Source organism: Mustelus asterias, chromosome 4 (assembly GCF_964213995.1).
Source record: "Mustelus asterias chromosome 4, sMusAst1.hap1.1, whole genome shotgun sequence".
Lineage (NCBI taxonomy): Eukaryota > Metazoa > Chordata > Chondrichthyes > Carcharhiniformes > Triakidae > Mustelus > Mustelus asterias.
The window spans coordinates 9,706,167-9,837,962 of record NC_135804.1 but is presented as its reverse complement, the minus strand read 5'-3'; the positions used below and the strand labels follow the sequence as shown (position 1 = coordinate 9,837,962).

The following is a 131,796-nucleotide window of genomic DNA, read 5'->3' as shown; positions in this document are numbered from 1 at the left end:
GCTAAATCTGCATAGAAAATGGATGCGGCGAGAGGGCGCGAGAGAAGATAGACAAGAGCGATACTGGAAACATGTAACTCTACATATCAGGAAAGAATTGATAAGCTGGTCTCTACTCTTTGGAAGGAAGAAGGCTGAGTGGTGACCTATTAGAATCATAGAATTCCTAAAGTGCAGAAAGAGGCTATTCGGCCCATCAAGCCTGCACCAACAGCAATTCCACCCAGGCCCTATCCCCGTAACATAGAATCATAGAAACCCTACAATTCAGAAGGAGGCCATTCAGCCCATCAAGTCTGCACCGAATACAATCACACCCAGGTCCTATTCCCGTAACCCCACACATTTACCCTGCTAACCCCCCGACACTAAGGGGCAATTTGGCATGGCCAACTAACCTACACATCTTTGGACTGTGGGAGGAAACCAGAGCACCCGGAGGAAACCCACGCAGGCACGGGGAGAATGTGCAAATTCCACACAGGCAGTCACCCAAGGCCGGAATTGAACCCAGGTCCCTGGTACAGTGCTATCCACTGTGCCACCTTGCCGCCCCAGAGATATTGGAGATTTTTGAAATGATTAAAGGTTTTGATAGAGTGGATACAGAAAGAATACCACAAACTGTTTTAAAATCCCTTTGTCCCATCCACCAGCACCCCTTGTGAAGAAGAGAATGACTAGATGTGATGTGATTTGATTTGATTTATTATTCTCACATGTATTAGTATTGTGGAAAGCCAACTGTTTTATTTTTTATAATTTTTATAAAATTTTCCACAATATATTTGTACTAATATTTTCTCACGGGATAAATCCTGCTGAGGTTTCAGGTTTTATTTGTGCTGGGGCATACAAAAAACAAAGAACAAAGAACAAAGAAAATTACAGCACAGGAACAGGCTCTTCAGTCCTCCAAGCCTGCACCGACCACACTGCCTGATTTAACTAAAACCCCCCTACCCTTCCGGGGATCATATCCCTCTATTCCCATCTCATTCATGTATTTGTCAAGACACCCCTTAAAAGTCACTACCGTATCTGCTTCCACGACCTCCCCCAGCAACGAGTTCCAGGCAACCACTACTCTCTGTGTAAAAAATCTGCCTCGTACATCTCCTTTAAACCTTGTCCCTCGCACCTTAAACCTATGCCCCCTAGTAATTGACTCTTCCACCCTAGGAAAAAGTTTCTGACTATCCACTCTGTCCATGCCTCTCATAATCTTATAGATTTCTTTCAGGTTGCCCCTCAACCGCCATCGTTCCAGTGAGAACAAACCAAGGTTCTCCAACCTCTCCTCATAGCTAATGCCCTCCATACCAGGCAACATCCTGGTAAATCTTTTCTGTACCCTCTCCAAAGCCTCTACATCCTTCTGGTAGCGTGGCGACCAGAATTGAACACTATATTCCAAGTGTGGCCTAACTAAGGTTCTATAAAGCTGCAACATGACTTGCCAATTTTTAAACTCAATGCCCCGGCCGATGAAGGCAAGCATGCCTTCTCCACCTCCACCTCCACATGCCTTGGCTACCTTCTCCACCTGCATTGCCACTTTCAGTGACCTGTGTGCCTGTACACGCAGATCTCTTTGCCTATCAATACTCTTAAGGGTTCTGCCATTTACTGTATATTTCCTATCCATATTCGACCTTCCAAAATGAATTACCTCACATGTTACAATGTTACAACATATGGGCTGTGCTTTTTACACTCACAGCGCTGTGATCAGCTATCCTTGGCAGAGACCACTAACTTGTGGACAGTGCATGAATAGAGGTCAGAACCAATTAGTGTCGCCACCTCTGCAAATGTGTTTGATTCACCAATGAATGTAAATGGGCGTTCCTGGAGTAATGTTTAATAATGAATTCGCAAGAGAGAACAGAAGGAGACTGGTAACATCATGTAAGACCGAGAAGGAACTCCTAATAAACTCGTACACTTGTACCAGGCCACGAGGTGTCGGCGAATTCTTGAACCGAACAGTAAATAGTGAATAGTATTGTTTCTTGCACACTACACAGACAAAACATACTGTACTTAGAGAAGGAAAGGAGAGGGTGCAGAATGTAGTGTTATAGTCATAGCCAGGGTGTAGAGAAAGATCAACTCAATACGAAGTAGGTCCATTCAGCAGTCTGATGGCAGCAGGGAAGAAGCTGTTCTTGAGTCATCAAGAGGGATCAATATGATAATCACCAAGAAATCCAACTGGGAATTCAGAAGAGGAGGTCTTGTGATGCAATGGGCAGTGGTGTCCCTGCCTCTGATCCAGAAGCTTCAGGTCCAAGTCCCACGCCAGGACTTTGTGATCAAAGAAGGTGCGTTTGTATTATGGCCAAACAGGTTGAATATCAACTTGTAAATCTGTGAGCAGGGTGTAGATATGTGTATATATGTGTGGGAAGTTACTTTGTGTTCAAAGTAACTTCCCACACATATATATTATATATGTATGTATATCCTATATCTCATGAAAACCACTGTGGCCATCAATTATACTCAAGATTAAGGAATTTCAAAAATTTATCAATTTACACTTTAATCCAATCCAATTCCCATTTGATTTTAAACTCTGTATCAAACCCACAGTTAGGGGGAAAGCATGAAAGCAAACAAAATAACAAAAACATCCACGCAAGTACTTTATTAAACACAGACTCAAATGGAAGCTTCCAACATTCATTCCACAGCATTTTTCTCTTTCCAAATTTCAACATTCTAAAGAAAATAAAGAAAATTGATTAAGACAGTAGCCTTCATTCTTCTCTCTTCCAAACTGTAATCAAATCCAAAACTGATATTGAATTCAAGAAATTTTAAACTTAACTTTTAACAGGTTTAACACTTTCCCAGCCCCTTTGAAGTTAAACCAAATTGCATTTATTACCTGCAATAAGTATTCTACACAAACAAACAATGGCTTTAACAATGCCTATTCTCAATCGAATGCACGAACAAATACTAACATTCAACAAGCAACCAGACCGCACAAACACACTGAAATACAAAAACTACGCAAATTATCAGCTCAACTTCAGGTTTTCTCAAATTTTTTTTGCATCTTAAAATTTAAAGTTTATTAAAGTTTATTTATCAATGTCACAGATAAGGCTTACATTAACATGCAATGAAGTTAATGTGAAAATCGTCTAGTCGCCACACTCCGTGCCTGTTCGGGTGCAGTGTGAGAGAATTTAGCACTGCAAATGCACCTAACCAGCACGTCTTTCAGATTGTTTTCAGACTGTGGGAGGAAACCGGAGCACCCGGAGGAAACCCACACAGACACGGGGAGAACGTGCAGACTCTGCACAGATAGAGACCCAAGCTAGGAATCGAACCCAGGTCCCTGAAGCTGTGAGGCCGCAGTGCTAACCACTGTGCCACCATGCCAATTAATTTACAATATTTCCCTGGTAAGGTGAGAGAACATAGTTTCATTCTCTCTCAATTCTGTAGCACCACAGTGCACACTATCCCCCTGATATTAAAAAGCAAGGGACCCCTTGGAGTTCTTTGTGATGTGAGTGAGGATGTGAGTTCCTGCTCCTTACTCCACTTGGTCTGTTTTGAGTCTGCCCTAGCTACCAAGCTTTTCTCTTGGCTTCGGGAGATTCCAAATCATATCCTCTTTCTATCATTTTCTTTATTAATTTCTTATGCTCAATTACCATTCTTTATATCAAACTGCCTTCGGGCCCCCCCCCCCGGAGATCCCCTACTTTTGGACCGGCCGTCATCAGTCCGTTGCGCCGCTCTAGTCCCCTAGCATCTTTTCTTTTCCATGGCATATTCCCACTCTCCCTATGTATGTGTGGATTTCCTCCGGGAGCTCCGGTTTCCTCCCACAGTGTGGGGTTAGATTGATTGGCCATGTTAAATTGACCCGGAAGTCAGGGGGATTAGCAGGATAAATGAGGGTTACGGGAATAGGGCCTGGGTGGGATTGTGGTCGGTCCAGACTCGATGGGCCGAAAGGCCTCCTTCTGTACTGTAGGGATTCTATGATTCTATGATTATATACCTTGGCCAATAACATTTGCTCCTGGACAGTATGGGACTGTGTGATCAGTTTGTGGGCCTTAAGGGTCTTCACTCATAGTCTCCTGATGCTTACCGGACCCTCCTTTATCTCTGTCCTTGGTTCAGTGAGTCTCCCATTCATTAGCACTTTGTAACTTCTTTGTATCCTGTCCACTCTGATCTTATCGACCCGGATCTGCTGGTCTTTAGTCCCCAGCCATTCTGTATCTCCCCCTTACAGGTGGCATCATTGGACAGAGAAATTGAGTTAACGTTTCAGGTCACGTCTTCAATCTGAAGTGTTAACCCTGCTTCAAGCTCCATGGAATGCTGTCTGACCTGAGTGCTTCCAACATTTTCTCTCTTTGTGTCGCTGAAAAGATTTCCCAGTAAATAATATTCATCTGGAGGGCAATAACCATTTCTGTGAAAAACATGACGCAGAGCATTTCACACGCTTGGAGAGCAAGCAGATCTCTGAGCAACCAGCATTTTAGCAATTGCGTTGTTCCTGTCACAGTGCTTCCAAGTGACTCTAAATGACTGATAGCATTTCAGGACCATAAAGAAAACAGCGGGAGCTATAATTATAAGACTGCGTGCAGCCAATTTTGCTTTCTCGTCTATCAGTGGATTTCTGCACAGTAAGAAGTCTCACAACACCAGGGTAAAGTCCAACAGGTTTATTTGGTAGCACGAGCTTTCGGAGCCCTGCTCCTTCATCAGGCGAGTGGAAAGTTGGGTTCACAAACAGGGCATATATAGACACAGACTCAATTTACAAGTAATTGAGTCTATGACTCTATGAAGGGGCAGCGCTCCAAAAGCTTGTGCTAACAAATAAACCTGTTGGACTTCAACCTGGTGTTGTGAGACTTCGTACTGTGCCCACCCCAGTCCAATGCCAGCATCTCCACATCAGTGGATTTCTGTACAGATCATAGAGTCATAGAGGTTTACAGCATGGAAACAGGCCCTTCGGCCCAACTTGTCCATGCCACCCCTTTTTTTAACTCCTAAGCTCGTCCCAATTGCCCGCATTTGGCCCATATCCCTCTGTATCTATCTTACCCATGTAACTGTCTAAATGCTTTTTAAAAGACAAAATTGTACCCGCCTCTACTACTATCTCTGGCAGCTTGTTCCAGACACTCACCACCCTCTGTGTGAAAGAATTGCCCCTCTGGACCCTTTTGTATCTCTCCCCTCTCATCTTCAACCTATGCCCTCTAGTTTTAGACTCCGCTACCTTTGGGAAAAGATATTGACAGTACTAAAACATGTGTATGAGGAACAGTGTGTGTGTGAGAGAAAGTGTAGGTGTGCATGAGAGTCATTTGTGGGATATGGGTGTCACTGGCTGGCCAGCATTTATTGCCCATCCCTAGTTATCCTTGTTCAGAGGGCAGTTGAGGGTCAACTACATTGCTGTGGCTCTGGAGTCACATGTAGACCAGATAAGGATGGCAGATTTCATTCCTTAAAGGACATTAGTGAACCAGATGGGTTTTTCCGACGATCGACAATGGTTTCATGGTCATCAGTAGATTCTTAATTCCAGATATTTTTTATTGAATTCAAATTCCACCACCTGCCATGGTGGAATTTGAACCCGGATCTCCAGAACATTAGCTGAGTTTCTGATTAATTGTTTCGCGATAATACCACTTGGCCATTGCCTGTATGTGTGAGACAGGAAGAGTGTGTGTGTGTGAGAGAGAGAGAAAGAGAGGGAGACTGTGTGTGTGTGAGATTTGAATGAGTGTGTGTGTGAGACAGAAAGAGTGTGTGTGAGAGAGAGTGCATGTGTGTGAGGCAGAAAGAGTGTGCGTGAGAGTGTGAGTATGTGTGAGACAGAAAGAGGCAACAGACAGACAACCCTGTCAGCAAAAGAAGCAGTGTCGCTCCTCCCATTAGGCTGGCAGAAAGGTAAAACTTTGAGGGTGTTGGCTATGAGGAGAGGTTAAATAAACTAGGATGGTTTCACTGGAAAGACAGCTGCTGAGGGGAGACCTGATAGAGGTCTACAAAACTATGAGAGGCGGAGACAGGGTGGATAGACAGAGGCTTTTTCCCAGGATGGAAGTGTCAATTACAAGGGGGCACAGGTTCAAGGTGAGAGGGGGAAAGTTTAAGGGAGATATGCAGGGGGAGTTTTTCATGCAGAGTGGTGGGTGCCTGGAACGCACTGCCAAAGGAGGTGGTGGAAGCAGGCACATTAACAACATTTAAGAGGCATCTGGATGAGTACATGATTAGGGAGGAAATAGAGGGACACGGACCGAGAAAGGGCAGAAGGTTTTTTTTTAGTTTGGGCGTCATGATCAGCACAGACTTGATGGACCAAATGGCCTGTTCCCGTGCTGTACTTCTCTTTATTCTTTGTTTTTAAGTACTTGGTTGAATAAGAGAATGTTTTAATTATAATCAATGTATACATATAAGAAATATAAAGTGCTTCAATAAATTTGTTTCTGTATGTTTATATCTATTGCATAAAAACAATCTTTTTTGTGGATTAGTGTTCCTCTGGGGTTCAGTCAGTCTTCTTGGGAGGTCAAAGGGCTTCCTGTGACTGGAAAGGTTTGGGAAAGTTTGCCCCAGGAAGTTGATGGTGGCAGATTCAGCGATAGTAATGCTGTTGAATGTCAAGGAGTGATGGTTAGGTTCTCTCTTGTTGGAGCTGGTCACTGCTTAGCCCATGTAGTTAACCAAAAGGAATTCCTGTTGACTTAAAAATATAAGAAGTGTTCAACAATGTGTTTCAGATCTCCAAAATGCATCTTGTTTTATATACAGCCAAGATCCTAGAGAACGGAATAGCTTTTATTATACGTAGGAGCACGTGGATTAAAATCCAGGGAATAAGGAATGTTACAAATCTGTGGAGTTATATTTCTGGTCCGTATATGTTTATCAATTTTAGAACAGTTCAGAATCTGTGCAAATTAATCATTGGATCATAGAATCCCGACAGTGTAGAAGGCGGCCATTCTGCCCATCGAGTCTGCACCAATCACAATCCCACCCAGGCCCTAGCCCCATAACCCCACTTATTTACCCTGCAAACCCCCGACACTAAGGGTCAATTTAGCATGACCAATCAACCTAATCTGGACATCTTTGGTGTGTATGAGGAAACCGGAGCACCCGGAGGAAACCTACGAAGACACGGGGAGAATGTGCAAACTCCCACAGTGACCTGAGGCCAGAATTGAATCCGGGTCCTTGGCGTTGTGAGGCAGCAGTGCTAACCACTGTGCCTCCGTGCCGCCCCTATTCCTTGGTATTGCGTTGAAACCTTTTAAAAACAGCACCACAACATTGCATCAAAATGTCTCTGGAAAGGTGTGTAGTTGTATTTTTGCTGTTACAGTAGATGAAATTTTCATTTATTAGTCATAAGTAGGCTTACACTAACACTGCAATGAAGTTACTGGGAAAATCCCCTGGTCGCCACACTCTGGCGCCTGTTCGGGTACACTGAGGGAGAAATTAGCATGGCCAATGCACCTAACCAGCACATCTTTTGGACTGTGGGAGGAAACAGGAATACCCGGAGGAAACCCACACAGACATGGGGAGAACGTGCAGACTGCGCACAGACAGTTACCCAAGCCGGGAATCGAACCAGGTCCTTGGTGCCACTGTGCCACCCCAGTCCATTGCAACTTCAGGAGTGGGGAGAAGAGAGAAACTGAGGAAAGTCTGTCTTAAAATTGATGCTGACGCAGACAAGACGGACAAATGGCCTCCTTCTTGTTGCAACAGTTCTGCACGATTCAAAGATGCATCAAAAAAATCAAGTGATTATTGAGGTCATCTCAATTCAATCTCTCCCAAGTTGGATTCGTGTTATACTTAAACCTCCCACCAACTTCCCACTCAGTGAAAGTCTTCAGTGCTGGAATGTGTAGTTTGGACTCTCTCTGGCGAGAGAGTGATTAGTTCATCCTCTTCCTGTGCTTAAAAATATATTACTTAAAACTAAACTCAAAAGCTCTGCAGCCAATTCCATTAGACCCAGTTGTTAGTAAAATCTGCAATTTTTTTTTAAACAATCTCTCAGACTTAAAAACCTGACAAAGATAATAGTAACTGGTTTTGTAATTTGAAAATCGTCAGCATTCCAAAGCCCAGAGTTCCCCTCGAGTTTTTTTTCCAGTGAGCAGCTGATTCATACAGATCTGGAGGAAAATATATTTTTTCATCCTTGGTCTGTGTTGCACTACACGCTCAGATGATGTATATCAGCACTTCTTGGCTGGGTATGGTGGGTGAAAGAAGAAGGGGGGAATAGATCAGGCTCCAACTCCTGATCACTACGCTCCCATCCCAGGTGAAAGCATATGCTCTCTCATCAGTCGGATGAGGGCAGGTTCATGTTCTGGGGAACATGGTTGTATCACAGCTTGGTATGACTCCTGCTCTGCCCAAGACCACAATAAACTGCAGGAAGGCTTCTCTTAAATGGCCCTGTCACCTTGTAGTTCTATCTCATCATGTAGCAGATGAGTCTTCACTGCCCCCCCAACCACCACCACCAATCCATCACGCAAACCAGCCTCCCATCCATTGACTCTGTCTACACTTCCCGCTGCCTCGGCAAAGCAGCCAACATAATTAAGGACCCCACATACCCCGGACATTCTTTCTTCCACTTTCTCCTGTCGGGAAAAAGATACAAAAGTCTGAGGTCACGTACCAACCAACTCAAAAACAGCTGCTTCCCTGCTGCAGTCAGACTTTTGAATGGACCTACCTCGCATTAAGTTGATCTTTCTCTACACCCTAGCCATGACTGTAACACTATATTCTGAACTCTCTCCTTTCCTTCTCCGTGTATGGGATGCTTTGTCTGTATAGCGCGCAAGAAACAATACTGTTCGCTGTACACTAATACATGCGACAATAATAAATCAAATCAAAATGTGACAGGTCGAGTTTGTGTGTGGACATCCGACAATGCCAACTGTCTTGTGAAACTGCACCAGAGCAAGATGTCAATGCCTTTAAGTGGAGGAGAGACAAAAACTGGCAATTTGAGCGCTGAATGGTCCATTCAAGTACACTTGTATGGATTGGGGGAAATCAGTAAATACAACACGTAACATTTGACTACAGGAGATGTGCGTTTCATGTGGCATCCCAGGTGGTCTGATTTAGTCCTCAGAAAGCTTGGAAACCAACTGGTTTGAGATATTGGGCCAATGTTTTATTCAATGTAGTCAGCCTAAAGACAGAAAATGAATTTAAGCAGTGCACACTGCGGCTAACAGATTTCTTGAACTGATTATCCTTGGAAACGGCTGCTTGTAGTGGAAGCATTTTCTGACAGTGTGCCGCACTGTTGAAAGCTGCTCCAGACTCGAGTCAGCATAAACTGCATGCAAATGCAGAATAAAGCAAGATAATGAAAGCAAGCTGATAATGAAACAAGTGAATTTTTTTTGGGTGGGGGGGTGGTGAAGACTCATCTGCTACATGGTGAGATAGAACTACAAGGTGACAGGGCCATTTAAGAGAAGCCTTCCCACAATTTCTTGTTTTTATATTTATTATCATCACATGTATTCGGATGCAGTGAAAAGTATTGTTTCTTGTACATAGGGGAGAAGGAGAGAGTGCAGAATATAGTGTTACAGCATTGGCTAGGGTATAGAAAACTATCAGCTTAATATCCGATAGGTCCATTCAAAAGTCTGATGGCAGCAGGGAAGAAGCTGTTCTTGAGTCAGTTGGCACACGATCTCAGACTTTTGTATCTTTTTCCCGATGGAAGAAAGTGGAAGAGAGAATGTCTGGGTGCGTGAGGTCCTTGATTGTGCTGGCTGCTTTACCGAGGCAGAGAGAAGTGTAGACAGAGTCAATGGATGGAGGCTCATTTGCGTGATGGACTGGACTACGTTCACAACCTTTTGTATTTTTTGTGGTCTTGGTCAGAGTAGGAGCCGTACTGTGATACATCTGGAAAGGATGCTTTCTATGGTGCATCTGTAAAAACAGGTGAGAGTCTCTGCTTGGTAGATTGTGTGCGCTACTTCAATAAAGCTATCAACCCACTTAAAATCATCAGTGCATTACTGGAGGAAGGTGAACCTATCAGGAGAAGAACTCAGCAGACAAGCTACCTTGACCATTCTGAATGCAATTCTCAGTGGATGACTGGGCCACAGAACTGATAAGAAGTGCACGCACAAGTATTAGGATAGTCTATTCAAGCATATATTTGTAAATAAAATAATTTATTATTTTTTCTGTATAAGCATCAATTCATTACATAACCTGTATTTATTTTAAGTGATATATACGCTGCTGAGGTTTTGCATCAATCCACAGCATGAGATCATTACAAAAGTCATCATAAAACACTGCAGTAACGTCATAAAACACTTAACCGAGTTAACCGCTGGCTGATGGCAAGGCAATTGCTTGGAAAATGACAAATTAATAACAGAGAAATTGAGAAGACTTTACATAAATGTTTGAGCAATTAAAATGGCTCGTAATTGGCCAACATAAAATAGGGTAAAGTCAGAACAAGCAATCAGTAAGCTCATAGCTTACTGGTGGCATATTTTGCCATAAGACACTTATCCATACTTGCCAAGGGATCATCTAAGTCAAAATCGACCTTAAACAAAGGCTTCTGGCCTAGAGCTATAAAGGCCACAATAACACACAGCTGGGCAGTGAGGCCCCAGATAGTGAATGACTTGTTCAGCTGCCGGTCCTTAAATGTGAAGAAGTGCAGCAGCATCCCCGCATCGTAAGGGGTTGACGTGTGCTCTTCTGACTTTAAGAAGTGGTACACTGGGAGGATAAACACATCACTCACTTCGTCAGCATTGGGCTGTGGATGGAATGTATCTGATATAAATGCCACCACCGGTGTCACCAGAATGTCATCCTGTGGGTGGAGGTAAATGTAAAGCAATTATTAAAGTAAAGTTTATTTATTAGTCTAAGTTACTGTGAAATTCCCCGAGTTGCCACACTCCAGCGCCTGTTCAGGGTCAATGCATCTAACCAGAACGTCTTTCAGACTGTGGGAGGAAACCGGAGCACCCAGAGGAAACCCACGCAGACACGGGGAGAATGTGCAAACTCCACACAGACAGTGACTCAAGCCGGGAATTGAACCCGGGTCCCTGGCGCTGTGAGGCAGCAGTGCTAACCACTGTGCCACCGTGCCGCCCCATTTATTATGATATAATATTGCAGGTGTATGAAACAAGATTGACTTTCTTCTGAGTTTTTACAGTGGGAGATGTCCAGCGAGACTAACACGTGTAAAACATTTGATACATATTCCAATACATATGGAAAGAAAACCACACTTAATATGGATGCTGGATTGTCCGTCTCACTCAGTGAGGCTACTATATGAGAAATGGAAAAAACATCACCCTGATCAGTATGGAATGCTCTTAGGAGGTCAAACATGCAGGTCACTGGCGGGGCAGGGAACAGGGAACTCTGCTTTACCTGAGACTATACAGCTGATCCACAAGTGCTGGACACTGGACTCAGAATTGAATGGTGTTTCATTCTCCAGAGTAAATATCCTCAACCTCACAAAAGGAAGTCTCCAAATGTTACCCCTCTTGTACAAAAGGCTAGTGCACCATGCACACCCGGACAGGTGGAACCTCCCTTGCTGTCTGACTCCGTGCCATTTCCATAAGACCTAAGATCATAAGACATAGGAGCAGAATTCGGCCACTCGGCCCATCGAGGATGCTCTGCCATTCAATCATGGCTGTTTTCTTTCTCATCCCCATTCTCCTGCCTTCTCCCCATAACCCCTGATCCCCTTATTAATCAAGAAGCTATCTATCTCTGTCTTAAAGACACTCAATGACCTGGCCTCCACAGCCTTCTGCGGCAAAAAGAGTTCCACAGATTCACCACTCTCTGGCTGAAGAAATTCCTCCTCATCTCTGTTTTAAAGGATCTTCCCTTTAGCCTAAGGTTGTGCCTTCTGGTTCTAGTTTTTCCTACTAGTGGAAACATCCTCTCCACATCCACTATATCCAGGCCTCGCAGTATCCAGTAAGTTTCAATAAGATCCCCCTTCATCTTTCTAAACTCCAGCCAGTGCAGACCCAGAGTCTTCAACCGTTCCTTATTTCAAAAACTCATTGCAAAGAATTCAGACACATCAACACTTGCTATGTATTTAATACACTGAATTTGTCTCACTGAAGACTTTTGATTACAATTTTGTAGGGAAGCTTAAGTACGAAGCCAGTGGCAGGAAATTTAAGAGTTTGTTGCAATTTGATTTAAAGACAAATCTATTTATCTTTCACAGAAACGCTGATGGATTTTGACCGACTGGAATAAAAATTAATCTCCTTTGTTTAAGAAATCAATCTTTAATAATTACCATCACTGACTTCAAATGGCCGCGCTCTGCACAAAAATAGTTCTGCACTGATGTTTATTCTGGCAGATTTTTGCAACTGTCAAATAAGTACGAAAGGCAGCAATAACTTTGTGAATCACAATACATCAGTTTGCAGTGTCAGCTTTGTACTGACTGCTTTCTATTCCCCTTATCCTTTTGAGGATCCATCACCACTCTACTTGAAATCGCCGAGCTCAGGCTTCTACAACAGCATGTCTGACCTGGTAACAGGGAGGTGGACCGACTGTGGGAGTGACTTGACCTCCGAGCATTACTCTCCTTCCTTGCAAATGTATCTGGCCTCCAAGATGGGAACTTGAACCATGACAGGCACAAAACCCATGCCCTTACTGACTCTACATGTAAAGATGGTGGTAGATACACATCAACACGTTTCATCCCAAAACGCTGTTTCAAGTGCTGAATTAAGTGCCAAATTAATTCCAAAGTACTGCGGATGCAGATCTGAAATAATCTTCGAAGAGTCATATTCGACTCGAAACGGGGCAGCACGGTGGCACAGTGGTTAGCACTGCTGCCTCACAGCGCCAGGGACCCAGATTCAATTGCAGCCTCGGGTCACTGTCTGTGCGGAGTTTGCATTTCTCACCGTGTCTGCGTGGGTTTCCTCCGGGTGCTCCGGTTTCCTCCCACAGTGCAAATATGTGCGGGTTAGGTTGATTGGGCATGTAAAATTGACCCTAGAGTCAAGGGGATTAGCAGGGAAAATGAAGGTTACGGGAATAGGGCCTGGGTGGGATTGTGGTCGGTACAGATTCGATGGGCTGAATGGCCTCCTTCTGTACTGTAGGGATTCTATGAAACAATAACTCTGTTTTTCCACAGATGCTGCCAGATCTGCTGAGTTTCCTCAGCACTTTGTTTTTATTTGGTACTGATTTGGTCTGGATACTCGAATGCCCAGTGCTAAGAGTTGACTGGAGTAATGGCCGCAGTCATTTACCTTATTGATTATGGGGACCAGTTTACAGATAACTTCCACCTGATCTGGGGGAAGGCCGATTTCTTCATGTGCTTCACGAAGAGCTGTATCTATTTCAGTTCTGTCCCTCGGGTCTCGTTTCCCGCCAGGAAAGCAAACCTCTCCACGACTGCTGTGCAGCTTTAAAACCAAAGTCAGCTGATGAGAAATGTTACTGAGCAAAGCTGAATGATCACAATTTCTCTCTACAGAGGATAGAAATCTTATCACTGAATTTCACCTGCTTTTTAAGAGTTTTGCATGACAGCACCACATCAACTTTGGTCTGAATCAATCCTCTTGTTAGATACATATGCCAGAATTTTACCACCTCACCCGAGGCTCGTAAGATCCAGCCTGAGGCCAATGGAGAATGCCGAACTGTGAGCCTCGCCTGCCCCAATTCTGGGGCGGGCGAGGCGGTAAAATTTTGGCCATAGGGTGAATTTTACCGTCTCCCCCATCACGGGAATTGGAGCGGGTCAGGGGCGGACCATGGAAAGGTCCGTTCAGCTCGGGCAGGATTTTCTAGTTTCGGGGACAGCGAGGCTGGAAAATCCCACCTCTGTCAGTCATGCAGTTTCTTTCTACCCCTCCTCTCCTGAGGTCACTAAGACATGCTGCGGAATGGAAGCAAGAGTTCCCTCCAGTACTGTCACTGACTCTTTATTCTTTTATGTCAAAACTGTTAGGGATAACACAGATGAGCCCACGTCTGTCCTCTCCCAATGCCCACAATGGTACGGCACGGTGGCACAGTGGTTAGCACTGCTGCCTCACAGAGCCAGGGACTCAGGTTCAATTCTGACCTTGGGTGACTGTCTGTGTGGAGTTTGCACGTTCTGCGTGGGTTTCCTCCAACAGTCCAAAGATTTGCGGGTTAGGTGGATTGGCCATGCTAAATTGCCCCTTAGCGTCCCAGGTTAAGGGTTTAGCTGGGTAAATAAGTGGGGTTACAAGGTTAGGGTCAGGGTGGGATGCTCTGTTGGAGAGTCAGTGCAGACTCGATGGGCTGAATGGCCTGCTTCTGCACTGTAGGGATTCAATGATGCAAGCAAGGGTCACTATAAAACACCCCTACATGGAGGAAGCCTGATTTGCTGACCCCCTTTCACAGCCCCAAGGCCGCTGAGACAAAGTGCAGCAGCCCAACTGGCATCCCATTCCAGATTAGCAGCTCAGGGAAAACCAGGGATCAAGCTGGCAGCAAATATCCTGTCTCCAGCACGAGATAATTGGCATAGTTGCAGAAATAGGAACAACAGCCCCATTGAGTCCCTGGAGCCTGCATCCGTCATTCAAGTAGATCATAGCTGATCAGAACCTCAGTTCCATTTATCCACTTTTGTTCCCCCCCTCCACCCCACCGCCCCCTCCCCCATCACTTTATACTCTTACCCAATGGAAATCTACTTGAAAGTTTCAACTTATCCAGCGTTCCCAACCCTTTTGATGAGGGGTCCAGATTCCCACTACCCTTTGTGTGAAAAAATGATTTTGAGCCTGAATAGTTTAGCTGTAATTTTATGATGTCACCTTGTTTGTGATTCTCCCACCAGAGGAACATTTTTCTGTATCTATCTTACCGATCCTTTTTACATTTTAAACAAACTGGTGCCAGGTGGCTGTTAATGATCTGGAGGGGGGGAGTAAGGGCTGCTACTGGCACCTGGATTGTAAATCTTCATTGAAAGGTTTCTTTGGATTGCTATTTATAAATTGTGAATGTGCATAAAATCTCACAGAGGAAATAGAGTCATGGGACGAATCTTTCTATTCCGTCCGCCTTGGAAATCATAGTGGGCGCGAGGCGGACCATGGAAAGGTCCGTTGACCTTGGGGGGATTTTCCGGTTTCGGGGCGAACGTGGCTGGAAAATGCTGCCCATAGAGTTTTGAGGCATGGAAAGAACCCATGTCTGCACTGGCCATCTAGCACCTATCTATTCTAATCCCATTTTCCAGCACCTGGTCTATAGCCCTGTGTGCTATGGTGTTTCAAGTTCTCATCTAAATGCTTCTTAAATGGTGTGAGGGTTTCCGCCTCCACCATCCTTTCAGGCAGTGAGTTCCAGATTCCCAGCACCCTCTGGGTGAAAAGGTTTTTCCTCAAATCCCCTCTAAATCTTCTGCTCCTTATCTTAAATCAATGCCCCCGAATTATTGACCCCTCCACTTGGGTGAAATGTTTCTTCCTATCTACCCTATCTATGTTCCTTATAATTTTGTGCACTTTGATCAGATCGCCCCTCTGTCTTCTCTGTTTTAACGAAAACAACCTCAGTCTCACCAGCCTCTCTTCACAGCCGAAACGCTCCAGCTCAGGCAACATCCTAGTGAATCTCCTTTGCACCTTCCCCAATGCAATCTTAGAATCCCTACAGTGCAGAAGGAGGCCATTCGGCCCATCGAGTCTGCACCAACCACAATCCCACCCAAGCCCTAGTCCCGTAACCCCTCAAATTTACCCTGCTAATCCCCCTGACACGGAGGTTAATTTAGTATAGCCAATCAACCTAACCTGCATATCTTTGGACTGTGGGAGGAAACCGGAGCATCCAGAGGAAACCCACGCAAATACCGGGAGAATATATAAACTCCACATAAACAGTGACCTGAGGCCGGAATTGAACCTGGGTCCCTGGGTGATGTAAGGTAGCAGTGCTAACCACTGTGCCGCCCCAGCTGTTTCTCTGCTCTTTCTTACAGTGGTCTCTTATAGCTAATCAAAATCTGTCAATTCGAGCTGCATACTCCTGACACCATGTTCCATGTGGTGGGTAAAAATCACATCGTTCCTATAGGGTGGCAACCAGAACCATACACAATACTCCAGTTCTTCCCTCTGCACTTGCTTCATCATTCTGGCACATAAATAGCAAGCACTTGTGGCTTGAGTCCAATGCAATTCAATTCATTGCATTTTACAAAGGGGCCATACACTTACTCAGCCACTTCAGATTTAACCACTTGTACACAGCAGATAAAGTAAATATGGATAAGGCACAACACAGATGCAGTGCAGTTGGCAAAATTCAAAAGTGAACTGGATAGACAGGCAGAGGGAGTGAGGATATGATTTAACACACAGCATCTCACGGGCTGCTGCTGTCCAATGGAACTGTGACTGTGCCTTTCAGTCCGGTGCATTATATATTCCCACCTGTCGAAAAGACAACAATTCTCAAGCAAAAAGATCATATTGTCCTGGAACGTTTGTAATTATTTTCTAGCATTCCATTACTACTTGTTAGCAAATCCGCAACAAAGAAAATCCCACTGGTCTCATCTATTAATTTCAGAATCTTTCAGAACAGGAGCAATTTATTTATGGGGCAGCACGCTAGTTGGCACTGCTGCCCCACAGCACCAGGGACCCGGGTTCGATTCCCGGCTTGGGTCACTGTCTGTGAGGAGTTTGCACATTCTCCCTATGTCTGTGTGGGTTTCCTCCGGGTGCTCCGGTTTCCTCCCACCGTCCAACGATGTGCTGGTTAGGGGAATTGGCCATGCTAAATTCTCCCTCAGTGTACCTGAACAGGTGCCGGAGTGTGGCGACCAGGGGATTTTCACAGTAACTTAATTGCAGTGTTAATGTAAGCCTACTTTGTTACTAATAAATAAACTTTACTTTTAAGCAGTGGTGTTTCTTTGAGTAGCTTGTTTTGGTACGGTGAGAGGCATCAGAACTTCTCACTGTCAACATAGCAATGTGGAGAACAAGGAGAACAATGCCATAGAAGCTATGTATGCAATTGTTCTGAGACCATGTCTGTGATATTACCATTCTGCATGCAGAACTTCAGTGATGATAGACTGCTGGGGACTCTGACTGTGATGATGGGTTGGGAGACCCACAAGGTGTGCTGCTAAGAAGCCAAGTGTATGCTTTCTTCATATTTGCAGCTTGTGCATTTTCCTTTCTGAAGGGCTATTTGAAACCCCAAATGGGTTTTGTCTTCCGAGTGCTCTAAATCTAGAATAAAGCATTTTCCTGTAGGAGCCAGCAATAAAACCCAGGATCACTGCAGCAAATGAGTCAGGCAGCACACTGGTACTTCAGTTCACATTTAAACATATCAGCCTGTTATTCTTCTCTGCCGGAAACACCACCATCTGCACAAAGAAGCAATCCCAAACATAACCCTTTTGTTACACACTATAAAACATGTGTAAAATATATTATAACAAATGTGTTTCCAGGATATAGATATCATAGTTCAGACATCTGAATCTCGCAAAATGTTACTGCCTATTAAACACTCCAAGGTGTGGGTCACATCTGAACATACAAACAAACAAATTCAGGCCCTAAAGTCGAACCCGGGTCCCCCGCAGCAGTGCTAACCTGGCGCTGTGAGGCAGCAGTGCTAACCTGGCGCTGTGAGGCAGCAGTGCTAACCTGGCGCTGTGAGGCAGCAGTGCTAACCTGGCGCTGTGAGGCAGCAGTGCTAACCTGGCGCTGTGAGGCAGCAGTGCTAACCTGGCGCTGTGAGGCAGCAGTGCTAACCTGGCGCTGTGAGGCAGCAGTGCTAACCTGGCGCTGTGAGGCAGCAGTGCTAACCTGGCGCTGTGAGGCAGCAGTGCTAACCTGGCGCTGTGAGGCAGCAGTGCTAACCACTGTGCCACCGCACTGCCCAATATTCCAATACTTGTGGTCCTTTAATATTTTGCAGCTGAGTCACGTTGGAGTTAAAAATCATGCTGTAGTTCTGCCAATAAAATCCATAACAGAACAACAATTTATTTGAAAAGCCTGAAGGAAGCTATCTTTAACACACTATAGCCTGCACGTTATTCACTATATATAAATAGCAACTAATTAGCTACAGCTTGCAAATTAAGATAATGCCTATTTGAATTCTGCCATTCCATTTGTTCTGACGTTAATTAGTTTTCAGAAATCAGTGAATACCGTCTCATCTCCCACCCTGATTTAATCTGCATGACAATAAGTCTGAATCAGAGTAGGATCGGTTGTGATTGTTAGATAACTATCTTGAGAACTGGACAGTGAAATCAGTATTACTGTAGCTTCACCAGACAGTTTATATTATTATTTATGCGGAAGGGTTAATATTGCAGGGAGGGGGGAATCCATACAGTGCAGAAGGCCTTTGAACTGGTACTGCAGGTTCAGTAATAACAATAATAAAAACAGAAAATGCTGGTTAAACTCAGCAGGTCCGGCAGAATTCGTGGGGAGAGAAATAGTTACATTTCAAGCCTGTGTGACGCTTCTACAGAACTGAAGAGAGATAGAAAGTAAAGAATCATATGGAATTATATAGCTGGCAGGAGGGGAGGGGGGAGGCACAATGGAAGGTCAGGGATAGGTTAGAGTCAAGGAGAGATTGACAAAGATGCCATAGACATAAGACAAAGGGAGTGTTAATGGTGCCATTAAGAACTGAAGAAATGGGGCGGCACGGTGGCACAGTGGTTAGCACTACTGCCTCACAGCCCCAAGGACCTGGGTTCGATTCCCTGGGTCACTGTCTGCGTGGAGTTTGCACGTTCTCCCCGTGTCTGCAAGGGTTTCCTCCGGGTGCTCCGGTTTCCTCCCACAGTCCAAAGATGCGCGGGTTAGGTTGATTGGCCATGAAAAATTGCCCCTTAGTGCCCTGGGATGTGTAGGTTAGAGGGATTAGTGGGGTAAATGTGTGGGGTAGTGGGATAAGGCCTAGGTGGGATGGTTGTCAGTGCAGGCTTGATGGGCCGAATGACCTCCTTCTGCACTGTAGGATTCTATGATTTCTAAGAGCAGAAGAGGCCCTTCGGTCCATCAAGTGTGCACCAACCCTTGAGAAAGACCTGACTAACAGAATGTGTTAATCGGAGAACAAAGGTTAGTGCTAACCGGGAGCAAAACTGAAAATCAAGGGACAGGTGGCTGCTTGGGGGATCATACTGGGGCAAGCCAAGGGAACCAAAAAACAAAAGAGGTGGGAGGGGTCAAGATGGAGGGGAAAGTTCACAGTCTAAAATAAGTGAACTCAATGTTGAGTCCTTATCGGAAGATGAGGTGTTGTTCTTCCAGCTTGCGTTGGGCATCATTGGAACATACACAGTACTTTGCTTATTTCAGTAATTACAATCTTGCCTCTGAGTCAGCAGGTTGTAGGTTCAAGCCCCCACACCCAGGACTAGGACAGATCATCTAGCCTGACACTTCACTGCTGTACTGAATGAGTGTTGTGCCATTATCTGCTCTCTCATTTCCATGCCACAGAGGAACAGAGGAGTTCTTCTGATGTCCTCACCAACATTTATCTTCCCGTTTATCCCTTAACCAACATCTCGAAAACAGATCCCTGGCTATTTCTCACATTCTGCTTTATGGAACCTTGCTGTGTGCAAGTGGGTTGCCATCTTTCCTTTGCTTACAAAAGTACTTTACTGGCTGTAAAATGTTTCAAGATATCCTGAAAGATGGTACATAAATACAAATTTGTTCTTCATTTAATTTAATTACAAAGACTAAGAGACTTGGATAAGTTCATGAAAGTTAGTAAGATTTTCTTTGATAAAGTAACTAGCCCATGTTGCTTAGTTGTATTGAAAAGGTCTTCTATTAAAGGAGACATTGGATGAAATTTTGCCAGCCCGCCCGCCACAGGAATCAGATCGGGTGAGGGGTGGACGATGGGAAGGCCCGTTGACTTCGGGCAGGATTTTACGGTTTTGGGATAAGCTAGGCCGTAAAATCCACCAACTAACTCCAAAGTTAAGCACTGTGAATAGAAAGTATTTAGAGAACATAGAATATAGAAAAGCTACAGCACAAACAGGCCCTTCGGCCCACAAGTTGCGCCAAACATGTCCCTACCTACTAGGCTTACCCATAACCCTCTATCTTACTAATTTTCATGAACTTATCCAAGTCTCTTAAAAGACCCTATCGAATCCGCCTCCACCAACACTACCGGCAGTCGATTCCACGCACGTACCACCCTCTGATTGAAAAACTTACCCCTAACATCTCCTCTGTACCTACCCCCCAGCACCCTAAGCCTGTGACCTCTTGTGGCAACCATTTCTGCCCTGGATAAAAGCCTCTGAGAATCCACTCTATCGATACCCCTCAACATCTTATACACCTCTATCAGGTCACCTCTCATCCTTTGCCTCTCCAAGGAGAAAAGACCTAGCTCTCTCAACCTATCCTCATAAGGCAACCAGGCAACAATCCAGGCAACATCCTTGTGAATCTCCTCTGCACCCTTTCTATGGCTTCCACCTCCTTTCTGTAATGAGGCGACCAGAACTGGGCACAGTACTCCAGGTGGGGTCTGACCAGGGTCCTATACAGCTGCAGCATTATCTCCCGATTTCTAAACTCAATTCCTCTATTGATGAAGGCCAGTATTCCATACGCCTTCTTAACCACAGCCTCCACCTGCGACGCTGCTTTGAGCGTCCTATGAACCCGGACCCCAACTTCCTTCTGATCTTCCACACTGCCAAGCGTCTTACCCTTAATATTATATTCTTTCATTCTATTCAACCTGCCAAAATGAACCACCACACACTTATCTGGGTTGAAGTCCATCTGCCACTTCTCCGCCCAGTCTTGCATCTTATCTATGTCTCGTTGCAACTGCTGACATCCCTCTACACTATCCACAACCCCACCAACCTTTGTGTCATCAGCAAACTTGCCAACCCATCCTTCCACTTCCTCATCCAGGTCATTTATAAAAATCGCAAAGAGCAAGGGTCCCAGAACAGATTTACTGCAAGTACTTCCCCCAGATTAATACCTAGGTTTATCTCCACTAAGATGGAAAACATAATCAGAAAATGCTGGAAAATATCAGCAGGTTTTCCAGCATCTGTGGAGGGAGAATATAGCCAACGTTTCAAGTATGGATGACCTTTCGCCAAAGACTTGGCACGATTTTCCAGCATTTTCTGTTTTTGTTTCAGATTTCAGCATCCACAGTAATTTACTTTCATCTTAAGACTGACAAAATTCCTGTGGGATTCAACTATGGTTTGCCCAGTTAGAAGGGTTCATTTTAAGATATTTCTGTCTCATGTAACTAATTGGCCAGAGTGCTTTAAGCTAACGCAGGCTAATTTGACCACATTTTGAAACTCAGCTTGGAATTCTGGGTTCAGCCTAGAAACTTGGCTACATTCTTTGAAAGTACAATATAAGGTAAACAGAAGCTTTCATGGCCACAGATGCCAATTGTTTATGCAGCTAGAGACAGCTTTTACCCAATTCTTTGAAAACACAGATAACCAAAAAGCTATATTGTTAATAACAGCTATAAATTTAGTTCAGTTGCTGTTTGAATGGTGCACAAGCTTTTGAGGCAAGATCTCTCTTCTCTCTCTCTCCCCCACCAGTAAAATTAAGCTCTTTCGCTTTCTGTAAATGCTAAATTTGCCAATTTAGTTTATAAAGAAGCTTAATAAATAGATGCTTAATAAAGAAGTTTCCACTTCGAACCAGTTGTGCCTATGTCTATTCTAAAGGAATGAACGGATCCTACAATTCCCATTTACAAATATCTTCACTCAATATTTTTCCATTTACCCAGTGAAACAGCGGGCGGATATATTCTAGTGACGTCAGCCCCGAGAACCCCTGGGCTCACGTCTGCTTCCAATCACTGTGGCATCATTCTAAGGTTTCAGTCCAATTAAGAATGACCTCCTGATTTTCTTAAGTTGTTTTCCTAAATAAAGCTTATTGACAGGTCCAAATAAGCAGTGAGGTGGCCATACTCAAAATGTATCTATCATTACCAGAGGTAGTCACTTTACTGTTTGGGTGAGTAAATGAACTAACATCGATGCTTCCACAAATGTATATACATGCCAGCTTGTTAGCTCACAAAATCTGACCAACAGCTTCAAAGAAGCTGACACAGTCTCAGAACCAGCTTTGAATGCAGGACTGTGTTGTCAGTGCAGCCACGCTCAAAGTGCAGTGGGAAATGGTTGGTCATTATTTAAATTGCCAGGATATCCATCAGTTGCAGCAAGAATTGCTCAGTGTTGCGAATATAGTTGTTGCTCAGTTTGATTAATTTACCCTGAACCAGTTTCCATGGTTGCCACCGTATGCTTTTATTTAAATATTCATTCTAGAAATGTTGCTGTCGCAGGTAAGGCCAGCATTTATTAACTATCTCTAGATGTGTTAAGAAGGTCTTACTGAACCACTGATATTCTCATGGGCACTCTCTTCCCCTCTCAGTGCTACTTCCAATTCTAGGCGTGTATAACTGCTCCACAAACCATCCAGTCTTGCTGCATTACTATGAGAAGATAGGAACAGCACAATGTTGATAGTATGACATTGAAGAATGCTGCCGTGAAACAGTATTGATTTTTGTCTATGAACTTGGACAAGTAGACCCCAGCCTGAGCATTCTGGCTGTCCACGTGAGACACGAGTGGTTGGCATGTATGTCGAAGTATGGTATAAATGGGAAAACATCCAAAATTAAATGAAGTTAAATAAATTGCTAACGGGAACACCCATTAGAATAAGTGCTTACTATTCACAGTACTTGGCAATGAAGTTCCCTCTAAGCACCAATTCCCCATGACCTTAAAGAATAGTCTGTCCTAGTATATGAAATTGATTATACATTTGAAAAAATAATGGATAAACAATCAAAACCTGATTACAAATAACATGTCATTTTATAATTGGGGAGCTTCTTAGGAACGCGAAGGTTGGCTGCCCAACACAGTGGCACAGTGGTTAGCACTGTTGCCTCGCAGCACCAGGGACCCGGGTTCGATTCCCGGTTTGGGTGACCGAGTCTGCATGTTCTCCCCGTGTCTGCGCGGGTTTCCTCCGGGAACTCCGGTTTCCTCCTACAGTCCGAAAGACGTGCTGGTTACGTGCTTTGGCCATGCTAAATTCTCCCTCGGTGTATCCGAACAAGTGGCGGAGTGTGGCGAATAGGGGATTTTCACAGTAACATCATTGCAGTGTTAATGTAAGCCTACTTGTGACACTAATAAATAAACTTCAAAACTTTTTAAACTTCACATCTGTTAAAACCGATGAAAAGACTGAGGGCAGAGTGCCTGCACATCCTGGATCAGAGTGACTGATTGGCAAAGCTTTTCAGGGTCATACAAACTAAGATCATCATTCCTATGCACTCCATTTATCCGTACAGTACCTTCATGGATCGGACTGTGAGTAGTACTTGCAGCTCCTCATTTTTTATCAACAGAGGCACGAGCACTGATGCTCTGGGAAGGGTCAGGTCTGAGTATTTATTTCCTACATCATGCACCTTCAGCACATGCTTGACCCTCTCCTTAATTGACAGTCTGAGAAACAAAGGAAGAAACATCACACGCTGAATCACAGGCTTATGTTTTAAGTCTCGCAAGGACTTTCCATTGCAACTGGCCACATTAAGTTGATCTTTCTCTACACCCTAGTTATGACTTTAACACTACATTTTGCACTCTCTCCTTTCCTCCTCTATGTACAGTATGCTTTGTCTGTATAGCGCGCAAGAAACAATACTTTGCACTGTATATTAATACAGGTGACAATAATAAATCAAATCAAATGAAATCAGGCAACACAATTCATCCACAGGGTTTAGTCATCTGCATATTCCACACGGACAGTGACCCAAGCCAGGAATCGAACCCGGGTCCCTGGGGTTGTGAGGCAGCTGTGCTAACCACTGTGCCACCGTGAAAATGAAGATCAAAGGAAGAAATGAAGTTGTTTCCTTCCTGGTTCCAATGCTTCAATTCAAGGTCATAATCACAACATAATCACAAAATCGGCACAGTGGTTAGCACTGCTGCCTCACAGCGCCAGGGACCCGGGTTCGATTCCTGGCTTGGGTCACTGTCTGTGTGGAATATGCACATTCTCCCCGTGTCTGCATGGGTTTTCTCCGGGTGCTCTGGTTTCTTCCCACAGTTTGAAAGATGTGTTTATTAGGCGCATTGACCCGAACAGGCGCCGGATTGTGGCGACTCGGGAAATTTCACAGTAACTTCAATACCCTACTTGTGACTAATAAAATTAACTTTAACTTTAGGGAGGAAATAGGAAAGTGTGGGGTAAAATGTCCTGCTGATTACTGAGAAACTTCTGGGGATTTCAGGTATGGCGCTCAGGCAAAAACTGGCACAAAAATAAACTGGACGGGGAAAAATCTTAGAAAGAGCCAAGTCTGTTCAGCTGGTCAGAACACTGCTGGAAGTGTGTTTTCACAGCTACAATATTAACCTGGGGAGGGGGTGTTCAGTTAATTGGTTAAAAATGCACACACTTTGCTTTAATAATTAATTTGTCAGCAAATAAACACCTCAGTTAATTATACCCTTGCAGTCAGCCGGCAGCTTTCTGGTATCCTAAATGTGTCCAGGGACAGCATCGCTGTAAGTTTCAGCATTCTTTGCAATGTGCTGCCATCTTATTATGCAAAAATGTTGATATGATTTTCTAAGGTTTAAACAGTAATTAAATATTGGTTGTGCACTTCAGAAAAAGAGAATCGCCTAGAATTTGATTTGCACCTTACACCTGGAGCAATGACCCAACCATCATTAGTCTTCCTGACAAAACATATGTGGAGGGCAAGGTGTAGCCATCAGTTACTATGACAACTAGTGACTGAACAAATAAAGAATAGTGCAGACTCCATAAGCAAGGTGGTGCTAGTGTCTTTAACCTCACCTCAAGAGCCAGATGTCGTCTCGCAAGATTTGGGAGCACAGATCCAAACACCATTTTCTATTGATGAGATTTTTTAAATTCATTCGTGGGACTTGAGCTTCGCTGGCTGGCCAGCATTTACAACCCATCCCTAGCTGCCCTTGTTCAGAGGGCATTTGAGAGTCAACCACATTGCTGTGGCTCTGGAGTCACATGTAGGCCAGACCAGGTAAGGATGGCAGATTTCCTTCCCCTAAAGGACATTAGTGAACCAGATGGCTTTTTCCAACAATGGTCCCATGGTCACCAATAGATTCTTAATTGTATATAATTTTTATTAAATTCAAATTCCGCCATCTGCTGTGGCGGGATTCGAATCTGGGTCCCCAGAACATTAGCTGCGTTTCTGGATTAATAATCTCGAGATAATACCACGAGGCCATCGCCTCTCCTTTGCATTAGCGCTCAGTATAAACCTCCTGTGACATTGGGGAAATCACCTACTGGAAGCTGTCATCTGTGGGTAGCACTCTCACCTCTGCGTCTGAAAGTTGTGGGATTGACTTCCACTCCAGGGACACGGACATGGAATCTAGGCTGGCATTTTCATGAAGTAGTGGAGGGGGGAGCACCGTAATACTGGGGTTGCATAAGACTTTAAACCAGGGATCCTTGGAGGTTGCAGGGGTGGGCGGTCATGCAGCAATTGGAAAGGTGACCCACAAGCAACATTCCCTTTAGGCTTGACCGTGCATCAATCTTAAAGGAACCACATAGTGCAACAAGCTGGCTGCACACAGCAAGCAGAAGTTAAAGGGAGTACTGCTCTCAACTGCGGGTAAAGGGAGTAATGGAACTATTTGAACAACAAGGGGACTCGACCTGGTGTCCTGTTCAACACTTCCTTTACATCACAAAATCAGATCATCTGGTTATTGTCTCTCTGCGGCCTGTGGGAGCTTGCTGTGTGCAAATTGGCAGCTACATGACAACTGTCAACAAAGTTGTGAAAAGCACCATATCAAGGCAATGTTTTCAATTAGAATCTTAATTGCAGTATGACGGGTGCAATTATTTCCCTGTCATTGTGAAATCTGCCTTGCAATGAAATTGGCTGCATGGCAACATAATGACAGCCTCAAATGGCAGAAGCACTTCCCAGCAGGTTTAAGTCCCTACTATAATCTGCCTCAGCATGCTACATTATTACCCGGATCCCTGTGACTGGACTGGGGTCTTGTAATTATTATTCTACACGCTTGGGGGTGAGTGAGACTTGGAGCAGGTTCGGGTGTGACTGAGGTCAGTTCTACAGGATGGGTGGCTGATTAAGAGCACATTGGAAATGATGAACCTGGAGGCGAGAGAAGTCTGGATGAGAGTTTCAGTTGCACTGAGGTGGAGGGGGTGGGGAGACAACCGATGCTATGGAATAAGTGGTCTTTGCTTAGGGTGAAACAGGACGTTCATCTGGATCAGCTTGTGTTAGTAGTTAGGGAGATGGTGTGATGATAGGAGTGCAACTGTATGTACTTTTTTTATATGTTTAAGGGAAATGTTTAAAATTCAGCTTTATTCCACAGGCAGTCAGTATTTCTGGAGGGAATGCAGCTCAGATGCTGGTATAGCCGGACCATAGAATCATAGAATGCCTGCAGTGCAGAAAGAGGCCATTTGGCCTATTGTGTCTGCAACACATATTTAATCCCCATAACCTACACATCTTGGGACATTAAGGGGCAATTTAGCACAGCCAATCCACCTAATCTGCACAACTCCGGAGTGTGGGAGGAAACTGGAGCACCCTGAGGAAACCCACACAAACACGGGGAGAATGTGCAAACTCCGCACAGACACTTACCCAGGGCTAGAATTGATAATTACTCATTTTAGCTTTGTAGTGTTTACATGGGATAGTGCTACTGGGCTTCGGTTTATGAAAATAAGGTTCCCTGGGGGGGTTTTGATTAAAGGAATGGAATGTGGGTTTAGGCAGGGTCATGTGATAGGTGGTTAATGGGAGGAGCTAGCTCTGTGTTAGGGTTTTTTTAGTTGCAGATGAAGCGTGGTTGAAATTTGATGGATTTTGCAGGCTTTTGGAACTTTATCTCTCTCTGAAAGCAAGTATGCCTGAGTTTACTAATTGTATTTATTTAAAAATGGTTTTGATCTATGCATGATGGGGCTTATTTGGAAATGGGACCGTCATAAGCTAGAAAGTAAAATTGCTTACTTTCATTTTTAAATGTTCAACTGTTAATGGTAAGGATGACTCATTTGTTAGAGCTATATTTAAACTGTGTTAATAAATAAAGTTTGTTCTACTATAAAAGATCCATACTTTTGTCAGTGGAATCACTGGAGAGAAATATTTTATCCTCACATTTATGCCCCATCCGTTGACTCCATCTACATTTCCTGGTGCCTTGGAAAAGCAGTCAACATAATCAAAGATGTACTCTCTTACACCTTCTTCCGTCAGGAAAAAGATACAAAAGTCTGAGAACAAATACCAACCAAGAATAGCTTTTTCCCTGCTGCCACCAGACTTCTGAATGAACGTACCATACATAAACTGATCTTTCTCTACACCCTAGCTTTGACTGCAACACTACATTCTGCACCCTCTCCTTTCCTTCTCCCCTATGTACTCTATGAACGGTGTGCTTTGTCTGTATAGCACAAGAAACAATACTTTTCGCTGTACCCAATATATGTGACAATAATAAATCAAATCAAAGTGTTAGGAGTCTAGTCTCGCTTTCTAATGTAACTAGGGTTTCTGGTCCAGCACCCTAACAATAGGAAGAGTTTGTGGAGCGTCTAAAGACAATTAGCATGACGGCTCTCCATGGAAGCCCATGTATCCAGTTTGCAGCTTTCCCACATCTCCTTTACTCCACAACGTTCTTTTTGTATTGTGTGTGTACTGATGCTGTCTCTCCTCGCTTTCCTAACATTTAAGACTCCTCAGTACAAATGAGACTGGCTGGAACCCAGTGGCGAGGCCACGGCCATAATTCAGCAATAATTGGGCAATAATTTTCAGAAATGTCTAAGGACCCAATGGTGTGGGAAATAAAAATGAAAAGTAGCTGAAAGGGGAGCATCCCTGGGATTTCTGTAATGGTAGCAGTGAAATTTCTATATTAAATCAACTTGAGTGGTGAAAAGCCCAACATTACTGTTGCAGAGGTTTTGCTTAGAATTATAGAATTCTACAATGCAGAAGGAGGCTAATCAGCCCACAGAGTCTGCATCAACTCAGCCTACCCAGGCCCTATCCCCATAGCCCCACGTATTTACCCTGCTAATCCCCCCGACACTTCAGGGAAATTTTGCATGACCACTCTGCCTAACCTGCACATCTTTGGACTGTGAAAGGAAACCAGAGCATCCAGACGAAACCCACACAGACACGGGGAGAACGTGCAAACTCCACACAGTCGCACAAGGCCGAAATTGACCCTGGATCCCTAGAGCTGTGAGCAGCAGAGCTAACAACTGCACTGGCATGGTAACACAGTGGTTAGCACTGCTGCTTCACAGCACCAGGATCCTGGGTTCGATCCCCAGCTTGGGTCACTGTCTGTGTGGAGTTTGCACGTTCTCCCCGTGTCTGCGTGGGTTTCTTCCAGGTGCTCTGGTTTCCTCCTACATTCTGAAAGACCCAAACAAGCGCCAGGCTGTGGCGACTAGGGGAACTTCACAGTAACTTCATTGTAGTGTTAATGTCAGCCTTACTTGTGACCAATAAATAAACTTTACTTCAAATTTGAGCTGCGTAACACCAAAATGAAATACTGGTGATTACAGCTCTGTCATTGTCACTGTGGAACAATTTAGAGTAATTAGTGAACAATTTTGAGCTCGTGTCTCGTGTCAACGCACTGAACACTTGTTAGTTTAGATTCACTATTTCTTTAGAGTTTGGATACCTAACTATCCATGAACAAGAAATTAAGACACTCAGCACACTGATCTGCCACAGAGGGTTGAAAGGATTAAATAAAGGCTGCTCACACACGGCTTTTACTCTCTCCAGTTCAGCAGATTGAGGGTGAACTGAGGTCTCTGAAATAATAAATGATGTGGAGATGCCGGCGTTGGACTGGGGTAGACACAGTAAGAAGTCTCACAACACCAGGTTAAAGTCCAACAGGTTTATTTGGTAGCGCAAGCCACTAGCTTTCGGAGCGCTGCTCCTTCATCAGGTGAGATGAAGGAGCAGTGCTCTGAAAGCTAGTGCCTTGTGCTACCAAATAAACCTGTTGGACTTTAACCTGGTATAATAAATGATGCAAGTCTCACAACATCAGGTACCTGATACGCTGCAGGAAAGGATGTCCCGAGGCATAGTACATTGGGGAGACTATGCAGACGTTATGACAACAGATGAATGAACACCACTCGACAATCACCAGGCAAGAGTGTTCTCTTCCTGTTGGGGAATACTTCAGCGGTCATGGGCATTCGGCCTCTGATCTTCGGGTAAGCGTTCTCCAAGGCGGCCTTCACGACACAAGACAGCGCAGAGTCGCTGAGCAGAGACTGATAGCCAAGTTCCGCACACATGACGACGGCCTCACCGGGATCTTGGGTTCATGTCACACTATCTGTAACCCCCACGACAAGCCTGGGCTTGCAAAATCTCATTAACTATCCTGGCTGGAGACAATACACATCTCTTTAACCTGTGTTTAACCCTCTCTCCACTCACATTGTACCTTTAAGACTTGATTACCTGTAAAGACTCACATTCCAACCATTATTTTGTAAATTGAGTTTGTGTCTTTATATGCCCTGTTTGTTGACAGAATTCCCACTTACCTGATGAAGGAGCAGCGCTCCGAAGGCTAGTGGCTTTTGCGACCAAATAAACCTGTTGGACTTTAACCTGGTGTTGTGAAACTTCTTACTGTGTTTACCCCAGTCCAACGCCGGCATCTCCACATCATAAATAATGCCATAGAGCAGCGAGGGGGAGCTCTGTAACACCCCGCCCCATTCCATTGGCCCCACCCCACTCCACACACTGCCCCATTAGCCCCACCCCCACTCCACCCCCCACCCTATTACTGCCACCCCATCCACTTGGCTCCGCCCCATTTCTCACACCCCACCCTATCTAGCACCATTCCCTATTCCCTAGCCACGCCCCTTTATCCAACCCCAGCCCATTCCCTAACCATGCCTTTTCTCAAACTACGCCCAATGTATGACCACGCCCCCATCCGTTAGTCACGCCCCCTTTCACGAGCCACGCCCCCTTTCACGAGCTACGTCCCCCACTGTAGCCACGCCCTTTTCCCTGGCCACCTCCACCCCCTCCATTACTGACAGTTGGTTGTCAGGGTTACCGGAGCCAGGCCCAGGCTTTCATCGCGGCCCCGCGCCCTGTCTCTCCTCCTACCCCTGAGTGGAGCGCCCTCACCGCCCCGCACACATTCCACACCGAGCCCCCGCCCCGGCTCCAATCCCCCTGCCGCGGGTTTACACCGGCTGCTATCAGAGACCTTTCCAGCCCCGCCATCTCCCGCAGCCGAGCCTCTTTCCCCGGGATCAGCAACCGCCGACAGACAGACCGGGACTTCAGCGGAGCCTGGAGCTGGAGCTGGAGCGGCTCCTCCAGCACCTCCTCAGGGTAAAGAGCCTATCCGCCTCAGAGAACGCCCCCTATCCTCCCCACAGAGCGCCCCTATCCGCCTCAGAGAGTGCCTGCTATCCTCCCCAGAGAGCGCCCCCTATCCACCTCAGATAGCGCCCCCTATCCGCCTCAGAGAACGCCCCCTATTCACCTCAGAGAACGCCCCCTATCCACCTCAGAGAGCACCCCCTATCCACCCCAGAGAACGCCCCCTATCCGCCTCAGAGAGCACCCCCTATCCACCTCAGAGAGCACCCCCTATCCACCTCAGAGAGCACCCCCTATCCACCTCAGATAGCGCCTCCTATCCACTCCAGAGAGCGCCTCCTATCTGCCTCAGAGAGCGCCCCATATCCACCTCAGAGAACGCGTCCTATTCACCCAAGAGAGCGCCTCCTATCCGCCTCAGAGAGTGTCCCCTATCCGCCTCAGAGAACGCTCCCTATCCGCCCCACAGAGTCCAGGACCTCTAAAGCCACGGAAATGCAACAGATCAATCTTCACACCCTAAACCAAGTCCATCTGGGTCCCAAGAACATTAGCTGAGTTTCTGGATTAATAGAATATATTAATAGCAATAATGCCACTAGGCTATCGCTTCCCGCTAACCTAATGAAACCTAATGTTAGCCTCACTCACCCAACTTCCCAATATACGCCCCGATCAGTTAGCCTCCCAACTCCAATGGATTGAATCTTGACCAGTCTACTTCAAGGATAATCTGGGGAGTCTTTGAGCAGTTTGCCCACCAGGGCTGGACTGGGAGGCTGCTGGATTCCAGGAGGTGGCAGATCCAGGTCAGCTACTGTGTGCTACTCTGGCCCCACAAGGAAAGGCACAGCTATCCTTGTCCTGGGCAGCAGACATCCTTCCTATGAGGTTATGGGGAAAAGGCAAGAGAATGGGGATGAGAAAAATATCAGCCATGATTGATTGATCATGATTTTGCGATTGAGAGATTGTGAACCTGCTGTTCTCAGTACTCCTGTGTTAGAGTACTAGAACAGAAGTCCCAAAGTATGTTATGAAGCCCGACTAGACCCCAACAGTTTTTCTATTTTGGAATTAGTGTGAGGATAAGGGATTTAACTCCGGTTGTGATTCTATTGACACACTAGGAAGCTTTTATCAAAACACATTTTATTTAACAATACAATTTAACTATAATGAATGAATTAACTTTACCAATTGAAATACTTAAACATGACAAGGTACAATTCTTAACTGCTAACCTATCTTTATTAGTTCCAATTTAAGCAATATTAATCCTGTACACTTAAACTCCTCTTCAAAATCAGTTAGCAAACAACACAGGCTTTCATTTCTTCAATTGTTTACAGTCCTAGAACCTTTAAACACTTCTGGAGAGAGACAGACCCAGAGAAACATGTCTTCTGACACTCAAACAGCAGCCTCCAGAGAGAGGGAGACAGACACCTCTTGCTTCTTTCAGGACTGGGCAGAAACTGTTGCTTTTCCCTGTAGGCTTAGCTCCACCCATTAGCTCATGACTCTTGTCTCTGGTCAATCAAACCCGACTCAAACCCTATTCTGAAACCCCCGGGGAAAAACCAACAATAAACAAAAATGCATTAATTCAGATTAAATCAAACAACCCATTAGCTAAGATCAATTATTATAAAATCATAGATTCATAGAATCCCTACAGTGCAGAAGAATGCCATTCAGCCCATCAAGTCTGCACCGACTAAATTCCCACCTTGGCCCTATCCGCATAACCCTACTTATTTACCCTACTAACCCCCTCCCCCCCCCCCCCGACACTAAGGGCAATTTTGCATAGCCAATCAACCACACCTGCACATCTTTGGAGTGTGGGAGGAAACCGGAGCACCCGGAGGAAACCCACGCAGATGCGGGGAGAACGTGCAAACTCCACACAGAGAGTGACCCAAGCCGGGAATCGAACCTGGGTCCCTGGCGCAGTGAGGCAGCAATGCTAATTAACTATTAGCCTGCATTCTCAGCATGTGCGCTACCCGGTGCAGACAAATCAGCATTGTGTGAACAGAGCTGAGTTCTAAACATACCCCCTAAAAGAAACATGATAAAAATACATTTTTAAAGGCACAGTATCGTCACACCTATCAGACAAACAAAGGACCTTCTACCATCCTGGTACTCAATGCTTCCTTTAAACTGAGTGAGTGGGTGAGCAGTTATGCATCAACCTTGAATGTACCGCACAACACAATAAATGGGCTGTGTACAGCAAAGAAAAGTTTAAGTGAACTCTGCTGGTACTGCAAAACCATCGGTTCACCCGAGCCTGATACACTCAGACCAGATGAAAAACAAATATCTGAATGGTTTAGGATGTGAAGATTGAGTGAGCTGTTGAATTCCCGTGGCTTTAGGTGTCCTGGAAAGAATGAGGCTCGTGCTACATAAAGCATTTCAACTGTACACTCCTTTAATAAACACATCACACTCCATCTTTCTCGCAAAGTCTTTAATTGCAGTTTCTCAGCCACTGTGCTCCAGCAGTGAACAGTATCGATATAGTGTGTAGGTGGTTCATAGCTAACGAGCTTATGGATGGATACCTCGAGATGCTTTGCTGTATCCGGTTTGGATTTCTAGTCTCGTATCGTCTCCACTCTTCCAGCTTGTGCGCATCTTTCTTTCTGCCAAAGCCCCAGCTCCTTTGCAATGTTGGTATTAATGACACTGTGCCTGCAGGTCCCGAATTTATCCTGAGCCTCTGGTTTGTGAAATTACTGTTTGTGTCCCAGTGTCAGTCGGAAGTATTCCCTGCTTGGTGTGGTCTCTGTCAGTTCAGAGTGGTGATAATTTCCTTTTGTATAAACACTAGTTTCTAAAGGTTGAGATGACAGTGTCAGCGTGCTAGATCACAAACCCCGAGGTACATTAAGAATCCAGGCTAGACCCGCAGCAATTTTCTATTTTGGCATAAATTTGGGGAAAGGGTGCTTCACCTTAGGAGTGATTCCACTGACAAATTACAGATTTTTTCATCAAAACAAGTTTTATTCATGACACAGTTTAATTATACCTTTGACAAATTGAAACAGTTCAACTCTTACAAAGAGAACAAAGAAAAGTACAGCACAGGAACAGGCCCTTCGGCCCTCCAAGCCCGTGCCGATCATGATGCCTGAACTAAATTTAAAAAAACCTTCTACCCTTACTTGGTCTGTGTCCCTCCACTCCCTCCCTATTCATGTACCCATCCAGATGCCTTTTAAATGTTGCTAATGTGCCTGCTTCCACCACCTCCTCTGGCAACACATTCCAGACACCCACCACCCTCTGCGTGAAAAGCTTCCCCCGCACACTTCCCTGTACCTGCTCTTACTCTGCGCTATGTTTATCTCAGTCTCACTTTCTTTCCCAGTCTCTACACTTGCTGGCCTGCTGTTCCAGTTCCCACCTCCCCGCCACTCTAATTTAAACCCACCCGAACAGCACTAGCAAACATCCCACCCAGGATATTGGTGCCCAGCCCCCCCCCCCGCCCCCCCCCCCCCCCCCCCCCCCAGTTCAGGTACAACCCGATCTTCTTCTACAAGTCCCACCTTCCCCAGAAGACATCCCAATGATCTATAGAGCTAAAGCCCTCCCTTCTATACCAGCTCTTTAGCCACATGTTCAAGTGTACTCTCTGTTCCAAGCCTCACTAACACGTGGCATGGGGAGTAATCCTGAGATTACTGCCCTCGGGGTCCTGTTTTTTAGCTCCCGACCTAACTCCCTGAATTGTCTTTGCAGGGCTTCTTCCCTCTTCCTTTGTCATTAGTGTCAATGTGGGCAATGGCATTTGTCTGTTTACCCTCCTGTTTCAGGATGCCCTGTACCCGCTCAGAGACATCCAGGACCCTGGGACCATGGAGGCAACACACCATCCTAGAGTTTAATTCGTGGCCTGTCTATGTCCCTGACTATTGAATCTCCTACTACGATCACTCGCTTGGGCTTTGCCCAACCCTGCTCTATAGCAGAATCAGTTGTGGTGCCACAGGCCTGGCTGTAGGCTTGCATCACTGAGCAGTCTTTAAACATGAAAAAAAAACTTTTAACTTCCAACTTATTACCATTTTCAGTTCCAATTAAGCAATATTTTTCTTAAAAGACTTAAACCTCTCTTTAAAAATCGTTAGCAAATTCAGGGATACTTGCTTTGACTTAGGTTACTAGCTTTGAAGCTCCCAAAGAGATTTTGTAGAGAGAGAAAGAGAGCTGCTTGTTGGCTTCTATCTTTAAACAGCTCCCTCCAGCAATTCCCCTTTTTAAAGTGAAAATGAAACTGCTTTTCTGCTACAAACCTAGCTTCTCCCATTTCAAGTGTCACATGTCCCCACCCTGTATACCTAACTGACCTTATTGCTTTAATCAAAATAACACCCCGTTAAGCCTTCTGCTCGCTAAACATTTACTTGGTTAAAATAAGTAATTATCCTGCTTTCTCAGCATCTGCTGTATTCCCACCAGACAAACCAACTGCTTGTAACAAAACACTGAATCTTAAAACAGTCCCCCTAAACATAAAATATATTAACTGCACAATATTGTCACAATAATTATATCCACTCAGTTCTAGCATCATTCAAGTGAATCTTTTGTTTTGCACCTTCTTCTTTCCTATCCTCTGTAATTAAAAAAAAAGACAGCTGACATAAGTCTGTTTGAATGGCCTTCCCCAGCCCCCTATTACTATCTACACCCTCCAATGTTCCTTGCCTCTCAACCCATCATGGAGGACAGTCATTCACTAAGGGCCTGGCTTATGGAATTATTTCCTTACCTGACTCTTTCTGAATCTCCCATCCCACCTTCAACCACCACCCCTCCCGAGAGAGAAATTTTAAAAAACTTTTCTGCTCAAAACGCCTTCAGTCTCCTCCATTTCTATTTCTCTTACACAACATCCCACCCATTTGTTAAGCGCCCAGAGATTTTCAGTGGGGTGGGTAAGGTATACTGGGAGCTCTCACCTGCCCTAATTTTGACCCATGAACTGGAACAACCCCAGAAAACAATGAAAACAAGATTTGCCAATTGAGAGGACCTTGTAGCTTCACCTCAAAGAGGGCAGAGGGGGGGCCTTAGTTATTCAAAGGACAGCACCTCTGACAATGCTGCACTCACGCAATATTGCACTGTGAGTCTCAGCCTCAGATTGTTTGTGCTCAAACCTCTGGCGTGGGACAAAAAAAACCTCCTGACTCAGAAGCGAGAGATCTACCCACCGCCCATGGACGTGAGCCTGAAATCTAAATTCAAACTCAATGCAAATGATCTTAAATTTTAACACTAAATTATTCATTTGCTGTGTCACTAATAATGAATTTTTCAATTACCTTCAGGGCCAAAAGAAAAATACAACTCGATGATCTGATACTTAAGAAAGAGTTTGGAGGTTTGGAAATAGCAGAGGCTGTGTGGTTTGAGGGGAATGGGGGAGAATAGGGGGGAATGACATCGATGAAGATGAACATCTCGCCAAGGCCATCCCCAAACCCCCACTTCTTGCCTTCAAACAACCGCACTACTTCAAACAGACCATTGTCCGCAGCAAACTACCCAGCCTTCAGGAGAACAGTGACCATGACACCACACAACCCTGCCACAGCAACCTCTGCAAGACGTGCCGGATCATTGACACGGATGCCATCGTCTCACGTGAGAACACCATCCACCAGGTACATGGTACATACTCTTGCAACTCGGCCAATGTTGTCCATCTGATACGCTGCAGAAAAGGATGTCCTGAGGCATGGTACATTGGGGAGACCATGCAGACGCTATGACAACGGATGAATGAACACCGCTCGACAATCACCAGGCAGGAGTGTTCCCTTCCAGTCGGGGAACATTTCAGCAGTCATGGGCATCCAGCCTCTGATCTTCGGGTAAGCGTTCTCCATGCGGCCTTCACAACACACAACGCAGAATCGCTGAGCAGAAACTGATAGCCAAGTTCCACACACATGAGGACGGCCTCAACCGGGATCTTGGGTTCATGTCACACTATCTGTAACACCCACGACATGCCTGGGCTTGCAAAATCTCACTAACTGTCCTGTCTGGAGACAATACACACCTCTTTAACCTGTGCTTAACCCTCTCTCCACTCACATTGTCTCTACCTTTAAGACTTGATTACCTGTAAAGACTCGCATTCCAACCATTATCTTGTAAATTGAGTTTGTGTCTATATATGCCCTGTTTGTGAACACAAGTCCTCACTCACCTGATAAAGGAGCGGCACTCCGAAAGCTTGTGCTGCCAAATAAACCTGTTGGACTTTAACCTGGTGTTGAGAGACCTCTTACCGGGAAGAAGGGAGACAGGGAACTATCGACAGGTAGATGCTGAATAATGGTGTGAGCTCCCTCTGGTGGATGCTGCCTGGTCAAGCTGGTTGGATGGGAAAGGAGCCCAAGACTATTTTTTTCTGTGGCTGTGTTTGCTGTCATCGCCCTGCACGTGCAGCTTGAGTGCGTTACTCCATGACATCATCGCGAGTGACACGGTAGGCAGCAGCCAGGACCAAAAATGGCGTTGCTCAAATCATCACGTTTTTGGTAGTGGGTGCCCTTAGGCGGCAGGGTGGCACAGTGGTTAGCACTGCTGCCTCATAGTACCAGGGACCCGGGCTCAATTCCTGGCTTGGGTCACTGTCTGTGCAGAGTCTGCATGTTCTCCCTGTGTCTGCGTGGGTTTCCTCCGGGTGCTCCAGTTTTCTCCCACATCTGAAAGACGTGCTGGTTAGGTGTATGGACCATGCTAAATTCTCCCTCACTGTACCCAAACAAGCACCAGAGCGTGGCGACTAGGGGATTTTCACAGTAATTTCATTGCCATGTTAATGTAAGCCTATTTATGACAACAAATACATTTTATCCAACCTCACGGAGTTCTTAACGGTTCCAAAAAGTTAACACAATAGTTCCAAATCCAATGGATGGATAAAATACCCAAACTTACATATGTCTTAAATGTATTGAGTATTTCTGCCTCTCCCACCCTTCCAGACAGTTTGTTCCAGACATCTGCATGGGTTTCCTCCCACAGTCCTAAGATATGCAGGTTAGGTGGATTGGCTATGCTAAATTGTTCCTTAGTATCAGGTGGATTAACAGGGTAAATACATGGGGTTACTGGGATAGGGCTTGGTTGGGATTGTTGCCGGTGCAGGCTTGATGGGCTGAATGGCCTCCTTCTGCACGGTAGGGATTCAATGATAAAGTTATCAATTCCTGGCAATAGTCTCGTAAACATCCTCTGCACACTTTTTATGTGTTTATATCCATCTTGTCATGCAGTGACAAGAAATGTATACTGTATTCTAGTTCCAGTCTAACCAGCATAACCGCACAGCCCACTAAAATACAGTACACATTTCTCCATTTCAGCCTTTTGTGGCTTTAGCTGCCTGGACCCTAAGTTCTGGAATTCTCTCCTTAAATCACACTGCTTAAAATCCACCTCTTTGACCAAGCTTTTGACCTGTTTCCCTTCAAGTTGTGCTCTCTGATGTTGCTGGGCTCAAGTCCCTTGATGGCCATTCTGGGAAAGTAGCCTGGTTGCCCTTGGGCACACATGGTGGCACAGTGGTTAGCACTGCTGCCTCACAGCGCCAGGGACCAGAATTCGATTCCCACCTTGGGTTGCTGTCTGTGCGGAATCTGCACGTTCTCCCCGTGTCTGCGTGGGTTTCCTCTCTCAGTCCGAAAGACATGCTGGTTAGGTGCATTGGGCTATGCTAAATTCTTCCTCAATGTACCCGAAACAATACTTTTCACTGTATACTAATACATGTGATAATAATAAATCAAACAGGCACCGGAGTGTGATGACTAGGGGATTTTCACAATGACTTCATTGCAGTGTTAATGTAAGCCTACTTATGACCCTAATAAATAAACATTAAAAGTTTTATTTTCTGTTAGGGACGGTCAGGGACGATCAAATATTGCCTCGTGTGGCTGGACGCAAAGTAACTCTCTTGTGAAATGTTGGGAGGTTTTAACATGTTAAAAGTGTTATATAAATGTTATTTAATGAGCTCCCACACAGCTGGGGGTCAACCACAGTTCAAACCCAAAAGTGAAAAACTCCTCTGAGAAATCAGTGCATAGGGAATCAAGTAAAATTCTTTAATTTGATTTTCCATTATCCACAATATGTTCTCACATTCTTCATACCGACAATACATTCACACATCTACAATTTACATTTCCACATGTCTATTAGTACTATAGCAGAGCAGAAATAAAGAATTTGTATTTATATAGCGTTTTGTCATGTCCTCAGAACAGTTTTGAAGTGTTTCACAGCCAATAAACAATTTTGAAGTAGTTATGCGGTTACGAACAGCAGCTGATTTACACACAGCAAGATCCCACAGCCATCAAATAAGACGAGCGATCAGTGGATCTCTTATCGGCAGACAGAAGTAGCTTGGTTCCAGCACGTCAGACACGACTGTTCGATTTTTGCGATGGGATCTTTTTAATGCCCATGTCAATAGCTAGACAGAAAACTGTTTTGACCTCTACTGAATAAAACAAAGTTCAGGGAGGTGACAAATGCACAGTGAAGGGTGTTTTAAGGGACTTTTGAGAAATACAATGGGACATGTGGGGCAAGGGGTGTTATGGCTAGAAAATAAAAATATCAAAACAACTTAATATGGAAGTCAAACATATTGCACTATGTGTTGGTATCTGCACGTGGAGGATAAAAATACATCACTTTTTAAAGATTTTTTTTGGTACCTGTCAATACTTTATTTCTAATCAAAAAAGCCAATTCAAATTAAGTTCAATCATGGTCCCCACATGAAGGACAAACCAAATCCAAGCTGACAAGATATTGCATCCCAACTTGGGCTCGATCAAACAAGATCCAAGCTGACAGAATGAGGCATTGCACCCCCTACTGGGTTAATCTAAAGCTTCACCTTAGCCGAAAGGCTGAGAGGGTGTTGAAACATTGCGTCAGGTAAAGCCTCGGTTTAACCTCACCGGCTACCTTGATCCTTTACTGCACCTGAGTTTAGGTAAACCATGATTGCCTGATGGGGCGGCACGGTGGCACAATGGTTAGCACTATTGCCTCACAGCAAGGGATCCGGGTTCAATTCCCGGCTTGGGTCACCATCTGTGCAGAGTCTGCACGTTCTCCCCTGTCTGCATGGGTTTCCTCTGGGTGTTCCAGTTTCCTCCCACAGTCCGACAGACATGCTGGTTGGGTGCATTGACCAGAACAGGCGCTGGAGTGTGGCGACTAGGGGATTTTCACAGTAACTTCATTGCAGTGCTAATGTAAGCCTACTTGTGACTAATAAATAAACTTTAACGTTATTGCAGGCGTCAGCACACCCTCAATGCAATGAGCTAGCCTTGTCCCTGATCATGGTTTCACCCTTGCCATCACTTGTTCAGTAAACTTCTCACAGTCCAATAAATATCATGACACACATATGAACTCGTCCATGTTATTAACCCCAACACTGTTGATCAGCGAGTGTTTGCAAGAGCAAGCCACGTTAACATTCAGGACAGCGGTGTGTTTAAAAAGAATAATTCCCCAGTTTATAATACTCTTGATACAAGACTGACCAAAAAGGATGCATGAAGCTTCGATTTTCCACACCAGCCACTCCGAGGATTGCTAATTCAGTGCCCATTTGTCTTGATTTATAGACAATTTTCCTTAAGCTGTGGACTTCCACCTTTGTACTAAGTATGCCACAAACTGATCTGAAGTGTTAAAGCCAATACAGGGACTTTCATTTCATTAGCCAGTGTTTGAATGAATGCTAATGAAGAGTATGTATCCCATTGCAGTGTCAGTCCCTCCCGCACGCTGGGTAACAATTACAAACACAGAGTAAAAAATGCTGGAAAATCTCAGCAGGTTTGGCAGCATCTGTAAGGAGAGAAAAGAGCTGACGTTTCGAGTCCAGATGACCCTTTGTCAAAGTATCTGAGATTTTACAGCATTTTCTCTTTTGGTTTCAGATTCCAGCATCCGCAGTCATTTGCTTTTATTACAAATACAGCTTTGCAGTAGAAATGGTTTAAAATATTCACTGTTATGAGTTATGGACAGTCCTAGTTTCTTCAACCACAGCAAGTCTCTTACTGTGGATTTCTAATCTTTGCTGTACAGTAATCGGGATTATAGATACAGCAAAACTTCTTCAGCTGCTTAGTAACAGTGGCATCTGGAGGCTGTGTACAAGAACTGCACTCAATATTTCCCTTTCAAATTAAAGGGAGTAAAAATTTGAATAAGCTCCCCAAGGAAGACATATATGTTTAAGTTTAAAGTTTATTGATTAGTGTCACAAGTAGTCTTGCATTAACACTGTAATGAAGTTACTGTGAAAATCCCCCTGGTCGCCACACTCCGGCGCCTGTTCGGGTACACCGAGAGGCAATTTAGCATGGCCAATGCACCTAACCAGCACGTCTTTCGGACAGTGGGAGGAAACCGGAGCACCCGGAGGAAACACACGCAAAAACGGGGAGAATGTGCAGACTCCGCACAAACAGTGACCCAAGCTGGGAATCGAACCCGGGTCCCTGGCGCTGTGAGACGGCAGTGCTAACCACTATGCTATCGTGCTTTATGCCTTAAAGATGGACATTGCTCATACCGCCTGATGTAACCAACACACAAACACAATATGACAGTGGCTTGCTTTCAAAGGTTTAAATTCTACACTTAGTGAGGTTGGTTCCTTGCACAAAGTTTTGCCCAGCATTAAATTTAAGGATGCCTGACTTTTCCTTTGCTAAACTATAACCAGAGGTTCAGAAGACTGTTGTGGGCAGCGCAGTGGTTCGCACTGCTGCCTCACAGCGCCAGGGGCCCAGGTTCGATTCCAGCCTTGGGTCACTGTCTGTGTGAAGTTTGCATGTTCTCCCCATGTCTGCGTGGCTTTCCTCCGGGTGCTCCGGTTTCCTCCCACAGTCCAAAGATGTGTGGGTGAAATGGATTAGACATGGTAAATGTGGGATTTTGGGGATAGGGTGGGGCAAAGGGCCTCGGTAACTTACTCTATCAGAGAGTCGGTGCAGACTCGATGGGCCAAATGGCCTCTTCTGCATTGTAGGGATTCTATAATATGTGACTGCACAACCTTCCAAGCGCAGGACTGAGGGCCCATTTTTTTTTAAAATATACTTTTCCAATTCAATCAAATCAAATCCAATTCAGAGTCTCAACAAGTTGAGACATTTCAGATCCAGGCTGACAAGACAGGGCGAGCGACCAAACCACCCTGTCCTGGGCCTGATCTACATGAGCCAAGCTGATTGGAGAAGGGGGAGGATCCTCCTCCAAGACTTGAGCTCATTTGCATCTTAGCCAAAAGGCCGAGATGCCGCTTTTAAAAATTGCTTCATATGAAACATATGAAGCCTCAGCGTAACCTAATGACCTCAACCAAGTGCAGGCGATCCATACTACACTTGATCTTAGCCAAAAGGCCGAGAAGCGATTACTACACTTGATCTTAGCCAAAAGGCCGAGAGGGCCCATTGCCGTGCTGGCGGGCTCCATTCCATGAGCAAGATGTTAAACCCACCTTTCACTGAGGTGGATCTTAAACAAGCCCATGATACTCTTCCAAGCGAGATGACCTACCTGGCTTTATTTCGCCAACTCAGAAACAGATTACATTTATCTTGGTGATATTTGTGGGATCTGGCTGGTGTGGAACAGCTGCTGTATTTACCACCTGCTTTCAAAACAGAATGTTTCAACACTGCAAAGCAACCTCACCAGGAATCATTTTTAGTAAGAGCACACATTTTAATCCTTGCCCTAAAGGAACATTTGCGGACAGAGCATTTTACAGATTGATTGTTGACGTTATTAAAACCACTGCAACCATCGATAAAACTGAAAATTGTCGAAACAATTCAGGAGCTCAAGACGGTTTCTAATTTTATCCTCTCCTCTCCAGCAGTGACTCTGCCTGCTCTTGCTTCCATAAGATCAGTTCTGTGGCTTCACCAACAGAGGACAGGACGACAGTCGCAAAATCTTTCCCACCCAGCAGCGTCATGTCAGGAGGGTCAGTGATCTGGGCCTCTGCTTAATACTCGCAGGGACGGCGAGCTGCAGGAGAGTTTCAGCTCCCCACAGTGCCACTGCCCCAGAGAAGAAAGGGCAGTGTGTGTGTGTGTGTGTGTGTGTGTATACGTGCGCACCTCAGTGTCAGCGCCTGATATAACGCCAACACAACTCACTGCAATAGCAGTCAACCACAGTGGCAGCAACGTTATCTTTGACAAACTAGCAATTACTAGCAGCAGGTCAAAAGCTTCCAGAAAGAGAAAAGGCCAGGGTACGTTGAGGCCAGGCTGACAGCCAGAAAACCCCCCCCCCTTATAAAAACGCAGGATACAAGAACAGCCACAAACTAAAATGCCAGCAGTCTCGGATGCTTGTCCCTGTGAATGGGTTTAATAGCCTAATCTTGGAATATTAATCTCTTGTGAAATGAACCAGCGGCCTCACCTGTGACTTTTCCAAGCTATGCCACTGTTTCAGTTCACCCCCCCCCACCCCACCCTGCGTTTTCCCTTTCCAAAAAAAAAAATCAGCTGCTGGGTACTGCCTGCACTTCAAGTCATCTTGACTCGAATTCTTTTAGCAGGCAGTACAAAGATCATGACGCACTCACCATTAACCACAAAGACTTCATTCTCTCTTATAATACTTCCTTTTTTAAACGGCTACTTTCATAGAACTGGAATCATTCGATATCAAAATCCTGAGAGAGGGGGGCGGGGGGGGGGGGGGGGGGGGGGTGGTCCCTGAACAGCATTCAAGCTCAAGGACAAAAGAGTTTGAGGTAATCCTGGGACATTCAGCAGCTTGGAAGACTTCCCTGGCCCACCACAAGGTCTTCTCCTTGCCCCTTTTGTGCGTTTGTTGCATAATTGAGTGTTTGTTTGTTAGTTCGTTGTCCGCTTCATTCTACTGACGATCTGTTCCTCCATCACGTACCTCTGGCTACTTTGGAACAGAAGTAAATATCCTCAGTCCATGCATGGCTTGGATTTCATCTTTTAGCACCTGCAATAAGCAACAAAAGAACGAGAGAACTGGCATTTATAAAGCATCTTTCCCAACCTCAAGACGCTCTTTAGCAGTTTACAGCCAAATGTGCATTTTTGAAGTGTAGTCACTACTGTGATGCAGGAAACTTGACCGCTAATTACCACACAATAAGGTCATAGAGGTTTACAGCATAGAAACAGGCCCTTTGGCCCAACTTGTCCATGCCACTCGTTTTTTTAAAACTCCTCAGCTAGTCCCAATTGCCCACGTTTGGCCCATATCCCTCCATACCCATCTTACCCATGTAATTGCCTAAATGCTTTCTAAAAGACAAAAATTGTACCCGCCTCTAATACTCCCTCTGGCAGCTCATTCCAAACACTCACCACCCTCTGAAAAAATTGCCCCTCTGGACCCTTTTGTGTCTCTCCCCTCTCGGTCGGACACAGAATGGGAGAGTGACCAGAATCTGTTTTTGTAATGTTGAGAGATAAATACTGGAGGGAGATATCTTCAAAATAGTTGGAGAGCCAGTGGGCTCTCGGTTTAACATCTCAGCACCTCTGATGGTGTAGATCTCTCTCCGCACTGACAGGGTCAGCCTAGATTGTGCGCCCCAATCTCTGGAGTGTGACTTGCTTATAAAAATTGTTTCTGGGCATTTGGAAATCATCAGCGTGTCGTATTTCCTGTAAGGTGCACAGTTTTCACTAGATTTCGGCTAAACTGGAAACCGATTCTGGTTTAAGCTTTAATGCTAAGTTACACTGGGGCCTCACACTCACCTACCTCTCTCCCACACCCCCATCCCAGTTATTCATCATCCCACAGAGAAATGTAAAGCTGCCAATACCTGATTGATCAACTGGTGCTGCTGGATAACTCGCTTCCCTTTAAACTCAACGGACTCCACATGAACTTCATACATGGCCCCGCACCCGCCTGTGGGAAAGACAACATCACATTTAGTGCCTTCCTAACCTCAGTGTAATATAGGGGTAGCACACTGCGATCTGTGGATCGCCAGTGGCCTTAATGAGGAGAATTAAACAATTTTAAGCCAGGCCCAACTCTTCCTTATAGTCAGAATTACATCAGGAATAGAGTGGGATTGTGGGGTCTCAAATCCTCTCCTTACACACAAGCCCACACCTTTAAATAAAGACATTTCTTGCAACATGGGTGTCACAGGCAAAGCCAACATTTATTGTCCATCCTCCATTGCCCTTTAGGAGGTGATAGTGAGCTGCCTTCTTCAATGCTGCAATCAGTATGGTGAAGGTATTCCCACAGTGCTGCTACAGAGGGAGTTGCAGGATTTTGACCCTGTAACAAAGAACAAGAACAAAGAAGCACAGGAACAGGCCCTTCGGCCCTCCAAGCCTGCACCGATCATGTGTTCCTAACTAGACCATCCGTTTGTATCCGTCGATTCCCAGTCTGTTCATGTGGCTATCTAGATAAGTCTTAAATGATCCTAGCATGTCTGCCTCAACCACCTTGCTTGGTAGCACATTCCAGGCCCCCACCACCCTCTGTGTAAAATACGTCCCCCATATATCTGTGTTGAACCTTGCCCCCCTTACCTTGAACTTGTGACCCCTTGTGTTTGTCATTTCTGACCTGGGGAAAGCTTCCAATTGTTCACCCTATCTATGCCCTTCATAATTTTATAAACTTCTATTAGGTCGCCTCTCAACCTCCCTCTTTCCAGGGAGAACAACCCTAGCTTACTCAATCTCTCCTCATAGCTAATACCCTCCATACCAGGCAACATCCCGGTAAACCTTTTCTGCACTCTCACCAAAGCCTCCACGTCCTCAAGTTCCAAAGGAGGTCTTGTGGAGCAGTGGGTAGCATCCCTGCCTCTGAACTGAATCTCCTGGCTCGAGTCCCATCCCAGGACTTGATCGCCAAGGATAGGTATGTACTAACGCAGTCAAACAGGCTGTGTATCAACCTGCAGAACCCTTCCAATACGCCAATGGCAGGCAATAAGAATGAGAGAGACTCCTGATCAGCCACACTTGATGCAGAGAGGCACTCCTCAAGCTGGAAGCCTCTGGCGACAGGCTAGCAGCCTGTTCCAGGAAAAACCTCACTGTGGGGCCAGATGAAACTCTGCCTTGTGTCGGAAGAGAAAAAAACAACAATACAGTTCCAAGACAGGCTGGGATGTGACTTAGAGACAGCGTACTCATTGCCCTTGTTCTTCTAGGTAGTAAAGGTCATGGGTCTGTAAGGTGCTACCAAAGATGCCTTGGTGAGTTGCTGCACTGGGACAATTGCTTGGTTTTGTCCATGGGGATGTCTAACATGCTCTCTGTCAAAATGGATCTGGTTGATTTGATTTATTGTCACATGTATTAGTATACAGTGAAAAGTATTGTTCCTTGCGCACTACACAAATAAAGCATACTGCTCATAGAGAAGGAAAGGAGAGGGTGCAGAGTGTAGTGTTACAGTCATAGCTATGGTGTAGCGAAAGATCAACTTAATGTGAGGTAGATCCATTCAAAAGTCTGATGGCAGCAGGTAAGAAGCTGTTCTCAAGTCGATTGGTACGTGACCTCAGACTTTTGTATGTTTTTCCCCATGGAAGAAGGTGGGAGAGAGAATGTCCGGGGTGCTTGATTATGCTGGCTGTTTTTCAGAGGTAGAGGGGAGTGTAGACAGTGTCAATGGATGAGAGGTGTCACCATCAGTAGCCATTTGCTATAGCTGTCTTGGGATTTCAATGTGATTTCAGGTGTTTCATTGGAGAAAGCATTTATCAATCTTTCTCAAAGTACTGTCCTGCTGATTCAGAAACTACAATGCAGGAGCTGAACAGTCCTGACCCAAGCTATTTGACAGACATGCAGCTAATGTGCTTCCAAAGTCATCCCACAATCAATGTCCAATGGTGGACACCATTCAGGTGAGTGTGCAGTCCAGGTAGCATCTAATGCTGAATGGATACAGTTTGACTTAGAAAGCTGTTGTATCTGTTCCCAAACCAGTGATCAATCCTTGCTTGCAGGAAACAACTGATAGAAGGATTGAAGTATTTACTTGGCATGTACATTGATGCCGGGGTAGAAGTGATGCTGAGAATACATTCCAACCCAATTTTAAATAGATTATACTTTGCAATAGTTCCAGCTCATCTTAAACATGCTGCTTTAATTGGTGTTTCCTGTTTAACCATTTTTTTCAACTTTGCACTGTAAAGGCTGCTCACTGAGTTACATTAAGAGACAAGTATACACGGTCAGACTGCATCATTACCCTGCAGTCTAAGCTTACAATTATCCAGTGTCACCCCTTTTGATTTGATTTGTCACATGTCTCAGTATACAGTGAAAAGTATTGTTTCATGTGCGCTATACAGACAAAGCATACTGTTCATGTGGTACATAGGGGAGAAGGAAAGAAGGAAGCAGGACATTGCAGTTACAGATAGGGTGAAGAGAAAGATCAGTTTATTCATGCCACAAGTAGGCTTACATTAACACTGCAATTAAGTTAATGCAATTAAAGCGTAATACACAATAGGACCATTCAAAAGTCTGATGGCAGCGGGGAAGAAGTTGTTTTTGAATCGGTTGGTACGTGTTTTCAGACTCTTTCATCTTTTCCCCGATGGAAGAAGGTGGAAGAGTATGTCAGGGGCAGGTGGGGTCCTTGATTATGCTGACTGCTTTTCCGAGGCAGCGGGAAGTGTAGACAGAGTCAATGGACGAGAGGCTGGTTTGCGTGATGAACTGGGCTACGTTCACGACCCTTTGTAGTTTTATGCTGTTTTGATCAGAGCAGGAGCCATACCAAGCTGTGATAATCTGGATAGGATGCTGTCTAATGGTGCATCTTACAGAATTTCTGTAAACATTGGTGAGAGTCGCAGTAGACATGCCAAATTTCCTAAGCCTCCTGAGAAAATAGAGGCTTTCTTAGCATTGGCGTGGAGGGACCAGGACAGATTGTTGGTGATCTGAACAACTATAAACTTGAAGCTCTCTACCATCTCCATTTAATTAGCTCTGACAAAGGTCATCCAGACTTGAAACGTTGACTCTATTCTCTCTCCACAGATGCTGTCAGATCTGCTGAGATTTTCCAGCATTTTCTGTATTTGTTCCACTTAATCACCATTGATGTAGACAGGGGCAAGTCCTCCAGTACATTTCCTGATGTTGATGACTATCTCCTTCATTTACTGAAATTGAGGGACAGATCATCATTGGCACCATTTCACTTTCTTTCCTATACACTCTCGTCATTGTTTGAGATTGACCCACTACAGTGGTGTCATCAGTAAACCTGAAAACGGAATTGGAGTGGAATTTGGCCACGCAGTCATAGGTGTATAAGGGAGTAGAGTAAGGGGATGAGGACACAGCCTTGTGGGGCACCAGTGTTGAGCATGATCGTGGAGGTGGTGTTGTTGCCTATCCTTACTGCTTGTGGTCTGTGGGTTAGGAAGTTCAGGATCCAGTCACAGAGGGAGGAGCCGAGCCCCAGGCCAGAGAGTTTGGAGATGCTTTTTGTTGGAATAATGGTGTTGAAGGCTGAGCTGTAATCAATAAACAGGAATCAGACATAAATGTCCTTGTTCTCCAGGTGTTCCAGGGGTGAGTGTAGGGCCGGGGAGATGGCGTCTGCTGTGGACTTGTTACAGCGATAGATGAACTGTAGTGGATCCAGGCAGTCTGGAGTTGATTTGCGCCATAGCTAACCGTTCGAAGCACTTCATAATGATGGATGTCAGAGCCACCGGGCAGTAGTCATTAAGACATGCTGCCTGGCTTTTCTTTGGTACTGGGATGATGGTCATTGTCTTGAAGCAGACAGGAACTTCACGGTGTGAGGAGAGGTTAAAGATGTCTGTGAATACCCCCGCCAGCTGCTCCGCGCAGAATCTATGTGCTTGTCTGGAGACCCTATCCGGGCACCTCGAGATTATTCCCCGAATGCAATTGCTCCATGCTGCCACCACCCCCCCCCACCTCTGGAGAATTCCTTCTCCACTCCCTCCTCCCACCCGTAACTTCCAGCTGGGTTTATTAGATTGGAAGCACGTTCCCTTACAAGATTCTCCATCCCGCCGCAGGAACAGAGGTCAGAGCCCAACTACAGGACAACGTGATCGGCGCAGGCTTGGAGGGCCGATGGGGCCTGTTCCTGCGCTGTACTGTTCTTTGTACAGGATTCCAACTGCCTCCCCAACAGAGAGCAGCTCACTAACTACACAGAGACTATCAATCTAAGCCCCATTCCATAATCGGCAGGATTATCCAAAGCTTGTGTCGAAGGGTGTTGACACTCATTAGATGCACCATTAGACAGCATCCTATCCATCCTTTAAGAGGTCACCTCCAGGGTGATTCTGACACAGGTCAGAAACACGTTAAACATCAGCACCATGTGCAGAGTCCCCCCTTCCTCCCCCTCATTTTTAAACTATGACTACATTTATCATTAACCTCACTTTGGATAAAAGTGTCAATATTCCTTCTCCAATTCTTTGTTCCCTTCCTGAGCATTAACGCACGACACACACGTTTGCTCTACTTGCCTGAAATATCCACAACTTTAACTGCCGAAGCACGTGGAAAACTCTTCCTTAGAATTTCGGCAATACGGACCTCGCCACTGGTCTGTGCCGACAAGGCTCTTCGGATCGTGATGGCAAGTGCAAGTCTCTGGGAGTGAAAGAACAGCCAGTTAACATTCAGCGCTGCCCAGAGATTCTGTCCACAGAACATACACTGAGCAAATATGGACACAATACTTTTATATGCGATCTCACTAATGCTTTGTACAGTAGCAGCAATACTTCACTACTTTTGTATACTGTTCCTTTCGCAATGAATGCCAAGAATCCATGGGCGAGGTTACAGAAATAGGGAGGTGGATGCGGGAAGAATTTGAACAAAAGGGTGAGAATTTAAAAACTGAGATGTTGTCAGGGTGGAACCAATGAGAGTTAACAAGCAAAAGGGTGATGGATCAGGAGGACGTTCTGTGAGTTGGATATAGGCAGCAAAGATTTGGTGAGCTTTAAGTTTAGTCAGGGTGGAAGATGGGAAACCACCCAAGAGAGCACCGGTCAAATCAGAGGGTAAAATAAACCTGGATGCGGGTTTGAGCAGATGAGCAGAAACAGGGGCGTGATACACTCAAATCTAAAAATATCAGACATGATAAATGAAGAGAAAAAAATGCAAGTCACTTAAATGCCAGTGATCATTCCTCAGTATCTTTAAACACAGGATGAGTCAGTTTTTGGAGAACAACAGATTGCTGGATACAGACTGACAGCTGCAGATGTTGTCCATGTTCCCCAGTCTCATTCCCTCTTTTTCCACAGGCTTTGCAGGGGAAAGAGTTGCAGCAGGAAAACCCTCCCTCCCTCTCTCTCTCTCTCTCTGCCCCACACACTCCTGCAGTCTCCCATTAACCTTCACCCCCCTCCCCTCTCCATCCACCATTTCCTTCTTCCAGCTCACCACCATCGCTCTCCCAAGGGCAACTGGGGATGGGCAACTAATGCTGGCCCAGACAGTGACGCTCATGTCCCACGAATGAATAAAACATTACCTCCTCATCTCCTTACCCCCCAGACCTTAACCTTCCCCCCCGCCACGCCGTGCCCCCTCTCCCGCCACGCCGTGCCCCCTCTCCCCCCCCCCTGCCCCCTCCCCCCTGCCCCCTCCACCCTGCCCCCTCCCCCCTGCCCCCTCCACCCATGCCCCCTCCCCCCTGCCCCCTCCACCCATGCCCCCTCCCCCGTGCCCCCTCCCCTCCCCTCCCCCCCCCGTGCCCCCTCCCCCCACACTCAGTGCCCCCCCCCTCAGTGCCCCCTCTCCCCCCCTCAGTGCCCCCTCCCCCCTCACTCAGTGCCCCCTTCCCCCCTCACTCAGTGCCCCCTCCCCCCCTCACTCAGTGCCCCCTCCCCCCCTCACTCAGTGCCCCCTCCCCCCCTCACTCAGTGCCCCCTCTCCCCCCCCACTCAGTGCCCCCTCCCCCCTCACTCAGTGCCCCCTCTCCCCCCCCACTCAGTGCCCCCTCTCCCCCCCCACTCAGTGCCCCCTCTCCCCCCCCACTCAGTGCCCCCTCTCCCCCCCCACTCAGTGCCCCCTCTCCCCCCCCACTCAGTGCCCCCTCTCCCCCCCCACTCAGTGCCCCCTCTCCCCCCCCACTCAGTGCCCCCTCTCCCCCCCCACTCAGTGCCCCCTCTCCCCCCCCCACTCAGTGCCCCTTCTCCCCCCCCACTCAGTGCCCCCTCACCCCTCACTCAGTGCCCCCTCCCCCCCCACTCAGTGCCCCCTCCCCCCCCACTCAGTGCCCCCTCCCCCCCCACTCAGTGCCCCCTCCCCCCCACTCAGTGCCCCCTCCCCACCTCACTCAGTGCCCCCTCCCCACCTCACTCAGTGCCCCCTCCCCACCTCACTCAGTGCCCCCTCCCCCCCTCACTCAGTGCCCCCTCACTCAGTCCCCCCTCCCACTCCGTGCCCGTGCCCCCGGGCTGAGGGTCTCACTCACCCTCGCGCTGCCGCTCAGCGCCCTGAGCCGGGAGGTCGGATCCATGGCGGCGCGACATTATGACGTCAGTGCGGGGCGGTCGCGCAATTATGACGTTGTTGCGGGGCATGCGTCGCGCGACTGTGACATCAATGCGACTCGGCGCGGGCATTCAGGCGTCACTGAGCCCGAACTCGCTCCCGGGCGCCGCCAGGCGTCCAGGGTGGGAACTGCGCCCAGTCTTCAATTTCCCTCAGAACAGCAACAATTGAAGTTTTCAAGTTTATTTATTAGTGTCACAAGTAGGCTTACATTAACACGGCAACGAAGTTACTGTGAAATTCCCCTGGTTGATACACTCCAGTGCCTGTCCGGGTACACTGAAGGAGAACTTAGCATGGCCAATGCACCTAACCAGCACCTCTTTCAGCCTATGGGAGGAAACCGGAGCACCCGAAGGAAACCCACGCAGACACGGGGAGAACATGCAAACTCCACACAGACAGTGACCCGAACCAGGAATCAAACCCAGGTCCCTGGCGCTGTGATGCAGCAGGGCTAACCACTCTGCCGCCGTGCTGCTCCATTTACCTACCATTTGACACTTGGGAGAACATCATGACATTGAATCATAAAAACCCTACAGTGCAGGATGAGGCCATTCGGCCCATTGAGCTTGCAGTAATAATAATCCCACCCAGGCCCTAGCCCCTTACCCTGTTTGTCCCACTGACACCAAAAGGCAACTGAACATGGTCAATGAACCTAACCTGCACATCTTTGGAGGAAACCCATGCAGACACGGGGAGAACATGCAAACTCCACACCATCCCCCCCCACCCCCCACTGTTCAGATCCTTTGCCAATCTTTACCGAAGGTAGTCATGATGTGGAGATGCCGGCGTTGGACTGGGGTGAACACAGTAAGAAGTTTAACAACACCAGGTTAAAGTCCAACAGGTTTATTTGGTAGCAAATACCATTAGCTTTTGGAGCGCTAAGCTAATGTATTTGCTACCAAATAAACCTGTTGGACTTTATCCTGGCGTTGTTAAAACTCTTACAATCTTTACCGAAACCAGAGGGGTGCAGGCCACATTCAATACCCCTCCAGTTTCCCTCTTCCTCGCAGCACTTTGGGTGCATCTACACTACATGGACTGCGAAGTCCTGTGAAAGAATAAAAAGAAATACAGTGGGCAGTGTGCAACTCAATAGCTTGCAACATTGGAGTGACCAGGAGCAACACCACAGATAGTTAGTCAGTGGCTACAATAATAAGACTGATTATTTATAAAGCAGTGTTTTGCAGACAGTACCACACACCAAATACTCAAAGACCCTTTATAGGCAGGAAGGTGAGACGCTCAAGATAATTTATTCTGCCATGTTGCTTTACTGCTGGTGCATATACATATATGTACACTCAAATAGATTTAAAGGATACATCAATAACCAGCGAAGACTAGGCAGATGTCAAAAAGGCAAACGTACTTTCAAAAATAAATCCTACACCATGCACTCAATCCTAAGATGTCTTTCTTGTTCTTCTACTTGTAATGCTCATAGGACAAAGCTCAACGAGTGCATCCGCTCACATAACCTTAACTAAAACTTGGGTGGGAAGCCAATCTGATGATGGTACACAGATCATGCTAATGCAGTTTACACGCTCAGCAAACAGTAGCCATAGTAAAAAGTCACATATAAATCGAGTAAACCCATTAAACTCAGATGGGTAAGAAAAGAATGGGGTGGAATTTCTGCCAGAGGTGGTCTGGTGTCTCCTGATTTGTCGTGGCTCCTATTTTCCATCAAGTGATGGCAAAACTGCTGGAGCACTGAGAAGAATCCACCCCAATCTCGCTTACTGGAAGCTCTGCTCCCAATTGTGTTCACCTTGTCCTCACTCATTCAATCTACACATCCTTGCCATTTCACTACTGGGGGGGGGGGGTCCCTGCGAGGGGCAGGCAACGGCCTACATTAACCTTGATCTGGTTATTAGGAATGTCTGTAACCACAGCACGGTGGTAGGATTGGGATGAGCATCTTTGCACGGGGAACTGACAACGAGGGAGCGAAGAGGATGGCCACTTTACAGATTGAAAACTTGTCAAAATAGACTGATCAGAGATATCTAGACTGGACATCATAACTGGTCAGGGAAGCAATATAGTCCTGTCGTTAAGCAGTGACTCATCACACGCTTGGCTTCGATTTATTCTCTTCTCAACTGATCTCAATGCATTCGCTATTTCACCCCTCATTTTAGCCCCTGAAAAATCTATATTTGAACCCGTCCTACAGGGTGGTAGCATTCATTGGTATTTTCAATGAAGCAGCAAGCCATTTTGAAATTAGCAAGGAGGTGGCAACACTAAACGAGAAGCGACTGGCCCTCTCACTTGGTAATAACACCCACGCCCCTTCCCCCCCACACACAACATCATCCCCTCAAGCCTTGGAACAGGTGGAACGGGCGACTTGGCAAATGGAAACCAGCTCAAGGACACAGCTGTGCCTCACTGCCACGGCCGTTTCCACCAAAGCCAATTGTAGGAGTTAGGCTGTTGCCTCTCCCAAGTATCCACCAGTGTCCAGCGCGAAACACAAAACTGAACGGACGCTGCAGCTAGATTCAGACGCCGAGTTGCACACATTAACAAAACATCTGAATACAAAAATATTTTCTTTGCTCTCAATCTTTCCAGGAGGGCAAATTAAAATTTTACAGCACATTTCAAATATAAAAATTTAAGCCATTTCCCTCGGACAGGATACAAAAATAGTAAATAATCTGGCTTATTTGCAGCTATGTACATTTCGAGATGGAGCCTTTTACACACGTTCTATTGACGTTATAAATAGATTAATCGGGAGGACACGGATCCGGTCCTCGCCAGAATCTTCAAGTTATTGCAAGCCAGTCCTTTGGGTCTTCATACTTTATATTTCTGTCTGCCTTTTTCACTGATCACACAGATATGCTTCGAGATAAAAGAGAAAGAAAAAAGATTCAATGATAACAGCACAGCTTTGTTACTTTAGCAAGTTAAAACCAACTTCTTAAAAAGAGTTCAGTGGAATTGTAAGAGAGTGCATAATGTTTCCAATATCAATGAAATGTAAAAAGCTCCGAATTTATATAGCACCTTTTGTGACCTCCACACATCCCCAAATTGCTTTACAGCCGAAGTGTGATTGTTGTTGTCGTGAATGCAGCCGCCAATCTGGGCACAGTAAGCTCCCACAAACAGCAATGTAATAATATTACACTGATATTAGTGAAGGGATGAATGTTGGCCCAGGGCACAAGGAAGAAGACACGTGCTCCTTTTCAAATAGTGCTGTGACAGCTTTTAGAAAGACCATAAAACCATAAGATGTAGGAGCAGAATTAGGCCATTCGGCCCATTGAGTCTGCTCCGCCATTTAATCAAGACTGATATGATTCTCATCCCCATTCTCCTGCTTTCTCCCCATAATCCTTGATCCCCTTATTGATCAAAAATCTATCTGTCTCTGTCTTAAAGACACTCACTGACCTGGCCTCCACAGCCCTCTCCGGCAATGAGTTCCACAGATTCACCACCCTCTGGCTGAAGAAATTTCTCCTCATCTCTGTTTTAAAGGAGCGTCCCTTCACTCTGAGGTTGTGCCCTTGAGTTCTAGTCTCTCCCACGAGTGGAAACATCCTCTCTACATCCACTCTATCTAACCGGCACAGTGGTTAGCATTGCTGCCTCACAGCGCCAGGGTCCCAGGTTCAATTCCAGCCTCAAGTGACTGTCTATGTGGAGTTTGCACATTCTCCCCGTATCTGCGTGGGTTTCCTCCGGATGCTCCGGTTTCCTCACACACTCCAAAGATGTGCGGGTTAGGTGGATTGGCTATGCGAAATTGACCCGAGTATCAGGGGGATTAGCTGGGGTAAAATGTGTGGGGTTACAGAAATGGGGCCTTGGTGGGATTGTGGTCGGTACAGACTCGATGGGCCAAATGGCCTCCTTCGGTACAGTAGGGATTCTATGATACTAAGCCTCTCAGTATTCTGCAAGTTTCAATTAGGACCCCCTCATCCTTCTAAGCTCCATCGAATACAGACCCAGACTCCTCAACCACTCCTCATATGGCAAACCCTTCATTCCTGGGATCATTCTTGTGAACCTCCTCTGGACCCCTCCAAGGCCAACACATCCTTCCTTAGCTAAGGGACCCAAAGCTGCTCACAATATTCCAAATGGGGTCTGACCAGAGCCTTATACAACTTCAGCAGTACATCCCGGTCTTGTATTCTAGCCCTCTAGAAATGAATGCTAGCACTCTGCTCCCAAGCCAGTGATCAATTCTTGTTTTACATTTCATCATGTTGGCATAAATGAAGGCATTTAGCCCTCACTTTCATTGTGTTATCCGGGGCTACAGAAATATTGTCCCACATCCTTCCTCTGTAAAAGGTATCGACCCATATCTATTCCAGTAACAGCCCTCCAGTAGCTCACCCACATGCCAATTCTTCATCTGTCAGATTAATAGTGTTGATGTAGAGATGATTTTATGGTGGTGTGATGATACTGTGCCTTTAAGGAATGTATTTGTCATGTTTTTTGTGCGGGATCTGTTGTAGCAGTTTGTTTTTATTATTGGAAATGTTCTGTCTGTGTACAGCAGCACAGGGTTGTTGCTGCAGCATAATTGATCTTAATTGCTACAAAGTTTGCTTTAATCTGAACTAATGCAAGGCTCTGGCTAAAAGCAAATTACTGCAGATACTGGAATCTGAAACCAAAAGGGAAAATGCTGAAAAAACTCAGTAGGTCTGGCAGCATCTGTAAGGATCTCTCTTTTCTCTCCTTACAGATGCTGCCAGAACTGCTGAGATTTTCCAGCATTTTCTCTTTTGGTAATGCAAGGTTCTGTTATTTTGTGTTTTCCCCTGGGATATTGCAGTGCAGGGCTTTATTAGGTTGACTGACAGATGTGGTCATATGATTGGGTGAAGCTAGGCTTTCAGAGAGATCTCAAGGGGGTCTGCTTTTTGGGATGTTCAGAGAGAGGTCACTTTCGTTCTATCTCTTGCGCCATTTCAAGTGGAAACTAGAATCTGCCAAGAAATAAGTCTCTTTCTCTGAGATTTTACTGTTTGGGGGCGGAGCTTTCTCTGCGTTGCTGCATGAAAATTAGAAGACACGCCTCTGTCTGGATCACTCTCCATAAGTGTCAAAAGTTTTTTTAAAAGTTTATTTATTATTGTCACAAGTACTCTTACATTAACATTGCAATGAAGTTACTGTGAAAATCCCCTAGTCGCCGCACTCTGCCGCCTGTTCGGGAGAATTTAGCATGGCCAATCCACCTAACCAGACTGTGGGAGGAAACCAGAGCACCTGGAGGAAACCCAGGCAGACACGAGGACAGCGTGGCAGACTCTGCACAGACCGTGACCCGAGGCCGGAGTCGAACCCGGGTCTCTGGCGCTGTGAGGCAGCAGTGCTAACCACTGTGCCACCGTGTGCCCTGAAAGGCTGGAAATCAAGTACCTATGGTAAACATTTTTGGTTTCTGTGCTAACTGGTTCTAAAGAAGGGATTCATGTCGATGTGGGGGGTACTGCTAAATTGGAACATTAGAGATAGCTAGCTGTTAAGAATTATACTTTGTCATGTTTTAATTGGTAAAAGTTATGCTAATTCTTTCAGTTATATTCTTAAATAAAGTTTGTTTTGATAATTGTACAATTTTGTCTTTTAAAAAGCATTTAGACAGTTACATGGGTAAGATAGGTATAGAGGGATATGGGCCAAATGCGGGGCAATTGGGACTTGCTTAGGGATTTAAAACAAAAGGGCGGCATGGACAAGTTGGGCCGAAGGGCCTGTTTCCATGCTGTAAACCTCTATGACTCTTTGACTCTAAAGCTTCCTAGTGGGTCACCTGAATCATACCTGGAGTGAAACAGCTTGTGCTCACCCGAATGCCAAAATCAAATCTCAAAGTTAGGGTCGAGGCTAAATTCATAAAATACCTTGGAGTTTCTGATCTGCTCATTCGTGGAAGGGTTGGGGGGGTGGGGGGGGGGGGGGGGGGGGGGGGGGGAGCAGTGTTGAGTATATGCTACAATCCAATCCCATCTCAACCAACATCCATCCAGGAGTGTTTTGAAGTTGGTTTCATCGAGTAGCAATCAGGACAGACACTCCTCATCAAATACCACAGAAACTTAATGCAACATATATTTATAAAACACCAGTAATATAACAGGAAAGGTCCTGTTATATTACTGCATTGATCATTACAAAACATCATCCTGAGCCAAATAAGGAGATATCGCAGGTCAGATGACCAAAGGTTGGTGGAAGAGGTAGATGTTAGGAGTATTTTATAGGAGGATAGTAACATAGAGGTCGAGAGGTGTGGGGAGGATATCCTGGAACTCTGGGGTCAAGGAAACTGCAAGCACAGTCACCAATGTGGAATGACTGAAATTGGTGATTCTCAAGAGACCAGAATTCGAGTCCAGAGACGCAAGGGTTTGGGGGCTGGAGATTACAGAGATAGGGAGGGATTTGAAAACAAGAATGAGACTTTTAAAATCAAGATATTGCTCGATTGGAAGCCAATGTAGGGCAGCGAGCATGGGGTCGGCCAGCGCGGGGGTCGGCCAGCGCGGGGGAGTCGGCCAGCGCGGGGGTCGGCCAGCGCGGCAATGAGAGGGAAACAGGACTCAGCTGAGTTAAGACAGGAGCAAGAGAATTTTGAGTGACCTCAGACTTACAAAGGGTGGAGTGTGGGAGACCTGCAGCCAGGAATGTTGAGTCTAGAGGTAACTAAATCAATCATTTTTCTAGAAGCAAGACCAAAAGACAACTTAGCACACACCACGCCGCGTGTTTAGACTTAGTGTCCATTTTGCGCCACAACCTGTGACATGTTCCTCCCAAGATAATCACTAAAAATTACCACAGGGAGATGCTGAGGTGAATAATAGAGATATGTTTAAAGGGGAAGCTTCATAAACACGAGAGAGAAAGGAACAGGAGGATATATTGATGGGGATGGATGAAGTGGGGGTGGAAAGAGGAGGCTCATATGGAGCACAAACACCAGAACGGATGTGTTGGGACGAATGGCCTCCTCTTGTGCTGTGAACCGCTGAACAATCCTCAGTAATAGGTTTTTTTTTCTTTATTCTTGCATGGGATGTGGGTGTCACTGGAAAGGCCAGCATGTGTTGTCCATCCTTCTTGCTCCCTCAGAACTGCAATGGATTCTGTGCTCGAGAGCCTAGAGTGGGATTTGAACTCTCAGCAGCCTTCTGGCTCTAAGGCAGAAGTGCTCCCACTGAGCCCCAGAAAGTGAAGTGACAATTTTTTTTTTTAGTTCTTTTGTGGGGTGTGTGTATGCGTGCGTGCGTGCGCTTGTGCATGTTGCTGGCAAGGCCAGCATTTGTTGCCCATCCTTATTTCCCTTGAACTGAGAGGCTTGCTTGGCCAATTCAAAGGGCAGCTACAAGTAAACCACATTGCTGGCGTCACATGTAGGCCAGACCAAGTAACGATGGCAGATTTCCTTCCCTGAAGGACATTAGTGAACCAGATGGGTTGTTTTTTTTTTTTACACCAATTAAAGATAGTTTCATGGTCAACTAACTTTATATTCCAGATTTATTAATTGAATTTAAATTCCACCAGCTGATTTGGTGGGATTTGAACACTCGTTCTTGAGCATTAGGCTGGGCCGACTGGATTACTAATACAGTGACGTTATCATTACACCAGAAGCTGATCTTGCGCATTCGCCTGGGCCTCTGAGTTGCTAGTCCAGTGACATTAGCATTACGCCACCATCTCCCCCGAATAATTAGAAATATCTATGGGAAGGAGAATGAAAATGTGTCGAGTAATGGTGACTCATCCATCTCCTGCAGGAACCAGATTTGTATCAGCCCCAGGCAGGCGCCAATGAAGACTGCTGGATATCTGTGACACCCAATCCCCACCTCTACCTCTCTTCCCCCCAGCTTACACCCTCCCCAGCTGGGACTCTCCGACAACTCGCCACCCCACGGCGAGGTTGATTCAGGGAGAAGCAAATGAAAGTACGCTCAGTCGCATCGAGTCAAAGCCAGAAACAGGCAGCAGCAGATGTGTAATCACAGGACAAGCACTGGATTGCAATGATGGCCGTGACTTGGAAGCTGCCTTAAAACCAATTGCAACCTCCAGCCAGCAGAGGCCCCTGTTCCCAGCATGGGGGAAAGAGTGGAGCAGAGCAATGAATGGTTTGCCCTCTCCGAACAATTAGAACAGGTAAAGGTTCGCATGCCAATTGCCCCCGAGGGCAAACTTCCCCTGGTCAATTGCCCTGCCTGGGAACTATCTGAAAGTGTAATTTTAATCACAAACTTCTCACCGTTCCAACGTTACCCAGTTAAAAGTTAGAGTTAAAACCTCTTCTAACTTCTAGGTAATGATTGCACAGATACAGATGACCCCCCCCCCCCCATCTGCTACAGTACATCTCCTCCTCTCTTGGACCTTATTACTACTGCCCAGAGGCAAGAAGGCCATCCCCCGCCCCCCAATCCCCCTTTTTCTTTTACAGCAGTATATACTGCGGACAAGGTGAGTTAAAAGTGCGGCCAAGTTTAAAGAAACTTGCTAGGTCAGCGAGAAGGTAAATTTGTGAGGTAGGTGGGTAGGATTTGGTTGGGGAGGGGAAGGGGGTCAGGTCAGGCTTTGGGGGTGGGGTGGTGGTCCGGTTGGCCCTTGCGGGGGAAGGGGATTGGGTTAAGCCTTGCCTCCTCCCCCACCGAGACAAGAGCCCCCCCCCCCCCATCACATCTGGCACCCCCGCCCCCAACCTGACCCTGTCCCCTTCCCTCAGGGCCTGATCCAACAGCGCTCTCCAAGGCCCGATCGACTCTATCCCTGAGGCCTGACCCAACCCCCCTCCCCCCGCAAGGGTCAACCTGACCACCACCACCCCACCCCCAAAGCCTGACCTGACCCCCTTCCCCTGCCCAACCAAATCCTACCCACCTACCTCACAAATTTATCTTCTCGTTGACCTAGCAAGTTTCTTTCAACTTGGCTGCACTTTTAACTCACCTGGTCCACAGTATAGACTGCTGTAAAAGAAAAGGGGGGAGTGGGGGGCGGGGGATGGCCTTCTTGCCTCTGACTGAGCTGCCCTCGATGCTAGGCCCCAAGGACACATTGGACTGCCCGGTCTGAGTAAAACACAGGAGCAGAGCGACTATCTGACTCTGATTGCCTCTCCGAGGAGGTTCAGGCCCCAAGAGTTCCCAAGTTGCAAACAGAAGTTGCAGCACTGCATACTTACATTCAAATCCCGAAAATATTCATTGTAGTCCAGGGCGTATCCCACCACAAATTTATCTGGGATTTCAAATCCTACAACTGAAAAAAGAACAAGTAGTTCAAGTGTTAGCACTATCGCCATCATTATGTTTCACATCACAAATGGGACTTCCCTCAACTCTACCCTCAGCCCATTTGATCTCACCTTTTCAGAATGCTTGCTCTACCATCTCCCTAGTGCAGCATCTAACCGGATGATAAAGTTATCCAATGTCTTGGCTTGAACTGCTGTCTACAGAATTGCGCAGGTGAAGAAGGCTATCCAGTTCTTGATGCCTTGTGCTAGTTCTTTAATGGAGCCATCCAGTTTTGCCCACTTCTGCATCCCTCTCTTTCCGCATCGCGCTGCTTTATTACACATTTTTATTTGTTCATGGGATGCTGGCATCGCTGGCTAGGCCAGCATTTATTGCCCACCCCTAATTGCCCTCAAGGCGGCAACCTGTTGCAATCATATGGTATGGGTACACCCACAGTGCTATTGGGAAGGTAGTTCCAGGGTTTTGACCCATGAACAGTGAAGGAACGGAGATATATTTCCAAGTTAGGATTGTCTGAGACTTGGACGGAGGCTTTCAAGCGGTGGCCTTTTAGTCACAATGAAGTAACACTACAATGAAGTTACTGTGAAAATTCCCCAGTCGCTACACTCCAACGCCTGTTCGGTTACGCTGAAGAAAGAATTTAGCATCGTCAATGCACCTAACCAGCACGTCTTTCGGACTGTGGGAGGAAACCGGAGCACCGGGAGGAAATCCACGCAGACACAGGGAGAACATGCAGATTCCACACAGACAGTGACCCAAGCCGGGAATCGAACCCAAGTCCCTAGTGCTGTGAGACAGCAGTGCTAACCACTGTGCCAGCATACTGCTCCTAAATAGGACTGATTGGATTACACCAAGAAGAGAGACATTTGACTCGATGGACCAAATGGCCTCCTTCTTTGCCATAATGACTATGACCCTGTGACAGCTGTGATATTCTAGAAAGCACAAAATCAAGTTGAGTAAAAGTGAGGGGTGGGTAGGCTTCAGCCCTCATCACATATTTTTATTTATTTCATGAGATATCGGTGTCATTGGTAAATCCAGCATCAGTTGTCCATCGCCCATTGCCCTAAAACATAAGTGGTGGTTGAACCCTCAGTGCTGTTGGGGAGGGAGTCCCAGTATTTTGGCCCAGTGACGGTGAAGGAATGAGAATTCCAAGTCAGGAAGTTGTGTGGTTTTTAGGGGGAAAACGAGCAGCGATGGGGTCCCCATGCATTTATAGAGTCATAGCGGTTTACAGCATGGAAATAGGCCCTTCGGCCCAACTTGTCCATGTCATCCGTTTTTAAAAACCCCTAAGCTAGTCCCAATTGCCCACATTTGGCCCATATCCCTCAATACCCATCTTACCCATGTAACTATCTAAATGCTTTTTAAAAGACAAGATTGTACCCGCCTCTACTACCACCTCTGGCAGCTTGTTCCAGACACTCACAACCCTCTGTGTGAAAACATTGCCTCTCTGGACCCTTTTGTATCTCTCCCCTCTCACTTAAACCTACGCCCTCTAGTTTTAGACTCCCCGACCTTTGGGAAAAGATATTGACTATCTAGCTGATCTATGCCCCTCATTATTTTATAGACCTCTATAAGGTCACCCCTCAGCCTCCTACGCTCCAGAGAAAAAAGTCCCAGTCTATCCAGCCTTTCCTTATAACTCAAACTATCAAGTCCCGGTGGCATCCTAGTAAATCTTTTCTGCACTCTTTCTAGTTTAATAATATTCTTTCTATACTAGGGTGACCTGAACTGTACACAGTTCAGGTCACCCAGTCTGGTCACACTTCTGCTCTTTGTCCTTCTAGAATCAGGTCCGGGGTTGGAAAGGTGCTGTCCAAGAAGATTTGGTGAGTTGCTGCATTGCATCTTATAGATGGTTCACACCGCTGCCACTGTGCATCAGTGGTGGAGGGATTGTCCATCAGGCAGCTTTGCCCTGGATGTGGTCGAGTTTCTTGAGTGTTGGAGCCAAACTCAACCAGAATGGCAACTGTACTGTTTTACGGCTGCAATCCAGCCAAACAGACAAGCAAGGCCACAGTTTTCAAGTCGGTTTAGGGAAGGATTACTGAAAATGCAATGCTGGTTCAATACTGTATCCCAGGAGACTGATTTAAAGTTAAGATAGCCAATTAGCAGAAATATTATGGACAAAATGCAGATGTTCTGCAAAACCCATACTCCAGCTCACCGAAATCCTATCACCGCCACCCCCGCCCCCCCCCCCCCTCCCTCCACATAAAGTAACCCCTTTTTAACAGGGTAAATATATGGGGTTACGGGGATAGGGCCTGGATGGGAGAGCTGTCGGTAGAGGTTTGATGGGCCGAATGGCCTCCTTCTGCACTGTAGGGATTCTATTTATTGTTTCTATTTCCTGCTCAGACAGCCTATACATCAAACTCAACTGTGCAATTAAATCTTTAGAGTCCAGACCCTCTGTCCATTTACCTCAAATCGCCTTTGAAAGCACTATCCCTATCCTAACTGTGTTGCAGATTTGAATTCCAATCCATGCATGAATGAATTTGCGCAAAAGCATTCTCTGATCATTCCCACACGCCTATCAAAGCTGCAGCGACAAACAGACGGTTTAAATCCAACATTGCTGTTTTGAAAGTCACCTCTAGACTCGAGTATTCCAATCCTCCCCTGTACAGCCTCCCATTTTCCACCCTAAGTACCCTGGAGCTTGGCCAGAACTCTGCTGTCAACATCCCAACTCGTACTAAGGCCTTTTCACTCCTCACCCCTCGCTGCTTCTCGCTGACCGACACTGGCTCTCAAGTCTGGTAATGACTCCAGTTTTAAAAGTTTCAAATCTCACCATGGCCTTGTCTCTCTCCCGCGCTGATGTGGAGATGTCGACATTGGACTGGGGTGGGCACAGTAAGAAGTCTCACAACACCAGGTTAAAATCCGACAGGTATCTCCACGTCTCTGTAACCTCTTCCATTTCCTCGACCCTCTGATCGCTCCACCTTCCTTTGATGGTTTCAACTGCTATGCCGTCGGTCACAGCAACTTCAGCTGCTGCTTCATAGCGCCAGGGACCCGGGTTCGATTCCTGGCTTGGGTTACTGTCTGTGTGGAGTCTGCACGTTCTCCCCCGTGTCTGCGTGGGTTTCCTTCGGTTGCTCCGGTTCCCTCCCACAGTCTGAAAGACGTGCTGGTTAGGTGAATTGGCCATGCTAAATTCTCCCTCGGTGTACCCAAACAGGCGCCGGAGTGTGGCGACTAGGGGATTTTCACAGTAACTTCATTGCAGTGTTAATGTAAGCCTACCTGTGACACCAATAAATAAACTTGAAACTTAAACCACTCAGCTGTTCTCCCCTAAATCTCTTAACCTCTTTTTTTCCTCTTTCTTTAAGATGCCCCTTAAAACCCACCTCGTCCATAAAGCCTTTGCCCCAATATCTCTTTTTGGTTTGGTGTCAAATTGTGATGCTCCTGTAAAGCATCTGGCATGTTTTACGACATTAAATGGTGCTATAAAAAAAATGCAGGTAATCGCTGTTTGTTCGTTCTGCTCAAGACCGAGTAGAACAGAGAGCGAGAGGGTTTTTACAGATCACAAACTTGAACACCTTGGCTCCAAAACTTATTTATCTAAGTGTGCCTTCCTCCAGTTAGTTGTCGTGCAAGTTGGCCGGGTTAGATATGGGCAGGAGACTTCATCCACTGGGCGTAACTGAAAACACCCAGTTAGTTCCACTGTGATAAAGGAGCACAGTGCTAAATGTTCTTTCTGGGACATTATTTAAATGAAAGGAGTGCGGTACTTACAGTCTGGCCTGTATCCGGAACTCCGAGGGGTCCTTTTCAACAACAAGCTGTGAATAGATTTAAAAGCTTTTTACTAGGCCATTTAACTGCAGAAACTGCATTGATTTACTAAACCAGCACAGTCAAACATTGACAAGCAAGATTTATTAGGATGCTACTGGGACTTGATGGTTTAAGTTATAAGGAGAGGCTGATTAGACTGGGACTTTTTTCACTAGAGCGTAGGAAGCTTAGGGGTGATCTTATCGAGGTCTATAAAATTATGAGGGGCATAGACAATCTAGATAATCAACATCTTTTCCCAAAGGTAGGGGAGTCTAAAACTAGAGGGCATAGGTTTAAGGTGAGAGGGGAGAGATACAAAAGTGTCCAGAGGGGCAATTTTTTCACGCAGAGGGTGGTGAGTGTCTTGAACAAGTTGTCACAGGTAGTAATAGAGGTAGGTACAATTTTGTGTTTTAAAAGCATTCAGACAGTTACATAGGTAAGGTGAGTACAGAAGGATATGGGCCAAACATGGGCAATTGGGACTAGCTTAATGATTTTTTTTTTAAAAAAGGGCGGCATGGACAAGTTGGGCCAAAGGGCCTGTTTCCATGCTGTAAACATCTATGACTCTATAACCTACCACTTAGAGAGAAAACCTTTGGGGAGACGGGAAGGGCAGAATATTCAAGGTCGCTACATTAAAATCCAATGGAATAGAAGAACACAGAATGGATTCCATGACCCAATGATGCATCACACCCTGCCTGTTTAGCTCAATCTGTTACATGCACTTCGAAGGTTGAGAGTTGATGTTCTACTTCAGAGATTTAACTTGGAATGCTGGTATTGTCATATGGATGAAACATTAAAATTGAGAAGGATGGGGGGAGGGGCAGCGAGAAAGACTTGCATTTTTGAGAGGTCTTGCATGACCTTTCAAAGGAAGTGATGGCCTAGTGGTATTATCGCTAGGCTATTAATCTAGAAACTCAGCTAATGTTCTGGGAACCCAGGTTTAAATCCCACCACGGCAGATGGTGGAATATGAATTCAACAAAAACAATCTGGAATTAAGAATCGACTGATGATCATGAAACCATTGTCGATTGTTGGAAAAACCCACCTGGTTCACTAATGTTCTTAAGGGAAGGAAATCTGCCGTCCTTACCTGGTCTGGCCTACATGTAACTCCAAAGCAAAGTGGTTGGCTATTAAATGCCCTCTGAAATGGTCTCGCAAGCCACTCAGTTACAGGGCAATTAGGAATGGGCAACAAATGCTGGCCCAGCTGGTGATTCCCACATCCCATGAAAGAATAAAAGCAAAATGAACTCAAGATATCTAAAAAGTGTGCAATACAACTCAAAACTACCTCATTGGCTGGAACGCAGCAGCCAATTTACTCACAGAAAGCTCCCACAAACAGTGACATGACAATGACCAGATGATCGGTTTTAGTGACATTCGGCGAGGGGGTAAGTGTTGCCCCTGACACTGGGGAGAACTCCCCTGCTCTTCTCTGAAATAGCGCTCAGATATTTTACACTCACCCAAGAGGACAACGGAACCCCAGAGAGAGCAGCAATCTCTCAGTAGCGCACTGGAACATCAACCTAGGTTTTAGTGCTCAAATCTCTGGAGTGCGTCTTGGACTTCAAATTGAAGGGGGAGCAATGGTGCAACCAACTGGACGACAGCAGAGACTTTGCAATTCTCATGGTCATATTCGAGAGCAGACAGGACAATCCCGGTGCGCCCTGGCCCACCACTCCCCTCCGAACCAATTTAACTGGTCACTTGCTGACAAGTGCGAATCTGCTGGTGACAGCAAATAAAACTGTGTGGACTCTCGCCTGACCCCCACTGACATTCATCATCTGCTTGACTGCAGGAGGTCACAGGGCGAGAGATTGCATTAACTTCAAAATGGCACTGTTGCTACTTCAGAATGTGTGGCTGTGGCTGGGAGTGTGTGCTGTTTACTGACGAGGCTGAGGGAAGACATGGTCTACTCACCTCAGAGGAACTCTGTAATGATTAAGCAAACAAGCCAGGCATAATAGAATAATTGGAAAGTCAGATACAGGTTATTGAACATCACAATACTGACACAGCATAATGCGCCCAAAGGCTTCCCTCGATGTTGTAATTTCCATAACTCTGGGGTATATTGTACAGTTCAGCAACCTGAAGAGCTTGACATGAGGATAATGCAGATTGGGAAGTCAAGACATCAGTATTTACGATAGCCACCTATCAACTTAACTGGATGACAAACTGTGCTGGGCCTAGGTGCACAGGAATCCCTGACATCCACTTCCATTACCCAAAAGCTCTGAGTCGGTGAGCTGGGGGGGGGGGAACCGTACCCTACCTTGCTACTTTGACCATTTGGGGCTTGTAGTTCTCCAGATGTGCAAGAAGTTTCCTCATTGTTCTGCCGGTTTCCACAATATCCTGGGGAAGAAAGCAAGATGGTACAGTGAATTAGTACTAAACTCCAGGATCCAATGAGTTGGGGGTTGCAGGTGGGCCGGGAACATTGCATTGGGGAGGAAATGGAAAACTTAAAGTATTTCATAAAATTATTACTGGGAATGCATACCAGTATATAAATGCCTGCATAAATCACCTTCCTCCCACTACAGACTACTTGGGACTAGAACATTGCAGGAGTAAGCCATTTGGAACTTTGAGCCTGTTCTGTGCCATTCAGTAAAGTCATGTCTCAACTCCACTTTCCTGTCTGCCCCACTTAATCCTTGGTTCCCTTGTCGATCAAAAATTTGACTTCCCATCACCACCCCCGCCATCTTTCTCCATAATATTTCATGGGTGTCAACCATCGTGGCTTCGTGGTAGCACTCTCACCCTGGAATTGACACAATGGTTAACAATGCTGCCTCACAGCGCCAGGGACCCGGGTTCGATTCCCGGATTGGGTCACTGTCTGTGTGGAGTTTGCACATTCTCCCCGTGTCTGCGTGGGTTTCCTCCGGGTGCTCCGGTTTCCTCCACAGTCCAAAGATGTGTGGATTAGGTGGATTGGCCATGCTATATTGCCCCTTAGTGTCAGAAGGATTGGCAGGGTAAATGTATGGGGATAGGGCCTGGGTGGGATTGTGGTCGGTGCAGACTCAGTGGGCCGAATGGCCTCCTTCTGCACTGTAGGATTCTATGATTAAAGGTCTCAATCTCCCCGTTTTACCTTTCCCGCCAACCCCGATCCAATAACAGTTTTTGCTCAAAAGATCTTAATCTAATCCAGCAATGTGTGATTTTACCCCGCACTACCAATACTTGGGAAAAGGATGGATTGTAAAACTTAGCTCAATCTGCCCTTGGCTTGTACAGAAGTAGATTTGAAAGAAACCTTGATATTGGGAACATACTGAGCATCCCCTCTGCGCTCTAAAGCAGAATCACTAACCAAGTAGGTCATGACCCACGCCGAGCTCAAATACAACCAGCAACAAATTTAAAATCTCAAGAATGCTAAACTACCTCTATTTTGCCCAAAGCTCATGTGTTTAGACAACCACTTGATCTTCACCTCCCAGTTCTGCCTTCCTATGGATTATTTTCAATCTCTCCGTGAGGAACTGAACAGAGGTCAGAAATAGCATTATTTAAAACAAAACATTTTATTTCAAAGTTCACCATGGCCAGAGGTCGCACAACACGACACAGGCTTTTGGAGGTTTGTTTTGAATCAATGCAGTCTGGAGATATTAGCGGAATGTTAAGGAGATTTTGTGCCCTTGGCCTAACACCAACGATGGCCGAATGAGTTGATTTGATTTATTACTGTCACATGTATTAACATACAACGAAAAGTATTGTTTCTTGCCCGCTATACAGACAAAGCATACCATTGAGAGAGTGCAGAATGTCAAAGAACGAGAGTAAACAATAGAATTAGAAGGTATGCTGGGCACAGCTTGCAAGAAGTTACCTTGCTCCGGCGCCATCTTGGAAAGTATTCAATGGTGACTAGAAATATTGTCACAGCCCTTATCGTTATTTTTTTTAAAGGCAACCATAAGGTGCAGGAGCAGAAGTAAGCCATTTGGCCCATCTAGTCTACTATGCTATTCAATGAGATCATGACTGATCTGATATGATTATCCTCAACAGCACTTCCGTGCTGTATCCCTATAACCCTTGATTCCCTTACTGATTAAAAATTGGCCCACCTCAGCCTTGAACGTAATGACTCACTCTTTAAAGCCCAGTGGTAAAGAAATCCATAGATTCACTATCTTCTTGAGAGAAGAATTTCCTCTGAATCTCTGTCTTAAATGGGCGACCTCTTTCTCATGTCCTTGACACTCCCATAAGGGGAAACAACCCCTCAACATCTACCTTGTCAAGCCCCCTGAGAATCCTATATGTCTCAATAAGATTGTGTCTAATTCTTCTGAACACCAATAAGTACAGGCCCAACCTATTCAACCTCTCCATACAGGAATCAACCCAGTGAACCTTCTCTGGACTGCCTCCAATGCCAGTATATCTTTCCTTGGCTAAGGGGAACAAAACTGTTCACAGCATTCCAGATGTGGTCTAACTAGTGTCTTGTATAGATTCAGCAACACTTCTTTTATTTTCTCCTTTGAAATAAAGGTCAACATTCCACTTACCTTCCCTATTACCTGCTGAACTTGCATGCTAGGTTTTTGTGATTTAAGGCCAGTACTTCTCAAGCAAAGAGGTCGTGCCCAGTCATAAGTTCAACATCTTTCTCATGTCTGAACTCACTCCAATTCCCACCTGCCTGCCCCCCCCCTCCCCTCCACCCCCCCCCCCCCATCTTCGTAGCCCCTGACCTACATTGGCTTCCAGTCCAGCAATGTCTCAGTTACAAAATTCTCATTCTAGTCTTCTGACCACTTCAAGGCGACACCGCACTTCTTACTCCTCCAGCCCTTCAAGATCTCTGTGCTCCACTAATTTGGGCTGTTTGGTGTGCCCCTTATTTCCTCTGTTGCTCGATTGGCAGCCATGCCTTCAGCCACCTGGACGCCGAAATCTGGGATTTCACCACCAACTCTCTCGAAGAGGTTTCCTAAAACCTCCCTCTTCCAGCAGGCTTTTGACGCATGGCTCCAACTTCTGCTACCGTGCCAATTTTGTCTGATTACACTTCAGAGAAACACCTTGGAATCATCTATTACATTAAAAGCCCTATATAAATACAAGTTGTTGTTGTTGTTGTGGCTTTAGAGAAACAGAATCTCTCATATACCACTCTACCCACCCACATATCCTTGTACACAGCTACCAGAAGGCACGTCCATTCTCGGTATATGCAAGCAGTACATGAAAATAATATGACAGCAATTCAGGGGAGCATGTACCAATGGGTACACTGTACTCCCGGAGGCCTTAATGGAGAATCTAGCTAACAGCAATTAAACTACCAGGTTTTAACAATAGAGTCTTGTGTTGCCTTGTCATCTTGATTTATTTTGGAGATCATTAAATTCAAGAAAGAATGCCAAAGACTGAAAGTTATAATATCTTCACTGGATAGCCACAATTAATTACTGAAAGTCGGGGTTTGCATGCACTGCACAAAATTCTCAACAAGAGTTGAAACAACAGAACTTTAGCCCGAGGCCAAATAAATACTTTGTTAAAATCTCTATATAATATGTATATAAGTAAAGCAAGCAGGGTGAATGATATACAGTTTGGAGCCTGTACAGGTTTGCATTCTTCACTGAACAAAGCTGTGCTGAATGAAGAGACCATGCGACAAAGGGAGTAAACACAATGGGTGGGATCTTCCTGCCCTGCCAGAGTTGACACCCCCCACCCACCACCCCCCCCCCCCCCCCGCCCTGACCCTCCCCCACCATGGGTTCCCTGGCAGCAGGAGAGGAAAGCCATGCAAAACAACATGGGCTCTGGTGGCACCAGAAGATCCCACAGACAGCCAATGGTGAGCTGCCTCCTCTGTAGGAAAACCCATTGCGTGGGGCGGGCGGGGGGGGGGGGGGATGGTGGCATGTGTCATGCATGGAATGTCTACTGTGAACTGGACATGCTAACATGGACTCAATGCAGCACAGGGAGACGATGGTCTAGTGGTATTATCGCTAGACGATTAATCCAGAAACTCAGCTAATGTTCTGGGGACCTGGGTTCGAATCCCACCATGGCAAATATCTGGAATTAAGAATCTACTGATGACCATGAAACCATTGTCGATTGTCGGAAAAACCCATCTGGTTTAGGGAAGGAAATCTGCCATCTTTATCTGGTCTAGCCTACAAGCGGCTCCAGAACCACAGCAACATGGTTGACTCTCAACTGCCCTTGGGCAACTAGGGACAGGTAATAAATGCTGGCCAGCCAGCGACACCCATGTCCCATGAATGAATTTTTAAAAAAATCACCTTGTATTTGCATTGTGCCAACTAGAAAGTAAAATATCCCAAGGTATTTTATGGACACATCAACAACAAAATTTGACACTGAGCCACGCAAAATGAAATTAATGCAAATGACCAAAAGCTTTGTCAAAGAGGTGGGTTTTAAACAATTCCTTCAGGGAGCAGAGCGAGAGGCAGAGAGGATTGGGGAGGGAATTCCAGAGCGGAGGGCAGAAACAGCTGAAGGGTTGTTTGTCAATGATGAAGCAAAGAAAATTGGTCATGCACAAGTGTGAGAGGAGTGCAGAGGTATTATAGTGTCTGAAAGAGTTTACAAAGATAGCAAGGGGCCAGGCACTGAAGGGATTTGAAATCAAGGATGAGGATTCAAAAGTCTATTTCCAATAAAACTAGGAGACCTATTGCATGTTAAAAAGCTTAAATTATATTCCACGCAACATTAAGAAAATGAGAATATAATTGACTTACCTCAACAATTAGGACGTTCTGCATCAAGTGGCAGCAGATGGGAAAAAAGATTAAAACAATTTTATTTTCATCAACTTTATAATAATCAATCAATAATCAATGTGTGCATTATTAGAAGATGATGATACATGAGCTAACAAGTATAGCAGCTTTGGCCTTTCACCAGTTGGCTCCAGTTGCCCATTTTCATAATTAATCTTCTCAGTCTCACTTTCATCGACAAAGTTTGATGGAGCGGGTGCATAGGTTGCAGATGACACTTAATGCAGAGAGGTGTAACATGATACACTTTGGTCGGAGTAACATTAAGAGACAGTACAAAACAAAGCGTACTCTAAAGAAGGTGCAGGAGCAGAGGGATCTGGGTTCATAGGTGCATAAGTCATTAAAGGTGGCAGGACAGGTTGGGAGAGCAGTTAAAGCATACAGCATCTGAGGCCTTGTTAATAGGGGCATAGAGTATAAGAGCAAAGAGGTTATGTTGAGCTTGTAGAAAAGACTAGTTAGACCTCAGCTGGAGCATTGAGTCCGATTCTCATCAATGCATTTTAGGAAGGATGTGAAGGTGCTGGAGAGAATGCGGAAGAGGTTTACGAGAATGATTTTAGAGATGAGGGACTTCAGTTTTTGATTTGATTTGATTTATTATTGTCACGTGTATTAGTACATAGTTAAAAATATTGTTTTTTGCACACTATACAAAGCATACCACTCATAGAGAAGGAAACGAGAGATTGCAGAATGTAGTGTTACAGTCATAGTTAGGGTATAGAGAAAGATCAACTTAATGCAAGGTAGCTCCATTCAAAAGTCTGACGGCAGCAGGGAAGAAACTGTTCTTGAGTCGGTTGGTACATGACTTCAGACTTTTGTATCTTTTTCCCGATGGAAGGTGGTGGAAGGGAGAATGTCCAGGGTGCGTGGGGTCCTTAATTATGCTGGCTGCTTTGCCGAGGCAGTGGGAAATGTAGACAGAGTCAATGGATGGGAGGCTGGTTTGTGTGATAGATGAGGCGTCATTCACGACGTTTTGTCGTTCTTTGCGGTCTAGGGCAGAGCAGGAGCCATACCAAGCTGTGATACAACCAGAAAGAATGCTTTCTATGGTGCATCTGTAAAGGTTGGTGAGAGTCGTAGTTGACATGCCAAATTTCCTTAGTCTTCTGAGAAAGTAGAGGCATTGATGGGTTTTCTTGACTATAGTGTCAGCATGGGGGGACCAAGACAGGTTGTTGGTGATCTGGATACTTAAAACCTTGAAGCTCTCGATCCTTTCTACTTCGTCCCCGTTGATGTAGACAGGGGCATGTTCCCCACTATGCTTCCTGAAGTCATTGACAATCTCCTTCGTTTTGTTGACATTGAGGGAGAGATTATTTGTTGCCGTAGCAGTTTCTCTATCTCATTCCTGTACTCCGTCTCGTCATTGTTTGAGATCCGACCCACTACGGTGGTGTTGTCAGCAAATTTGAAAATCGAGTTGGAGGGGAATTTGGCCACACAGTCATAGGTGTATAGGGAGTATAGTAGGGGGCTGAGAACACAGCCTTGTGGGGCCCCGGTGTTGAGGATGATCGTGGAGGAGGTGTTGTTGCCTATTTTTAAGTGATAGATTGGAGAAGTTGGAACTCTTTTTCTTGGAGAAGACATGAGAGAGGAGATTTGATTATTCAAAATCATGAAGGGCCTGGGCGTCAGTCAAACCCTATCTGAGGTCACCATTGCAGACGTCAGAGCAGCCTTCTTGAAAGCCAACCTACGGAAATTGACTGGCCCACATGGAGTAACTGGACGAATACTCCTGAGTGGACCAGCTGGCAAGGGTATTCGCGGACATCTTCAACCTCTCTTTACATCAAAGTTATGTCCCTATCTGCTTCAAGATGACCATCATCCCAGTAGCAAAGAAAAGCCAGGCAGCGTGTCTTAATGACTATCATCTGGTGGCTCTGACGTCCATCATTATGAAGTCCTTCAAAAGGTTACTTATGGCACAAATCAATTCCAGCCTCCCAGACTGCCTGGATCCACTACGGTTCACCGACCGCCGCAACAGGTCCACAGCAGACGCCATCTCCCTGGACCTACACTCAACCCTGGTACACCTGAATAACAAAGGCACCGATGTCAGACTTCTATTTATAGACTACAGCTTAGCCTTCAACACCATTTTTCCATGAGACTGATCTCTAAACTCCGTGACCCTGGACACACTCCCTTCCACCTTCTTCCGTCGGGAAAAAGATACAAAAGTCTGAGGTCACGTACCAACCAATTCAAGAACAGCTTCTTCCCTGCTGCCATCAGACTTTAGAATGGACCTACCTTGCACTAAGTTGATCTTTCTCTACACCCGAGCTATGACTGTAACACTACATTCTGCACTCTCTCCTTTCCTTCTCTATGAACGGTATGCTTTGTCTGTGTAGTGCACAAGAAAATGCTTTTCACATTATACTAATAGATGTGACAATAATAAATCAAATCAAATCAGAGTAAATAGGAAGAAACTGTTCCCACTGGTGGATCAAGAACCAGAAGGTACATCTTTAAGGTAACTGATAAAAGAAGCAAAAGCAAAACAAGACCTTTTTCACACAATGAGTGGTTAGGATCTGGAATGCACTGCCTGGGAGTGTAGGTTGAATGGAAGCATTCAGGAGGAAATTGGATGATTATTGAAAATAAACAATGTGTAGGGATATGAGGACATGGCAAGAGAATGGCACTAGGTGAAATGTTCACTCAGAGAACCACTGCAGACTTGATGGGTCAAATGACCTCTTTCTGCACTGTAATCATTCTTGGTTCAGAAAAGGTTCACTGGACTAATACCAGGAATGGGCTGTTTGTTATACAAGGAAAGGTTGACGAGATTAAGTTTGTATCCACTGGAGTTCAGAAGAGCAAGAAGCATTGTGATCAAAAGAGTGCAGAGAAGGTTCACAAGGATGTTGCCGGGACTTGAGAAGCTGAGTTACAGAGAGAGATTGAATAAGTTGGGACTTTATTCCCTGGAGCGTAGAAGATTGAGGGGAGATTTGATAGAGGTGTATGGGTTGTTTGATGGGTATAGATAGAGTGAATGCAAGCAGGCTTTTTCCGCTGAGGCTAGGGGAGAAAAGAACCAGAGGGCATGGGTTAAGGGTGAAAGGAGAAAAGTTTAAAGGGAATATTAGGGGGGGGCTTCTTCACGCAGGGAGTGGTGGGAGTGTGGAATGAGCTGCCGGATAAAGTGGTAAATGCGGGTTCACTTTTAACATTTAAGAAAAACTTGGACGGGTTCCTGGATGAGAGGGGTGTGGAGGGATATGGTCCAAGTGCAGGTCAGTGGGACTAAGCAAAAAATGGTTCAGCACAGACAAGAAAGGCCAAAAGGCCTGTTTCTGAGCTGTAATTTTCTACGGTTCTAAAACCTTTAAGCTTCTGAGGGGTATTGACAGGGTGGATGTGGAGCAAATCTTTCCTCTGTGGGAGAATTTAGAACTGGGGGTCGCTGTTTAAAAATAAGGGGTCGCCCATTAAAGACAGAGATGAAGAGAAACCTTTTCTCTCAGAGGAATAAGCGTCTCCGAAACTCTCTTTCTCAAAAGGTGGTGGAAGCAGTCTATGAATGTTTTCTAAAACAGAGCTAGATAGATTCTTGATTAACAAGGGGGTGAAAGGAAGTTGGGGGGAGCGGGGTAGGCAGGAATGTGGAGTTGAGGTTACAATCAAATCAGCTATGATTTTACTGAATGGTGGAGCAAGGACAACGTGCCAAGTGGCGCTCTCCTGCTTCTAAGTCGTATGTATGTTTGTCGCTTCGTAATGGAACCAAAAGCCAAAAGTCACTCGTCTCTACTTGAGCTGTACACCTGCAAAGGTATTGTGCCACTGAGGTTGAGGAGAGGGCAATGTGTCCAAGGGTGGAACATGCAGGAGATGCCAGGCTGGAGAATTTAATAGAAACATGACCGCACCGAGTAGGATCTGCAGATTCAGAGAAGGAATTTCAATTTAACGTACTGGTGGACAGGGAAACACCATAGGACAGGGAGGCAGGGGATAAGGGGCGAGTAAGACAAAATGCTTCTGGGAATGCATTTACCAAAAAGCCATTGGGGAACCCCCTGCACAAACTGAATGATGTTGCAACGCGAGGTGGATTGGAAGCAGTGCAAAGATGTGCGGGTCAGGTTGATTGGCTACACTAAAATTGCCCTTAATGTCCTGAGATGTGTAGGTTAGAGGGATTAGTGGGTAAATATATAGGCATATGTAGGGCCTGGGTGGGATTGTGGTCGGTGCAGACTCGATGGGCCGAAGGGCCTCTTTCTGTACTGTAGGGTTTCTATGATTTCTATGATTTCTTAAAACTGCTGTCAATCATTGCCACCTCGACAGGCTGTGCTATATTAGCCCCATGACTGGTAGTCAGTCTACAGAACAGCAGCAGTAGGGAATAGATGTATTATGTTTAGCCTCCTAGTTAATGTTAATCTTTTCTTCAAATAAAGAACCAACATTATTGTTTCACCAACGCTTGTGATGTGATTGTGATGCGTTTACATTGAAGGGAAGGATGTAACAAACGAAACCTTAGCAGATACACCGTACTTGTTAAATTTCTCTGGCATATCATGGCCTCCCACAGCCTGAAGTGATCGTAGTCCCTTATGATGCACACACGCCCATGCACCCTCAATTCACTGAAATGTTTGGTTAAAGCATGATGGCACCAATGGTGAATACTGTACCAACCTTTCCAGCCAACATGCACAGATCATCCCCTCCGATAATTTTCACTTCCTCCACGGTCTGGTCATTCTGTGTGAGAGACAGAGAAGGAGGAGTAGCCATCTAACGTCTTTGTAACAGATACAAAATCATCAAATTATTTTTCTTTCATGGGACGCGTGCAACTGACCCTTGAATGGCTTGCCCAGCCATTTCAGAGGGCAGTTAAAGACATTGCTGTGGCTCTGGAGTCACATGTAGCCCAGACTGGATATGGACGGCAAATTTCCTTCCCTAAAGGGGCATTAGTGAACCAGATGGGTTTTTCCGACAATCGATCGTGGTCATCATTAGACTTTTTCATTCCAGATTTTTATTGAATTCAAAGTCCACTGTCATTTTTTAAAAATTCATTCATTTGTGGGGCATGGGCGTCGCTGGCTGGCCAGCATTTATTGCCCATCTCTAGTTGCCCAAGGGCAGTTGAGGGTCAACCACATTGCTGTGGCTCTGGAGTCACATGTAGGCCAGACCAGGTAAGTACGGCAGATTTCCTCCCCTAAAAGGACATTAGTGAACCAGATGGGTTTTTCCTGACAATCGACAATGGTTTCATGGTCATCAGTAGATTCTTAATTCCAGATTGTTTTTATGGATTCAAATTTCACCATCTGCCGTGGCGGGATTCGAACCCAGGTCCCCAGAACATTAGCTGAGTTTCTGGATTAATAGTCTAGCAATAATGCCACTGGGCCATCGCCTCCCCTTGTGGTGGGGTTCAAACCCAGGTCCCCAGGGGGAGTACCCTCTGGATTACTAGCCCATTTACACCATCGACTCCCCCTAATACCAGAGGATTCACATGGATATCACCCGGGAATTAACACAGATCCCATTCAAAAGTCATTCCAACTTACGCATCCCATTGTGGACTTTCTGGTGTTTGCACTGTAATTTTACCATTTACTCAATTGCTGTATTTCACATTTCTAGATTCCAGAAAGATATTGATAGCTGGAGTCAGAGTTTCTTTGGTCTGTATCAAATAAATCATTGTTGTGAAGAGAGCTCAGTGCAAAATGCAGTGAGCTGGAAGTTGGGCCACTATTAATCCTTTGGTATGCATCACTGCTCGCTGGTTCATCACGTTCCTGTGTAATGAAGCTATACAGAGCATGGCCCCGGTTCAGTCCCCAGTCTGAATTGAGTAAACTGATCTTGCCGGAGGCAACTCTAACAGATAATACAATGGGCTTTGAGCAGCTCTGGGCCAGGGAAGCGGATAACAAAAGAAATTGGACATCCTAGTCGTGAACATTATCCATCATGACCTCCGGTTGTCAAAAGTATCCGTGCACACTTGGACTCAGCACAGATAGGAGTTCAGCTATGATAGCCTCACTTCTGAACAGGCTTCCAACATTCCCAGTCTCGGCCTGAGCGTGAAGACTGCTCCCTCAAATGAGATATGGTTCCAGAGGATGCAGTCTTAGGTAGCAATGAGACATGTTCACAGGTGGGTTTGGGTTGGATGCATTATAAAAATCTTTAAACCAGCCTCGTCTTCTTCTGGTGTTAACATGGGTGGACACGCAAACTGCTGCCACGGAGGGTGGCTGCTCATTTTTAATATTTTAGTAAAACTACGTACCCACAAATTTTGCTTCCATTTTAAATTTAACCCTGGCCTGTCATGTTTCCCTGAAACTTGGGAAACCCAGTAGCTAAAGTGAGACAAGGACTGCCAAGTGGAGAAGGTAAGTGCCTCATCAGCGTTGTTAGTGAGCCAGGGTGAATCCCTAGGACATAAGCTAACCCCTTCCCATGATCTGAACGACCTCTCCCCACCTGCTGATCTCACACCTTCTCCCCACCTTCCCCCGATCTCACACCTTCCACCCCGCCCCCCCCCCCCCCACCCCGCCTGATCTCGATTCTGCTTACTTATAATAAGATAGAAACAGGCCGTCTCCTATGGGTGGCACAGTGGTTAACATTGCTGTCTCACAGCACCAGTGACCAGGGTTTGATCCCAACCTTGGGTGACTGCGTGGAGTTTGTACGTCCTCCCCATGTCTGCACGGGGGCTCCGGTTTCCTTCCCGAGTCCAAAGATGTGCAGGTTATGGCCATGCTAAATGTGTGGGGCTACAGGGAGAGGGTGGGAGATGAATGCCTAGGTAAGACATTCCGTCAGAGAGTCAGTGCAGACTCGATGGGCTGAATGGCCTCTTCTGCGCTGTAGGGATTCCATTCAAAAGTGAGTTAGGTAGGTTTATAATATCAACAAGGGAGTCAAAGATTATGGCAGCTGACAGCGTTAATGTTGAAACTGTGCACCAATCGAATACATGCTCTCAACTGGTAATTAAGCTGAGGCCGGGCTTGGTGGCAAAGTGGTTAGCACGGCTGCCTCACAGTGCCAGGGACCCGGGTTCAATTCCCTGTTTGGGTCACTGTCTGTGTGGAGTTTGCACGTTCTCCCCGTGTCTGCATGGATTTCTTCCGGGTGCTCCGGTTTCCTCCCACAGCCCAAAGATGTGCGGGTTAGGTGGATTGGCCATGCTAAATTGCCCCTTAGTGTCAGGGGGACTAGCTAAGGTAAATGCATGGGGTTATGGGGATAGGGCCTGAGTGGGATTGTGGTCGGTGCAGACTCGATGGGCCGAATGGCCTCCTTCTGCACTGTAGGATTCTATGATTCTAAGCACAGATATCTCCCAATTGAGGAAGGATTAGGGAATAGTTGGAAGAGTATATAAACTCTGGGTGCTTGGGCAGAATCTGTGACTTCACTATGCCGTCTTGGAAATAAACCAGTTTTAAGCTTCAGGCCAACTTCTTCTTCAACGTAAAATGATTGGAATGATCAGGTAGGAGAGTGGAGCTGATACCACAGTCAGATCAGCCATGATGCTATTGAATGGCGGAGCAGGCTCAATGGGCTGAATAGCTTACTCCTGCTCTTGGGTCCCATGTTCCTGTGGTTGAAAAGATAATACTTACACAGTAACTCTTCAACCTGATGAAGTCAATGGTCATTGGGAGTGACTCATCCTGGTTCCTGTTTAGTGCCTTGATGTAGTCTAAAAGGTCAGCAAAGAACTTGTAACCGCCCTTCAGCACACACAGGACCACAATGTGAGTACCTCCCATTTCCTTTGCTATATCTCTGGCCATGCGTTCTGTTCTGGGAAAACAAACATTAGTCAGTGTATCAGCATGTTGAACACAGCACTGAATCATAGAATGGTAAGACGCAGGAGTAGACCATTCGGCCCATCGAGTCTGCTCAATGAGATCATGGCTCTGACACAATAATCCTCAACTCCACTTTCCCACCTTATCCCCGTAACCCTTGATTCACTGACTGATTGAAAATCTGTCTATACAGCATTAACCTACATATACACCAATGATGCAGCATGTCCTTTGGTACAGTTAGTTTCAATCTTCCAGTCTTCCCCACATCCCCCAAACAAGTATTTATTCAATTACCTTCTGAACCCGCTTCTACCACCCAGTACAGTGATCACAAAACATCAGATATAATACCATACAGGCTAGAAGTATTAGATCTGCATTCGCTATTGCTACAGTTAATCTTAGTTGGGATGTTATAATTGGCTTCAGTTTCCTTCACTGGGAATCATGAACTCTTCCATTCCTGATGCCTATCTGGTGATGCCTATGGCACGATGGGACAGTGGTTAGCACTGTCGCCTCACAGCACCAGGGACCCAGGTTCGATCCCCGACTTGGGTCACTGTCTGTGTGAGCCTGCACGTTCTCTATTTCTCTGCATGGGTTTCCTCCGGGTGCTCCGGTTTCCTCCTACAGTCCCAAAGGTGTGCTGGTTAGGCGTATTGGCCATGCAAAGTTCTCCCTGAGTGTACCCGAACAGGCGTCCGGAGTGTGGCGACTAGGGGATTTTCACAGTAACTTCATTGCAGTGTTAATGTAAGCCTACTTGTGACAATAATAATAAAGGTAGAGTTGGAGCGTAAGAAGCAGAGCATGCATTGGGTCAAGGGACAGAGTGACAGATTTATTGGCCAATTTATTAACTCTGTCTTGAGATTGCAGTATTTACAGTTTTACCCTGTTCCTATTTTCCTGATTTTGATGGCAGTGGCGGGGTGGTTGGTGTATGGGGGGGGGCCTCTGCTCCAATGAAGTCCAGGCAGGAAGTTTATTGGGCAGCTTTCCAGCGACGCATCAATTGAGGCCCGCAATTCCTTAAATGGGCATTAATTGCTCACTTAAGGGCCTCATATGCCACCGCTAATGGTCATCCTGCGGAAAGCCCTAACAAGCAAAATCCTCATCACAGGAGCGTGGGGACCATCCCTTGTCAGGCACCTCTGTTTTATCAAGGGATCTAGCATCAGGAAGAGAGTGTCCTTTAACAGCTGCACCCCTGCCCTTGATTTCAATCCAACCTCACCCTCCCAACTCAGAAAAAACACCCAGTAAAACTGGGAAACATGAATACTGGGCCGAACTGTTTTTTTACTCCCTTCTGGGAAGCTATAGATCTCCCATTGGCATTGCCTGTAATGGAGTATTGCTGGCTAGCGAGCTCTTGGGAGGCTGGGGGGAGTCCTTAATCCCAGGGACGGCTTGTGACCAGCCACTATAAGGCAGGTGAATATGGTGAGGCCTTCTTCAAAGCAGACGATGCAAGGCTCTCACCTGTTCCGCAGGCGGCAGGCAAGACCCCCGTTACCCTCATCAAGTTCCAAGGATTCAAATTGCTAAAAAGAATTGAAAGGGTAAACCCAGAGGAAAAAAATCTAAGGAGGGCAAAATCCTAGACCCTAGAGCCCAAAGATTGAAAGAGGAAGTATATTTTCCACATAAAGCATGGTGAGAAATCTTTGAAAAACTCTCCCTCAAAATGCTGGGAAATTGCAGCTTTCAAGATTAACGTGAAATTATTTTTGTTGAGTTAAGATATCAAAGAGCTATAGGTTACCCATAATTAAAACTGACTTCAGGGTGTAAATGGCCTCCTCCTGCCCTTAATGTTCCCAGTGCTACAATTTAGTTCAGAAGAAGGACAGAAACCAATTTATTACACTCTTTACAAACTATAACTAACTTGTGGCACAGTGGTTAGCACTGCTGCCTCACAGCACCAGGGTCCTGGGTTCAATTCCAGCCTCGGGTCACTGTCCGTGTGGAGTTTGCATGTTCTCCCACTGCCTGTGTGGGTTTCCTCCGGGTGCTCCAGTTTCCTCCCACAGTCCAAAGATGTGTAAGTTAGATGGATTGGCCATGGTAAATTGTCCCTTAGTGCCAGAGGGCAGGGTAAATGCATGATGTTTCGGGGATAAGGCCTAGGTGGGATTGTTGATGGTGCAGGCTTGATGGGCCGAATGGCCTCCTTCTGCACTGTAGGAATTCTATGATTGCTGTATATTTCCAGCAGTTTTTGCCTTGACTTCAGAACTCCAGCATTTGAAAGTTCTCTCTTTTAAAAAAAATCTTAAATGACTCCCAGTTGCATACCTCCCAGTCATTGCACGATTGGCCAAGGTAAAGCTGTAATTTTCCATCCCCGATATTTTCATCAATGACTTTAATTTTAAAACCTTAGCACCATCTGCTCACCTGTTCACTCTATCCACCTGCGTTTTCTTAAAAGTAAAGGCAAACATTCCCAGCCGCTATACCCGAAAACAGTCATTTTCATTCTTTGAGAATGCGTGTTCTCACGCAGGCAAGAGATATCAGTGCTGAGAAATGATATATCTTCATCTTAGATGTACAAGGCAAGTTTTTATTTTACACAGAGGGTGCTTGGCACTCGCTGCCGGGATACGATAGTGAATTTTAAGGGGTGTCTTGACAAATACATGAATAGGATGGGAATAGAGGGATATGATCCCCGGAAGGGTACGGGGTTTTAGTTTGGTCGGGCAGCATGGTCGGTGCAGGCTTGGAGGGCTGAAGGGCCTGTTCCTGTGCTGTAATTTTCTTTGTTCATATTTCAGGCAGCTTCGAGCATTCCCAACTCAGGTGCAGCACCCTTTGAAGGCAGAGCCGCCTGAGTTTAGTGCTGCTGTTACCAGGAACTAAGTTTAAAGTTTATTTATTAGTGTCACAAATAGGCTTACGTTAATACTGCAATGAAGTTACTGTGAAAATCGCCTAGTCGCCACACTCCGGCGCCTGTTCGGGTACACGGAGGGAGAATTTAGCATGGCCAATGCGCCAAACCAGCACGTCTTTGGGACTGTGGGAATAAACCAGAGCACCCGGAGGAAATCCACGCAGACTGTGCAGACTCCGCACAGACAGTGACCCAAGCCGGGAATCGAACCCAGATCCTTGGCGATGTGAGACAGCAGTGCTAACCGACCGCTGTGCCACCCTGTGCATTCACGTTCCTGAAATTCAGTTTGTATATGGGACCCTCAGAGAGGGTGGACACTCCGTCCCTGGTTCTGGACTGGAGTGAAATCCATGTCCCCAGAGTTGGCGGACTTCCACTTCTTCTCAGTAAATTGCCCAAAATAAATCAAATGGAATTTTCAACCGCACCTCAGGCCGACTGCTAAAAAAAAACAACACACACACACACACACACACACAGATGGATGTAGTCCAATTGGCTGTGCCTGAAACCAAGAACACATGTGCTTGATCAGAATGGGTTCCCATTGAATATTCATTCAGAGATTTGAATTCAGGAGTCTCAATTATGGATCTTAAAAGTGAATATGATTTCAAGAAGGAATTAGATATCGCTCTTGAGGCTAGAGAGCAAGGGATATGGCGGGGGGCGGGGGGGGGGGGGAGAAAAGAGGGGGAAAATCAGGATATTGAATATGATCAGCCATGATCAAAATGAATTGCGAAGCAGGCTCGAAGGGCCGAATGGCCTCCTCCTGCTTCACCTTTCTTTGTTTCTATGAATAAAGATTGAAATCTTATTCTCACCCTCCTTCTGTTCCATTTTTCTCTTCTCCTGGTCTGAAAGTAAACATTAAAACCAGGCACATTGCAGTGGGAGGACCGATTTCCATTAAATCTGTCTTACATTATTATTTTCCAACCAAGCATGGATTAGCATTTTGGTTTTAAAAATAAACAAGACCTGAAGGAAGTCAGAGTCAGAGCCAACAGTGAGTGCACTGTGGCACAGTGGTTAAGCACAGCTGCCTCACAGCGCCAGGGACCCGGGTTCGATTCCCGACTCTCTGGGCCCGATTTTACCATTTGGAGTCTAAGGGCCGGATCCGGGCGTAATGTAGATCCGAGCCCGGAATCCTCTTTGCAGCGTGCCCATACGCTTTTTGCCGGCTCCAGTCCGATCCGCGCAGTGGGCGGGGCTTAGCGCTGCCGGAACGATTGGAGCTCTGAACTGCACATGCGCAGTTCAAAAAATAATCTGAAGCAGCGCACCCGGGCGCGACAGAAAAAAACAGCAGAGAGAGCAGAGAGGGGGGGAGGATGGACTTGGGAGAATCCTGCAAACTGGAAATAATGTAGCTTCTTCTTTGTGATGCCTAATTATCGATGGGAAAGGTAATTAAACTACAGTGTTCTAGTGAGCAATTAGTGACCTGTATCATAAATTTGTGATCTGTAACTGGATTGTTGATGTTCCTGTAGCCATGAGCCAGGTGCTCAAATGTTCAGAGTCATGTGGTGAACTTGGAATAATTGTCCCCATGGTGGAACTTGGTTGGAAATAAGATTCAAGGAGATTACTAAATCTGGGAAATCAACCATAGTGAAAAGAAGTTTGTATTGGCAACTCTTCTCTCACATTCCATGGCAGATGTGCCCCTACTTATGAATGTGATTTGCATGGGCAACGCTGGGTGCAGCTACTCTGCCTCTGGAGCAGCCTTGGATCCTTTCTGTCATCTTGTTTTCATCTGAACATTGCACAGAATTAGAGGAATTCCCTTTGGAAGATAATGTCAAAATTATAATCGCAGGAACTAAAAACCTGAGTCAAAAATTTGGGAGAATATTTCAAAATATGGTTGGGGGGATATATATTTTGAAATGTTTTCCCAAATTTTCGACTGTCAGGTTTACTGCCCAACTTTACTGCGATTTTGAGCCCAAAAACGGGTGCGAAGTTTTGGTAAAATTGGGCCCTGTGTGTGGAGTTTGCACACTTTCCCCGTGTCTGTGTGGGTTTCCTCCAGATGCTCCAGTTTCCTCCCACAGTCCAAAGATGTGGAGGTTAGGTCGATTGGGCATGCTAAATTGCCCCTTAGTGTCAGGGGGACTACAGAGTTAGAGGCTGGGTGGGATTGTTGTCAGTGCAGTCTTGATGGGCCGAATGGCCTTCTTCTGCACTGTAGGGATTCTATGAATGGGGCTATGTCTGACGTTTTTCGAATTTAACATTTTAAAAATGTTGTGCCTATGACGGTTACCATCAGGTAGATTCTGGGGGCTGCAGGGCCAGCGAAATTCAAATTCCATTTCTGGAAGAGGTGGAATTATTGGATTACCTTTGGCCATTCTTCACACAAAAGGGACAGGTAATAGATTATACAAAACTCATCACCTCAATATAGATGGGCTCACATGATAGCACACTCGCCCTTGAATCACAAGGTTCTGGGTTCAAGTCCCACTCCAGTGCTTGGACACACAAATCAAAGATGTGGCGATGCCGGCGTTGGACTGGGGTAAACACAGTAAGAAGTCTCACAACACCAGGGTAAAGTCCAACAGGTTTATTTGCTAGCACAAGCCACTAGCTTTCGGAGCGCTGCTCCTTCATCAGCCCACTCATCCGAAAGCTCGTGGGCAGGAATTCTGTGACATATGGCCGGTTTGATGTTCGGTGAGGTGATCCCTAATCCAGCCCTTCACACATTTGAAAGCCAACTTCAGCTGGCATTCAGGTGGGAAAGCTGCCAATCCTCACACAGTGCTATAAATGGCACTAGAAAGCAACAAAGACTCAAGGGAAAAGAGAGAAACAAACACGCACTCCTCTTCTAAACAATGAAACATTAGCAACCACACGTCCCTGTAATCCAAATACAAATCACACAATCGTAGAATGACACAGCACTGGAGGCCATTCGGTCCACCTTGTTTATGCTAGCTCTTTGAAAGAGCAATCCATGAATCCCATTCCTCAAAACCTTGCACATTCTTCCCTTCAAATATTTTTCAAACTCCCTTTTGGAAGTTAATATTGAATCTGCTTCCACAACCCACCCTGGCAAGTGGTTCATAACTCGCTGAGGAAAATAATTTCTCCTTTTTCACCTCTGGCTCTTTTGCCATTTACAGTAAATCCATGTCCTCTGGTTACAAACCCTTCTGACACCAGAATCAGCTTTTCCTTACTTACTCTGTCGCGTCACTTCCCAATTTGTAAGCACTTCTGTTAAATCACCCCTGGACCTTCGCTGCAATGCTCTCAGGGGAACAATCCCAGCTTCTGCACTCATGGGATCTTTTTAAAATTCATTTGTGGGACATGGGTGTAGCTGGCTGGGCCAACGGATATTGTCTATCCCTAGTTGTCCTTGAACTGAGTGGTTTGCACAACTTAACACAACTTTCTTGCCCTTTTTATGCTTTGCCTCTGTTTGGAAGGCAAAAACCTCAGGTATTTTTTGAACAATCCTAACTTGCACTTTCACCTTCAAAAGAGGCAGATCATATTCAAATAGAAGATGTATCGTACTTTAACATCTATTTTTGAAATTAAAATAAACATTAGCTCAAAAACAACGGAAGTTAGTCAACACAAAGCACGAAGGATCATCGCTTACCGATCCATAATAAGGCCATGAGGAATGAAAACTCTTTCCAGATCTTCGACATAGTGTTTCGGGATACAAAACAACTCTGGGTCGTAACCACTTTCATCGTCACTGATCTGTGGAAATCAAAATAGCACAACTCATTCCCAAATTATCCCAATGCAACTTTGAATTATCTCTCAATCATAACCCAAGAAGGGATCCTATACATATCGCAGCTTTTGTCTCTCCGTAGAGTTATTGCTATGCTTTATATTGTCATTGTCTCTGGACATGGAAGCTGGATAGAGATCGAGGACCACACCATAGGGAAGGTGAGGCTCAAGACATCCATCAGGAGAGAACCACCATTTACAAAGAAACTTTCCTGAATCCAGGAAACCCCAAAATGCCACTAACGTACTTTTTGGAAGTAAGTTGTTGCAATGTAGGAAGCGCAGCATCTGATGTTCAGAGAATGTTCACCAGGTTGATTCCTGGGATGAAGGGAGTATCTTATGAGGAAAGGCTGAGCAGGTTCACCTTCAAAATTCACTGGATTTTTTTAAGAATGAGAGATGATCTTATGTAAAAATTTAAGATCCAGAGGGGACTTGACAGGGTTGATGCCAAGAGTTCTTCTTAGTGAAGGAATCTACATCTAGGAGGCACAGTTTAAAAAAACGATCTCCCATTTAAGACAAAAAAAGGGGGTGAAATCTCTTCCCCCACTGGGTCATTAGTCTTTTCAATTCTCTTCTCAAGCGAGCAGTGGGGGCTGGGTCACTGAATATATTTAGACTGAGTTAGATAGATTTGATTGACAAAGGACTTGAGGGCTATTGGAGGTGGTGGGGGGCGGAGGGGGTGGTGCAGTGTGGGGTGGTGTGGGGGAGAGGGAGCTGGGCAGCAGATGGCAAAGTGCAGTTAAGGCCATGATCTTATTGAATGGTGAGGTAGACTTGATGGGCTGAATGGCCCACTCCTGCTGCCTCATCTTGGGATCTTATGATGTCTACATGGTGTTGTGTATTAATATTGATTCTTGGTAACTGCGCTAAGCATTGCGTAGTAATATATTCACGTATCAACCGGAAGTGATGTCACAGGTCGCTAGCATGGGGAATCTCCACAGTGAAGAAACAGCTATGCAGTGAACATTACCCTGTAAATAAAGCTGTTATTTTTAAACCTCCGTTCTTTTTCGCCAACATACAACACACAGTAAGATCCCACAAACAGTGATTGAAAATAATGACCAGCTGACCGGTTTTTATTTGGTTGAGGTATAAACGTTGCCGATAGGAGAACTTCTCTTCTAAATAGTGCCCAGGGAACCTTTACAACTGGTGACATAGGTAACCTGGGTTTAATGCCTTGTTGCAAAGAGGGTACCTCAAACAGTGCAGCATTCCCCACATTCATGATTCGCAATGTAAATACCCAAATCTGGCAGCACAACCCAAACCCAAGCATTGGATCAAGCCCAAGATGGGGTGCAATCCTTTATCTCGTCAGCTTGGATCTTGTTTGTCTCTCTTGTGGGGACCATGATTTGGATTCAATTTGAATTTGGTTTTTGGAGCCAGCAAGGAGATGGATTTGGACTCATCCAGTCCACTCTGAACTTGGGCTTTTTAAACTTTAAGAATGGAGCAAAAACTAAAAAAGAAACACAACGCAGAAGTCACTGCAAATGGCCAAACTCTCAACCTGCTCATTGAAAACCCAACAATACAGTTCTCACATTGTTGAGCAGCACCATATTGTGTCCCAACATTTAGAAAGAAGAAGCTGCTGGAAGCCTGAATGCCAGTTTTGAACATAAGAAACAGGAGGAGGCCACCAGGCCCTGCAAGTCTGCCCCGCCATTCATTGCAATCATGGCTGATCGATGCCAGCCTCAAATCCTTTCTGCGTCATTTACATAGAAACTAGAAGCAGGCGTAGGCCATTCAGCCCTTCGTGCCTGCTCCGACATTCATTTTGATCATTGAATTCAATATCCTGATTCCCCCCTTAGTGAAGGATATCCCTTGATAGGATATCCCTTGATCCCTTTAGCTTCAAGAGCGATATCTAATTTCTTCTTGAAATTAGACAACGTTTTGGCCTCAACTACATTCTGTGGTAGTGAATTCCACACATTCACCGCCCTCTGGGTGAAGAAATTTCTCCTCACCTCAATTCCAAAAGGTTTACCCCTTATCCTCAAACTATGACCCCTAGTTCTGGACTACCCGACCATTGGGAACATTCTTTCTGAATCTATCCTGTCTAAGCCTGTTAGAATTCTACAAGTTGCTACCACGGCAGCACAGTGGTTAGCACTGTTGCCCTACAGCGCCAGGGACCTGGGTTCAATTCCCAGGTTGGGTCACTATGTGTGTGGAGTCTGCACATTCTCCCGGGTGTTCACTCCGGGTGCACCGGTTTCCTCTCACAGTCCGAAAGATATGCTGGTTATGTACATTGGCCATGCTAAATTCTCCCTCAGTGTACCCAGACGCCGGAGTGTGGCGACTGGGGATTTTCACAGTAACTTCATTGCAGTGTTAATGTAAGCCTATTTGTTAAACTAATAAATAAAAGTTTCTATGAGATCCCCTCTCACTCTTCTAAATTCCAGTGAAGATAATGCTAACCAACTTGATCTCTCCTCATATGATAGACTTGCCATCCCAGGAATCAGCCTGGTAAACCTTCGCTGTACTCCATCTGTAAGCAAGGACATCCTTCCTCAGATACCCTAATGCCTTCTTAAACTTGATCCTTCAAATATTTGTCCACCTCCACTTTAGACTTCTCATGATCCAGCCTCCACTATCCAGAGGAACCCAGAGATTCGCCATCCTCTGCAAAAATAAATTTCTTTGCATCTCATTTTTTAACAACCAGCCCTCTATCTTGTAGCGATGTCCCCTTGTTCGAGACTCTTCCACTAGTGAAACATCTCACCGCCTACCCTGTCAAGCCCCCTCAGATCGACACCACCGTAGTGGGTCGGATCTCAAACAATGACGAGACAGAGTACAGGAATGAGGTAGAGAATTTGGTGAACTGGTGCGGCAACAATAATCTCTCCCTCAATGTCAACAAAACGAAGGAGATTGTCATCGACTTCAGGAAGCGTAAAGGCGAACATGCCCCTGTCTACATCAATGGGGATGAAGTAGAAAGGGTCGAGAGCTTCAAGTTTTTAGGTGTCCAGATCACCAACAACCTGTCCTGATCCCCCCATGTCGACACTATAGCTAAGAAAGCCCACCAATGCCTCTACTTTCTCAGAAGACTAAGGAAATTTGGCATGTCAACTACGACTCTCACCAACTTTTACAGATGCACCACAGAAAGCATTCTTTCTGGTTGTATCACAGCTTGGTATGGTTTCTGCTCTGCCCAAGACCGCAAGGAACTACAAAAGGTCATGAATCCAATCCATTATGCAAACCAGCCTCCCATCCATTGACTCTGTCTAATTTCCCACTGCCTCGGACAAGCAGCCAGCATAATTAAGGACCCCACGCACCCCAGACATTCTATCTTCCACCTTTTTCCTTCGGGAGAAAGATACAAAAGTCTGAGGTCACGTACCAAACGACTCAAGAACACCTTTTTCCCTGCTGTTGTCAGACTTTTGAATGGACTTACCTTGCATTAAGTTGATCTTTCTCTACACCCTAACTATGACTGTAACACTACATTTCGCACTCTCTTGTTTCCTTCTCTATGAACGGTATGTTTTGTCTGTAGAGCGCGCAAGAAACAATACTTTTCACTGTATGTTAATACATGTGACAATAATAAATCAAATTTAAAAATGTGCGGGTTAGGTTAATTGGCCATACTAAATTGACTCTAGTTTCAGGGGGATTAGCAGGGTAAGTGCATGGGGTTACGGGAGTGGTGCCTGGGTGTGATTGTGGTCGGTACAGACTCGATGGGCTCAATGGCCTCCTTCTGTACTGTAGGGATTCTATTCTATTCAGTCTCTCTTGATAGGACAACCCTCTCATCCCAGGAATCAGCCTGGTGAACTCTTTTGGACCGCCTCCAATGTTACTGTATCTTTTTTTTTTAAAAGGTAAGGGGACCAAAACTGTACACAGTATTCCAGGTGAAGCCTCACCCACACCCTGTACAATTGCAACGAAACCTCCCTATTTTTAAATCTTCAACCTCTTTACAACCAAGGTCAAATTGCCATTTGCCTCCTTAACTACTTGTTGGACCTGCTTGCTTTTTGTGATATATGCACTTTAACACCTAGATCCCTCTGTACTTCACTCACCTTCAGTCTCTCTACATTTAAATAATATCAACAACAAATGTCGAGGAAGCCACACCTGTGGTTGCATTCATGTTTCCATTGTGACCCTTGTTCAGCCGGGCACTAGATAATGTACATAGTACATAGTGTTGCTGTTGGTATTCCAAAATGTTCCAGTTCCGCAACGATGAACATGTTACAAGGACAAAGGAATTTTGTCCACTAATCATTAAGTCAGAAGCCACGAGAAGAGAGTCACAATCAATTGGAGTTTGACTGTGCCTTTGGGGATGGCAGAGTGAAGCCCCAGTACAGCTGATTTATTCTTTTCTTCATTGAATAATAAAGGTTTCTCTGGCATTTACACTCCTTTGGTCATAACACACCATACTCATTAATTTAAATTGCTTGCTTTGCCAGGTTATCCCTTGTCCTAACAATTATGAGAGTGGATAAATAATGCCTGCTCTCATTTTACAAGCTCCCTGTTTACAAAGACCTTGAATGAATTAAGCCGAGGTCTATGTTCAGAATCCTGACTAAGTGCAAGTCATGCAGTATAAAGTAACTGAGAGTCTCAGAGTCCACCAAGAGATAGGTTGCTATCAGAGGTGTGCATGTAGGGTTGTGGCTGAAGACACACTGTTTGGCCAGAATAAATGACCCAGAATCAGATAGTAAAGGTATTTACTTTTATTGGACAAACACTGGTATATATTGTTTGGTTTCAAAAATTGTGATCCAGGTTCATACTGAACTCTCCAGTTTTCAATGAATCTTTTCCAGTATTGTGGTTTCTACTTCCTCTTTTGTACTTTCAGAATATAATCACATTCCCACACCCCCCTTTAGCAATGTGGCAACAACGCAAGTGACAGTATGTGAACAGGTTCGACCAAAGCCATGTGCAGTCCTGCCATCTAAACATGGGAGATGATGCAAGGGGTTTCAATCCTCTCAACAAGGATAAAAACAATTGAAAGCTGAAAAAATAAAATGTTTCCCCAGAGCGTAAAGTCTGAAGGAAAATACTTGCAAGGATAAATGCAAGAATCAACTGTTTGAGGTGCAAGGTGTCCCAATCTTCACCCAGGGAAACCCCCACAAGCTTTGGAGATGCATTTCAAAATGGAGTCTTCAAGCCTGAAGAAAACCCGGGAGAGATCCGCACGAAGTTTCATCATTGGAGTAACGATGCCACCGCTGCTAATCTTCCACCCAACGTCCATAGTCTTTAGTTGCAATTTCAATGTTCCTTCACTGCCCCAGATCAAAATCCTGGAATTCCCTCCCCGACAGCACTATGGGTGTACCTACACCACAAACTGCAATGATTCAGGAAGGCAGCCCACCATCACATTCCTAATGATAATTGGGGATGAGCAATAAATGCTGGTCTAGTCAGCGACAACCACATCCCATGAACTAATTAGGAACTCAGGAGAAAGGTTTCTTACTCAGAACGTGGTGAGAACATGGAACTTGCCATCAAATTATGTGATTGAGGAGAATAAGATGCACTTAAGGTGAAGCTAGTGAGGGGGGAAATAATACCCACACTAATAATTATGGAGGAGAATAGGAACCATATTAATAACTGCGTCCAGTGAAAAGGTTAAACCCACAAGCCTGCCCACAGTTTAATAGCAGAGACATGCAGATCAGGATAGTAAGCCGCTATACAAAAGGCAACTGTCCAAGTTACAGACCTAACAGATAAGCAGAAGGAGAGATAAGGTGTCTTGGTCTGGGAGTGGCCATTAAACCAGACAATGGGAAATGGGGGGATTGATTAATGTTCTAATATTCAGACAGCTGGGATGTTCAAAGATAGTTGGAACAATAATCTACCGCTGCAATCAAAACCTCATGCTGATTGGATATTATAATTAAGGAAGCGTAAGGTGATTGGTTTTAATATCTGTACCTTATGAATGATATAACCTTAATCAGTAATTGTGAGTGGATAGAGTTAACTCCTATACCTTGACTAGTATATGCTAATTACTTGCAATCGAATTTGAAACTATAACTGCTTGTGTATTTCTGAATTGTGCACTCTGACTGGCCTTAATGGCTTAATTGGGGTCCTGTAGCTGCAGTCTTCAATCAATCATTCTGAACCACTCTGAGTTTGTCTGGCTACTTGAGGGGAACAGTAGTTTTAACTACATTAACAAGCGAAGCATCATAGAAGGCCCGCAATACTAGATAAGTACTCGGGGGAGAAAGGAATGGAGAGATAGGGTGGGATGAAATACTAAAAGGGGATTTATATAAAACATAAACATCACCGAAGACCAAATGGGTCAAGCGGTCTGCTGCTGTGCTGTGACTTTCAAAGTACTGCTACTTTTAGCTTCCCTTTAATGCACCATTCAGCCAAATCACTCCACATGGTAGTGAGTTCTACATTCGTAACACAGTGTATTGATCATGAAATGGAAACACAGAATGTCTCTCAATCCATTTGCACCTTTGGTAGGACTCTCCAATTGCTTTCCACCAGCGCACCCCCACCCCCACCCCCAACCCTTTCAGGGATGTTGGAGAGGAAAGAAAGGTTGGAGATGGGGCGGTAGTTTTCAAGGACAGGGAATCAAATGTCGCTTTTTTGAGAGGGATGATGGTGGCTGAAGGAGGGTGGGATAGTACCTTAGGAAAGGGAACTGTAACCATATCAATTCACACTGGAGTAAGGAGAGAAATTTGTGTAGTCAAGAAATTAGTAGGGACAAAGTCAAGGGAGGAGGAGGTGGTTTTCATGGAAAAGATGGAACTCGGAGGGAAGAGAGGATAGGAGAGAAATTAGAGGATAGTGCAATCATAGATGTGTGGGATTGCAGGGATGGGACCTGGGTGGGATTGTTGTCGGTGCAGGCTCGATGGGCTGAATGACCTCTTTCTGCACTGTAGGGATTCTATGATTCTATGAAAGTCAGGGCTATGGTAACAGGGAGCCTAAGAAGAACTCTGGCTTGACAGGAGCCATTGCCAAAGGGCAGTTCAATTGATCAAGTCAGAAGCTTTTGCGAGATTGAAGAACGTCATTCACAAAGGCATGTTCTACTCTCTGCATTACCCTGGAGGTTAGTATGTTGCAAAGACGACGTCGGTTACTCCTCTGGCATGTCAGAAATCACACTGGAATCCTGGAAGGACATCCTCTGTCATTGGCAAGAGGCAATTAAAAAGTTACCTAGCTAGGACTTTACCAACAGTTGAAAGCAATGCATGCACCTGTACTTGGTACAGTTCAACTTGTCATCTTACTTGAAGATTGTATTCATCATGGCATCATTAAGGTGACTTGGAGTTTCTTCACTCTGGTAGATCTTCACAAATTGGGCATGTATAGAAAGATCAGAAAATCTTCTTCTGGTTTCAGTATTTCAGGTTAATTGTCAGAAGCTTTGTTGTTCCCTGTCTGGCTGACTGCACATATCACTTTGTCAGGGTTTAGATCATCATCGTCCAGCTAAGTTCTGATTGTGTATTGTGGAAGGTTCACCAGCAGGTACATGCCCACTATGGAGATGATAGAGAATTCAAGCAAGTTTTTATGTTGTCCATGTCCTGAGGGGAGTCACTGTCTTTGGATCATAGAGTAGAATGATAGAATCCCTACAGTACCGGAGGAGGCCGTTCAGCCCATCGAGGTTGCACCAACAACAATCCCACCTAACCCTATCCCTAAACCCCATGTACTTACACTGCTAATCCCCCAGACACTAAGGGCCAATTTAGCATGGCCAATCAACCTAACCAGCACATCTTTGGATAGTGGGAGGAAACCGGAGCATCCGGAGGAAACCCACGCAGACACAGGGAGAATGTGCAAGCCCCACATCGTTACCCAAGGCTGGAAATGAACCCGGGTCCCTGGCACTGAGAAGCAGCAGTGTTAACCACTGTGCCATCGTATCTTACCAGTGTTGGTCTGTAGCGAAGGTGCACTTCTTATATATTTAAATTGTTGCATGATTGCTTTAAGAGCTCGTCACATAAGACCATAAGACATAGGAGCAGAATTAGGCCACTAGGCCCATCGAGTCTGCTCCGTCATTCAATCATGGTTGATATTTTTCTCATCCCCATTCTCCTGCCTTTTCCCCATAACCCCTGATCCCCTTATTAATCAAGAACCTATCTATCTCTGTCTTAAAGACACTCAATGACCTGGCCTCCACAGCCTTCTGCGGCAAAGAGTTCCACAGATTCACCATTCTCTGGCTGAAGAAATTCCTCCTCACCTTTGTTTTAAAGGATCGTCCCTTTAGCCTGAGGTTGTGCCCTCTGGTTCTAATTTTTCCTACTAGTGGAAACATCCTCTCCACGTCCACTCTATCCAGGCCTCACAGTATCCTGTAAGTTTCAATAAGATCCCCCCTCATCCTTCTAAACTCCAACGAGTACAGACCCAGAGTCCTCAACTGTTCCTCATATGACAAGCTCTTCATTCCAGGGATCATTCTTGTGAACCTCCTCTGGACTCTTTCCAAGGACAGCACATCCTTCCTTAGATACGAGGACCAAAACTGTTCACAATACTCCAAATGGGGTCTGACCAGAGCCTTATACAGCCTCAGAAGTACATCCCTGCTCTTGTATGCATGATTTGATGGTGATGTCATTAAGGTGTTGCTGTTATAGTTTCAGTTTATTCTCTGTGCTGGCAACAGCTCCTAGAATAAATCTGTTGTTGTTAGTTTGAATCTGTATGTGCAAACCACATCTTTACTTTTCGTTGAAAGCCCCCAACCCCGAACATAGTTGGGATATTAAAGCACTGATCTCTGTTTGCCTTGAAACAGACACAAGTGTCATGTCTGACAATGAGAAATTGAATTTCCTCAGCTTTCTCTGTCCGCTATTCACAGGTTCTTCTTTGAACTTCAGCTTTTGGCAACCTGAGGGTCAAGCTTCTTTTCTGTAGAGTTTGGATCCTGTTACCAGATTTGGAATGCCGTCCACTTACAAATCAATGAGTCTGCAAATTTCTGGATTGTTCTCGACAAACCAGTCTTGGTGTCTTTTAGTGCAGTGTACAAGGATTTCTCAGCATGTATGAGTGAAAATGGACTTCAATGAGTTTGGACATAGTGGGCATTGCTTGATGTGTGGGACCATCCATCCCTGTAGTTTCCAATTGATTTATACTTCAAATTCCTCAGGTTAGGGTTGCTTGACAAGCTTCTATCCATGGCAATATAGTACCCCTTAAACAGTAAGCTTTAAATATTCCGCAAAAAGTTTTGATGTGGCGCCTTCTGCAAATCTGAGTGCACTTTATCAACAGCACAAATAAATTGAGTAAACATGAATTTCCATTTCACAAAACCATGTTGACTTTTCCTGGTTACGCTGAACTTATCGAATTGTTTAATAACAGCTTCCAACATTTTTCCTATGACAGATATCAAGCTGGCTGGCCTGTAGTTTCCCACTTTCTGTCACCCTCCCTTTTTGAATTAATTGCTATTTTCCAGTATAATAGAACCTTCCCAGAGACTGATGGATTTTGGGAAATTATAACCAACACATCACCTATTTCACTAGCCACTTCATGAAATCCATCAGGACCTGGGGGCTTTTCAACCCACAGTTCCAACAAGTTGCTCAGTAGCACTTCTTGAGTTCCTCCCTCCCTTTCATTTCCTGAGGTACAGCTATTTCTGGCATGTTACTTGTATCCTCTACAGTAAAGATTGATGCAAAGTACCTGTTCAATTCATCTGTCATCTCCATATGTTCCAGTATTAATTCACCAGATTCACTTTCTTATAGGACCAATGCTCACTTCACTAACTCTAAGGCTGCCTCGGAAAAGCAGCCAGCATAATCAAGGACCCCAAGCACCCCAAACATACTCTCGTCCACCTTCTTCCATCAGGAAAAAGATTCAAAAGTTTGAGGACGTATACAACCGACTCAAGAGCAGCTTCCTCCCTGCTGCCACCAGACTTCTGAATGGACCTACCTCGCATTAAGTTGATCTTTCTCTACACCCTAGCTATGACTGTGACACTACATTCTGCACACTCTCCTTTCCTTCTCTGTGAACGGTATGTTTTGTCTGTATAGTGCAAGAAACAATACTTTTCACTGTATACCAATACATGTGACAATAATAAATTGAATCAAATATAGAAAATCTTATAGAACTCGCTAGCTTTCTCTCAGTCTATTTTTCCCTCTTCATTGGGCAGTCTATACTGTTTTGCATATTCTGTCCAATTGTCTGACCTGCCACCCATCCTTGCGCAATTATATGCTTTATCTTTGAACTTTTTAATTAACCAGGGATGGTGGGTCCTCACCTTGGATTTTTTCTCTCTTATTTGAATATATCAATTCCGTCTATTCTGAACTATCTCCTTAAACGTCTCCCACTGCATCTCTGCTGATCTCTTCTAGTGGTTAGGATTTGACATTTGTCGCCAATATAAGACCAAAAGACCATGGCGGCACGGTAGCACATAGGTAGCACTGCTGCTTCATAGCCCCAGGGACCCGGGTTCGATTCCCGGATTAGGTCACTGTCTATGCGAAGTTTGCACGTTCTCCCCGTGTCTGCGTGGGTTTCTTCCGGGTGCTCCGGTTTCCTCCCACGTTCTGAAAGGCGTGCTGGTTAGGGTGCATTGACCCGAACAGGCGCCGGAGGGTGGCGATCAGGGGAATTTCACAGTAACTTCATTGCAGTGTTAATGTAAGCCTTACTTGTGACTAATAAATAAACTTTAAACTTTTTTAAAAATAAGACATAGGAGCAAAATTAGGCCATTCGGCCCATCATGTCCGTGGTAGGGAAGTTGTTGGAGAGGATTCTTAGAGACAGGATGTATGTGCATTTAGAACGGAACAATCTCATTAGTGACAGACAGCATGGTTTTGTAAGAGGGAGGTTGTGCCTTACAAATTTGGTGGAGTTTTTTGAGGAAGTGACAAAAACGGTTGATGAAGGAAGGGCCGTGGATGTCGTCTATATGGATTTCAGTAAGGCATTTGACAAAGTCCAACATGGCAGGTTGGTTAAGAAGGTTAAGGCTCATGGGATACAAGGAGAAGTGGCTCGATGGGTGGAGAACTGGCTTGGCCATAGGAGACAGAGGGTAGTGGTCGAAGGGTCTTTTTCCGGCTGGAGGTCTGTGACCAGTGGTGTTCCGCAGGGCTCTGTACTGGGACCTCTGCTATTTGTGATATATATAAATGATTTGGAAGAAGGTGTAACTGGTGTAATCAGCAAGTTTGCGGATGACACGAAGATGGCTGGAATTGCGGATAGCGAAGAGCATTGTCGGGCAATACAGCAGGATATAGATAGGCTGGAAAATTGGGCGGAGAGGTGGCAGATGGAATTTAATCCGGATAAATGCGAAGTGATGCATTTTGGAAGAAATAATGTAGGGAGGAGTTATACAATAAATGGCAGAGTCATCAGGAGTATAGAAACACAGAGGGACCTAGGTGTGCAAGTCCACAAATCCTTGAAGGTGGCAACACAGGTGGAGAAGGTGGTGAAGAAGGCATATGGTATGCTTGCCTTTATAGGATGGGGTATAGAGTATAAAAGCTGGAGTCTGATAATGCAGCTGTATAGAACGCTGGTTAGGCCACATTTGGAGTACTGCGTCCAGTTCTGGTCGCCGCACTACCAGAAGGACGTGGAGGCATTGGAGAGAGTGCAGAGAAGGTTTACCAGGATGTTGCCTGGTATGGAGGGTCTTAGCTATGAGGAGAGATTGGGTAGACTGGGGTTGTTCTCCTTGGAAAGACGGAGAATGAGGGGAGATCTAATAGAGGTGTACAAGATTATGAAGGGTATAGATAGGGTGAACAGTGGGAAGCTTTTTCCCAGGTCGGAGGTAACGATCACGAGGGGTCACGGGCTCAAGCTGAGAGGGGCGAAGTATAACTCAGACATCAGAGGGACGTTTTTTACACAGAGGGTGGTGGGGGCCTGGAATGCGCTGCCAAGTAGGGTGGTGGAGGCAGGCACGCTGACATCGTTTAAGACTTACCTGGATAGTCACATGAGCAGCCTGGGAATGGAGGGATACAAACGATTGGTCTAGTTGGACCAAGGAGCGGCACAGGCTTGGAGGGCCGAAGGGCCTGTTTCCTGTGCTGTACTGTTCTTTGTTCTTTATCATGTCTGCTCCGCCATTCAATCATGGTTCACAAGTTTCTCAACTCCATTCTCCTGCTTTTTCCCCACAACCCTTGATCGCTTTGCCAATCAAGAACCTATATATCTCTCTGTCTTAAATGCACTCAATGACCTGGCCTCCACAGCCTCCTGTGGCAATGAATTCCATAGATTCACCACTTTCTGGCCGAAGAAATCCCTCCTCATCTCAGTTCTGAAGAGTCGTCCCTTTACGCTGAGGCTGCACCTTCGGATCCCGGTCTTTCCTACTAATGGAACCACCACCCCCGCTTCTACTGTATCCAGGCCTTTCATTGTTCTGTAAGTTTCAATGAGATATGGCTAGGTTTGATTCCCAGTCAGGGAATAAGGATTTCCAAAATCACTAGCCATCAGTCACTTGACGCTGAAATCAACAGGCAGACATTGCAAATACTTCAGCTGTTATGTCAAGCAGATTAAGAGAATGTGAGACAAGACAAGCTGAGTCTATGAAGCCTGTGTCCTCAGTACAGTCCTGTGCAGCAGTGAGACCTGGACAATATACACTAGGCAGGACACAGGGCTGAACAGTTTCCAGCTTCACAGTCTCAAACATATACCAGGCATCTCTTGGCAGGATTACGTCATCAACTCCTGAGATCCTGGAACATGCTAATTCCACCAGCATACACTCATTGGGCCAACAAAGTCTGCGCTGTCTTGCCCATGCTCATCAGTTAGATGATGGCCATATACCCAATGACCTTCTGTGCAGTGAACTGACCAGTGGCACATGACTCACTGGGCATCCACACCACCTGTTAAGGACCAGATCAGAAACTCCAAGGTATTTTACGAAGTTAGCCTCAACCCCAGCTTTTACTTTGGCTTTGGCATTAAAGCGAGCATGAGGTGATTCAAGTGACTCCCTCGGAAGCTTTTATCAAGACAAACTTTATTTAAGAACACAGAATATAACAAAAAGAATAGCATAACTTCTACCAATTAAAATACTTAAACATGACAAAGTATAATTCTTAACAGCTAGCTATCTCTATTGTTTCAATTCAGCAGTATCCCCCATAGACAGGAATTCCTTCTTAAGAACCAGTTGGCACAGAAACCAAAGATGCTTATGTGGGTACTAGATTTCTGGCCTTTCAACGCCTCTGGAGAGTGATCCAGATAGATGCTTGTCTTCTAATTTTTATGCAGCAACTTCTGGAGAAAGCTCCACCCCCAGACAGTAGAATCTCAGAGAAAAAGTCTTATTTCTTGGCAGATTCCAGTCTCCACTTCAAACAGTGATACAGAGAAAGCAATCTCTCTCTGACGATCCCAAAAACCAGACTGTCTTGAGTTCTCTGTGAAAGCCTAAACCCACGTTGTCACATGACCTTACCTGTCAATCAACCTAATCAAGCCCTACTCTGCAATATCCCTGGGGAAAACACAAAATAACAACCCTCCGTTAGTTCAGATTAAAACAAACATGGCAGCAATTAAGATCAATTATGCTGCTGTAGTAACAATACAATGCTGCTGGATCTGGACAAAACGTTTCAGATAAAACGGGACCAGTAAACACATTCTGCACAGAAACATCACTAACATACATTTCGTAAAGGCACAGTATCGTCACACCACCGCTACAAATATACCTGCAAGCGAGGTATGAAGAAGGTGGACATTAACAATCATTGATGGTTATGACCTCTGAAGGGGCATTAGAAGAGATAAGTTGAAACAGAAAACTCAGATGGTCAAGAAGGGGGCCAAGAGGAAACGGGGGCCAGGGGCCAGTAAATCACACACCTTCTCAGCCCATCAACTTCCTCTTCAGGAACTACAGCAGAAATAGAAAGGCCAGAGTGGGTCTCCTGAGCCACACCAGGTGATGGGTAACAGAGTTGACCACTATGGCACAAACCATTATCTTACCAGGCTATTAAAGATATGTCCCAACAATGTGACGTGTCCTGGAATTTTCAGGACATCTGAAGCAAGATTAATGGATTTTTTTTGTTAGCTACAGGTATCAAAATTTAAAGTTTATTTATTAGTATCACAAGTAGGCTTATATTAATACTGTAATGAAGTTACTGTGAAAGTCCCCTAGTCGCCACACTTTGATGCCTGTTGGGTACACTGAGGGAGAATTTGGCATGGCCAATTCACCCAACCAGCACGTCTTTCGGACCATGGGAGGAACTGGAGCACCTGGTGGAAACCCACGCAGACACGGGGAGAATGTGCAGATTCCGCACAGACAGTGACCCAAGCTGCCGGGAATCAAACCCGGGTCCCCGGCGCTGTGCGTCAGCAGTGCTAACCACTGTGCCACCATGCTGCCCTTGTGATATGGCAGGTATTTGGTGATGGTCAGTCATGATCGGTTTGAATATCAGAATGGGCTCAAGGAGAGAAATGGCCTACTCCTGTTCTTATGTCCCACTGTTCACTCCGATAGCTTACACTGAAGATACCTTGGCACACAAGATCCAGTTTTAAATTCTTAGGGAGCAAAAGGCTTTTCAGTGGTTGTGAAAATTAGCACTTGAGGGAAAATAAAACTCTGGAAGATAGGCCATGGTCACCGATACCCCCCTTTTACAGCATGGTATCTGAAGAGAGAGCGCGAGTGTGATTGGGAAGACTAATACTGACGCTTGTCAACTTGATATTATCCACCAGTGCTAAGATCCCTCACTTTAATCAGCAGTACACATTTCAAATAAAATCTAGAAAAAAAGTATGCAAAATAAAACTTAATACCACGAGTGAATTATAATTCTATGATCTCATTTCGTTGCAAGTAGGCAAATGCTTTATTAAAATGGAACATTACATTCACAGCTCTCTTCTCAGCCCAAAGTAAATGACAAAAGTGGAATATGCAAAGTGCCCCAGCAAAACAAAAAACTTACAACATTACAACTTCCAATTGATTCATTCATAGTGAGGGGCGGGGGCGGCATTCAGCTCCTAGAGCCTGCTCCATCATTCAAGTCATCAATCTTCATTCCACTAGTTCCATATCCCTGATACCTTGACCTCAAGTCTTGAAAGATCCAACTGTCCCTCAACATACACTGTCTTATAGGTTATGGAGTTGAAAGTACTTTGTATGCGAAACTGCTTCTAGACTTCCCTCCTAAGTGGCTAGCTCTATTTTTTATTTATTTATTAGTGTCACAAGTAGGCTTACATTAACACTGCAATGAAGTTACTGTGAAAATCCCCTAGTCGCCACACTCCGGCACCTGTTCGGGTACACTGAGGGAGAATTTCACATGGCCAATGCACCTAACCAGCACATCTTTGGACTGCAGGCGGAAACCGGAGCACCCGAAGGAAACCCACGCAGACATGGGGAGAATGTGCAGACTCAGCACATACAATGACCTGAGGCCGGAATTGAACCCAGGTCCCTGGCGCTGTGAGGCAGCAGTGCTAACCATTGTGCCATCGTGCCACCCCATTTTATTATGACCCCAGGTTCTAGATTTTCCTGCACAGAAAAGAGATGCGCCTATCTGCCCGATCAATTCTGTTCAATATTTCTAAACTGACAGTTCCTTAGAAACTGTCAATGATTACCGCAGTGAAACCTGCCTTTCCACGATTTTAAAAAACTTTTCACTGAATTCCCCCCAAATCACTAAGGGCACAAGAGGTTAATTTCACTGCAGTGTTAATGTAAGCCTACTCGTGACACTAATAAATCAACTTTAAAACCTGCTTAGTACAAATCAACCTCAATCTCCCATGAAATTCAAAGCTAACACAGAACACAGCTGCTAAGATAAATGCCCCAGGATTTAGTGTTAGAATAACAATTAAAGCCTGGGACCAGGGAAAGTGGAACTTTCCATCCCTCAAAGTGAGGATTTGCTCAGCCCATAAAGGGTTCACTACAATCGAGGTTGATGAATCTGCAGGAGAACAAACTACAAATGTCAGGAATGTCACTCACCTTCAATGCCAAAAGGCCATTTGGCCAATGCAAGTCAAGAGGAATTTCAAAACAAGTGCACCCCAAATTAAACTTACATCATGTCTGTGCAAGGATAAAACCACTCAGACAGAGATGTGGTCAGCATCGGCCCTCAATGGCGTTGCAAAGCTGCCATCAGACTTTTGAAGGGACCTACCTCATATTAAGTTGATCTTTCTCCACACCCCAGCTGTGACATAACACTACATTCTGCACCCTCTCCTTTGCTTCGCTATGTACGCTTTGTCTGTATAGCGCACAAGAAACAATATTTTTCACTGTATACTAATACATGTGACAATAATAAATCAAACCAAGTAAATGGAACAAGCAGGTTCGATACAGAAGCAATGCGCAATTTGAGAGAGATGCTTACCAGCAATGCTGAAGCCATTGCAAGGTATGCAAGCTGCCGAGATTTTGAACCGCCGGTGGATTGGAAAGAGCAGCGTCAGCTGGAGCCTGGCTCTCTGTCTCTGCACTGAGCTCCGAGGGGAAAAGGGCAACGGGAACAGCTGAGCGGCTGCAGCGCCCTTCACTGCGGCTGGGAGACACAGCCAGAAAGGGATACCCACTGACGTCACTGCGGTCCGATGGTTACTTCCAGCTGTCAATCACCCGCCCCGTCACCCCGGCAACGCCCGCCGCGCCATCCCGCACCTCATCACTGCCCCCCTTCCCCGCACCTTGCGCCCGGCCTTCGCCTGTCAATCAAGCACGGCGTCACCACGGCAACCGCCTACCTGCGCGTGCCCCCACTCACCTGTCAATCAGGCACCGCGTCACCACGGCAACCGCCCACCTGCACGTGCCTCCCTCACCTGTCAATCACTGTCACAGTCTCCCCCCCCTCCAGGAGAGGCCAGCTGTTGCTGCAAAGCTGCAGCCCTTCAGCCCATCCGCTCTCTGCTAGGCTTTATGCTGCACGTAGCAGTCACCTCACACTTTATTATCAACTTTCTCCAACCCTACAGACATCTCCCTCTGTAATAAAAGGCAAATTGATTTGATTTGATTTATTACTGTCACATAAGAAGGGCAAGGTTTCCTCCCACAGTCCAAAGATGTGCAGGTTAGGTGGATTGGCTATGCTACATTTCCCTTTAGTGTCAGGGAGATTAATGGGGGTGGGGGGAGTTATGGGGATGGGGCGTGGGTGGGATCGTTGTCAGTGCAGGCTCAATGGGCCGAATGGCCTCCTCCTGCACTAGGAAACCTATGATTCTATGTATTATACAGTGAAAAGTATTGTTTCTTGTGAACTATACAGACAAAACATACTGTTCATAGAGTACATAGGGGAGAAGTAAAGGAGAGATTGCAGAATGTAGTGTTATAGTCATAACTAGGGTGTAGAGAAAGATCAACTTAATGCGAGGTAGGTCCATTCAAAAGTCTGGCAGCAGCAGGGAAGAAGCTGTTCTTGAGTCGGTTGGTACGTGGCCTCAGACTTTTATATCTTTTTCCCGATGGCAGAAGGTGGAAGAGAGAATGTCCGAGTTGCCTGGGGTCCTTGATTATGCGGGCTGCTTTTCCGAGGCAGCGGGAAGGGTAGACAGAGTCAATGGATGGGAGGCTGGTTTGCGTGATGGACTGCGGAACACTGCGGACGCTGGAATCGGAAACAAAAACAAAAAATGCTGAAAAATTCAGCAGGTCTGATAGTCAGACCTGGTGTAACCTGGTGTTGTTAGACTTCTTACTGAGTTAGACCCAAGCCAGGAATCGAACCCGAGTCCCTGGTGCTGTGAGACAGCAGTGCCGTCTTAAGTATAGAAAATTTAAAGTATAGAAAATGGAATATTACAACGTCTGACTACCTTTTTGTAAGAGTTTTAACAACACCAGGTTAAAGTCCAACAGGTTTATTTGGTAGCAAATACCATCTGAAAGCTGATGGTATTTGCTACCAAATAAACCTGTTGGACTTTAACCTGGTGTTGTTAAAACTCTTACTGTGTTTATCCCAGTCCAACGCCGGCATCTCCACATCATGACCTTTTTGTGGCCAAGTTATTGCAACCATTTAAAAAATGTTCTTGTTCTGACTAAACACTCTCTTCTCCCTATCTAATATGTGAGGGGCCTTTCATCTACAAAGAGATAATTAAATGATCCTCTCCAATGGCCTCAGCATTGAAGTGTCCAGTGGGCGAGGGATTCAGTGTGTTTCATCTCCCCTGACCATTAGAAACTGATTCGCATTTAACTTCCTCTGTGTATTATTTTAGGTGGCCTGATTAAGACGATCATGTTAAATCCTGTCTGCTCTAGCTTAACAATGCTGGTGTGATCCAATTTCAAAGCCATAGGAACTGGGTTAGGCAATTAATGTTAATTGCATCTTATTCACTTTCAGCACAACTTCTGCAAACAACAAAACTACCAGGGGCAAAAAGCCTGCGTGCTTTTAGATTACGTGTAAAATGTTAATTTTAGGAATTGTAGCACTCAAATTGTCATTTATTATTCTCTTCTAACAATAGAAAATTTCAATGACTTGTTTGTCCAACTGTCTCACATATCACACACGTCATCAAAGGAATAAAAGCCGGGTGATTTGTATTTAAAATGGGATTAGGATAGATCGGTCCTTGATGACTGGTGCAGACAAGATGGGCCATCGGGCCTCTTTTTGTGCTGGAAAATCCTATGACTCTCCACAGCCCTTTAGTATTTGCGCAATACCCGCACTGTTAGTAATGTAGACTGACACCAGAAACAAAGGCAACAGAGTATTAAAGGGGAGGATGGTAGAAGAACAGTGGCAGTTGTTTAGGGAGATATTAAAGACATCTCAACAAGGCACATTCCTGAGAGGAAGAGGAATTCCACCAGGGTGAAATATCATCCAAGGCATAATAAGGAAATCAAGGATAACATAAGGGCAATAACGAGGACAGCGTGGAGGGTTGGGAGAACTTCAAACACCAACAAAAGGTGACTAAATACAATATCAAAAATGCTAAAATGGACTCTAAATGGAAGCCAGCTGAAATCAAGCATTGACACCAAGGGCAGGATTTAAGGCCTCACTCGGGCGAGACCGGAAATTCCCTCCCGAGGTCAACGGAGATTTCTGTTGTCAAACCCTCGCCCACTCCGATTCCATGGTTGGCGAGGTGGTAGTGTTCTGGCCCAAAAGTTTCTGTATGTATACAAAGAAGATGAGAATAGTGAAAGTAGACCCTTTAGAAGATGGAAATGGTGGGGAAATTCGGAGATGGCAGAGGCACTACACCAGTACTTTGTCTCTGTCTTCACAGTAGAAGATAATAATTCTGTCCCAAAAACTGCAGTTAATACAGTGGAATTTGGTGAAATTACTATAATCAAGGAGAAGGTACTCAGTAAACTGAAGGGTTTAAAAGTAGATAAGTCCCCAGAACCAGGTGGCCTGCACCCGAGAGTGTTAAAGGAAGTGGCAGCGGAGATAGTGGATGCATTAGTTATGATATTCCAAAATTCCCTGGATTCTGGAAAGATACCGGTGGACTGGAAACATGCTAATGTGACGCCCTTATTCAAAAAGGAGAGAGGCAAAAAGTGGGAAACTATAGACCAGTCAGCTTGACCTCTGTGGTGGGAAAGTTGCTGGGGTCAATTATTAAGGAGGAGGTGACTGAGCATCTGGAAAAGCAAAGCGCAATTCACCAGTGTCAGCACGGATTTGTGAAGGGCAAGTTTTGATTGACAAACCTGAGAGAGTTCTTTGAGGATGTAACCAGCAAAGTAGATAACGGGGATCCTGTGGATGTGATCTATCTGGACTTCCAGAAGGCATTTGATAAGGTGCCACACATAAGAATGATCCAGAAGGTCAGATCCCAAGGGATTGGGGTAGAGTAGTGGCTTGGATTGTGGATTGACTGACTGATAGAAAGCAGAAGGTTGGGATAAATGGGTCCTTCTCCAGTTGGTGATCTGTAACTGGTGGGGTCCCGCAGGATTCAGTTCTTGGACCACAACGATTGACAATCTATCTCAATGATCTACAAGCAGGGACAGAGTGTAACATAACAAAATTTGCTGTTGACACGAAAATAGATGGGAAAGCAAGCTGTGATAAGGAGCTAAAAAGTTTACAAATGGATATTGACAGGTTAGGGGAATGAATCTGGCAGTTGGAGTTTAATGTGGATAAATGCGAGGTTATACATTTTGGCCAGAAAAATAAAAGGGCAAATTACTTTTTAAATGGTAAACAGATTCAAAAGGCATCTGTGCAGAGGGATATGGGTGTCCTTGTGCATGAGTCTCAGAAAGTGGATATGCAGGTGCAAAATGTTATAAGGAAGGCAAATGGAATCTTGGCATTTATTGCAAAGTATCTAGGGTATAAAAGTAGAGAAGTGTTGTTGCAATTGCATAAGGCATTGGTGAGACCACACTTGGAGTATTGTGTTCATTTTTGGTCACCTTCTTTGAGGAAGGATATGGTGGCACTGGAGGTGGATCAGAAGAGGTTCACCAGATTGATTCCAGGTTCAAAGGGGCTGTTGTATGAGGAGCGGATGAGTAGCTTAGGCTTGTACTCGCTGGAGGTCAGAAGAATGAGGAAGGGTTTGATTGAGGTAAATAAAATACTTAACGGGATTGATAAAGTAAATATTAACCAAGTGTTCCCCCTTCTGGAACAGTCTACGACAAGAGGTCATAGTTGTCGAGTAAGAAGGGGAAGGTTCAAGACAGAGATAAGGAGGAGCTACTTCTCACGGAGGGTTATGAATCTATGGAACTCACTGCTCCAGAGTGCAGTGGATGCAAAATCAATCAATGAATTCAAGAAAGAGATAGATAAATATTTGATCAAAAGTGGGCCAAAGGGCTTTGGGGAAAAGGCAGGAGAGTGGAGTTAGGAAAACCATAGAATCCCTACAGTGCAGAGGGAGGCCATTTGGCCCATCGAGTCTGCACCAACCACAATCCCACCCTATTCCCGTAACCCCACATATTTACCCTGCCAATCCCCCTGACACTACGATCAATTTATCATAGCCAATCAATCTATCCCGCACATCTTTGGACTGTGGGAGGAAACAGACACAGATACAGGAAGAACATCCAAATCCCACAAAGAGTGACCCGAGGCCAGAATTGAACCAGGATTCCTAGCATTGTGAGGCAGCAGTGCTAACCACTGTGCCACCGTGCCGCCCATAAGATGGAAATCAGCCATGATCATATAGAATGGCGGAGCAGGCTCGAAGGGCTGAATTGCCTACTCTTGCTCCTAATTCCTATGTTCCTAGAAGAGGTAAAGATAATTTTTTTGCTTTAGTTTATTTATTCGTGTCACAAGTAGGCTCACATTAACACTGCAATAAAGTTACTGCAAAAATCCCCCAGTCGTCACACTTCAGTGCCTGGTCAGGTACACTGAGGGAGAATTTAGCATGGCCAATGCACCTAACCAGCACGTCTTTCAGACTGTGGGAGGAAACTGGAGCATCCGGAGGAAACCCATGCAGACACGGGGAGACTCTGCACAGTCAGTGACACAAGCCGGGAATGGTACACGGGTCCCTGGCACTGTGAGGCAGGAGTGCTAACCACTGTGCCGCCGTGCTGCTGTGAGTTCAAACAGACATCCTGGCTGCCACACAATTGAGCAACATCATGTATGAATTTCGGGGCTGACACAACGCCTGTTACATAGACTGGACTCAACCACACACCCTTGCAAAATGAAAAAACAAAACAACTACTGCTGGATGTGATCTTGTGATTGGGCAGCACTTGCTAAACAATGCTGTGTGTGTTAATAGCTACATTAACTACGAATTTAAGACCAAAAGTTCTGAAGAAGAGTCATATTCAGCCCTGAGTGTTAGCTCTGTTTCTGACTCCACAGGTGTGAGCCGACCTGCAGCGTATTGACCAGAACATCCTGTTCTTGTAATCAATTTAACATAATCAGTCGAGTTTGTAACATGGCTCATTTACATCTGCTAGAAATGACACAGTAAGAAGTTTAACAACACCAGGTTAAAGTCCAACAGGTTTATTTGGTAGCAAAAGCCACACAAGCTTTCGGAGCTCTAAGCCCCTTCTTCAGGTGAGTGGGAATTCTGTTCACAAACAGAGCTTATAAAGACACAAACTCAATTTACATGAATAATGGTTGGAATGCGAATACTTACAACTAATCAAGTCTTTAAGAAACAAAACAATGTGAGTGGAGAGAGCATCAAGACAGGCCAAAAAGATGTGTATTGTCTCCAGACAAGACAGCCAGTGAAACTCTGCAGGTCCGAAATGACATACTCAGGGACCCATTCCCTGCAAATGAAAGGAATTTGTTCAGCCTTGCACCTTTTTTGAATTACCTGGGAGTTTGTTGTTTTTTCCATGGCAATACCTCAGCCAATCAGAGTTGGCTTGCCAACCAATCAGCACCCTTTTCTCCAGGAATGTAACCTGTTGTGATCATTTGAAACTTGACATTCTTACTTTTGTCCTGATGAATGCAGGATGAAAAGCTTCAGCAACATGCCACTCTTTTCAGCAATATTGATATATCCTTCTATTCTTTTCTCCCTTAATGATATATCTGTCTCGCTTTTCCTTACGTATATTTGTGTTATTCACCTTAACCTTTCCCTGTAGTAGCAAATTCCACAACAACTATCCTCGAATGATGGCCTCTGGTTTTGGGCTCCCCCCATAAATGGAAACATCTTCTTTACATCTACCTTATCAGAGCCCTTCAGAATTCAGAAGTGCTGCCCAACCTGTCCCGGTCCCTGACACTATAGTTAAGAAAGCTCACCATCGCCTCTACTTTCTCAGAAGATGAAGGAAATTTGGCATGTCAGCTACGACTCTCACCAACGTTTAGCGGTGCACCATAGAAAGCATTCTTTCTGGTTGTATCACAGCTTGGTATGGCTCCTGCTCTGCCCAAGACTGCAAGGAACTACAAAATGTCGTGAATGTAGCCCAATCCATCACGCAAACCAGCCTCCCATCCATTGACTCTGTCTACACTTCCCGCTGCCTCAGCAAAGCAGCCAGCATAATTAAGGACCCCACGCACCCCGGACATTCTCTCTTCCACCTTCTTCCTTCGGGAAAAAGATACAAAAGTCTGAGATCATGTACCAACTGACTCAAGAACAGCTTCTTCCCTGCTGCTATCAGACTTTTGAATGGACATACCTTGCATTAAGTTGATCTTTCTCTATACCCTAGCTATGACTGTAACACTACATTCTGCACTCTCTCGTTTCCTTCTCTATGAACGGTATGTTTTGTCTATAGCGCCCAAGAAACAATACTTTTCATTGTATGCTAATACATGTGACAATAATAAATCAAATCAAATCAAATCAAATCAATTATTTCTGATCACCTTTCAACCTCCACTTTTTTATTGAAAAGAGCCTCAGCCTGTTCAGTCTTCCACTTGCTGTTATACACCACCTCAGCAGCTCAAGAAGGTAGCTCACCACTATCTTCTCCAGGGCAATTAGGAATGAGCAATAAATTGTGGCCTAACCAGTGAAGTTCACATCCCAAGAATGAATGAAAAGAAACATTTTGTACAATTAGTTACAAAGCAGCATGGTGGCACAGTGGTCAGCACTGCTACCTCATAGTACCAGGGACCTAGCTTCGATTCCGGCCTTGACTTACTGTCTGTGCACGTTCTCCCCGTGTCTGCGTGGGTTTCCTCCGGGTGCTCCGATTTAGTCCCACAGTCCAAAGATGTGCAGCTTAGGTGGATTGGCCGTGGTAAATGTGTGGAGTTACGGGGATAGGGCCTGGGTGGAGAGTCGGTGCAGGCTTGATGGACTGAATGGCCTCCTCTTGCACTGTATGTATTTGCAAATTCTATTCTGTGATTCTATTTGCTCTGCTGAGTGAAAAGATTAACAAACATGGGAAAGAATTGGAAAAGAAGAGAAAAACCAGTTTTTGGATAAAATTGTGAAAGAAGTGGAAACGGAGGTTCAATTTCTGAAATGTCAATGGGAAAAAAAAATGAACATGTGCAGAAGGCTGATGCGCATCTTTTGGATAAACCAGAGAATGATTTGCATAAAGAGAGGAAACATGCCCCAGTGCAAGTGCAGAAGGAAGTGGAAATGGACTTACTGAATATTTTAAGGATCTGCTCAGATGAGGAGGAATGCAACAGACATCTACAAATGCTGAAAGACACTCTCGTAAGAACAGGATATGGCGCTCGACTCATCGATCGACAGTTCTGACACGCCACAGCGAAAAGCCGCACCGACCTCCTCAGAAGACAAGCACAGGACATGACCAAAAGACTACCCTTCATCATTCCAGTACTCCACCAGAGCAGAGAAACTACGACATCTTCTTCGGAGCCTTCAACCTGTCATTGATGAAGACGAACATCTCACCAAGGCCATCCCTACACCCCCACTACTTGCCTTCAAATAACCACGCAACCTCAAGCAGACTATTGTTCGCTGCAAACTACCCAGCCTTCAGGAGAACAGAAACCACAACACCACACAACTCCACCACGGCAACCTCTGCAAGACATGCTAGATTATCGACATGGATACCACCATAACATGTGAGAACACCTTCCACCAGGTACACGGTACATACTCATGTGACTCAGCCAACATTGTCTGCCTCATACGCTGCATGAAAGGATGTCCCGAGGTACATCAGCGAGACTATGCAGACACTACGACAACGGATGAACGGACACCGCGTGACAATCACCAGGCAGGAGTGTTCCCTTCCTGTCAGGGAACACTTCAGCAGTTAAGGGCATTCAGCCTCTAATCTTCGAGTAAGCGTTCTCAAAGGCGGCCTTCAAGATGCAAAACAAAGCAGAATCGCCGAGCAGAAACTGATAGCCAAGTTCTGCATGTATAAGGACGGCCTCAACCGGGATCTTGGGTTCATGTCACACTATCTGTAACCCCCACGACTCGCCTGGGCTTGCAAAATTCCACGAACTGTCCTGGCTGGAGACAATACACATCTCTTTAACCTGTGATTATCTCTCTCTCCACTCGCATTGTCTGTATCTGTAAAGACTTGATTACCTGAAAAGACTCGTATTCCAACCATTATCTTGCAATTGTGTCTCTGCCTATATATGCCGTGTTTGTGAAATCTACCTCTCCACTCACCTACAGTGCTCCGAAAGCTCGTGATTCCAAATAAACCTGTTGGATTTTAACCTGGTGTTGTGAGACTTCTTGCTTAATATTTTAAGGCAGAGATAGACACATTATTGTTCAGGAAGGGAATCAAAGGTTATTGACAGCAGATGGGAATGTAGAACTCAGAACACAAGCAGATCAGCCATGATCCTGTTGAGCGGCATAGCAGACTCGGGATGTCGATTGTCCAAATTCCACTCCCATTTTGTTTGTTCCTATGTTGATCTGGTGTTGATGGAAACAATGAAAAGGGAAAGTCTGATATGGAAGCAAAGAATGAGAAGGATAATTTTGATGTTGGTTGCCGTTCAGACTTGCATGTTGTCTGCCACAAATGTAACAGACGCATTGAAAGAACTAAAACACGCTTGATAGCTCGAAAGGCTGTGCTGTGCTGATTGTAGGTTGTTTCCAGCGCATTAGCAGCCTCTGCACTTTGCAGTTCTCGAACATAATTGCAATCTGCATGCTTGCACTGATAGACACTGAGAACATTGTGGAATCTTACACAATGTTAACACACTGGTTATCATACAGACTCTGCTGAACAAACTGTTTGGAAAAATGCTTAGAAGGTCAAATTGCGCTGATTTTTAGCTCCTGGGGCTAAAGGGATCAAGGAATATGGGGAAAAGGAAGGGATCAGGATAATGAATTTGATGATGAGCCATGATCAAAATGAATGGCAGAGAAGGCTCGAAGGGCTGAATGGCCTACTTCTGCTTCTACTTTCTACGTTTCTATGTTTCTATGCAAGCAAGTGAGAACTGAGAACTGTCATGGAAATTGGGCTGAGTAAGGTTGCAATAGCGGCACAGTAGCACAGTGGTTAGCACTGCTGCTTCACAGCTCCAGGGTCCTGGGTTCGAAGCCCGGCTCGGGTCACTGTCTGTGTGGAGTTTGCACATTCTCCCTGTGTCTGCATGGGTTTCCTCCGGGTGCTCCGGTTTCCTCCCACAGTCCAAAGATGTGCGGGCTAGGTTGATTGGCCATGAAAAATTGCCCCTTAGTGTCCCGGGATGCAAAGGTTAGAGGGGTTAGTGGGTAAATATGTAGGGATATGGGGATAGGGCCTGGGTGGGATTGTGGTTGGTGCAGACTCGAAGGGCTGAATGGCCTCTTTCTGCACTGTAGGATTCTATGATTCTATGACTAAATCAGGAGTGCTAACATCGAAGCAAAGATGCCATTATTTGTCTGGTAGAGCATTATGACGCAATTCATCTTTGTAGTTGGATTTTCAGTAAAGTGGCAACAGCGACACACATTCTAGATACCACAGCCGTGAGTTGAGGAATTAATAGAAGTTGATAGGCAGCAATTTATTTAAATCATTCACAGCCCTTAGTTTATACAATTGCAACAGCAGCAATATTTGTTTGCACAGTACAGGAATGTCCCGGGAATATGGAAAAATGTCTCCAAAATTCCCAAGCTTAATTTGGAACGCAGCTGATCAACTATTGGAGTTTAAACTGTTTGAGCAGCATACCAAGCTATGGTTTCTTGATTTCTGTGTGTCTGAAGCAGACAAGCAAGTCATACTGATTCATCTAACCATTGGATAGGAAGGCCTACGTAGGCTAAACACATCAGGGTAATGGAAGAAGAACAAAACGATCCCAAAAGATTTGGGTAATTTTGAAAGACAGGTTCAGATTCCGATTAAATTTCCATGCCCATTGCTTGGGATTCATGCCACTCCATCAACAGCCTGAGGAATCCATAGGTTATTTTGTCAATCGATGCAGAACGGGTGCTGTACAAATCCAAAAATGGCAGCACTGATGAGTTACTTACAGCTGACATAATCATCACAGGTCAACAAAGCTTTGAGTCTGCACCTTCTCCCCGTATCTGCGTGGTTTCCTCCGGGGGCTCTGGTTTCCTCCCACAGTCCAAAGATGTGCAGGTTAGGTGCATTGGCCATGCTAAATTCTCCCTCAGTGTACCCGAACAGACGCTGGAGTGTGGCGACAAGGGGATTTTCACAGTAACTTCATTGCAGTGTTAATGGAAGCCTACCTGTGTCACTAATAAATGAATAGATAAACGTATGTACAACCCAAACTGCTGACACAGCCACAAGGATACCCAAACCTGGAAAGACATGTGGAAAGTGCAGAGTTCGACATGCACCAAGGACATGGGCCACATTTCACAATTTCTGGTGGGCATGTGGCAAAAAGGGCCACTTGCTGCCGTCGTGCAACAGAGCAAAGAACGAAGAAGCTGAGAAGAGTTATGCAAAGATCCAAACAGATGGTAAACAGGTGATGCTTTCAAGCAATAACACCGGCCACACCATATCCTGTAAGAAACACATACCTGAGGTGCTGGATGAGCCACACAATGGTGATGATGTGCAAGGTGATGCAAAGCACAGTGAGTGTACATTTCATACCATCAATCTTGAGAACACATGGATGTCATCACACCATCATGTTTGCCAAGATTCAGACCATCTGTCCTCGAAAAGTCAGTAACTATTTGCTATTGGCAAGGTAAGACACAGGGGCAAGTGCCAACATACTACCGAATATTAACGATAGAGGGTTGGTAGGAGGAGAGGTACTCGAAACAATTAATGTTACCAGGGAGGCAGTGCTTGGTAGACTAACGGGACTGAAGGTGGACAAGTCCCCGGGCCCGGATGGAATGCATCCCAGGGTACTGAAAGAAATGTCAGAGGTAATAGCGGATGCGTTAGTGGTTATTTATCAAAATTCGTTGGATTCTGGGGTAGTGCTGGCGGATTGGAAAATGGCTAATGTTACGCCGCTGTTTAAAAAGGGAATAGACAAAAGGCGGGTAACTACAGGCTGGTTAGCTTAACGTCTATAGTTGGGAAAATGCTGGAATCCATCATTAAAGAAGCAATAGCAGGCCACCTGGATAAGAATGGTTCAATTAAGCAGACGCAGCATGGATTCATGAGGGGAAAGTCGTGCTTGACGAACTTGTTTGATTTTTATGAAGATGTGACTAGTGCGGTTGACGGAGGGGAACCGGTGGATGCGGTGTTTTTGGATTTCCAAAAGGCGTTTGATAAGGTGCCTCACAAAAGGTTGCTGAAGAAGATTGGGTCACACGGAGTTGGGGGTAGGGTGTTAGCGTGGATTGGGGATTGGCTATCCGACAGGAAGCAGAGAGTCGGAATAAATGGGTGCTTTTCTGGTTGGCAGTTGGTAATTAGTGGCGTGCCCCAGGGATCGGTACTGGGGCCTCAACTATTTACCATTTATATAGACGATCTGGAGGAGGGGACTGAGTGTAGGGTAACAAAGTTTGCAGACGACACAAAAATCAGTGGAAAAGTGAATCGTGTGGAGGGCGTAGAAGGTCTGCAGAGAGATTTGGACAGGCTGAGTGAGTGGGCGAGGATCTGGCAGATGGAGTATAACGTTAACAAATGCGAGGTTATTCACTTTGGAAGAAATAATAGCAAATTGGATTGTTATCTAAATGGAAAGAAATTACAACATGCTGCTGTGCAGAGGGACCTGGGGGCCCTTGTGCATGAGACACAAAAACCCAGTCTGCAGGTGCAACAGGTGATCAAGAAGGCAAATGGGACGTTGGCCTATATCGCAAGGGAGATAGAATATAAAAGCAGAGATGTCTTGCTGCATCTGTACAGGGCATTGGTGAGGCCGCAGCTGGAATACTGTGTGCAGTATTGGTCCCCTTATTTGTGGAAGGATATATTGGCCTTGGAGGGAGTGCAGAGAAGGTTCACCAGGTTGATACCAGAGATGAGGGGTGTTGATTATGAGGAGAGACTGAGCAGATTGGGTTTGTATTCGTTGGAATTTAGAAGGCTGAGGGGGGATCTTATAGAGACTGTAGCGGGATCCCTCTTTTTAACTCCACTGGGCTTATTTTAGGTTTGGTTCTCCGTCACCCAAACCCCACCAATGCCCGAGTGATTCTCTCTCTCGCCGATGGAACAATGGCCACCTTGCGTCTACTTCACTAGAGTAGCGCTCCCAAGAGAGAGAAAAGGAAACTGCTGCCTATCCACTACCTGGCAGCCTTTCCTGAGTGGGCGGTTTCGAAGCGCCCAGGGTACCCTCAGTTCTAGACTCCGGAATTATGGTAAGGAATATTCATATTGTGACTTAGTCAGAGATCATTGGTGAGAAATTGAAAAGATCAAAACGGACTCCAACGGAAGTCAAAGATATATATATATATATATTTATTAAAACATCAAGGTCAAAGGTCACCAAACACCAGGAAAACAGCACACAATGCCTTATGCTCTATAAGACTATAGCTATGGAAGGAATACTAAAACGGACACCACGGAATTCTTACTTTATACAAGTTTACCACGTCTTAAACTATGAAAGGTACATGCAAAAGCCCCCCCCTTTCCCCAAAGCCTCATCCACTATGATGATCTCGGGAACTTCGCGAATTACCAGGGGATACTCACAATCCTAGTTTAAATTGCTCAGTGGGCTTCGGGCTGCGTGCTGGAGACGAACGAGAGGCAGAAAACAGGAGAGGAGTGCTGTCATGCTGGTCCGAAGAGAAAAAGGGAAAGAAATGGCCGGCCTGACCATCTTTTTATATTGTAAAACTTGAATTCTTTTCCTGCCAACTCCGCCCCCCTTCCAACCGGCAGTTCCACAGACAAAGGCTTGCTCGTGTTATCTGCAGCTGCGATCTTACAGTCCATAGAGACCAGATGGTCCCATCCCAGGTGATAGGTCTCTTGCTGTCCTTTATTGTTCCACCGGAGATCGTTTAATATTTTTCTCATTATGGAAATAGGCTTCTCCTCGCTCTGGGGCAAGGCCATTATCACCTGTATTGAGTCCAGACCAGGTGTATTGTCTTGCTGCCGGCCTAGTCTGGTGAGGTCGTCAGGTCCTTTTTGTGCTGCTGATAACCTAATCAGCAGTCTGTCTGGTTTCTGGCTGCTTGCAATTTTTGGACTGGGCCCCTTCACACACACACACACACACAGGCTGGCTGGGCTCCCTGGTACATTTTTGGTCAAGTCCTGCAGCCAAGTGTGGCCACTTTCACAGTTCTTTAGGGTTCAAGTCCTTTTCCCAGCTCATAAAAAAGGCCTGAGTTGCCCGAAAAACTTACAAGACCTATAAGATAATGAAGGGGCTGGATAGGGTAGAGATGGAGAGATTCTTTCCACTTAGAAAGGAAACTAGAACGCGAGGGCACAGCCTCAAAATAAAGGGGGGTCGGTTTAGGACAGAGTTGAGGAGGAACTTCTTCTCTCAGAGGGTGGTGAATCTCTGGAATTCTCTGCCCACTGAAGTGGTGGAGGCTACCTCGTTGAATATGTTTAAATCACGGATAGATGGATTCCTGATCGGTAAGGGAATTAGGGGTTATAGGGATCTGGCGGGTAAGTGGAACTGATCCACTTCAGATCAGCCATGATCTTATTGAATGGCGGGGCAGGCTCGAGGGGCTAGATGGCCTACTCCTGCTCCTATTTCTTATGTTCTTATGTTCTTATGTACCTCTGTGAATCCTACACAGAGGATCCTACACAGGGGTGGCACAGTGGCATGGTGGGCACTGCTACCTCACAGCTCCAGGGACCTGGGTTCAATTCCCGGCTTGGGTCACTGTCTGTGCGGAGTTTGCACGTTCTCCCTGTGTCTGCGTGGGTTTCCTCCGGCTGCTCTGGTTTCCTCCCACAGTCCAAAGATATGCTGGTTAGGTTGATTGGCCATGCTCAATTGCTCCTTAGCGTCCCAGAATGCATAGGTTAGAGGGATTAGCGGGGCAAATATGTGGGGTTTCACGGATAAGGCCTGGGTGGGATTGTTGTCGGTGCAGACTCGATGGACCGAATGGCCTCCTTCTGCATTGTAGGGTTTCTATGATTTCTATGAGTACATGTACACACAGAAATGGTGGGTCATGGCAAAACATACGAGTGACTTTTTCGGCATATAATGGCTCAGAATTCCATCTGCAAGATCCTGGTAGTGTAATTACAGCCAATCATCCTTATTGTCATAGATATTCTACATTGTAGAAATCAAAGGCCCACGATCGCATGTTATGATCTCACATCGGTAACAATGCATGGAATCAGCCAAATAGCACATAACAGATCAACATCAGAATCATAGAAAGCATTCTGTCTGGTTGTATCACAGCTTGGTATGGTTCCTGCTCTGCACAAGACCGCAAGGAACTACAAAAGGTCGTGAATGTAGCCCAATCCATCACGCAAACCAGCCTCCCATCCATTGATTCTGTCTACACTTCCTGCTGCCTTGGCAAAGCAGCCAGCATAATTAAGGACCCTACGCACACCGGACATTCTCTCTTCCACTTTTTTCCATCGGGAAAAGGATACAAAAGCCTGAGGTCATGTACCAACCCACACAAGAAGAGCTTCTTCTCTACTGCCGTCAGACTTTTGAATGGACCTTTCCTGCATTAAGTTGATCTTTCTCTACACCCTCGCTATAAGGCGGCGTGGTAGCACAGTGGTTAGCACTGCTGCTTCACAGCTCCAGGGACCTGGGTTCGATTCCCGGCTTGGGTCACTGTCTGTGTGGAGTTTGCACATTCTCCTCGTGTCTGCGTGGGTTTCCTCCGGGTGCTCCGGTTTCCTCCCACAGTCCAAAGATGTGCGGGTTAGGTTAATTGGCCATGCTAAAATTGCCCCTTAGTGTCCTGAGATGCATAGGTTAGAGGGATTAGTGGATAAAATGTGTAGGGATATGGGGGTAGGGCCTGGGTGGGACTGTGGTCAGTGCAGACTCGATGGGCCAGATGGCCTCTTTCTGTACTGTAGGGTTTCTATGATTTCTATAACTGTAACACTACATTCTGCACTCTCTCATTTCCTTCTCTATGAATGGAATCCTTTGTCTGTATGGCGCGCAAGAAACAATACTTTTCACTGTATACTAATGCATGTGACAATAATAAATCAAATCAAATCAAAAAGGTACACCCGTCATTTCAGTTTGCGATCTGGGATTGCAAGGTCCAGAATATTTTGACAGAATTCACAGTTTCCACAGATCTGCAACATGCAGGAGGATACAATTCCACCAACTGACCCACAATTGCAAGTGCAGCATCCACATACAAGCCAAATTGAAGGTCAAACTGGACAAAATGGAAATGGATGGAATCATCAGAAAGGAACAACAGCACATAGATTGGTTCAGCTTTATCACATCGGCATGGTGGTACAGTGGTTAGCACTGCTACCTCACAGTGCCAGACACCCGGGTTCAATTCTGGTCACTGTCGGTGCGGAGTCTGTCCTTTCTCCCCATGTCTGCGTGGGTTTCCTCTCACAGCCCAAAGATGTGTGAGTTAGGTTGATTGGCCATGCTAAATTGACTCTTAATGGGGATTAGCAGTGTAAAAACTTGGGGTTACGGGGATGGGGCCTGGGTGAGATTGTTGTTGGTGCAGGCTCATTGGGTCGATTGGCATCTTTCTGTATGATAAGGATTTTATGATTCTACATGTTCTCTGAAGGAAAACAGATCTCGCTGATTTTGCCTTGATCCAAGACATTTGAACCCAGCTTTGGAGCATTGTCCACACTAAAGACCTACTTTTGAAGATGTATATCTGAAATTCATGGGGCAAAGTTCTTCTCAGAAGCTGATGCCAAAACCTGCTCAGTACATTTGAAAGGAGACGTCCCAGAAACTGACTAAGTTTCAATATCCCATTCAGATGATATTGCTTCCAATAACTTCCTGTTGGGCTATCTGTTTGACAGAACCTCTTTCAAGTGTGCATGGATAGCATTACGTGCAATGTACCAGGATGCATAAGTATGGCAGATGATGTGGCCATCAATGGGCAGAAGTAAGCAAGGGCATGACCATAACTTACACTTACTGATGCAAGCGACACATAAGGAAGTTGTTCAACAGTCTTAAATGTGACATCAATGTGCAGCAGATCAATTCCTTTGGTTCTGTTTATTCAAGTGTTGGTAAATGTCCTGACCCAAGCAAACTGGAGGATATTCATGCTTTCTGATGCCCCAAGATCAGAAAGATCTTCATGGAAGCTCAGGTCTCTTTAATTTTTTGTCTTCTTACATTCCAAATTTCACAGAAAAATCATTATCTTTAAGGGAATTGTTGTTTTTCTGTGATGCAGAGTCCACCAGCATAGAATCCTACGGTGCAGAAGGAGGCCATTCGGCCCATCGTGTCTAGACCAACCACAATCCCACCCAGGCCCTATCCCCATAACCCCATGCATTTATCCTAGCTAGTCCCACTGACACTAAGGGACAATTTAGCATGGCCAATCCACCAAATCGGCACATCTTTGGACATCTTTGGGGGTAAACTGGCACACCCGGAGGAAACCCACGCAGACACGGGGAGAATGTGCAAACTCCGCACAGACAGCAACCCAAGCCAGGAATTGAACCCCGGTCCCTGGCGCTGTGAGGCAGCAGTGCTAACCACTGTGCCACTGTGCCGCATCTCTCTCAAGCACTGAAATGGTCAGTATCAGAAGCATTGGTATTGCAATTTTACAATCCTAGGGAACTCACCACCCTGGAAATAGACTCATCACAAAAAGATTCAGGAACGTGCACACTATGAAACAATGCATTTGTTTCAAAATGTGGCGCAGTCCAATTGCTCTGACATCGAGCTGGGAACATTCGCCTTGATGTTTGCAATTTGCATTTTCACACCTACTTATTAGCTGAGAGGTTTGTGGTAGGAAATGACCACAGGCCACTGGTGATGATCAACACCTCTTGATAAGGATCCAAGGTTTTAACTGTGAGATTAGGTATCGACCTGGTAACTCGATGGACACATCAGCTATATTTAGCAGATTGCCTAAATCAGTGAAAATGTTTCAAATTGCAAAACACTTCAAGACTAAAAATTAAATCATTCAAGTTTTGAAGCGTAATTTTAAAATATTCAATGGAAGTATTGAAATTTGTGCCTATATTTTGTTATTTTTGTATATAAGCACTCCCAGGGTTACAAAGTTTTTAATATCACCCCTCTGGAATGTACGTATTCTATGAAAAATATTGCATTATGAAGTAGCATGGCCCTTTGTGGTTGGCGGGTGGGGGGGGAGGGGGTGGGGGGGGGGGGGGGGGGGGCTCTGGGGAGGGGAGGGAGGGGGGCGGTTGGGAGGAGGGGGGAGGATGTTCCGAGGCCACAGTGTTCCTTGACCAGCAAGGACCCCATGGACCACTCTGGTGGGAAGTTGAGCCAATCAGCAGGTGGGCATGGACCACAGGTTGAGGAGACTCAGGGCACAATGGTTAGCACTGCTGTCTCACAGCGCCACGGACCTGGGTTCAATTCTGGCTTGGGTCACTGTCTGTGCAGAGTTTGCACATTCTCACTGTGTCTGCATGGGTTTCCTCTGGGCGCTCCGGTTTCCTCCCACAGTCCGAAGCCTGCCGGTTAGGTGCTTTGGCCATGCTAAATTCTCCCTCAGTGTACCCAAACAGGCACCGGAGTGTGGCGACTCGGGAATTTTCACAGTAACCTCATTGCAGCGTTAATGTAAGCCTACTTGTCACACTAATAAATAAACTTTAAACTTAAAATTTTAACAGATGGGGCCTGGGAATCCAGAAGAGCAATCACACATGTGGCCTAGTCTTACCTTGTCATGCATATATATATATATATATATATATACATACACTGTTGGCAATAAAGCATTTTTAGTTAAAGCTGCATCGAGTCTCCCTCGATCTGTTACACGTTAATTTCTAATAACGCCCTCAGGATGTCCCAGCGTACTTTATGATTGATGAAGTGTTTGAAGTGTTGTAATTAAGATAATGTGGCAGCCAATTTGAGTGCAGCACAATCCCACAAACAGCAATATGGTTAATCATTAGATAACCCATTTTAGAGATGTTGGCTGAAGGATAAAAATATTGGCCAGAAATCCAGGTGGAACTCCTTTGGGTGGTGCCATGGATCATTTTACACCCACTTGCGACGGGACCTGGGGTTGAAATCTCAATTCCAAAGACAGCCACCATGAGAGTTGCAACAGATCTGCAAAGACTGTATCGTCACGGACTAGGTGGCCATTTACTGGAGTGGGGTTCTGAGCTCTTGAGTAAGTGATAAGGATGTTACCCAATGAGCCGCCGCTGATATCTGCCGTGCATGCATGGGCTGGAAACAGATAAAAGTTGCGAGTGAAGGGAGGAAAGTGCTTTGCTAACTAAACTCGCAAACAGTCTTAGGACTAAAAAGATTAATGATTTGAAATATGCTTCATTAATCAGGAAACAAAGAACAGAAAGGTGTTTACTAACTCTCAATGTGCAGACTCAGTGACAGACACTGTTTATTTTCATGTAAAACTGGAGTTACTTTCACCAGTGCACAATCTGTCAATGTTTCACTGAAATACTATCATTGTTTTTACAGTAGTGCAGCTTTAGCAGTATTACTGGCTGTGAGATTAATGGTGATTTAGTACGGATAGTTTGGCAATATTATTGCCAAGGTCAAACCTTTTGAAAATTGTGTCGTATTAAATTCCCACCCAAGTTAATATCATCATGATTAGATTTTTTCCATTAATTTTAAGCTCATCGAACAGAACGCTGGAAATCAGCAGACTACATTTTAAGTACTTAGGTCTAATTACAATATCATATGCCCAATGCCAAGATTTTCAGCATCCTGGGTGCAAAATATGGGGGTTTTGGCAAATCCTAGTGGATGCAGAAACCTCAAAACTTACCACATCCACGTCTCTGGTCAGTAGATACCATTTCCTCCGTCTTCCCTACAGGGTCTCCCCTGGCATTGAAGTCTTCCAAAGTGGCATGGAACAACTCTTTGCAGAACAACCCTGTGGAATTCTCATTGTTGATATCCTTGTCTGGGGTCATGCATTACAGAAACATGATGCACGTTTGCATTTGGTCCTCGGCATTTGGACCATACAGTTGAAGCTCAACCCTGCAAAATGCAGATTCAGGGCCAACTAGGTTCCCTATGTGGGTCATTTACTCACAGCCGATGGTGTGAAGCCAGATCCAGACAAGAAAACAGCTATATGGTAAATGTTAATTCCGAAGGACACGCTTGCTTTGCTGCTCTTCCTTGGTACAATGAATTATCTTTCCAAGTTCATTCCTTGTTATTACAGTGAGGTCACTGGACCCCTTTGTCAGCTCCTCCATCAGGATGTCGAATGGCATTGCCTGGAGCACCATACTGCTGCATTTAACCAGCTCAAGCAGACACTCTCAACTCCTCCAGTGTTACAATACTTAGCCATTCGAACACCCTGTACTCTTAAAAGATTAAAGTTTATTTATTAGTGTCACAAGTAGGCTTACATTAACACTGCAGTGTATCAGCAGACAACTGCCAGCAGGGACTTGGCACAATTTGTACCCAGAATGGCCCATTGCACCAAGGGCCTTCACTGACACTGAAGGTGGACTTTTCCCGTCCCTCCCTCCACGGGAACTGTAGTGGGCGAGGGTGGAACATGCAAAGGCCTGTTGATCTCGGCCTGGAATTTTCAGCCTTGGGGCGAGCGCAGCCGGAAAATCCCACCCACAGACTCCTTATGTCCAAATCAAGAAGGAACTCCTCGCTCCAGTCTTCGCTTGTCAGAAATTTCATGTCTTCACATATGGTCATAGTGTAAGTGTTGAAACTGGTCACCAGCCATTCATAACTATTCATGGTGGCACGGTGGCCGAGATCTCAAAGGAGCTTCCCCACAAGCTCCACGCATTCTTCTCGAATGAAAAAGGAGCTGACTGTATAAGATGAGCTGATACTGTGTGGTTATCCCTACCTTTCTGATTTGATTTGATTTACTATTGTCGCATATATTAACATACAATGAAAAGTATTGTTTCTTGCATGCTGTACAGAGAAAGCATACCATTCATAGAGAAGGAAAGGAGAGAGTGCAGAATGTAGTGTTACAGTCATAGCTAGGGTGTAGAGAAAGATCAACTTACTGTGAGGTAGGTCCATTCAAAAGCCTGATGGCAGCAGGGAAGAAGCTGTTCTTGAGTTGATTGATACATGACCTCAAACTTTTGTTCCTTTTTCCTGACGGAGGAAGGTGGAAGAGAGAATGTCCGGGCTGTGTGGCATCCTTAATTATGCTGGCTGCTTTGCCGAGGCAGCGGGGAGTATAGGCAGAGTCAATGAATGGGAGGCTGGTTTCCATGATGGACCGGGCTTCATTCATGACCCTTTGTAGCTTCTTGTAGTCTTGGGCAGAGCAGGAGCCATACCAAGCTGTAATACAACCAGAAACAATGCTTTTTATGGTGCATCTGTAAAAGTTAGTGAGAGTCGTAGTTGACATGCCAAATTTCCTTTATCTTCTGAGAAAGTAGAGGCGTTGGTGGGCTTTTTTAACTTTAGTGTCGGCATGGGGGTGGACCAGGACATGTTGTTGGTGATCTGGACACCAAAAAACTTGAAGCTCTCGACCATTTCTACTTCGTCCCCATTGATGTAGACAGAGGCATGTTTTTCAGAAGTACTGGGCCTAGCAACTCCACCAAGGGCACCCAGGGTTCAAGCAACCAGATACAAGGCAAAGGAATCCCTATTCTGGATTTCGATGTATGCAGACATGGAGGGGGGAGTATTAAGGTGAGCACCTTGCAATGCACTCAAGCCAAGGAACCACTGCACCTACATGAGGTCCCAGACCTCCCATGGTTGCTCCCGACGTTTCACATGTTGGGAGGACGGGAGTTCTCCCTGGAGTGCGAGAAGATACACTGCATGTAAGAGCTGCTTAGTGTTCTCAATAAAAGCTTCATTGTTGTTAGTCCCTGGCGGCCAGTTACTGCAATCCAATACTTCTACAAATACTGATGTGTTAAACCTGTTGTCTGCTGTTACTGTTATGGAGTTTGTTAAATTATTTATGTTGTTTGTTCTTTTGAAGGAATACATAAATGATATTGGGGAATGAAACATTTCCCATTTTGGGCATTCATTGTCAAACGTCCGCTTGTGTCATTTTTAGCTCTGTTGGCAGCTGTCTCTTACTGCCACATCATGAAAGTTGTGAGTTCAAATCCCACTGCCAAGACATCAGCCCATTATCCAGGCTGACATTCCAGTGCAGTACTGAAGGAGAGCTGCACTGTTGGAAGTGTTGGCTGTTGAAGCAGATATTAAGCTGAGGCCTAAATTGTGCATTTGTGTGGATCTCGGCCTTTTGGCTAAGATCAAGTGTAGCATGGAGAGGATGCTGCACTTGGTTGAGGTCATTAAGCAATTTTTAAAAGCGGCATCTCGGCCTTTTGGCTAAGATGCAAATGAGCCCAAGTCTTGGAGGAGGAACCTCCCCCTTCTCCAATCAGCTTGGCTCATGTAGATCGGGCCCAGGACAGGGTGGTTTAGTCGCCCGCCCTGTCTTGTCAGCCTGGATCGGAAATGTCTCAACTTGTTGAGACTCTGAATTGGATTTGATTTGATTGAATTGGAAAAGTATTTTTAAAAAATATTTGTGTGGATGTACAAGATCCTCCGTACATTTTCCAATAAGAGCAAAAAAAGCACTTCCCAGAGTCCTAGTCACGATCTAAAGAAGTAAATGTAAAGTCACCATCGTCCCAGATGAACATAGGCCTTCATGAATAACTTGGCCAGTGGGGGAATTGAACCCGCGCTGATGGCATCACTTCACCTCACCAGCCAACTGGGCTAAACCGGCCCACATTCTCAACCTTGCCCCTCACCTCAGATTAAATCTCCACCAATCAGCCCCCACTTGGAGGGGAAGAGCAGTTTATGGACATCTGGGACTATGGCGGCTTTACGCTCTAACCCTTGACTGACATCACAAAGAACAGACGACCTGACCATTATCACATTGCTGCTTGCGGAAGTTTGCTGTGTGTGAATTTCACACATCACTCCAGTGACTTTGTTTTATTCGTTCATGGGATGTGAGCATCTCTGGCTGGGCCAGCATTTATTGCCCATCCCTAATTTGAACTGAACTGAGTCACTTGCTGAGCCATTTGGGTAATGACGGCAAATTTCCTTTTTTCTGAAGGGCATTAGTTAATCAGATGGGTGTTTATGGCAATCGACAATGATTAGACTTTTTAAAGTCCAGTCTTTTATTGAATTCAAATATCACTATCTGCCGTGGTGGGATTCGAACTCGGGTCCACAGGTCATTGCCCTTGGGTCTCCAGATTACTAGTCCAGTGACAATACCACAACGCCACTGCCTGCCCTCCTGCCCTTGGAAAATACTTTATTGGCTGTAAAATACTTTGCAATATCCTGGGTCATGCAAGGTGTTATTTACATACAAGTGTTAACGGTGATGTAAGTTACAGGAGACTAATAGATCCTAAGTAATTTACAGGATCAAGGCGATTTCACACAGCAAGAGGGCAGACGTCAGCAGAGGTATGTGCTTCTCTCACTCGAGCTTCTTCCTCCAGTTGTAGTGGAAAGGGAACTTGTTTTTAAAATTATCGCAATAGGTTTTTAATTTAAATTAGAGGTGTTCAAATCGCAAAGCACACAAAGTTTAATCATCCTGTCTATATTTACAGATTTGTTTTTAAGGCTTGCATACGTAGTAACAGCCAGCAAACTTCGGAAAGCAGCTCAGCATGTCAATTCCTTTAAGATGTTTTTGACAATGCGATAAAATGCTGTGAAAACGCGAGCATGTCTACCATTGATTTTCAACATTAGGGGGCAGCATTTCACCAAGCTCCTGCCCTTTGCAAACCATTGCAATGCAATTATCTTAATAAAATTTATTATATTTAATGTTCCTTCATTCACATTCATTGATTAGATTTGGCAAAAGCTCAGTCATTGGCACTGTTTAGTTGGAATTGGAGCCTCATTTCAGATCAAAGGCTTGAAGCTTGTGTGTACTGGCCAAATTTTCGCTCCACCCCCTCTCCTGTATTTATTCAGCACCTTCAAAGTCATAAAACCTACCAGAGGACTTCACAGAAACAATTATCAAACAAAATTTGACATTGAATCGCCGTAAGAGGTGACATGAGGACAGATGACCAAAGAACCGCCTTGAAGGAGATGTGAGAGGTAGAGAGGGGAGAGGGGAGTTCAGTGCTTAGGGCCCAGGCACTGAAGGCACAACCACCAATGTGGCGGAGCGGTGGAAATCAGGGAAGCTCAAGAGGACAGAATGAGAGCAGCAAAGATATTTCGGAGGGCCGTGGGGCTGGAGAAGATGACAAAGATAGGGAGGGCTGAGGCCATGGCTGGACTCGGAAACAAAGGTGAGGGCCGCGATTCTCCCATCCCGCTGCGCTGTGCAGCGGGCTGGGAGATTCTCACATCGGCCAATTCGTTCCTGCCGCGATAGTGTCTTCCATTGCCGGATTCCGCCAGCATCAGCTCCACGCCGGAAATTGGCGGGGTAGCGCGGAAATCATTTGCATATTCATTTGAATTTCATTTAAGTGAGATTGCAATGTTAGCATTCATGTCGAGAGGGCTAGAATACAAGTTGACCTGAGTGGGTTTGTGATCAGTAGTCCTTTCGGTATCTTGTCTGCTTTCTTGCATGTTTGTAGAAACTTGATGTCTGTGTCGATATGCGCGATCTTCTTGGAGATCCTCTCCACTTGGAGCCGGCAGTTTGCGGTGTCGATGGTAGTCATGATGTGGAGATGCCGGCGTTGGGACTGGGGTGAACTGGGTTGGACTGGGGTTCACCCCAGTCCAACGCCGGCATCTCCACATCATAGAATACAAGAGCAGGGATGTATTTCTGAGGCTGTATAAGGCTCTGGTCAGACCCCATTTGGAGTATTGTGAGCAGTTTCGCAACCATATTTAAGGAAGGATGTGCTGGCCTTGGAAAGGGTCCAGAGGAGGTTCACAAGAATGATCCCTGGAATGAAGAGCTTGTTATATGAGGAACGTTTGAGGATTCTGGGTCTCTGCTCGTTGGAGTTTAGAAGAATGAGGAGGGAAATCTTCTTGAAACTTACAGGATACTGCGAAACCTGGATAGAGTGGACGTGGAGAGGATGTTTCCACTAGTAGGAAACACTAGAACCAGAGGGCACAACCTCAGGCTAAAGGGACAATCCTTTTAGCCTGTCTTGATGTTCTCTCCTCTCATGCTGTTTTGTTTCTTAAAGACTTGATTAGTTGTAAGTATTCGCATTCCAACCATTATTCATGTAAATTGAGTTTGTGTCTTTATATGCTCTGTTTGTGAACAGAATTCCCACTCACCTGAAGAAGGGGCTTGGAGCTCCGAAAGCTTGTGTGGCTTTTGCTACCAAATAAACCTGTTGGACTTTAACCTGGTGTTGTTAAACTTCTTACTGTGTTTACCCCAGTCCAACGCCGGCATCTCCACATCATGAATACCCCTGACACTCAGGGGCAATTTAGTATCCACCTTGGAGTGTGGGAGGAAACTGGATCACCCAAAGAAACTCATGCAGACACGGGGAGAACATGCAAACTCCACACAGACAGTCACCCGAAGCTGGAATTGAACCCGGAGTCTCTGGCACTGTGAGGCAGCAGTGCTAGCCAGTGTGCCACTGTGCTTCCCCAAGAGTACTGTTCTGCACTACACTTGGTGTGTTTTCTTGATTGAAGTAATGGAAGATGAGTTCGGTATACAGGGCCATATTGTCATGTGATACTAGAAATGGGAGGAGCTGGGTCTGTAGCTGAGAAAAACATCTGTCTGAGTTCAACTGCTGGAGAGGGCTGTTTAAGGATAGCAGCCTACAAGTAGCTCTCTCTCTGTACAAAATATCTCAGGAGGCTCCAAAGCTGTTAACCCAAGTCAAAGCAAGTGTGCCTGGAGTTGTTAACTACTTTTAAAGTGCGGCTTCGGTCTATGAGAGAAATCTTGCTGAATTGGAACAGAATAGTGATAAGTTAGGAGTTAAGAGTTGTTTATGTTCATGTTTAAAGATTGTTCAATGGTTAACAGGTCCGAGACCTCATGTAAATGCAATGGTTCTTTTGATTAATGCGGCTTAATTGCATTGCATGATGCACATCGGGAAACTTCCCTTTCCATGTCTGCTTACATGGAGGGCCAGTACAGTGATTCCTTAGCCCTGTATTTGGTTGTTTCTAACGCAGAGGGCCCCTGGTGAAATTTTTGGATATAGTACCTCTGAAAAGAAGTCGGCAAGATGACTTTCTGCTCACGCACTATCAGTCCATCCTGTACAGTAAGTTCATCTCTGATAGTGACGAATGTGTGGAGCTCATGGGGGAGTTCCCTTGAAGACTCAAGCCAGCCCCTCATGCTGATGGTGTGCAAGTTCCTGCAGGTGATGGCCACCTGAAAGGTGTCTTTGAGTTCCTGCATTCAATGAAAAGACAACACATCTCTTTTGTCATGATGTCCATGTCTTCATCATGACCTGCCTCGTCTGTATTGGCTGAGAAAGCTCTGGACAGAGCATCAGCTTCTTACGATATTTGTTGATGATGTTGAGATTGGAACCTTGCAGCTTCAGCATCCTGCACTGCAGTCGGGCAAATGCAGGGTGGAGACGCTTTTTTAAGGTAGTTATAAGAGGCTGATGAGCTCTTTCAACAGTTTCAGGAGAACTATATATAAAGTCATGAAATTATTGACTGGCAAAGACTAAAGCAGAGTTCTTGTTCAATTTGTACAGAACGAATCTCAGTGTCAGTGATGGCTCATGATGTAAAGGCTATTTTTCTGTCATTCTGGGTGCAGACTGGACCAAGCCCATGATGGGAGGCATCTGCTAATATCATAGAATCCTTACTTTTCAAAAGAAGGCCATTCAGCCCATCGAGTCTGCACTGACAACAATTCCACCCTATCCTCTTAACCAAACGTATTTACCCTGCTAATCCCCCTGACACTAAGGGACAATTTATTATGTCCAATTCTCCTAATCCACACATCTTTGGACTATGGGAGGAAACCGGAGCACCGGGAGGAAATCCACGCAGGCACAGGGAGAACGTGGAAACTTCGCACAGTCACCCAAGGCCGGAATTGAACCCGGGTCCCCGGCGCTGTGAGGCAGCAGTGCTAACCACAGTGCCACCGTGCCACCCCAGCTGTTTCTCCGCTCTTATGGTGGTTAGCTCGCTTATAACTTATCAAAATCTATCAATCCGAGCTGCAGGCTCCTGACACCATGTTCCACGTGTTGAGTAAAATGGCTACTGCCCCGAAACCCCTTATTTACATAATATGACATCAGCGGCCACAAGACTATAATGAGCCACAGGGTGCCAAGGTATTTAGCCAAACAATCCTGCTGCCAAATTTGCGCGGCCAATTCTTTTGGCATCTTGGGGACCCCCTTCCCTTGATTGCTAACACAAAGTATTAAAAATTGTTGTTAAAAGAAACTGCCCATGAAACCAGGAGAAGCAGGAATCATGATCACCAATCTCACTCATCCGCCCCACCTCCCCTCCCCTCCCCGCCACCCCCACCCCCGCCACGCATCTCCTCCCATGCCTCACCCACATTATCTATTTGAGATCTGGTTCCACTCAGGCCAGAGACCTTAATGCCGGAATTTTACGACCTTGCCCGCTTGAGGCCCATGGAGAAGGCAGTTCTGCGAGCCTCTCGGGGCGGGCGTGCCGGTAAAATTCCAGCCTAATTGCATCCTCCCGTTGGACCAGTTCCTTCTGGAGGGGTGGCTCACTCCAAAAATTGCCCCCCCACCCCCCCAGTTTGTAGGTGATGTCCTGAGAACGAACTATTTAAGAGCCATTGCTCTGAAGGATTGTATTATAACGCACTGCCGACCTTTAAGAGATGCTCAGCCACGTAATCCCCGCTCATTCAACTTTTCATTCACAAAGGGCAGCAAAGGTTTCCCCGGATTATCAAATTTGTTCGATTATGCACACGTATCAGGAAGCTATGGAAGAAAAATTAGGATCTCCAATATTTTTTCTCCCCAGAACATTAACCTTGACATTGCAAAACTTGAGTAATTCATCAATGTGTCATCGCTTAATCTCACAGACAAAAAAAAAGAAACTTTATCTTGTTATTTTTCTCGTACAGCAGCCTCTGACTCTTTGCACCCAGTGATATTTCCGTCGCTGACTCGGAGCTTCGGGCTCAGGTGGTTTCTAAAGGCCTGGGAGTTTCTGAGGGGAAATGCCTTCCATGCTTCAATATAATAGAGGAGTGCGGCCATCAGAGAGCCTCCAGCAGAGAGCCTCCAATAATGTAAAGGTGGCTCTTCAAATATGCCACTGATTTAAATGAGCAGAGTAATTTAGCACTGGAGTGAAAATTAGAATAGAACCACTGTGGTGAACCATCGTTGGTTCCCACTAGGTAGTACTGAGCCAGGGTCTGGCCAGTACTACGAGTATGTATATATGTTGCTGTTGGGGTTAGGGATGGGTTGTTCTACTTGTTGCTGTTGGGGTTAGGGTTTGGCTGTTACACCTGTATTATAGTTATTATGGTACATCCCAGTCGGGCTCCGCCTCCTGGGAGAGGTATAAAGGTCACTGCTCTGTCTGGGACCCCTCAGTCTGGGATCGTGTACCATACATGGTAGCTTCGTTGTAATAGTAAATAAAAGCCTTTATTTCCTTGAGCATCTCAAGCCTCGTGTGTGATAACGCGCATCAACCACAGAATCCTTACAGTGCAGAAGGAGGCCATTCAGCCCATCAAGTCTGCACCGACTCTCACTGAAACCCCACCCCTATAATTACAGGACCGCAAAGTGGAAATTAACAACGGATGTACATTAATCTTTAGCGGATCTCGTCTCTATATTAACAGCTAATTGGGAGCTTTTGGCACAGTGGGTTAACGCTGCTGCCTCACAGCGTCAGGGACCCAGGTTTGATTCCCGGATTGGGTCACTGCCTGTGCAGAGTCAGCACATTCTCCCCTTGTCTGTGTGGGTATCCTCTCACAGTCCGAAAGACGTGCTGGTTAGGTGCATTGGCCATGTTAAATTCTCCCTCAGTGTACCAGTGAACAGGCGCCAGAGTGTGGTGACTAGGGGATTTTCACATTGCAGTATTAATGTAAGCCTACTTGTAACACTAATATTTTTTTAAAATTACCATGTACCCCAGACCTATTGAAACCGGATTTCTGCTATGCAGCACCATTGAATATGTAATGTTAAACGATCTCTGAACATTGTGCATGACCTCCGGGAAGGTATGTTACATTGGGACAGGGTGTAAAAGTCACACTGTAAGAATTCGGTAACAGCCTTTCTCTGCAGAGGTGGCTCTTATTGAGTGTTCTGGGGAGACAATGGCCTAGTGATATTATCGCTAGATTAGTTATCGAGAAACTCTGCGTATGTTCTGGCGACGCAGGTTCGAATCTCATCATGGCAGATGGTGGAATTTGAATTCAATAAAAATATCTATT

At 45.5% G+C, this 131,796-nt stretch overlaps 2 protein-coding genes and 1 pseudogene across 3 annotated transcripts; all 3 read right to left on the bottom strand.

Moving 5' to 3' along the window:
• Positions 1 to 10,258: 10,258 nt before the first annotated feature.
• nudt7 (nudix (nucleoside diphosphate linked moiety X)-type motif 7) lies at positions 10,259 to 30,738 on the bottom strand. Its single transcript, XM_078210552.1, has 4 exons — positions 30,608 to 30,738; positions 23,584 to 23,737; positions 13,410 to 13,568; positions 10,259 to 10,942 (listed from the first exon to the last, which is right to left on the bottom strand). Exons 1-4 carry the CDS (start codon positions 30,622 to 30,624, stop codon positions 10,589 to 10,591), a joined length of 684 nt encoding a protein of 227 aa, XP_078066678.1. The 5' UTR covers positions 30,625 to 30,738; the 3' UTR covers positions 10,259 to 10,588.
• Positions 30,739 to 42,032: 11,294 nt separating this feature from the next.
• LOC144493203 (U2 spliceosomal RNA) lies at positions 42,033 to 42,239 on the bottom strand (annotated as a pseudogene).
• Positions 42,240 to 42,537: 298 nt separating this feature from the next.
• Positions 42,538 to 102,838, bottom strand: LOC144492481 (hypoxanthine-guanine phosphoribosyltransferase-like). Of its 2 annotated transcripts, XM_078210550.1 has the most exons (11): positions 102,630 to 102,838; positions 85,886 to 85,992; positions 79,125 to 79,308; positions 76,144 to 76,209; positions 71,401 to 71,418; positions 66,906 to 66,988; positions 64,544 to 64,590; positions 60,664 to 60,740; positions 49,367 to 49,493; positions 44,663 to 44,751; positions 42,538 to 43,824 (listed from the first exon to the last, which is right to left on the bottom strand). In XM_078210550.1, the coding sequence occupies exons 1-11, from the start codon at positions 102,645 to 102,647 to the stop codon at positions 43,762 to 43,764; spliced, it is 879 nt and encodes a 292-aa protein (XP_078066676.1). In that variant the 5' UTR covers positions 102,648 to 102,838; the 3' UTR covers positions 42,538 to 43,761. The 2 variants fall into 2 exon arrangements, with proteins under 2 accessions (XP_078066676.1, XP_078066677.1); XM_078210551.1 differs by lacking the exons at positions 42,538 to 43,824; positions 44,663 to 44,751; positions 49,367 to 49,493 and adding an exon at positions 52,648 to 54,305.
• Positions 102,839 to 131,796: the final 28,958 nt, after the last annotated feature.

What these genes read in the sequence shown, in the direction of transcription:
- nudt7 (XM_078210552.1), bottom strand. An exon ending in TCACAGTCCGATCCATGAAG is followed by an intron (nt 13,569 to 23,583) that starts GTACTGTACGGA and finishes TTGGTTTTAAAG; the next exon opens with CTGCACAGCAGTCGTGGAGA. An exon ending in TGGTCCCCATAATCAATAAG is followed by an intron (nt 10,943 to 13,409) that starts GTAAATGACTGC and finishes CTCCACCCACAG; the next exon opens with GATGACATTCTGGTGACACC.
- LOC144492481 (XM_078210550.1), bottom strand. An exon ending in CAAATGGTCAAAGTAGCAAG is followed by an intron (nt 64,591 to 66,905) that starts GTAGGGTACGGT and finishes ATCTATTCACAG; the next exon opens with CTTGTTGTTGAAAAGGACCC. An exon ending in AATATTTTCGGGATTTGAAT is followed by an intron (nt 49,494 to 60,663) that starts GTAAGTATGCAG and finishes TTTCACTCCCAG; the next exon opens with AGACTTGCACTTGCCATCAC.